This window comes from Dasypus novemcinctus, chromosome 18 (genome assembly GCF_030445035.2).
Source record: "Dasypus novemcinctus isolate mDasNov1 chromosome 18, mDasNov1.1.hap2, whole genome shotgun sequence".
Lineage (NCBI taxonomy): Eukaryota > Metazoa > Chordata > Mammalia > Cingulata > Dasypodidae > Dasypus > Dasypus novemcinctus.
The window spans coordinates 71,378,181-71,510,548 of record NC_080690.1 but is presented as its reverse complement, the minus strand read 5'-3'; the positions used below and the strand labels follow the sequence as shown (position 1 = coordinate 71,510,548).

The 132,368-nt window shown below is 57.5% G+C and overlaps 3 protein-coding genes, 1 long non-coding RNA gene and 1 pseudogene across 6 annotated transcripts; 3 read left to right on the top strand and 2 right to left on the bottom strand.

The window, feature by feature from the left end:
* The first annotated feature begins 11,857 nt into the window (after positions 1-11,857).
* On the top strand, positions 11,858-18,880 carry NAPSA (napsin A aspartic peptidase). 2 transcript variants are annotated; one of them, XM_004454922.5, is made up of 9 exons: positions 11,858-11,989; positions 14,037-14,178; positions 14,260-14,383; positions 14,510-14,628; positions 14,854-15,053; positions 16,110-16,232; positions 16,389-16,533; positions 18,289-18,387; positions 18,575-18,880. In XM_004454922.5, the coding sequence occupies exons 1-9, from the start codon at positions 11,901-11,903 to the stop codon at positions 18,800-18,802; spliced, it is 1,269 nt and encodes a 422-aa protein (XP_004454979.1). In that variant the 5' UTR covers positions 11,858-11,900; the 3' UTR covers positions 18,803-18,880. The 2 variants fall into 2 exon arrangements, with proteins under 2 accessions (XP_004454979.1, XP_058136663.1); XM_058280680.2 differs by lacking the exon at positions 11,858-11,989 and adding an exon at positions 13,222-13,294.
* Positions 13,296-21,564, bottom strand: LOC105745808 (uncharacterized). The gene is made up of 4 exons (XR_009181653.2): positions 21,462-21,564; positions 20,501-20,641; positions 18,886-19,112; positions 13,296-15,205 (listed from the first exon to the last, which is right to left on the bottom strand). It is a non-coding gene; the product is annotated as an uncharacterized lncRNA (long non-coding RNA).
* A 1,647-nt stretch (positions 21,565-23,211) lies between these two features.
* KCNC3 (potassium voltage-gated channel subfamily C member 3) lies at positions 23,212-37,462 on the top strand. Its single transcript, XM_058280679.1, is given in 6 exon segments — positions 23,212-24,075; positions 27,361-28,465; positions 30,614-30,805; positions 31,006-31,025; positions 31,027-31,132; positions 34,628-37,462. Coding segments are annotated over 6 exon segments (2,424 nt in total). The 3' UTR covers positions 34,765-37,462.
* Positions 37,463-38,390: 928 nt separating this feature from the next.
* Positions 38,391-130,852, bottom strand: MYH14 (myosin heavy chain 14). Of its 2 annotated transcripts, XM_058280676.2 has the most exons (42): positions 130,743-130,852; positions 127,627-128,031; positions 118,821-118,977; positions 116,752-116,779; positions 116,511-116,613; positions 115,981-116,004; positions 113,814-113,906; positions 113,475-113,538; positions 112,740-112,838; positions 111,731-111,871; positions 104,467-104,562; positions 100,875-100,993; positions 99,773-99,925; positions 99,116-99,289; positions 98,652-98,825; positions 97,233-97,347; positions 93,705-93,892; positions 82,802-82,923; positions 80,062-80,131; positions 79,734-79,894; positions 79,363-79,471; positions 77,837-77,968; positions 75,108-75,314; positions 72,129-72,266; positions 69,430-69,553; positions 68,881-69,052; positions 67,887-68,099; positions 67,279-67,423; positions 66,436-66,642; positions 62,375-62,479; positions 62,150-62,302; positions 61,394-61,642; positions 57,800-58,012; positions 55,902-56,114; positions 54,776-54,937; positions 53,298-53,426; positions 52,655-52,743; positions 52,452-52,575; positions 45,951-46,159; positions 41,860-41,968; positions 40,224-40,396; positions 38,391-39,290 (listed from the first exon to the last, which is right to left on the bottom strand). In XM_058280676.2, exons 2-42 carry the CDS (start codon positions 128,026-128,028, stop codon positions 39,137-39,139), a joined length of 6,012 nt encoding a protein of 2,003 aa, XP_058136659.1. In that variant the 5' UTR covers positions 128,029-128,031; positions 130,743-130,852; the 3' UTR covers positions 38,391-39,136. The 2 variants fall into 2 exon arrangements, with proteins under 2 accessions (XP_058136659.1, XP_058136660.1); XM_058280677.2 differs by lacking the exon at positions 115,981-116,004.
* LOC139436919 (zinc finger C2HC domain-containing protein 1A-like) lies at positions 119,299-124,554 on the top strand (annotated as a pseudogene).
* Positions 130,853-132,368: the final 1,516 nt, after the last annotated feature.

Sequence of the window (132,368 nt, the reverse complement as noted above, 5' to 3'; positions counted from 1 at the left end):
TTGGTGGGAAGGTAACGGAAAGGACTGGTCTATAAGATATAATTTGGGACTTTTCAGGAGGGGGAGGCAAGATGGCGGCTGAGTGAACTTCCCGGTTACTAGCTCCTGGGGGGAATCGGCTGGGAGGCGTCGGAGACTCTTTGGGACCGGCTGTTTCGGGATTTTTCCTGGTCCGGAGGTGTCTGGACATCGATTTGGAGGGAAGGTAACAGAGAGGATCCATCTGTGAAATATACACGGAGATCCCAGCTACGTGTGGAGGACTCCCTCCTTGGGTAGGCGGAGCCGAGGCAGCTAGCACCGCGGCGGGTGGCGGGCGGGAGAGCCGAGCCGCGCTGCGCCGCGGCGGCGGGCAGTGGGCGGGGAAGCCGAGTCCGGCCGAGCCCGGCTGAGCCGCAGCGGGCGGGGGGGGGCCGAGCCCAGCCGAGCCCAGCCGAGCCCAGCCGAGCCGCAGCGGGCAGTGGGCGGGGGACCGGAGCCCAGCTGAGCCCAGCCGAGCCTGGCGGCGGGGTTTCTGTTCTTTGTTGTTTTTTTTTTTTATTTATTTATTTTTTTTTTTTTAATTTTTATTTTTTGTTGTTGTTGTTCTTATTGTACTTTTTTTTTTTTCAATCCTCTCTTTCTTGTCCCCAATATTCTTCTTATACTATTTTACCTTAACAATACAATAGGCCCTACAGGAAATACCTCACATTTGCTGGGTTTCCTCACCCTCCACTGCCTCATTTCTCTGTGAATAGATTTAGCCTATCTACACTATCCCCTTTCCCCTACAACTTGATATCCTCCACCATCTGCTATCTCTCCTATATTCCATCTCCCTTTCTTTGATCCACAAAGTGTCTAACTCTTAATTTCTAATACCTTTGTTTAGTTTTCCATCTGGTATTCGTCCCTGAAACTATTACCTTTCTTTTCTCTTTCCCTCTCTCACGAAAACAATAGCCTCTTAGTACGTACCACATTCCTCCCCTATTCAGTCGTCTACCTCATTATAGGTACTTTCCTACTACTATAACTCTACACAATTTACATGATCTAACCTCCATCCTCCCAGAACTCATATTGTTGCTTTGTAAACATATATCACCAATACTACTTCACACTTTTTCCTTCTTTACACAATTGACTTTCCCCAGCACTAATACTTTCCTTTAAAGTGAGCTTAACTAGCAATAAGAAATTGGAATAAGAAGAACAAAGTGACAAAGAGAAGATATAACACTTACGCAAAAACAACAGCTAATTAATCTCCAAGACTAGACAAAGAAGCTAAGGAACTGATTAAACCCGTCAAGAAAAAATGTTGACAAGACAGCAACAAAAATCTACAAACCAAACCAGTAATCAGGAAAACATGGCTGAATCCAATCAACAAACTGAAAATCAGGAAGGGGGGCAGGACTTCGCACAAGCAATGAAAGATCTCAGAACATTTATCACCGACAAATTTGATGAAGTAATGAAAGAGGTTAACAGCGTGAAGACAACACTTGGAGGGGAAATTGCAGACATGCGCAAAAAAATAACAGATATGATGGAAATGAACACCACAATTCAAGAAATCAAAAATACACTTGCAGCAAATATCAGCAGACTAGAAGAGGCAGAGCAGAGAATTAGTGATGTGGAAGACAGTGCATTGGAAATCAAACAGATAGTAGAAGTGGTCAATAAAAAGGTAGAAAAAATCCAGATAGGACTTAGGGACCTGAATGATAATGCAAAACGCTCAAACATACGTATTATAGGCATTCCAGAAGGAGAAGAGAAGGGAAAGGGGTCAGAAGGAGTGTTGCAGGAAATAATGAATGAAAACTTCCCAAATCTACTGAAAGAGACAGATGTACATATCCAAGAAGCACAGCGCACTCCACTGGTCATAAACCCCAACAGGCCCACCCCAAGACATATACTTGTCAAATTATCCAATGCTCAAGACAAAGAAAAAAATTCTAAAAGCAGCAAGAGAAAAGAAAACCATCACATACAAGGGAAACTCCATAAGATTAAGTGCTGATTTCTCATCTGAAACGATGGAGGCAAGAAGGCAGTGGTATGATATAGTCAAGGTACTAAAGGAAAAAAATCTCCAACCAAGAATACTCTATCCAGCTAAACTAGCATTCAAAAATGATGGAGAGTTCAAAATATTCACAGATAAACAGAAACTGAAAGAGTATATCAACAAGAAACCTCCCCTTCAAGAAATTCTTAAGGGAATTCTGCAGGAAGAAAGGAAAAAACAGGACAGTCAGAGATGGAGGAGGGTGTAAAAGCAACAAGAAAGACAAAAATAAAAGGGGAAAATAAAATAATACAAACAAAATATAACAAACACAAATCCAACCAAAATATGGCTACCATAAATAACTCTCTAAACGTAATAACACTGAATGTCAACGGATTAAACTCACCTATCAAAAGATTCAGACTGGGACACTGGATAAGGAAATACGACCCATCTATATGCTGCCTACAAGAGACACATCTTAGACCCAGAGACTCATGGAGGTTGAAAGTGAATGGCTGGAAAACAATCATACAAGCAAACAACAACCAAAAAAGGGCAGGAGTAGCTATATTAATATCAGACAAAATAGACTTTAAATGTGAAACAATTGTGAGAGACAAAGAAGGATACTATATTTTAGTGAAAGGGACAATTTGTCAAGAAGATCGAACAATCATAAATATTTATGCTCCTAACAAGGGCGCCTCTAAATATGTGAGGCAAACGCTGGAAAAACTAAGTGAAAGAATAGATGCATCTACAATTATAGTGGGGGATTTTAATACACCACTATCAACTCTGGACAGAACATCTCAAAAGAGAATCACTAAAGAAACAAAACATTTGAACAGTATATTAGAAGAGCTGGATCTAATAGACATATATAGATCATTACACCCAAACACAGCAGGATATACATTTTTCTCAAGCGCACATGGAACATTCTCCAAGATTGACCATATGCTAGGCCACAAAGAAAGGCTTAATGAATTCAGAAAGATCGAAATCATACAAAACAATATCTCTGACCACAGTGGAGTCAAGCTGGAAATTTGCAAGGGACAGAGACCCAGACTTCACACGACAATTTGGAAATTAAACAGCATACTCTTAGAAAAACAGTGGGTCAAAGAGGAAATTTCAAAAGAAATCAATGACTACCTTGAAACAAATGATAATGATACACAACATACCAAAATTTATGGGATGCAGCAAAAGCGGTACTGAGAGGGAAATTTATAGCCATAAATTCATATATCAAAAAAGAAGAAAGAGCAGAAATTGAAGAATTAACTGCACTTTTGAAGGAATTAGAAAAACAACAACAAAGTAACCCAACAGGAAGAAGAAGGAAGGAAATAACAAAGATAAGAGCAGAACTAAATGAAATAGAAAATAAGAAAGCACTTGAAAAAATAAACAAGACCAAGAGCTGGTTTTTTGAGAAGATCAACAAAATTGACAAACCTTTAGCGAGACTAACAAAGAAAAAAAGAGAAAAGATGCAAATACACAAAATAAGAAATGAGAAAGGTGATATCACCACTGACCCCACAGAAATAAAGACTATCATAAGAGGATACTTTGAAAAACTATATTCCAACAAAAATGACAATCTAGAGGAAATGGACAAATTCCTAGAAATACATAAGCAGCCCATACTGACAAAAGAAGAAATTGATGATCTTAACAAACCAATCACAAGCAAAGAGATAGAATCAGTCATTAAAAATCTCCCAACTAAGAAGAGCCCAGGGCCAGACGGCTTCACAGGTGAATTCTACAAAACATTCCGGAAAGAACTAACACCAATCTTGCTAAAACTCTTCCAAATAATTGAAACAGAAGGAACATTGCCTAATTCCTTCTATGATGCCAACATTACCCTAGTACCAAAGCCAAACAAAGACACCACAAGAAAGGAAAATTACAGACCAATTTCTCTAATGAACCTAGACGCAAAAATACTTAACAAAATACTTGCTAATCGTATTCAACAACACATTAAATGAATTATACACCATGACCAAGTGGGATTTATCCCAGGTATGCAAGGATGGTTCAACATAAGAAAATCAATCAATGTAATACACCATATAAACAGATTGAGAGAAAAAAACCACATGATTATATCTATAGATGCAGAAAAGGCATTTGACAAAATACAGCACCCCTTCCTGATAAAAACACTCCAAAAGATCGGAATACAAGGAAACTTTTTGAACATGATAAAGAGTATATATGAAAAACCTAAAGCCAACATTGTTTACAATGGCGAAGTCCTGAAATCCTTCCCTCTAAAATCAGGAACAAGACAAGGATGCCCATTGTCTCCGCTCCTATTTAACATTGTCTTGGAAGTACTGGCTCGAGCACTGAGACAAGAACCAGATATAAAAGGCATTCAAATTGGAAGGGAAGAAGTCAAAATTTCATTATTTGCAGATGACATGATCCTATATATAGAAAACCCTGAGAGATCTACAACAAAGCTCCTAGAACTCATAAATGAGTTTTAGCAAAGTCGCAGGTTATAAGATCAATGCGCAAAAATCAGTAGCATTTCTATACACCAATAATGAGCAAGATCAGGAGGAAATCAAGAAACAAATACCATTCACAATAGTAAATAAAAAAATCAAATACTTAGGAATAAATTTAACTAAGGAGGTAAAAAACTTATACATCGAGAACTATACAAGATTGTTCAAGGAAATCAAAGAAGACCTAAATAAATGGAAGAATATTCCCTGTTCATGGATAGGAAGACTGAATATTATTAAGATGTCTATCCTACCAAAACTGATCTACACATTCAATGCAATCCCAATAAAAATCAACACAGCCTTCTTTAAGGAACTAGAAAAACTAACTATGAAATTTATTTGGAATAAAAAGAGGCCCCGAATAGCCAAAGACATATTGAAAAAGAAAAACGAAATAGGAGGAATCACACTTCCTGACTTCAAAACATACTACAAAGCTACAGTAGTGAAAACAGCATGGTACTGGCATAAGGAGAGACACACAGACCAATGGAATCGAATTGAAAGTTCAGATATAGAACCTCATGTATATAGCCATATAATATTTGATAAAGCCACCAAACCCTCTCAACTGGGAGAGAATGGCCTATTCAACAAATGGTGCCTGGAGAACTGGATAGCCATATGTAGAAGAATGAAAGAGGATTACCATCTCACACCTTATACAAAGATCAACTCTAGATGGATCAAAGACCTAAATATAAGAGCCAAGACCATAAAGACCTTAGAAAGCAGTGTAGGGAAACATCTACAGGACCTTGTAATAGGAAATGGCTTCATGAATATCACACCAAAAGCACGAGCAGCAAAAGAACAAATAGATAAATGGGACTACCTCAAAATTAAAGCCTTCTGCACCTCAAAGGAGTTTGTCAAGAAAGTAAAAAGGGAACCCACACAATGGGAGAAAATATTTGGCAACCATATATCTGATAAGAGACTTATAACTTGCATATATAAAGAACTCATATATCTCGAAAACAAAAAGATAAACAACCCATTTAAAAAATGGGAAAAAGATTTAAACAGACACTTCTCCAAAGAAGAAATACAAATGGCTAAAAAGCACATGAAAAAATGCTCCAAATCCCTAGCTATCAGGGAAATGCAAATCAAAACTACAATGAGATACCATCTTACTCCCATAAGATTGGCAGCCATGAAAAAAACAGTAGAATACAAATGCTGGAGAGGATGTGAAGAAAGGGGAACACTCATCCATTGCTGGTGGGAATGCAGAAGGATCCAACCATTCTGGAGGACAGTTTGGCAGTTTCTCAAAAAATTATCCATAGATTTGCCATATGACCCAGCAATACCACTGCTGGGTATATACCCATCAGATCTGAAAACAAGGACACAAACCGATATATGTACACCAATGTTCATAGCAGCATTGTTCACCATCGCCAAAAGTTGGAATCAATCCAAAAGTCCATCAACAGATGAGTGGATCAATAAAATGTGGTATATACACACAATGGAATACTACTCAGCTGTAAGAACCAATACACTACAATCGCACGTGATAACATGGATGAACCTTGAGAATCTTATGTTAAGTGAAGCAACCCAGGCATTGAAGGACAAATACTATATGACCTCAATGATATGAAATAAGTTAACTGCCTCAGAGAGCTAGAGTCTGGAAAAGTGGCTTACTGGAAATCGGGGGGTGGAGGAAGGATGTGAGTTAATGTCTGTAGGGGTGGAATCTGTGATGAGCTGGGGGTAAGTATGAGCACAGAGAAGGGACAAAATGGGGGCAAGGGGTTACCTTCGGGTGGGGTTTTCTGGGTTTGAGGGGGGCTGGGGATGGGAAGAGGGGTAATATGGTCCAAGAAATAGGTGGGAGGGAGGGGCAACATACAAACATGGGAGAGTGCCAGAAGTTCGCTGAGAACTAAATGTTGAGTAAAACGTATCAAAGTATAAATAGGAGGGTCACCTGGTTAGGACGCTCAGGAGGTATGGTCTGATGCGGGACGGACTCCGGAGGGAATGAGCTGAAGGCTCATTTTGCCAAGGTGGGTTCTACCATTGGGTGGGGTGGACCCATATCCTGGGGAAGACTAATGCCGTCGAATAGAGAGAACTGTATCTCTCGTGAGAAAGGACGGCTCCCAGGGCATTAGATTGGCAGGCGTTGTGGGCCCTAAGGGGAGGGGAAAATGGACGTGCAATGGATAGAACAAAGGTAAATAAGGGGGCAAAAGAGGAGTTATGTGAGAGTGCACGAGGATGAATATAAAACAGCTAATATTACACCAAAAACATATAGGGGACGACAGACTAATAATGAAAACCATAAGACAAAACATAGGATAACTAAAAAATTTAGAAAACTGTACAACCTAAAGTATGGACCACATAGTAAGCACAAATGTTACCTTGTTTGAAAACTATAGTTTCGGAATCTGTACATCAGTTTCAGGAAATATGATATGAATAAGTTAAAAGATTATTGCTGTGGAAGGGAAAAGGTTTTATGGTGGATCTGGGGAAATACTGTATATTGTATATATGAATTTTGGTGATCTAAGACTCTTCTGAAGCTGACATTATGTTGGGATTCACTTTACGGGAAGTTTTGGATCACAGAGTGGTTCAACAATGGCAGCGGAGGAATACTGATATGGGATGTTATTGACAGGATATATATGGTTGACAGGGAGTTATACAGGGCATATGCCCAGGGTATATGGTAATGTCTATATATACTCATAGTGGAAACAATTAAAAACAACAGCTGGGGGGGTACTGGGCTCCTGGCCGGGGGGTCACTGTTGTGGGCCCTGGGAGAGCAGCGGCAATCCTCCAGGTGCAACGGCAAGAACCAGGAAGGAAGGAGGGCCCAACAGTGGGCTCTTGATACTAATGGCTACACTTTTGAGCCTATGCACCTGCAATAAGAACAAGGCCTAGAGTAGCATTGTGCCTGGGGGTTTCCTCCTGACAGCCTTCATGTTACTCAAATGTGGCCACTCTCACAGCCAAACTCAGCGTGTAGATGTGATGCATTCCCCCCAGCGTGGGACACGACACCCGGGGATGAGCCTCCCTGGCACCGAGAGATCACTACCACATACCAGCTGAAGAAGCAACTAGAAAATGACCTTGAATTAAAGATTCAATGCGGAACAGCAGAATATACCTGTCTACATATAATAACATGACTTCGGGAAGCGGTTTGACCTAATGTAAGGGGGAAATGGAAAGGAGAAATGAGATTATAAGGCTGTGAGTCTCTAAAAAAGAGTCTGGAGGTTGTCAGAAGGAATACCCCTATGTACAACTGAACAGAGTCTAAGAGACAGATAAGGTAGATACAACCCCAGGTATTGGTTCTTTTGAGGGATAAAGAGACCCACGGGTTCTATGGTCATGGCAGAAGGGGTTCACTGCCATGACAGATGGCCCTTCTTTGGAGCTGGTGTTTCTGCGTGATGGAAATGGACTCAGAGGGGATCTCTTTTCACAAGACTTGCATGCTACTTTATTGGAATTGTAGTTGGTGCTGAGTTTAAGATATATGTAGGGGATTTGAATCTCTGGACTGATAATATGACACCCAGGCCCAGAGCCTCAACAGACTTCAGCTCCTACACTTTGACTTATTGGACTTACTCCACTCAGCTAACATGGAGTTGAAGAAGGTCAACCACCACAACATGGAGCCTAGAGTGTCTACAACTAGAAGCGGGAAGAGTGCATCCAGTACCCATGTGGAATCTAAGCCCTCACTTGACATAGGTGTGCAATGGACACAACCAATCCAATGTCCACAGAGGAAATGTGAAATGGGTGTGGGAACGGTAGCCATGGGGGCTGCTGGGTGTGGGGAACGGGAGGAAGAGATGAGATGTGGAGGCGTTTTCGGGACGTGGAGTTGTCCTGGATAGTGCTTCACGGACAATTACGGGACACTGTAGATCCCCCCAGGGCCCACTGGATGCAACGTGAGAGAGTCTGGGCTATGATGTGGACCATTGACTATGGGGTGCAGTGATGCTCAGAGATAAACTTACCAGGTGCAATGGATGTATCACGATGATGGGAGAGAGTGTTGCTGTGGGGGGAGTGGGGGGCGGGGGCGGTGGGGTTGAATGGGACCTCATATATATTTTTTTAATGTAATTAAAAAATAATAATAATAAATAAATATTAAAAAAAAAAAAGAAGTAACAATACTAACGCTTTACTTAGAGATGTGGAGATAAGTTTTGATATTATCAGCCCAGAGAAGTGAAAATTGTTGCCTCTTGGGATGGGAAAAAAGGGAGGACAAGTCATAGACCAGACCATTGCTTTTCATAATAAGATTTGGAGTCACTTGACCCATTGAACATTCTCAAAGAGTGTGTGTGTGTGTGTGTGTGTGTGTGTGTGTGTGTGCTGGCAAGAGATAAAAGTCGTTCCTGAAGGAAAATGTACAAATGGGAGAAAGGAAGGGAGGGAGGGAGGAAAATGCTCAAGTGCGTTGGTAACTGGGGCAGTGAACATTTGCAGCAGTGTGAAGTGTTTGTAGCCCTGAGAGAACCGGAGCTTTGATGAGGATGAGGGGACCGTGCTGTTACGCTCCCACTGCTGGAGGCAGTAGGCGGTGAGTCATCACGCCGTGCTACAAAACTCCAGCTCTAGGAAATGACACATAGGTATTATGGAAAAGGTGTGCAGAAAAATATTTACAGTCTGTTACTACAGCATGGATTGTAACACCGAAAGGGGGGAGCAACCCACGCGGGGAACGGGGGATATAAATAGTGTCCCGCTCGCGCTCTGGAATGCCGGCTGCTGTGTGGACGCGGGGTGCTGAAGGGCGCGGGGGGGGGGCTCCGGTGCGGGGCGTGGAGCGCGCCAGGTCGCAGGGTCTCTTTGGGCCGGATTAGTCTTTGTGCGTGTGTGTGGGGGGATCCTGGGCATCGTAGGATGTTGAGGAGCACCCCTGGCCTCAAGCCACCAAACGCCAGTGGCACCCCCTCCCCGAGATGTGACAACCAAAAGTGTCTCCAGCCACAAGTGCCTCCCGCCATTACCAAATGTACCCGGGGGGACAAAAACGCAGCCAGTCGAGAACCCCTGGAGTGGAGACGGCTGGAAGGATCGTGGCAGACAGCCCAGCCAGCAAGTGAGGCTCCGGGCGCTGGCCTCAGGGGGTCACGGCAACAACTCTTTCCACTTTTCTGTGTTTTTGAAATTTTTCATAACCACGGGTTTGGGAACCGAGAGAAGAGGTATGCGTCGGTGTTCTGCCTTTTAAAGACATGCGCTGAGTGACAGAAATCAGACACAAAAGGGGTCTCATTGTGGGGAGTGGGTGTGGCTCAGGGGTTGAGCACCTGCTTCCCATGTACAAGGTCCCAGGTTCAATTCCCGGTACCTCCTAAACAGAAACAAAGAGGGGGTGTCCCATGGTGTGACTCATTTTCTATGACATTCAAGAAGAGGCAAAACTAATTAGAGTCAGAGTTTGACCTGCCTTTGAGGAGGCACTGACGGGCAGGTGGCAAGACAGAACCTTCTGGGGGGGGTGCCAGTTACGTCCCAAATCTTGATGGGGTGCTGGGTGCAAGGGTGTGGTGGCCTAGAGCCCTGGAACCCAGGAATACATAATCTTAATCCATTCCTTTGAATGTGAGCCCATTTGTGCATAGAACCTTCAAAGATTTTATTAGTATAGGAGCCCAAGACTTACAAGGATGAGGCCTGAGCCAGGAGGGCCACAGTCCTGTCTAAAGAAAGGAAATTGGACACAGAAAAAGAAGCCACGGGGTGGAGGGCCAGCCAGCAGCTGGAGGTCAACGGGGCCCGGGAGAGAAGGGAGAGGCCGCCATATGCATTGCCACGGGATGGGAAAGCCAGGGGACCCCAAAGCCTGCTGGCAGGCCAGAAGATGCAGACCCGGACGGAAGCAAGCCTCTAGCCTCGGAAACCACGAGCCCGCACAGGCCTGTGGCTAAGCCAACCCATCGTGTGGTATTTGTTTTAGCAGCCGAGAAACTAAAACAATGGGCAGCATACACATCCGTGAAATGCCATCAGGCTGGTCATGTCAACGGTAAAGAATATGATGTCTAGAACTCATCTGATGTGTGTGTGTCCTAAAAAGATGAGTTGCTGGCTGGATAGAGAGATGGATAGCAGGATCGATGTGTAATGAGGAAAAGTCAGCAAAATATGTTCATCATAGAACCCAGGCGGTGGCTACATGTGGGCTCACTGTGATTCTCTCAACATTTCTATGTGCTTGCAAATATTCACAATACAGTGTTAGGAAAAATAAAGACACAGGGCTGCACACTGAAGACGTGTGCATTTTACTGCATGCAAGTTACATCTAAATTTTTTTAATGTTCATTGTATATGGTTAAGCAAAAAAGAAAAATAAAAAGCTGTACAGCATGGAGTGGGTGTAGCTTGGTGGTTGAGTGCCTGCCTCGCATGCACAGGGTCTCGGGTTCAATCCCAGGCTACCTCCCAAAAAAAAAAAAAAAAGGGAAAACAAAGCTGTATACCGTTAGGTAAAGCCTTCTTTTATTTACTTCTTTAAAAATGGGATTGCATGGTGATATAGATACATAAATCTAGGCTAGAAAACCAAAGCTGGAATGGAGTTTCTCAAAAATAGTGTTTGTAGGTTTGTTTCAAAATACAAATTCTTGGGCCCTATCCTCAGCCTTGGGAATCAGAATCTGAGAGTGGGGCCTCCAAAATTTGCATCTTGCCCTAGCTTTTCTGACACTCGCTAAAATTTGAGAGGCTTCCTCAGGGAAAAAGGGGAAAAGCTGGAGAGAAAAAGAATCTGTGACTTCTTTTCAGACTTTTTCGATCCTGGCCCACGGATTTTTTCCCCCCACTATTTTCCAGATAAAATCATGAGTCGGGGGTCCTGACATTCTGGTGGTGCCACTTCAGACTGGGAGGGGGTCTCGTGTGACCCTCTCAGGCTCTGGAGCCACCAAATGCACTTCTTCACAGACGTCCCTCCCGTCCCTCCCACGTGTCCAAAATACCGCTTGTGGTGAAGGAGTTTTCGAAAGGAGAAGTGAGAGGCCAAAGTAAAAGCGGTGGAGAATGAGGGCCGGGGCCGGGTCCCAGAGGCAGACCCCCACCTCCGCAGCTGGGGCTGAGCCGCGCCGGGACCCAGGGTGGCTCCTCTGGCGACCCCACACACATTCTCCGCCCTGCCCCCGCGTCCCGCTCTGAGAGGCCACAGGTCCTTGTCACCTCCGACGCCGGGGGTGGGGTGGGGGGTGGTGGCCCTGAACAGGGCGGAGTCTCTGGATGGGGGGAAGGAAGCGGGGCCGCAGGAGGCTGGTTTCACACTCGGGTTCCCAGAGATGTCGCCGCCACCTCTGCTGTCGCTGCTGCTGCTGCTGCTGCTGCCGCCGTTGCTGGATGGGGAGCCTGCGGGGCCCCCACTGATCCGGTACTGGGGACCCCCAGCCCCGCGACCCCACACCCGGGACTCTGCACCCCTCACCCTTCAAGCCTGAGGCTCCCAAGAGCCCGGGATCCATGACTGTTCGTTCTTGGGGTCCCAGATCCCCCCCAACCACCAGAGAGGTCCCCGCCCCTGATGGAGCTACCCCGACCTGCTCCTCAAACCGCCGCCCACTGAAGTCCATGATCTTCCAGCCCTGAGATCCCCCCCCGGACCCTTCCCCTCCTCTTTGGGCATGCGTCTCCAGGCGTGAGACCCCCCAGATCTGTGACAGGTAAAGAGGGACTCCCCCAGATTACACCCTCCAAACCGTTGAGGACTCAAGAAGTCCCGCTTTGGGGGGCCCCGGGGGTCTGCCCCTCTGGCACCACCCCCAACCTCTCCCTCCCTCTCCGCACCTCGTGGAGCTCTTGATGGGGGCGGGGGGACCCCACCAGAAGTGCTCGCCCCACTCTACATTCTTGTGGCTCTCGAGACGGAGTCGGGGGGGCGGAGGGGGTGCGAGGGGCGTGAGTGAGGGGGCAGGGCTCCCAGGAGAGACTCGAGGCCGGTACCGAGGTCTAACTGGGCCGGCTCTTTGTGGAACTGCTCCTGGAGCCTAATCGGGGGTGGACATTCCACACCTCGATGCAAGAGCAGGGATCTTCTCAGTGGAGTCCCAGGGCTTGCGAGAAACGCAAGGCAAAATCCCAGCGCCAGGCCCGGGTAGTCAGAAACTCGGACGCCTGAAGGTAAGGACCCCTCTAGGTCAAGGGTGGGCAGTTAGAGCAGCTCCAGAGCCACAACCTGCCGGCCCGGTTTTTGCAAATAAAATGGAAGGGAAGGCTCACTCGTGCACACGTCGCCTCCGGCTGCTCCTGCGCTGTGACGAGTGAGTTGCGGAGCTGCAAGAGATCTCCCGCGTGGACTACAGAGGCTCTCCAGAAAATGCTGCCTGACGCCCCGGCTGTGCCATGTGGTTCATTTCATGCGAAAACAGAGAACCACTGGCACAGAGGTTTACCTCATCCTTTTCAGCCCTAATAGTAGCCAGAGGTCAGCATTTGTGTCGTTTTTCCGAGCCCCAGTTGCCTGCACTTGCAGTGGGGTGCATTACGGGAGAGGAATCCTGAGCTCAGATAAGCCCAATTTTTTATACTGGGTGGTGAGCTTGCCTGCCCTTTGCTCCAGAGGGAGACATGGCTCTGTCTTCCCAGGCTGTTCATTAAACAAACATCCTTGAAGTGAGAGTCTGTTTGCAAGACATGTAGAAATGCAAGAGACCAATGGAGAAATGTCTCCCAACAGCAGGTTATCTTATTCTTATTTATTCATAGAAGCTCTTTGCATATGAGGGATACTAACTCTTTGGCATACAACTTGTAAGCATTTCCCCTAGATTTTTGACTTTTAACTATTTACAGCTTTGTGTGTGTGTGGGGGGGAGGGACTGTAGAGAGGTTTAAAATCTTTAAAAAAAAATTTTTTAAAGATACTTAGATTACATAAATGTTACATAAAAAATAGGTCTAAAATCTTAGCGTCACACTTTTTCCTCTGTGATTTCTGATCTTGGTATCGTGCTTAGAAAAACCTTCCTCTTCCTGGAATTATTTAAACACCTTACTAGCTTCTACTGCCCTTAGAATTTTATAGTTCATGTTAAGTCTTTGACAGACCTGAAATTTATTTTGGCGTGAAGAGTGAAATTGGGATTTGGTGCAACAGCATGGTAGAGTCTTGGGAGAAAGCGTGGCGCTAGACCCTCTAAAGACGGCTGATTTTTGGAGGTCCTGGGATTAAACCCGGGACCTCGTCCATGTGAAACAGGAGCTCAACCGCTGCGCCACACCTGCTCTCCTAGGAGGGCTGACTTTAAGGTCGTGGGGATGATCTGTTTGGGGTGCTGGTTCTGGAGTCTTTAGGGGATACCTGTCATCAGGGAATCTTCTGGAAGGTCTCCTGGAAGGTGATTGTGGGGTTTCTGGTAACGACTGGTTTTGCAGTCTTGGAGAAGCGGGCGGCCTCCTAACTGCAGCCCCTTTCTCCACAGGATCCCTCTTCGCCGCACCCAGCTGGGACCCAGGACCCTAAAGCCGCTGGGGAGAGGGGCGGGGCCGGCGGGGCTCCCCAGGTGGGGGGCCGCGGCCCCCGAGGGCAAGCCCGTCTTCGTGCCTCTCTCCAACTACCTGGACGTGAGTCCCCAGCGCCCGCCGCCCCCCGCCCCCCGCGCCCGCGCCAGGCTTTGCGCCCACTCTCTCGCCTGTCGTCACCAGGCCCAGTATTTTGGGGAGATTGGGCTGGGAACGCCGCCCCAAAACTTCTCCGTGGTCTTCGACACCGGCTCCTCCAACCTCTGGGTCCCGTCCGAGAGATGCCGCTTCTTCAGTGTGCCCTGCTGTGAGCGGGTGGGGGGGCCTGAGACAGGCGGGGGTCCTGCCTTCCCACGGGGGAGACGAGCGGAGGGGCCAGAGGCCTCGGGGGGCCCCGGGGCCCCCAGTGACACCCCCCTGCCACCCGGCCCAGGGTTTCACCGCCGCTTCGACCCCAGCGCCTCCGGCTCCTTCCGGCCCAACGGGACCGAGTTCGCCATCCAGTACGGGACGGGGCGCCTGGACGGCGTCCTGAGCGAGGACGAGCTGACCGTGCGCGACCCCCGAGCCGGGAAGGCTGCGGAGCGGGAGGGCCCCAGCGTCTGCGGCCGCTTGGCCTCGGGAGGGTTTGGGGGGCGGCAGGGGGGCTTCCGGGACAGCGGGGCTTTTTCCCAGACGCCTCCGGCTCGGGGCCGCCCGCCTTGGTCTGTGGGAGCTCAGGGACGTGGGGGTTGGGTCTCCCCGGAACTAACTGGCCCCGTCTGCACCCACCCCCAGATCGGGGGCCTCGCGGGCGCGCCCGTGGTTTTCGGGGAGGCGCTGTGGGAGCCCAGCCTGGTCTTCACCCTTGCCCGCTTCGACGGGGTTTTGGGCCTCGGGTTTCCCGCCCTGGCTGTGGGGGGAGCTCGGCCCCCCCTGGACGTGCTGGTGGACCGGGGGCTCCTGGACAGGCCCGTCTTCTCCTTCTACCTCAACAGGTATGGGGGGGTCCTACCTATCTATGGGTTTATCCCAAGACCCTCTGTCTCCTTCCGGAAGTGCCTCACCTGTTACAGGAAGTCCCACTCCAGCCGGGAAGTCACCTTCACAGCGGGGGACACCCCCGGGCCCCACCCAGGAGGCCCCTCCCCTGAAAGACAGTGAAGACAAACTCAGGAACCCGCGTCCCTTCAAAACACCGCACGTTTCAAACCCAGACCAGGAAATCGCAGCCCTCCTTGACCAAATCCTAAACTTAGAAATCCTCTCTTCACCTGCAAGGGCAGACTCCAGTGGGCACGCCCTGAAAATCGGGAACTGCCCATTTTAAGTCAGGAAGTCCCACCCGCCTCTTAGAAAGTGCAACCGTGTGCTCAGAAAGACCCTCCTGCCGCCCGGGCAGTGGCCACCTTGCCCCAAGGCCCCTCACCCCCGGCCAGAAAACCCTGTGTGCCCCCGGTCACCCCGACACCCAGCCCGCTCAGGAGGCCGCCCGCCCACCCCACCCAGCGCACTCAGGAGGCCGCCCGCCCACCCCACCCAGCGCACTCAGGAGGCCACCCTCCCGCCCCACCCAGCCCACTCAGGAGGCCACCCGCCCACCCCACCCAGCCCACTCAGGAGGCCACCCGCCCGCCGGCCCCGTGGTAAAGTCCAGCTGCGGCTGCCGGGAAGGCCCCGCCCTCTCCTCTTCCCAGCTAGGAAGCCTTACACCTCTCTAGATTGCAGTTCAGAAAGTCCTGCCGCCCCCCCGCCCCGAGCTGATGCAGAAACCCCATGCTTTGCTTCACTCCTGTGACATTTAGCTCAGGAAAATTCCCCCCAAAATTCTACCCCTCACAGCCACATCACGAAGTCCTGCGCTCACTTCAGCAAATCCCCAATGCCCTGAAGTCCCACCTTCCACCAAGAAAAGCCCCGTCTCCCTCCCCTCGTGGCTTTGCTGGCAGACCCTGGCCCTCAGGTCCCGGGAGCCACCGTCAGCAGGAAGGCCTGTCCCTCCCGGGCTGGCAGGGGGAACGTCCAGTGATGCCGAGGGCCATTTGCCTCTACAGGGACCCCGAAGAGGCGGACGGAGGAGAGCTGGTCCTGGGGGGCTCAGACCCCACACACTACATCCCACCTCTCACCTTTGTGCCAGTCACGGTCCCTGCCTACTGGCAGATCCGCATGGAGCGGTGAGGGGCCCTGGTCTGAGGGCCAGGGGGGCTGGGGACTGGCCTGCAGGGTCTGAGGGCAGAGGGGCTGGAGGTCGGGCCTCCTGGGTCTGAGGGAGGAGGCTGGAGCTCCGGACTCTTGGGACCCAGGCTCCAACGCCTGCCCCATCCCCTCAGCTTGCAGGTGGCCACAGGACTGACTCTCTGTGCCCGGGGTTGTGCTGCCATCCTGGACACGGGCACGTCCCTCATCACAGGCCCTAGGGAGGAGATCCGGGCTCTGCACGTAGCCATTGGAGGCCTCCCCTTGCTGGCCGGGGAGGTGAGGAGCTGCTCTCTTGGGGGGTATGGGCCAGGAGGGCGGGAATGATGGGAAGCAGGTGGCCAGCAGGGGTCCCCGGGCAGAAGGGACAGGCTGGAGAGTGGCAGCCTGGGTGGCAGTAGGAAGCAGGGACACCTCCCAAGTGTCTGCTGCCTGACCCAGGACTTGGAGGAACTAGAGGAGGGGCCGGTTTCGGTGGCTGGGGTGGGCGTGGGGTGTGGGAAGAAGGAGCTGATGCAGGTTGCTGCCGGACAAGAGGAGTGTGAGAGGCCTAGCAGGCTTCTGGGAGGAAGCGAGGAGGGCCATAGGCCCTTAGATAGGAGTGGGTGTCAGGGAGAGAGAGGAGGTCGCAGGGCAGGAGTGACCAGAGGTGCGGGAAGAATCTGGAGTGTGTACCTAACTTCTCAAAGGCTTGTGCAAAGAATGCTTCAAGAAGCACGGAAGTGGGGAGCGGATGTAGTGCAAGTGGTTGAGCACCTGCTTCCCACATACAAGGTCCCGGGTTCAATCCCTGGTACTTTCTAAAAGCAAAACAAACAAACAAAAAGGCCAGCTCTCATTGGGGAGCAAGTGTAGCTCAATGGTTGGGCGCCTGCTTCCTCGTGTATGAGGTTCTGGGTTCAGTCCCCAGTTCCTCCTAAAAAAACAACAATAAAATAAACCATGAAAGGGGGCCACAAGGCAGGAGAAGGAAGAGAAGGCTGAGAGCTGCCCACAGAGCTTCTATGTCCTGCTGTGCGGTGTCCCTGGGGGCCTCGGCAATTTCCAGGGAGGGGAGGGGCCCATCTGGGTCCAAATTTCCATGACTCCCACAGTGCTAGAGAACATGGCTCGAATGCCTCAGACCTAGCAGAGGTCGATCACGGTGGTTATGGGTGTGGGTTAGCTGTGTGGTCTTGGGCAAGTCACTAAACCTTTCTGTGCAATGCGTAGCTTGTGGTTACTATCCCTCCTTTCAGGAGAACTGTGCACTCTCTAATTCAACATAGTTTCCACCATTTCTTGCCTTTCTAACGAGGTGATTACAGTTGTTTGTAAGAAATCTCATCTTCTTAGCAATTATTAATCATTGCCTAATGTTTGTTAGGTACTTGGGCATGGCAGGGACAGCAGCAAACTGGGAGTACACGCCCCATCTATCTAAAGAGGACAGCTCGCAACTCCTCAACTCCAAATATTACTTGATGGAAAACTCTGGTTTGCTGCACAAATTTGAAAATGTTATTTGAAAGCACCTGACTTATCTATCACAGTAGTATTTATGATGTGTCAGGCATTCTTTCAAGCTAATTCATTTCTTTCTCATATGGCATCCCTAAGAGGTAAGGAGTAGCATCATCTGCACTTTAAGAGTAGGCAACTGAGGCCCAGGTAGGGTGTCATCTGAGGCTGCACAGCAGGTACGTGGGAAAACCAAAACTGGAACACTGGACAGATTCCACAGGACACATACGTGTGCCTTTCAGATGCTGTAAGACAAATGAACTACACTTGAGGACCCAAGGTTGGCCATCGCTCACCTGTGTTTGATCTACATTTAGATGAGGGAAAAGAGGGCTTGACTATATGGCAAGGGAAAGTGGCAAAAATTATCCAGGGGCCAGGGAGGAACCGGTCAGACTAGAGAGGGCAGGAGGGCCCGGCAGCGGCTGCCCACTAGGGAGGGTACCCTACAGCCCCGGGCGGGGGACGACACAGAAGGGATTTGAGCAAGGCAGGAATCCTTTATTTCCACTTGTTCCTCTTCTCCTCCAGTACCTCATCCGATGCTCGAAAATTCCAGAGCTCCCCACAATTTCCTTTCTCCTTGGGGGGGTCTGGTTCAACCTCACAGCCCAGGACTACGTCATCCAGGTAGGCGGACGTCACAATGACGTCAGAGTGGTGCAGTGGGACTGGGGCTCGCGAGGGTGGAGCTGGGAGTGGACCATCACAAGGACACTAGGACACTTTAGGGGCCGGGGACACCGACTGCTTGTCCCGGGGAAGCGGCGGGCCTGGTGGGCGAGACACCCAGGCGCCCCGCCTGGTCCCTCTGCAGATTGCTCGGGGAGGCTCCCGCCTCTGCCTGTCTGGCTTTAAGGCTCTGGACGTGCCGCCGCCCGCGGGGCCCCTCTGGATCCTCGGCGACGTCTTCCTGGGGGCCCACGTGGCCGTCTTCGACCGCGGGGACCAGAACACCGGGCCCCGCGTGGGGCTGGCGCGCGCGCGGCCTCGCGGGGCGGGGCGGCGAGGGGGCGGGCCCGCGCAGGCGCAGTTCTCCGGGTGACTTCCTGGCAGGCGCCTGCGTACTCGGGTGATAGCGGACGGCCCCGCTACCCAGTAAAATTCCACTATTTCCAAGGCACCTACCTGGGTCGCTTCTTTTTTTAAACGCGCGCTTTCTGGAGAGAAACATTAGGGTCCGGAACTCAGGAGTCGAAGAAAAGGAGGGTATCGCGCCTCTTCTCCAGGGTTCACAGCGGTGAGGGGGCTTTGTACTACCAATCCCATGAAGCCCCTGGCCTCAATTGCCTCTGGTCAAAGCGGCCGGCGCCGCGAAGCATCACGGGGGCTGTAGTCCACGCCGTCCCCACGCCCTGTCGGGGGCGGGCGCAGCCACAACATTAGTGGGAGGCGACAAGTCGCGACGGCAGCGACAGGTGGCATGGGGGGGGTGGCTGAAATCGGTGAAGGGTTTCCCAGCCCTCGGGCTAAGAGGAAGGGATACCGTTCCCGCGGACCTCAGCTCCTCGTTCCTCTTCTCTCCCCTTGGGACTCCGGGACCCCTGGGTCCGCCATCAAGGCGGGGCTTGGAGCCCCGGGGTTGGGGGTAGAGGGGCTGCCCCTCCTCCGGCGGTGATGTCACTGCCCCCTCCGCAGCTTCTGGCTGCCCAGAGCTGCCGGGGCTGGGTTACCCCTCCCCCCATCGTCAGCCCCGGATTCCCCCATCCCGCCCCGCCTCGACTTGGGGTGAGTATGGGGGAGGGGGTGAAGGCTCAGGGATGGGGTGGGGGCGGTGAGGCAGCCCAAATCCCATTTTTGGAGGCCGGTGTCTCGGGAGACGGGGACCTAAAGATTACTTCGGAGAGATTCCCCCAATTCAGAGGTTTGGGGGCCAAGGTACTTGGCGGGTCTCAGAGGGCCGAGGGCCGTAGGCAGGGAGTCCCCGTATTTTCAGCTTTAGTGCTCGGGAGACCCCCTTTCCTGGATTTGCAACCAATGGAAATGGGGGCAGACGACTAAAAAGGGGGTCTGAAAGTCAGGGAGCAGAATAAATCGCCCCAGTTCCAGGACAGAGCTGTGAGGGGCCGCCGAGGATTAGGGAGGTGGGAATTTGGAGCTTCCTGGGATTTTGTGCCATGTGGGGCTGGAAAAGGAGCTTGGGGAGGGGGCGGAGGAATGGTCCAAAGACCGGACAGACATCGGCCTCACCTCTCCTATTTTCCGCGGCTGAAAATCGAGTCCATTTTCCCGTGTCTGTGAGCAGGGCTGGGGGGCCCATAAACCGAGGCCCCGACAAGCCGCCAGCAGCCCCCACTCCTCTAAAGGATGGGTGGCGACCTCGGGCTCACGAGTCCCCACACTCCCGGGTGGAGTCTGGGGAGGGCCGTGAGGAGCCAACAGAATCCAAATTCCCGGGGCCCAGCGGGGTCTGGGCCATCCATCCTTCCTACCGCCCCAGGGTTCCTAATAAAGAGGCTCGTCCCCTGTTCTTCCCTTTTCCAGAACACTCCCCTGCCGCCCCCTCCCACACCTTCTGGCCTCCGTGAAAATGCTGATTTGGTAACTGGACCGCTTGCCAGGCTGCAGTCAAAAGCAGATGAGAAAAGTGGGGGGCCGAGGGGTGCAAGGAAGGATGGCAGACTTGGGTCCTTACCCTCGCCCACCACTCCCGGCCCCTCGGGCCTATCCAACCCCTGCTCCAGGCTCAGCCCCCACCCCGACTTCCCAGGAGCCTCACTCAACCCCAGCCCCAGCCCCTCACCTCGGACTCAGCTGCTCCTGCCTGGAGGTCCACCAGAATTCAGGGCAGACGGGAGGAAGTCCCGACGTTGTGGCTTTTTTTTTTTTCCCTTTCCTCCCCTTTCTGCTTGCCTTCCTGGGTTCCATCAGAGGTTTGAGGGTCCTGGATTCGGATCAGGGGGAAATGGGAGAGCCCAGGGTCAGGGGTGGGGGGCAAAATTACTTCCGTGGTCCGAGGCCAGGCCCCACTTCTGCAACTCCCTCTGCAGTGACGCAGCCTCGAGTCGTGGCCAGGATGGGGTTAGAGGGGTGATGGCGGGGGGAGGGGGGCAGGCTGAGATGTTTGAGCTGCAGCGACACAGAGACAGGGGGATGGAGCGTTGAGACTGATAGGGGCAGAGACCCAGAGAGAGGGGTACAGAGATCCAAAGGGGGGTGAAAGAGACATGGGGTAACAGACCGGGGAAGGGGGCAGAGATCCACAAAGAGAAAGGGCAGAGACCCAAAGAAAACGGGGGGGGGGGGCAGGCACAGCCGGGGGAAATGGAGAAATGCACGGGGGAGGGGGGAGGGGGAGGTCAGAGAACCAGAAAGAGGGGACAGAGACCCAGAGTGAGGGGTACAGAGACCCAGAAATAGAAAAGCTGAGGCTCGGAGTGGGGAAGATGGAGACGCAAAGGGTAAAGAGGCTTGGAGGGAATGGAGGGGGCAGAGACCTGGGGGAGACAGACTCAGGGGGACTGAGACATGGGGGAGGAGGGGAGACCGAGGGCCAGAGAGGAGAAGGGCAAAGGCTGAGGAGAGGAAGAGATTCAGAGAGCAAGGGGACAGAGACCCCGCGGAGGGCAGAGAGCTGGAAGAGAGGCGGGAGACCTAGAGAGGGCGGACCGAGGACAGGGAGACAAGTACTCAGCGAGGGGCGAGGACAGGAGACTCAGAGAGACACGCAGTCGGGGCGGGGGTGGGTAGGAGGCGCCACGAACCTGCCGCGGCACCTGCAGCGGGAGGCGGCGGCCCAGGCTCTCGGCAGCGCGAGGCCGCGCGCAGCCCCCTGACCCGCCCCTTCGTTCCCGCAGGCGCCGCCTCCTCCCGCAGCAGCCGGCGGCCCCGCCCCAGCCCCAGCCCCTGCGCCTGCGCCCTGACGCCCGGAGGCTCGGCCAGCCGAGGGGGCGGGGCCGGACCCTCTCCGGGGCGGCCCACCTGGTGTTGGCCCCGCCCCGTTGACCCCGCCCCCCGCCTCTTGGCCACCTATCCCCGCCCGGTTCCCCCAGCTCTTGGCCCGTGGATGGGCGGTGCACGGCGCTCTCCCCTCGGCTGAACGCCCCTCTGCGCCCCCTCCTCCCCAGCCCTTGGTCCGCCGTCCTCTAGGCCTCGTCCTCGATTCCCATCAGCTGCAAGTTCTCTCCCGGCCTTAGTCGGGGCCCTCGCCCCTCCGTCCAGCCCGGAGGCTGTGTGCTTCCTGCAGGTCGCGCTCTCCCTCTCCAGCTCCTGCCGGGACACTTACTCTAGACCTCATTCCCCACCCTCTCTTAGCCCCGCCCCGCCCTCCTCACCTGGGTGTTTTCAAGCCCCCGCAGAGCCCGGCTGAGCCCCGCTCCTCCCTTAAGTCGCGCCCACCCACAGCCCAGGCGGGAAGTTGTCTTCCATTTGTAGGCCCCACCCACCTGCCTCGTCCCGCCCCGCTCATCCTGCCGCTTTCTCCCGACACGGTCCCGTCTAACCGAACCGAACGCGCAGCTTCCTCCAAGCCCTCCTTGAACCCGCCCCTCCCTCAGTCCTTTCCGGACGCTCTCAGGACGCCAGGCCTCGCCCGACCCCCACTTCCGGCCAAGTCTCATTCCCCGTTGCCCGCGCGTGTCCCCTTGCTGTCCAGCCTGCTCCCCTTCCTCCCAGAAGCGCTCTCCAATCGCCCCTCCCATTCCCGCCGCTGCAGCCCCGCCCCTCAAGCCCAGTCCAATCAGAACGGCTTCCATCTTCTCGGGCCCCGCCTCTCCTCAAGCTCCGCCCCGCCTCGTCTAAGAAATGTTGGGCGCCCAACCGGGTGTTCTCCACATGCCCCTCCCCGCCCGGGTGCGCCTGCCAGCGCTGTAGGTCCCTGCTGGAGGCCGCCTTGTGCACCTCCCCTTCCCTCTCAGCCAATCAGAACGGCTTCTCCCATCGTGGCCCCGCCCCCTCCGCCCACCATTGCTCATCAGGCCCCTTTAGAGAGCTTGGACTCATCCTCTCCCTCTGCCCTGCCGGCTCTTTTTTTCAGCCCCATCAGTTCCCTTTCTCCGATCTAGCTCCGCCACCTCCGTTCTCCCGGTGCTGCCAAGCTGGGCCACGTGAGCCGCCCACCCCGCCCCGCTTTCACGCCCCGCCCCGCCCTTTCTCAGAAAGGCCCAATCGGCGCGCCTCGCTGCAGCTCCGCCCCGCCCAGTCCGTCAGCTTAAGGATTCGAGCCCCGCCCCTCCCGGACTCAGCTCCGCCCCCGCCGGGTCCAATCCCTTGGGTTCCTCTCCGCGGCCCGCCCCGCCCCTCCAGCACCTCCTCTCACCCAATCACAGCCGCCTCTTCCCCCCCGCGGCTCCGCCCCGCCCCTCCAGCGCCTCCTCCCACCCAATCACAGCCGCCTCTTCCCCCCCGCGGCTCCGCCCCGCCCCTCCAGCACCGCCTCCCACCCAATCACGGCCTCCTCTCCCCCCCGCGGCCCCGCCCCCGCGGCCCCGCCCCGCCCGCCCCGCCCCCCGGCCAATGCTGAGCTCAGTCTGCGTCTCGTCCTTCCGCGGGCGCCAGGGGGCCAGCAAGCAGCAGCCCGCGCCGCCGCCGCAGCCGCCCGAGTCCCCGCCGCCGCTGCCCCCGGCGCCGCCGCAGCCTGCGCAGCCCGGCCCGGCCGCGTCCCCGGCGGGCCCCCCGGCACCCCGCGGGCCCGGGGGCCGGCGCGCCGAGCCATGCCCCGGGCTGCCGGCGGCGGCCATGGGGCGGCACGGCGGCGGCGGTGGCGACAGCGGCAAGATCGTGATCAACGTGGGCGGCGTGCGCCATGAGACGTACCGCTCGACGCTGCGCACCCTGCCGGGGACGCGGCTGGCCGGCCTGACGGAGCCCGAGGCGGCGGCGCGCTTCGACTACGACCCGGGCGCCGACGAGTTCTTCTTCGACCGGCACCCGGGCGTCTTCGCCTACGTGCTCAACTACTACCGCACGGGCAAGCTGCACTGCCCCGCCGACGTGTGCGGGCCGCTCTTCGAGGAGGAGCTCGGCTTCTGGGGCATCGACGAGACCGACGTGGAGGCCTGCTGCTGGATGACCTACCGGCAGCACCGCGACGCCGAGGAGGCGCTCGACTCCTTCGAGGCGCCCGACCCCGCGGGCGCCGCCGCCGCCGCCGCCGCCGCGGGCGCCCACGACGCGGGCCTGGACGACGAGGCGGGCGCGGGCGGCGGCGGCCTGGACGGCGCGGGCGGCGAGCTCAAGCGCCTCTGCTTCCAGGACGCGGGCGGCGGCGCCGGAGGGCCGCCAGGGGGCGCGGGCGGCGCGGGCGGCTCGTGGTGGCGCCGCTGGCAGCCCCGCGTGTGGGCGCTCTTCGAGGACCCCTACTCGTCGCGGGCCGCCAGGGTGAGCGCGCTCTCGGGACCCCTTTCCCCCTGCCCCGCCGGGCGCCCTCCCCACCCTCGGAAGTCCCTGGGCGGGTCAGGACCCCTCCTCGCAGCCCTCGGGCCCCCCATTCTCCTAGAAGTCTCCCGGACTCCTCGGCACAACCCCCCCTCTCCCGGCCACCCTCCCCCAGGGCCTCAGAAAACCTCTCCCCAACCTTCACGACCTCCCGGACTCCCCCAAACCTAGCCCGCTTCCCTCAGCTTCGCTCAGCCACTCCAGACCCTTGGAAACTTCCTTCCCAACCCAGAATTCCCTGAGATCCTCCGAACGACCCCCCACTTCCCTTCCTCTCCCCGCCCCTCAGAGTATCTCGACCGTGCGACCCCCCTCCTACGCTTTCTCTACCCCCTCCAGTTCCCTTGTAGCAACCCCCCCCCCCAGCCCCTCAATCTCAGGCTCTCGGAATATCTTCCCCAGTCTCTTTTTCCCTTCACCACCCAAAAGACCCTCTTTCCAGGTTTGAGCCTGCTGGCTAGTGTGGACAGTCCTTCCCCGCTCTTACGCCCCCAGAATCTCAGATACGCCTCTGAACCCACAAACCACTTGCTCCAACCTGGACACTTCCCACTTCCCCTCCCTTCCCTGCAAAACTGAGTCCTGGGGTGTCTTCCTCTAGGGCCCCATGTTCACGTCTCTTCCTATATCCTCTACCCCAACTTTCCCTCCAAAGCTCCAGACTCCCCGTCCCCGTCCCACCCCCCCTGCCTGTCAGATTTCTCCCTGTCTCTGGAAGACCTTTTCGCTCTAGAAGTCCCCATAGCCTCGGTCTTGGGACCCGCAACCAAGTCATCAGCCCCAAAACTTCCTTCTCAACATTGCTCCCAGTTCTTTCTTGGGATCTTTCTATCCCCCCTCCCCCGCGTGTTACAGCGCAAAGCCCAGGACTGGGTCTCTTGGTCTTTTACCCCCCGCCCCCCCCCCCAAATATGAACCAAAGAGTCCCAACCCCAGCACCCTTTACCCATTCCTTCTTTCCCTCAACTGTTTATTCCCTCAGAATATCAGCTCTTCCCCAAAGCTCCCTCCATCTCCCCCAAAAAACTTTCCTCAAACACCTGCAACTTCCCAGGCTAAGTGGCCTCCGCCCCCCCCCCCCCAACCTCCTCCTTCCTCCTAACTTCCTCCCTGTCCCAGAGACCCCGGAATGAGATTGTGTTGGATGAGAGGGGGCGGTTCCCAATGGGGGGGATTGGAAAGAGGAGGAAAAGGGGCCGTCCCGGGCCTTCCTCCGCGCTTCCTAGGGACCCGAGCCCCGGGCCGGCCCCCTCCCCCCACCGTGCCGCGTCCCGGGCCGGGAAGGACGCGGAGCCGCAGTGCCGCATTCGCGCCGGGGGGAGGGAGCGAGGGGGTGGGGGCCCCGGAGGTGCCGCACAAAGTTTGGGCCCCGGGAAGCGCTGAGTTGGCAAGATTTGGTGGGGGGTGGGGGGGACGTGGGGTGAAGGAGGTGCGGAAGGGACTTGGCCCCAGATGCCTCCTCAGGCCTGGGGCGCCCTGCCCTCCTGTGACCCCACTGAAGAGTGCGGAGGTGAGGAGGAAGCCGAAGGCGGAGTCCTCGGATGCCCAGGCCAGGGCCCGGGACGGCTGCGGCGCACTCCTTGACCGCACAAACGCCTTTTGAGTGTTCCTGGCTTACCCAGCACTTTCTAGCCTCCAAGTGACAGGGCTCAAGGGAGTGGGGAGCTGAGCCCAGTGCACAGAGGAGGGTCCGGCCTTGCCTCCCCCTCGCTCCCTGCCCCATCACCTCTCCTCTCCTTCCTACAGGGACTCCGTGTCCTCTTCCCCCTTCTAGCTTTGAGCTATCTCGGGGGAAAGGGTTAAACCCTCCCGGCGCTAGCCAGCTTCTGCAGCTGCGCGCTGCTACGGGCGCCCACCTCCCTTCTGTGCCCCGGGAAGGAAGGAGTTAAGCAAGCTCCCGGCCTGCGGCCTCCCGCCCAGGAGCGGCGGCACTGCGGCTGCGCGCTGCCGGCAGGGCTCCGGCCCGGAAGGGGTTAAGGCTGCGTCCGGCCTCTGCGGCTGCGCACTGCGGCGGGGAGCTGGCCGCGGTGCTGGCCGCCGCGCGCCCCGCCCCCCGGCCCGGCCGGCCCGCCCCCACTGCGGTGCCGCAGCCTGCGCCGCGCGGGGCTCGGAGGGGGCGGGGAGGCGCGGAGCATGCGCTCCACGGCGGCTTCTGGCCTCAAACCACTGCGGAGAAACGGAGAAGGGGGGCTGGGAGGGCCGGCGCTGGCCCCCAGTCCACCCTAAGGTCCAGGGTCCTCCTTTGGCTGGACACTGGACACCCCCTCTGCTCTGCATCCCCGCTCCCCCCAGTTCTCTGCACCCCTGATTAAAACCCTCTCACCTCTCTTTGGCCCTGACTCTGTCCGTTCCTCTCCAGAATCTTAAGCCCTGGCCCCTTGCCCTCCTGCCCACCTTAGGGCCCGGCCGTCCCCTCTGTGCTCCAGCCCTGCCCTGGCCTCTCTGTGTGTGGCCCTCCCCCTTCTTCTCCTCTTCTGGCTCCCAGACCTCCCTCTCCTCTTGAGGCCCTTAAACCCTGGTCCCTCTCCAAGGCCTTGACCTTGCCCCCACAGGCAGATGCCCCATCCCCTAATAGCAGCGCAGACCCTCTCACTGTGTCCTAGACCCTGGGCCACGCACTGTGCTGGGAGCCGAGCCCTCTGTGCACGCATCTGATGGAATCCTCACCACTAACCCGTGAAAAGCTGGCGGTTCAGAAGGCTTGACCTCCTTGCCCGAGTTAGGCAAGGGAAAAGCTGGACCAGACCCGGGCTGTACGGCTCTTACCCACCTCCTGAGCCTGCCTCCCCTCCCCTCTTCTCCCCTTACCCTCCCCTCATCTCTAAGCTGAGCCCCCAAATCTCTGAGACACCAAGGATGTTCGATCTCAGTCCCTGCTCCCCCCCCCATCTCGTATCAGAACCCTCGCACTGTGCTTGGGAGCTGGGACCCAGGGAACAGGAGGGAGTGGGAAGGGGTCAGCAGACAGCAAGGGCCAGAAAGTGCTGTTTCCAGGGAGGAAGTCCCCAAGCAGCAGCAGCCCAAGAGATGCCACCATTCCTTTCCTTCCCTGCCCTTTGGCCAGCTCTGGAGGGGAGAGGAGGGTGCAGGCGAGGGCTCTCGGGACGCCCGGAGTCCCCCAGGGTTTGGGGCTGGGAGGCTGGGAAAAGGGGCCCTGGGAGGGTTTCCTCGAGATGCCGGTGGACCAGATGCCTGGGTCACCTCTCGCCCCTCTCTCCGGCCCCGCAGTATGTTGCCTTCGCCTCGCTCTTCTTCATCCTCATCTCCATCACCACCTTCTGCCTGGAGACGCATGAGGGCTTCATCCACATCAGCAACAAGACGGTGACGCAGGCCTCGCCGATCCCCGGGGCGCCGCCCGAGAACATCACCAACGTGGAGGTGGAGACGGAGCCGTTCCTGACCTACGTGGAGGGCGTGTGCGTGGTCTGGTTCACCTTCGAGTTCCTGATGCGCATCACCTTCTGCCCGGACAAGGTGGAGTTCCTCAAGAGCAGCCTGAACATCATCGACTGCGTGGCCATCCTGCCCTTCTACCTGGAGGTGGGCCTCTCGGGCCTCAGCTCCAAGGCGGCCAAGGACGTGCTGGGCTTCCTGCGCGTGGTGCGCTTCGTGCGCATCCTGCGCATCTTCAAGCTGACGCGCCACTTCGTGGGGCTGCGCGTGCTGGGCCACACGCTGCGGGCCAGCACCAACGAGTTCCTGCTGCTCATCATCTTCCTGGCGCTGGGCGTGCTCATCTTCGCCACCATGATCTACTACGCCGAGCGCATCGGCGCCGACCCCGACGACATCCTGGGCTCCAACCACACCTACTTCAAGAACATCCCCATCGGCTTCTGGTGGGCCGTGGTCACCATGACGACGCTGGGCTACGGCGACATGTACCCCAAGACGTGGTCGGGGATGCTGGTGGGCGCGCTGTGCGCCCTGGCGGGCGTGCTCACCATCGCCATGCCCGTGCCCGTCATCGTCAACAACTTCGGCATGTACTACTCGCTGGCCATGGCCAAGCAGAAGCTGCCCAAGAAGAAGAACAAGCACATCCCGCGGCCCCCGCAGCCCGGCTCCCCCAACTACTGCAAGCCGGACCCGCCGCCGCCGCCGCCGCCCCCGCCCCCCGGCAGCGGCGGCCTCAGCCCCCCGCCGCCCATCACGCCGCCCTCCGTGGGGGTGACTGTGACCGCCGCCCACCCGCCGGGGCCCCACGCGCACCCCGGGCTGCTCAGGGGGGGGGCGGGGGGGCTGGGGATCCTGGGGCTGCCTCCCCTGCCCGCCCCCGGGGAGCCGTGCCCGCTGGCTCAGGAGGAGGTGATTGAGATCACCCGGGCAGGTGAGGACGGGGCTGAGGCCCGGGGGCGCGGGGCGCGCAGACCTGCTGGCGGAGGGGTTTCGAGGGGGGTGGCGGCGAGAGAGAGGCGGTGGTCGGTCAGAGAGGGGCGGGGACTTCGTGGGCAGGGGACAGTTTTGGGGACAGACGGACCCACAGCCAAGGGACTGGAGAGGCAGGGAACGCCCGGACAGGAGGGAGACTCAGAAAGAGGGGGGCTATGCTCAGAGAGAGGGTCTCACACGTGGACAGTCCTACGGGAATTGGGCGGAGCAGGGACAGTGACCAAGGGACGGTCGCCGCGTCTGGGTCTCCCAGAGACAGTCCTGAGGCAAAAGTCGAAAGCGGCAGAGCCCGAGGCCGAGAGCCAGGGATGAAGAGGCCAGAGGAGACGCGGGGCTTCAGCGAGAGGGAGAGAGGACGGCGACGCGGGGCAAGGCGTTCGGGTTCTAGTAACAGCGGGACCCAAAGAGCGAGGTGCCTCCAAACCAGCCAGGGGGCATGGAGACCCCAGGGCAGGAGGGCTGGAAGGCGGCTGAGGGGTCCCGGAGAGGGCAGCCACGCTGCTGGGGGAAAGAGAGGGGGGCAACTGAGCTGGCAGGGGTGCACATGCGTGTCCCTCCTGGCGAGCCTCGGCCTCAGAGCGGCCGCTGGGTGTCCGGGAGGAGGCCGCGCCCGCTGGGCCCCCCCACCGGGCCGTAAGTAGGTCAAGGAAGGGAGCCGGGCTGCCCGGCCCCCGCCGCGCTCCCTCAGCCGCTGACCCAGTTTCACACCAATTAAAAATATCTCGAGTCAGAGCCTGGGGGACCCCCTGGCCCCCTCCCGCACCTGTCACCTTTCCAACCCTTCCTGTGTGTCCTCGCAGCCCTGAGCACCCCCACAGCTGTCCCGCCAAGCTCCCGGCCCCGGCCCTGCCCTCCCCAGGGCCTCATGCTCACCTCCAGGCATGCCCTGCTTGGGCCACTTGAGCCAACCCCTGCCACCCAGCCTCTGCCTCAGCCTCTGCCACCCGACTTGTTTCTCTCACCCACATCCTCCCCTGACCATCCTCTCCAGACACCCAGCACCCAACACCTTCCCCTCAACCCACCCCTGGCCATCGCCCTACCCTGACCACCCTTCCCTGCCCCAGCGGCCCTTTGCAACACACAACACCGTTGCCCAGTGGTCCCCTCCCAAGCCCCCAGCACGCCCTCCACCTTCCCCTCCCATCACTATGCCCCTCTCTAGTCTCTACCACCCCCTCTGGTCTCCACTGCCCTCATCTCCATCACCCCCTCCGGTCTCCACCACCCTCTCATCTCCATCTCCATCACCCCCTCTGGTCTCCACCACCCTCTCATCTCCAGCACCCTCTCCAGTCTCCACCACTCTCTCATCTCCATCAACCCCTCCAGTCTCTACCACCCTCTCATCTCCATCACCCCCTGCAGTCTCCACCATCCACCACTCTCCCTATCTCCATCTCCACCCCCCTCTGGTCTCCACCGCCCTCATCTCCATCACCCCCTCCGGTCTCCACCACCCTCTCATCTCCATCTCCATCACCCCCTCCGGTCTCCACCATCCTCTCCATCTCCATCTCCATCACCCCCTACGGTCTCCACCATCCTCTCCATCTCCATCTCCATCACCCCCTCCGGTCTCCACCACCCTTTCATCTCCATCTCCATCTCCATCACCCCCTCCGGTCTCCACCATCCTCTCCATCTCCATCTCCATCACCCCCTCCGGTCTCCACCATCCTCTCCATCTCCATCTCCATCACCCCCTCCGGTCTCCACCACCCTCTCATCTCCATCTCCATCTCCATCACCCCCTCCGGTCTCCACCATTCTCTCCATCTCCATCTCCATCACCCCCTCCGGTCTCCACCATCCTCTCCATCTCCATCACCCCCTCATCTCCACACCCTCTCCATCTCCATCTCCATCACCCCCTCCGGTCTCCACCACTCTCCCCATCACCATCACCCCCTCGTCTCCACACCCTCTCCAATACCACTTTCCACTCCCTTAAATCGCCTACAGCTTTCACCCAACCTTCCCTCCACGTCTTTTCCTTGTCCCTCTCAGAGCTGATTAATGCTCTCCACGAGCCCCCACACCTAACTCTCTCTTTGTGTCTCTGTCTGACCCCCTTGGGACGCAGATCCCCGCCCCAACGGGGACCCAGCGGCAGCCGCGCTCGCCCACGAGGACTGCCCAGCCATCGACCAGCCCGCCCTGTCCCCGGAGGACAAGAGCCCCATCACGCCTGGCAGCCGGGGCCGCTACAGCCGGGACCGAGCTTGCTTCCTCCTCACCGACTACGCCCCTTCCCCGGACGGCTCCATCCGGAAAGGTGAGGCGCCCTGCAGGCCCTGGGGACCCTCCCTCCCTGCCCCGCCCTGGCTGGGAGGAGGTGGGGCTTCCCTCGCCCCCTGGCCCCACACTGCCGCCCCCCAGACCCCCAGGCCCCCCCCCACTGACCCTGCACCTCTCTATTCCATCTCCATTTCCCCCTCCCCACCCCCGACCCTCTGGCCTCTTCCCCACCCCCAGCCACCAGTGCTCCCCCACTGCCCCCCCCAGACTGGCGTAAGCCAGGGCCCCCCAGCTTCTTGCCCGACCTCAACGCCAACGCCGCGGCCTGGATATCCCCCTAATGGACGAATCCCCTCCCCCCGGGGTAAGTAGCCCCCTGATCTCCCTCTGACTCCCCCCTCCCTCCTGACTAACCCCTCTGAGAACGCGCTGTACACCCCACTGACCGAGACCCCCCACCGTGAACATCCTCCTGACCCCCAACCCCTGACACGGGTGGCCCCGTGCCCCCCTCCCCAGGACGCCGCGCCCCCCACTAACCCCAGAACTAACCCCCCCCCCGCTGCCTGACCCCTCCCCTCACGACTGACCCCCATCCTCACCCCCTCCACAGCAATCCCGCCTCCCCCATGGGCATCTTTATTCAACCAGGAAAATGGGGTGCACCTCCGGCCACCCTTCGGGGCGCAGGATGGGGTGGGAACCACTCAGCCCTCCATCCAGTCATTGGCTCGTTCGGCCCCTCCATGCCAGGTGGGCTCCCAGGCCTGGGAACTCAACAGCGCCGCCCCCAGCAGCCCTCCCCAGGAGCCCTGCGTTTTGTGGGGGAGGAGGAGCCGCCCGGGCAGGCGTGGGCTCGGGAGCGGAGGAGTGTGGGGCGGAGGTGGCTGGCAGCCAGGTGGAGGAGCGCGAGGCTGCCGGCCGCGGCAGGTGCAGGGCCAGCACAGGGCCGGCAGTGTGGCAGAGAGGGAGGAAGCAATCCCGGGGAGCAGAAGCTGAGGGTGGGGGTCTGGGTGGCAGGGGGAGAGGGGCAGCAGGCAGGTGAGAGGCAGGGGCCAGGCTGAGGGCGGGCGGGGGGACTCCATCACGGAGCCTGGGGCCAGCGGGCCAGCTCCGCCTGCAGAGGCCCATCTGGGTTGGCGTGGGGGCTGGACTGGAGGCCAGGGGGAGGGTCCTGGTGGGAGGGACAAGGCAGAGAGAGCCAGGGGTCAGGAGGGGGCCAGCTGAGGGGCCCGGGGAGGAGTGAAGGGGGAGGGAGTAGTCCGCGGCTGGGCTGGGAACTGGCCGTGTTTCCTGTAATCCTCCCCACAGCACCCTAGCCAGACCCTCGCCCACTCGTTCGGTAACGCGCTGATGACTGGGGGTGGTTTTAGGTCCTGCAGGTTTGACAGTAAGCAAAGCGAACGTCCCTGCCCCTGCCGAGCTTCTCATCGGGAGCAGGGGTCAGGGATGCTGGCAGCAGGCCAAAGCTGGCAGCCAGCTGTTTGTGAGAAAAGCCTTCGTGGGGCACAGCTGCTGTCCAGCGACAGCGGCAGAGCTGAGTGGTTGGGACTGAGACAGCTGGCCTGCAAAGCCCAAAGTATTTAGTATCTGGCCCTTACAGAAAAGGTTTGCCAGCCCCTGATTGGAGGAGGCAGAACATAAGCAAATAAACCAAAACAAAGAAGGAAAAGAAGAAGGGAAGGAGGGAGAAAGGGAAGAAGGAAAGATAGAGAAAGAAAAGGGAACAAAATAATTACTCTGGCCACTTTAGATAAAGTGACATGAAACTGAAGAGTGAGAAGGGCCAGCCAGGCAGAAGCCACAGCCCGTGCAAAGGCCCTGGGGAAAACTTGGCTTGTTGGGGGAGCAGCCAGGGGAGTGTGGCTGGAGTGTATCTGATCCATCACGCAAGACGTTTGTGGTGTCTTCCTTAGAAAGGCAGAGAATCCCTGCTCACAGCCTCAGGAGCCACAGTGGCGGGACTTGGGGAGGCCCCAGGGACGGCCTCATCGAAAGTCCCGTGTTTTACAGAAGCTCAGGGAGGGCCCCAACCGACCCCAGGCTCCACAGAGGATGGGGGGCGAGACCCCGGGTGCCAGGGCTCCCTCGTCCTGCCCGGCGCCCCTCGCCCCAGCCCGTCATCATCCCCCATCTCCTCCATTTTCATCTCCATCGCCCCTCTCCCACCCCTGCCCCCTTCGCCCCCTTCTCCCTGCTTGAACCTAGTCCCCTATTCTCCCTAAACCCAGGTTGAAATGGGCCCCCATGGGCTTGGGGGGGTGGGGAGGAGATTGGGGACGGGGGAGAGGGAGGGTTTGGACAGGGTGGGGGGCTGGGAAGGCTCTGCTTCTCTTGCCTACAATGCCAGTATCCATTCATGGGACTCAAATGATGGCTGCAGCTGATGGGGCTGGCCGGCTCCTCCCAGACCCCTGGCTCCCCCCCCCCGCCCCCCCCAGCCTCCCTGCCCTTCCCCCACCCCCAAGGCTCCCACCCACCCTGAACCTCCCTCCCCTCTTACCACCCCTTTGGCCCATTACCCTTCCTCCCTTACGGCCTGATCCCCCCATGACCCTCCCTCTATCAGTCTCCCCCCACCTCCCTCCATCCCTGACTCCCCTCCTCCAGTTGCCCGAATCCCACTTTCTCCCCAGGCCTCTCCCTCCTCCTGCCCCCCACCCCACCCCCCAGCCACCCCGGAAGCTCCTTCCATATTTGATGTCTCTGGCCGCCCCCATTTCACTGCTCCCCTTCCCCGGAAAACACCAGAGCGAAGGAAGAGATCCCGGCGTTTCTCCGTCCCCCCAACAGTGAGGCTGTGTTGGGGGGTCCCCCTGATCCTCCTCCCCCCGCCGTGACTCTGTGTATTTCTGTCCCCAGCTCTTGTCACCGCCTGAGACCTCGCGAGACCCTCGGTCCCCCCCTGCCCCTTCCCCCCAGGTTAGCAATTGGGAATGGCTGGGAGGGGGTGTCCCCAACACACGGGCTTGGAAGCCCCCAGGCCCTCTTTCCTACCCTCGAGACACCTCGTCCACATAGACTCCTGAGCCCTGCCTAGAAAAGCCAGAGAACTGCCCCCAAATCTCCGTGTCCCCCACCCCGGGGCATCCCCAGGCCCCCCATTCCACGCACACTGCTCTCAGTGTGTCAGAGCCCCAAGACTTCTTGGGCTCTTCCAAGATACCCCCTAGAACCTTCCGAGCCTGCTCCCTCTCCCTGTCCATGCTCAGAACGACCCCCAAGGCATGGCCACCTCTGGCTCCCACTCAGACCCCCTGCTGACTCCCCCACTGTCCCTGCAGCCCGGTGGGCCCCGTGCCCACCCGGAGCACCCCCCAAGCGCTGCCCGCGGCTGCTCCCCCACATGCCTCCCCCCCAGCCCCCCAGCACCAGAGCTTCATGCCCTGCTGCCCATCATTCTGCCTTGCTGCCCCCCACCTTCCTGCCTCAGATGAGGGGGCCGGGGCTGCGGGGGGCGGGGCGGGCTGCGGGGGGCGGGGCGGGCGGGCCTGCGGGCGCGGCCTCCTAACCCGAGTCTCTCCCCCCTCCCCGTGTCTGAACCTTCTCGTCGATGCTGACTGACTCTGATTTGTCCACCTCTCTCTCCATCTCCTCGCTCCGCCTCTGCCCGTCTCTGTCGCGCCCTGTCTTTGTACGTGTGTCCTGCCTCCCCGTCGTCCTTTCTGTCACTGCTCCCCCCACGCCCCTGCCGACCGTCTTGCCGCCTCTTGTGTGTCTGTCCACCCCTCCATCTCTCTGTCTCTCCTGTGTATCTCTGGCCATATTTCTGTCTCTCTCTGTCCGGGGGTCTCTGTTTCTCGGACCCTGCCCCCCACTCCATGCTTCCTCCCTGTTTCTGCTCCCCCCTCCCCCCCAGGTTACGAGAAATCCCGCAGCCTGAGCAGCATCGCGGGCCTGAGCGGGGTGTCCCTGCGCCTCGCGCCCCTGGCCACGCCCCCCGGCTCTCCCCGGGCCGCCCGCCGCGCTCCCCCGACCCTGCCCTCCATCCTCTAGCGCTCCCCTCCCCCCTGTGGGGGGACTCGGGGGTGACAGGGAAGAAGGTCTAAGGCGCTGGGGGGGAGGGGGGAAAGGGTTTTTTTTTTTTTTAATCAAAAAGTCATTAATATGCAACCGAGACGATGACGCCAGCAGACACCCCCGGGCCCCTCACCTCCCACCCGGGCCCCTAGGATGGAGGGGGAGGGGCCAAAGCCCATCCCCCCCAACTCTCCCACCCCCCCAAATAAAGCCTTCTCAGGTCTCCATGAGCCATAGGACACTCCCTCCCATCAGCTCGTGTAAATAAGTCCAAATCCACGCCAGTTACCTTTGGGGCGCCCCCCTCCCCCGCATGCCTCCCGCAACCGGACCCCGCCTCCCCCCCTCACCACAGCAATAAGCCCCCAGGGACTGCATGCCCGGCCGCGGAGGGAAGGGGCTCGGGGCTGGCCTGTAAGCCGCCCCCTCCACCGCAGGGGGCAACCCCTCACGTGCGGATTAACCGCCGAGAGCCGAACAAAAGCCACGTGTGTGGGGGGAGTCGCCCAAGAGGCCCAGGGCAGGGGCCGTGCTCGGAGGGCGGCGGCGGGCGCTGGGTGGGCTGCCTGCCTCCGGGAGGCGCTCTGGCGGGCTTCGCCCCTCCCCCACCCCCACGCCCCCGGGTCTGCCTGCTCCTGACCTTGCTGCATGGACTCAAGCCTCCCATCCCAGAATTCCCGGGATGGTGGGGCCCAGGCCCACACGAGCCCCCAGGCTCCCAGGACCTGAGAGCTGCACCCGGAATTCTTGAGACTTGGCCCTGGCACTTGCCCCCCCTCCCCCCCTGCAGCCCCACAGATGCGCCCCGACCCCACCCAACGCCCTGGACTGCCCCCCGCCGCCTCTCAGACCACCGGGACCTGGCCCGGCTCTTTAGCTTGTTTCAGCCTTCGGGATGCCCCAAATCCTTCCCACAACTCGGACATTTCCTGGACACCCCCAAATCCTCAGGCCTGGCCCCCGCACGGACACCCCCCATCCCTAACATCAGACGCACCCAGCTCAGGTGCCCCGACGCTAGAATCGCCAGCACGGGCTGAGGCTGCGTGCGCTTCCAGGGAGGCCGCCCTCGCCCCCCGCGCGCAGCCCGGCCCCCAGGGCCCCTCCTGCGGGGGCCGGGAAGGCGCCCTCTGCGTGGGCACCAGTGCTGCCCAGAGGCTGGCAGGCGTCCCCACCCGGGGGGGAGCCGAGGCTGGAGGCAGGACAAGGGCAAGCACTCGGCCATCCTGTCCTGGTGTGCGTGTTTCGCACTCTATGTCAGCGCCCAGGCCGGGTGTCGCTGCTCGGGCGACGACAGCGTTTATTTCAGTTGAACGTGTTTCCATTGCAAGTAGCCCGCAAAGGGGCACAGCGCCGTGCCCCGAGGAGGGGCTCCCGAGTACCCAGGCTGGGGGAGCGGCGCCGCCCAGCCCGGTGGGGGCCCGCCCTTCCCGCAGGCACCCTGGCGCGGGGGCTGGGGGGGGGGGTGCGTTTCTCAGCTCCATCCTGGCTGCAGGATGCGCTACCTCCCCCCAGGCCACCCCGGTCCCAGAACCCTTAGAGGACCCCGTCTTCGGAGCTGGGGGACACGGAATTAGTGCCCTCCCCCTGTTCCCAGGGCCTCAGGAGTCCCCCGCCCCCAGGGTTGGGGGGACACTGAGCACGATTCTTGATGCAACGATTCCTATGCAAGGGGCATTTTGACCCCCCATCCCTCCCTCGGCCCCCAGCCCTGGTGAATCTGGGGTTCGGGGTGGGGCGGGTTCGGGTGGGGGCGGGGTAAAGGGCTAGGGGCACCAGTCACCAGGGTAGGGGGGTGGGGGACTGATTATATTGCCAAAGGGTTCGCCTTCAAAAGCCCCCAGGTTCCCTTGCCCCTCTGGAAGCCGAAGGGGGCGGGGAAAGGGGGTGAGGGTCTTTTTCAAAGGGTATTGACCTTTTCCCAATGTCTCCCCGCTACTCGCCCACTCCCCACACGGACCCAGCTTTTTAGTTACGCTTTGAAAAATAACCACGATCACTCTAAACCTCTCCAAACGGTGATTCTCGCTACCACCGCCCTCTTCATCCCCCAAGTCAACCGTGTGGGATTCGGGAAGGGAGGGAGAGAGCTGAAGGGACAACCTCCGAGTTCCGCTCCCCTTTTCCCCCCGGCCGCCAGGGTGCCTGCAACTACACGCATGCGCTGCATGACGCGCCCCCCCCCCACTCCACGCATGCCATGCCCCCTCCTGCGCTCCGGGAACGGACGGACGCGGGGCAGGGGCGGGCCGAGTGGGGAGGAATGGACGAGGGGGGGGTCTCCCCGAGCTCAGCGGCTCCCCCCTCCCAACCCACACACAGCAATAAGTTTCTCTCCCTCAAATGTGGGCGGGGCGGGCCTGTCGTCGTGGGGGGGTGGCAAGGGGGCGCTCTCAGGGATGGGAGTGGGGATCCGGAGTCAGCGTGGGGAGGGGAGGTCTGCAAATCGTCCAACTGGTGCTAATGGCGGGTCTTCTCAGCCCACCCCCGGGGCGGGGGAGAGGGGCCGGCGCGGCCCCGCCCCCAAGCCTCCCCCACGCCCACCCTGGGTGCATGAACCACCCCGTGCAGAAGCTGCCGCATGTCACGCCCTCCCCAAAGAAAAAGTGTCATGCCCCCTTCCCACCCACCCTCTCACTCCCCACCAACATTAAAGTTTCCTTTTCATTTAGAAGGTGTCGCTGTCTCTGCAAGTTTCCTGATGGGGTTGGAGATCCAGGGGTGGGCAGAGAGCGTGTGTGTGGTGTGTGTGTGTGTGTGTGGTGTGTGTGTGTGTGTGTGTCAGGGCTGTGGCCTTCACTGGGTCAGGCATCCCCTTGGGTGGGCAGAGAGCGTGTGTGTGTGTGTGTGTGTGTGTGTGTGTGTGTCAGGGCTGTGGCCTTCATTGGGTCAGGCATCCCCTTGATTACTGGGTCTGCCTTGTTATGTGGGTGCACAGGCGCCTGCCTCAGTTTCCCTGATAGTAAAAGAGTGATTCCATACCCCTAAATGTGGATCAAGACTGAGGGGGCCTGGGGTGTGTGAGTCCCCCGTGAGCCCGGAGGCAGAGGGCCCCCCACTCTGTATAGCCAACTCTGAAGCCAGACTGCATGGGTTTGAATTCTGACTCCGCGTCTTGGGCAGGTCACGCACCCTCTCCGGGCTTGCCCACCACTCGGGAAGAGTGACCTTGGGGAAGGAACGGGGTGAGCTTTTCTCGCGGTGCCGGGCGCTGTCCCGGGTGCTGGGAAGCCGCCAGTCCCGAGGCGGACCCGGCACTGCCCGGCTCGTGGTGCTGCAGACAGCGTGCTCGCCCCGTGCGCCCCGAGCTCCCCCCCCCCCCCGCCCCCCGCCCGCCCCAGCCATTATTTTGCAAACACGCGTCAGTCGGAGCGCAGCGCTGCCTCTGCTACTCATTGGCTGGGAGGCTCGAAGCAGGGCACATCGCCACACTGAGCCTCAGTTTCCTCATTCATAAAATGGACGATGTGAGGGTAACAAGCCTGGGACGCAGGAGCTCCTCCTGCGCAGCTCTGATTAGAGCCCGCAGCAGCAAGGCCCCGCCCGCCAACCACCCTCCCGCTAGACACTCCCCTGCAAGCATGAACGGCCCGACCACACAGTCCAGTTGGGGCCTGGAGTTTATTTCTGCCAGAGTCTGGGGTATGGGAGGGCAAGGAAGACGCCCCCCGCCCCCACCCCCACCCCACCCCCGCCCCAGTTCCCACAGGAGACTCCAAATCTTGAACACACAAGAGCAACCAGAACCAGGAGGGTAGGGAAGTGGGGGCAGGGTGTGGGGGTCCCCTGATCCCACATCTCTCTGCAGGGGTCAAAGGACAGTGGAGGCCCAGGACCCGGGCTGCTGACACCCAGGAGTTGAGGGACAGCAGCAGAAGTGGAGGAGGCAGAGAGACACGAGAGGCAGACAGGCAGACCCAGAAAGACCCGGAGACTGGGAGGCCCCGGAGAGGGGGGCGAGTGGGCCTTGAGAGGGCGGAGACCAAGAGAGAGGGGGCGGGGCCCACGGGGGGGGCGGAGGCGGGGGAAGTGGGGAGGGCCCCATGCCCCTTCCTGACAGAGCTGATCAACCACAAAGGTGGGCACCAGAGCTCGCCCACCACAGACCACACCCAAGTTCCGCAGAAGCGAGAGCCCCAGTTCTTGCCTCCCAGCCCTGCCCGCTACTCTGTTTGGGGGTGGGCTAGTGGGAGGTCTCAGGAGGCCCGGGGTGGGGGTGGTAAGTGCTGCAGTGCCAGGGAGGGACACCATTTCCAAAGTGCAAGAAGCTAGAAGGTGGGGTTCCTGGGACAGGCACCTGTGGGGGCCAAGGAGGGAGGGGTCCTGTCCTTGTTAGGTACTGCGGGGGTCACTGGGGCGGGGCCAGGGGCACCCCATCAGGCTCCTGGGGTGGCGGCCCAGACCCCGGCTCTGCCTCCTGGGCCTCCTCGTCTGAGACCACACCCTCCTCCAGCCGGAAGACCTGCCGCACCGTGCGGGTGGTGAACGTGAGGGGTGCGCGCCTGTGGGGGGGGGCCGGCAGAGGCGGAGCCAGGAGGCAGGGAGGAGGAGGAGGTGGGGGGAGGGGGAGAGACGGGCAGGAAAGGAGAGCGGAGGGAGGAGGAGACGAGAGACAGAAGAGGAGAGAGGGAGAGACGAGGAGATGGAAGGAGGGGGGACAGAGAGGAGGGACGGGGGGATGGAAGGACAGGGGACAGAGAGGAGGGACGGGGAGATGGAAGGACGGGGGACAGAGAGGAGGGATGGGGGAGATGAAAGGGCAAGGGGACAGAGAGGAGGGATGGGGAGATGGAAGGAGAGGGACAGAGAGGAGGGACGGGGGAGATGGAAGGACGGGGGGACAGAGAGGAGGGGCAGGGGAGATGGAAGGACGGGGGACAGAGAGGAGGGATGGGGGAGATGAAAGGGCAAGGGGACAGAGAGGAGGGATGGGGAGATGGAAGGAGAGGGACAGAGAGGAGGGACGGGGGAGATGGAAGGATGGGGGGACAGAGAGGAGGGGCAGGGGAGATGGAAGGACGGGGACAGAGAGAAGGGACAGGGAGATGGAAGGATGGGGACAGAGAGGAGGGATGGGGGAGATGGAAGGACGGGGGGACAGAGAGGAGGGACAGGGGAGATGAAAGGACAGGGAGACAGAGAGGAGGGACAGGGGGAGATGGAAGGATGGGGGACAGAAAAAAACAGGATATGTACAGAGATGGGGGCACAAAGAAGAAAAAAGTGGTGTAGAGAGAAGACAGAGAAAAATGGGGGTGGGAAGAAAGAGAAAAGTTACCTTGACTTGGGCTCCCCTGGACCCAGCACCACCCCCACTCCCCTCTGCACCCCATCTCCTCCCTTCTGCTGCCTTTAAAAGGCCTTGGCCTCTGGATCCCTGGGGTCTATGGAGTGAGGGTGCTGCCCGCCCGTGAGGGGTGCGTGGGTGGCCGTACCGGAGCCGGTTCCTCAGCGTGGTCACCTCACGGTTCATGGACTCGGCAGATTCGGTGACTTCCTCCAGCTCCCGCTGCAGCCTCCGGCGGCCTGCCTGAGCCCGGGAAGCTTCCTCCTCTGCCTCCTCCAGCTGCCGCTTCAGCTGCTTCACGCGAAGGTTCCCTTTCTCCAGCTCAGAGGGGGAGGAGGAAGGAACAGGGGGTCTGGGTCATGAACCCTGCCCTGAAACCCCTGCCTCCAGTCCAACCCCGACATGGCCTGAGGGGGTTTCTGCACCCAGCACTGACCCAGCCCCTTCCCAGGCCCTCAACCTGGCATTCCAGGTCCTGCAGTCTCACCTTGGGCCATTTCTCTTCTCATAAACCCACTGCCCTGACCAACGTCCCTGAGAGACCCCTCAGTCCTGTCCTCTCTCTCTGGGGAGGTAACACGCATGACCTGGCTCCCACCAGCCCTCTGACCTCAGTTCATAGAGGCACTCGACAGTCCCGCCCTGTTCTTCTCTCAGCCACACTGGTCTGCTTATTTGCACTAAACTCACAAGCTTATTTTCTGACTCCAGGACCTCTGCCCTTGCTGTTCCCTCTGTCTAGCTCTTTCTCACCCTTCATGTCTCAGCTTGAAAGCCTTCTCAGAAAGGTCTTCTTGGCCCCTCTTATCTAAAGAGGATTCCCCAATTCTCGACACCTTCCTTTCCCTTTCCTCACCTTGATTTTCTTCATAGCCCTTATCACAATCTCTAATTATAGATTTTTTTTTTTTTTTTTAGTGGAGGTTACAGGCTTGTTTATTTCCCTATGTTGTAAACTTGAGCTCCAAGTGGGTACCTCTTCCACTGTATTTACAGCTGCATCCCCACAGTCAGGCACGTAGTGGGTGTTAATCATTGTGGGATGAATAGCGAATATGTAACTATTCACACTAGGGTGAGCTTTTAAGGGCACGGGGTCTCTATCTGGAGTCTAGACTCAGTCCTGGGATCTGATCAAGACTATCACCTACCAACTGTGTGACTTTTGAGCAAATTACATCTCCTAGAGTTTCATTTTCTTCACCTGTGAAATGGGTTTGGTGAGAGAACTGACCCATGCAGTGCATGCATAATGCATATGTATTTTCATTTTTTAAGTAGTTAGCACAGTACTTGGGGCACAGTAATTGCTCAACAATTAAAAGAGCACAGACTCTTGATCTAGAGGGCTTGGGTTTGAATCCTGACTTCATCTCTTACTAGTTAGATAATTTTAAGCAAGTTACTTCAGCTCTCCATGCCTTGGGTTTCCTAACTAAATAAGAGGTAAAATAATATACCCCATAGGGTGGCAATAAGGAGTAAATGGCCTACATTCCTATAGCACAGCACACAGTAAGCATTTGGTAAACACCATCTGTTGCTACTTTAGCCCTGGTCTAGCCTCTGGGTGCGTCTAACCTCTTCACTCCCCTTGGCTGCCTCAGTTCCCTACCAGGACCGTCCCTAGATTCCAGAATTTCTACATTGAAAAGTCACTGACTCCAATCTGCTGCTGAGGCTCTGAGTTCCATGATGGCGACTGTGTTTGGTGCTAGTCCAGTACCCGCTTGCTGCCTCCAGAGGTAGTCTGCAGCCCATTCCCGCCGGTGTCAGATGTTTACCTGATCCCGGAGCTGGTCCGCCACTCTCCGCTCTTCCTCCACCTGGAGGACCACTTCCTTGAGCCGTTTCTCGGCTCTGCGTACCAGCTTGCCTGAGAGGATGCGCTCCCTGAAGAGAGGGGTGAGGGAAGGATCAGGAGAGGCACTCACTTGGCGTTCTGTCCAGTGGTCTTGTCCAGTGGCTGTCCTGCTCTTGGACTGGCCTCAGCCCTCTCTCACCCCAAGCGGCTCCCGCAGCCCACTCAGGCCAGACACACACCCAGACTCCTTGGCTTTTTGCCTGCTGTTTCCTAAAGTTCTTTCCTTAGGATCAGGTCCCAGTTTTTTTTGTTTTAAACATTTATTTATTTCCCCTTTTCCCCATTGTCTGCTCTCTCTGTCCATTTGCTGTGTATTCTTCCGCATCTGCTTGCATTGTCAGGTGGCACTGGGAAACTGCATCTCTTTTTTTTTTTTTTTTTTTAATTCATTTTTTTAAAATATTACATTCAAAAAATATGAGGTCCCATTCAACCCCACCGCCCCCACCCCACCACTCCCCCCACAGCAACTCTCTCTCCCATCATCATAACACATCCATTGCATTTGGTAAGTATATCTCTGGGAATCGCTACACCTCATTTGCATCTCTTTTTTCTTGTGTCATCTTGTTGTGTCAGCTCTCTGTATGTGTGGTGCCACTCCTGGGCGGGCTGCACTTTTTTCACACAGGGCAGCTCTCCTTGCAGGGTGCACTCCTTGAGCATGGGGCACCCCTACATGGGTGCGCCCCTGTGTGGCACGGCACTCCTTGCACATGGCAGCATTGCATGTGGGCCAGCTTTCCACATGGGTCAGGAGGCCCTGGGTATTAAATCCTGGACCCTCCATATGGTAGGTGGATGCTCTATCATTTGACCCATGTCTGCTTCCCAGATCCCAGTTTTTTTATGTCCCACCAGCTCCCTCATACTCCTTAGATTCCCAATGAACCCAGCATGTTTGCCCAGTCTATTTCTCCATGTTGGGGAACTACCTCACCATCTGCCCCATCATCAGGCCACACCACTGGATGCCATCCTTGCGCCCTCTCTTCCTCAACCCTGGCCTATCTGAACCCAAACCCTATCCCATCTGCCCCATGAACTCTACCCTGTCCCTTCCTCTCTGTTCCCACAGTCCCAGCCCCAGCTCAGGCCTCAAGCTCTCCAGCCTCTTCTATGGCCTCCCAGCTTCCAGTCTTTCCTCTCTAGTCCGTTTGCAACTTGGCCCCAGAGGGTCTTTCCACACCTAGAGCAGACCCTGCCCCTCCCCAGCCACAGCCCTCCTGTGGCTCCCAACACCCCCAAGACAGAGTTTCTCAGCCTGGCATTCAAAGTCCTGTGTGGTCTGAGCCTCACTCCCCTCTCCTGCCTCCCACCTCCTTTTCTGGGTCTCAGATCACAAATTGGTCACATTCCCCCAAATGCCCTGATGTCTCCCACGCCTGGCCCGGGCTGCTGCTGTGCCTGGAACTCCACATGCTGGTCACCTCCTCATTCTTGTCAGGCCCAGATCAAATACTTCCTACTTCAGGAAACCTTCCCCAACCACCCAACTCAGGCTGATTCAGCTTCTCCTTCACCCACGTTCCTACAGCCCTGCTAGGCCACAGGGCCTTCCCTTTGCTGCCAATTTCTGGGTCTGGAAAGAGGGATGTGCAGAGACCCAGTGACAAAGCTAATTCCAGAGTCTGGCTCGGATGGGGAATCCCACAGACCATGAGCTCCACGGGGCAGGGACCAGGTCTGAATTCTTCATCCTCCTGCTACCACCCAGCACGTGGCCAAGCAGGCAGTAGCCTTTCACTACATAGGTATGGAATGAAGAAATGCAAAAGGGAGCCTTATGTACCTTTTTAACCAAAACACTTCTGCCAGGTGATGCCACAAATCCTGAATTATGAGCCCGGCACCCCAGGCACTCAGACACTCATCTCTGCCAGTTTTCCTATAGAGATGATTGCTCCTCCCAAACAAGCTTATATGACATCAACTATGCATATGCATGTAGTCCAGCAGCTACACATGGGAATTGTCAATGAAGGGAACGGTTATTATTTCAATTATTCTTATTATTGGACAGTATTAAGCACAAGTAAAATCTATTGTATTGGAAGAGCAATGTGGCATTTTGGTATTTGCTCTCTCCCTTTTTTTGGCTTTCCTGTCCAGGGACTCCAATTATCCATGTGTCAGATCTTCTTTGCCTATCTTCGGTATTTGCTGTTTTCTTGTCAATTAGGTTTAGTAATAACGATTATGTTTTTTTAGCTTAGGGGTTCCCGACTGAAACTTCTGGAAGGGGGTGCTCCAACTAGAGATGGGGGTACTGCTGGTGTTTAGTGGGAAAGGAGCCAGGGAGGCAGAGTGTCCTGAAATGACTGGCCCCACTGGGGAAGAACTGCTCTACCCCAAATGGCAGTGTCTGCGAGCCAGTGTATTGGCAAAGACAGGACACGAGATGTCAGTAGATTCAGAAAGTCTTGTAGAAAAACAGACCAAATGGAGAGGAGAATGTAGAGGAGGCAGCATCTACATTAAATGAAGGGAACCAGGATCTTGACTGGATTCATCCCAGTAGAGCAGAGAAGTCAGTGCTGAACCAGAGGCAATGCTGCCAGGTGCCCTGGCTACAGGCCCCACCACAGGATAAAAGGCACATCCCCAGAGTCAACATGGGCAGAGCCACAGCATCCAGCTACCACTCAGAGCATTATTCACAGACCAGGAGCACTGGCTGGCATCACCTGGATGCTTGTAGAAATAGATTCCTGGGTCCTACTTCCAACCAACCGAATAGAATCTGCATTTTAACAGATCCCTGGGTGATTTCAATGCACTAGCTAATGCCACTTTTGGAGAAGGTCCAGGGAGGAGCTTAGGAGGGATCTGGGCCTGGGCAAAGGGTAGACTCATGTAAATAAAAATATATGTTCTGAGCCCTTGAACTAGAGAACTTCCTAGGGACTGCAGATCTACTCTACTCATTTTTTCCAGGTATTGGTGGTTATCTTTTGATTTCTGGATGGCAGGCCTGCTATAGCCCAACTCTGACCAATGAGTCATGAAAGGAAGAATAGCAGAGTAAAGCCTGCTAGGAAAAGCCCTTTCCTGATAGAAAGGGGAAGAAATTCTCTCAGCCCCGCACTGTTCCTGCTTCCTGGCTTTAAACAGGGAAATTTGTGGGTGTGGTACTTTGGAGCAGGTGCAGACACTTTGTGCCCATTAGGAAAAGACTGAAGAAACCTCACAGATGCTGACCCAGAATGCTGTCATGTTTCAGGGGCTCAGCTCTAGACTTTTCATCACATGAGAAAAAGAAATTCCTTTCATCGTAGACTGATGGCCAAAGTGGTTCCAATTCTCAGCACTTCCCAAAGTCATACCCTTTGGAAGGTGACACTGCAGCTGCTCCCATCCAGATGTGGAATATCTTTTTCTCTTCCCTTGAGCTTGGACTGGGCACATGACTTGCTTTGGTTAAGTGGACCAAACAGGCAGAAATAACATTGTGCCAGTTCTGAGTCTAGGCCTCAAAAAGCCTTTAGCACTTGCACTCCCTCTTGGAACCCTGACTCTGCCATGTGACCAATTCTGAGCCAGCCTGCTGGAGGGTGAGAGGCCACATGGAGCAGGGACAAGTGAGTTTAGTTGTTCCAGGAAAAGGCCTTAAACACGTGAAAGCCCAGCAAAGATCAGCAAAGCCAACTAGCTAACCCTCAGTCGATCAAAGACACATGAGTGAACCCCACCAAAGAGACCTGCAAAATCTATAAGCCAGTCCAAATGCGCAGAGCCAACAACAACAGAAAAATTGGTTGTTTTAAGCCACTGAGTTGAAGAGTGGTTTGTTACGTTTGCTACAGTTAACGAACACATTATTGTTGAACTCATACTCTTCGTTACTTGCAGCCCAAAGCATCCTAAATGATACAGGAGGCCAACACACATGAATATTATGATGCCTTTGGAATGTTTCTAATCCAGGTGTTTACAACACAGCTCCCCTTCCCCCTAATGGGCCAGAACGTGGGGGTCACCCCCTGCCCTCTGCCTTCCTCTCCCACTCACCTGCTCTCCTGCTCCAGCTGCTCCTCGGCCTGGGCCAGCTTTGACTCCAGGCCTGCGATAGTCATCTTCTGGCGGGCCCGGGCCCCCGCGTCCTCCTCGCCCAGGCGCCCCCGCAGCTCCTGGATTTGCCGCTCCAGTTGCTGCCGCCCACTCTCGGCCTTGGCTGAGAAACTGCGCTCGGCCGACAACTCGGTGGTCAGCGACTCCACCTGCAGCGAGAGGGAAGGGCAGGATGTCACGGCAGAGTCCAGGAGGCTGGAGGGCAGCCAGCCCAGTGCCTCCTCGGACTGGGTCCTGGCACGGAGCCAGATCTGTGCTCAAACCCAGCCTGGGGGGCTGCCGCCTCGGGGGCCAGCCGATCGGCCAGCCCCCGGTTTTCACCTTTCAGAGACGCTTTTGCTATTTCGGTGTACCCACAAGGCTCTCAGCAGCTTGTTTGACTGCTACAGATTCCACCTCTAACTGTGAACGAGGCTATTCCATGAGCGATCACACTTCTGCTTTCAACAGCATCACCTGGGGAGCTTGTGAGGGGACAAAATAGACTTCGGGGTCCTGCCCTCCCGAGACTCTGCATCAGCAGGTACGGGCTAGGGGCCACGGTGCCACGTTTTTAACAGGCGTCTCATGTGGTTTTGGGCTGAGGGGCGCGTGGATCGTTTTGAGAAGTGCTGGCTCAGTGAACAGGAGCTACTACACTGCGAAAGTGTGAACACACCCCCGGTCACGGTTCCTGTTTATTTCTTCGGCTCGTACCTGAGCGAGGTCCTGTGCTCGGGGTGTGGAAATGAGGCAGAGCCAGTCTGATTCATACTTTATTTCCTTCCATCCTCACAGGGTCACCTCAAAGTCATAATTAGCATTTCTTAAAAAAACCACAAAAAAACAAGCCACCAACTGTTTATTGTGAAATACATCATGATGCAGAAGTCAAACTAATCAAGTACACGGCCGAAGGGATTCATAAAGTTAAACACCCCATCACCTTCACCCAGGTCAAGAAAGAGAATTTGGCCGCCCCAGAAGCCCACTCCCTAGAACAACTTCCTCCTTCCTCCCCAAACAGCATGCTATCCTGACTTCCAGGGCCATTGCTTCCCTGCTTCTCTCTGGAATTGTGTCACTTCAAGATGAATCTCCAGAGATTTTAATTTAGTGCTTTTAAAAATTACGGCCTTTCTTTTAAGTCTCTTATTTTTTTAATTTAAAGATTAAAAAAAAAATTTCCCTCTCCTCCCCCAGTTGTTTGCTCTGTGTCCATTTGCTGTGTGTTCTTCTGTGTCCGTTTGGATTCTTGTCAGTGGCACTGGGAATCTGTGTCTCTCTGTGTTGTGTCATCTTGCTGCGTCAGCTCTCCGTGTGTGCCATGCCACTCCCAGGCAGGCTGCATTTTTTTTTTTGCAGGGGGTGGCTTTCCTTATGGGGTGCACTCCTTGCATGTGGGGCTCTCCTATGTGGGGGACACCCCTGCATGGCAGGGCACTCCTTGCACACATCAGCACTGAGCATGGGCCAGCTCACCACACGGGCCAGGAAGCCCTGGGTTTGAACCCTGGACCTCTCATGTGGTAGGTGGACGCTCTATTTGTTGAGCCAAATCCGCTTCCCTAAGTCTCTTTTAAGCTAGTTTTCCACACAATCCCATCTCTTTGATTTCCTTACAATCGCCCTGTTGAAGAACCTAGACAACTTGACCTGTGGAATTTCTCTCCACCTGAAGTTTGCTGATGACCCACTCATCGGGTAACTCAGCCTGTTTCCTGCCTTCTCTGTTTGCTGCAAACTGGCAGCTGGGTCAAGACTTAACTCTTTCCTTTGACTTACTAGCTTTTGAGGCCAGGAATTAGTTCCCCATCGCCCTCCGAAGGTGACTAATTTATTTTCGTTTTAAGATTTATTTTATTCTTTTATTTCTCCCCACTCCACCCTCTACCCCAGTCGTTTGTGCTTGCTGGGTGCTGTGCCTGCTTGTCTCCTTTTCAGGAGGCACAGGAAACTGAACCTGGGACCTCCCATGTGAGAGGGAGGTGACCAATCACTTGAGCCCCCTCCACTCCCTGCTCACTGGGTGAGGTCACGCAAATGTGGCCAAGTCAAATTCAAGACCACAGGTTTTTTTGTTTGGTTTTGTTTTTAAAGAATTCAAACCCTTCCCTATGTCATCTTTCTCTAGGGTCTTCCACACTGAAGAGTCCTGAGCCTCAAGGAGATGGTGGGTGACAGAATATCCATTTTTAGTCATTTTTTATTATTTTTTAGGAGGTCCTGGGGATTGAACCACATACGTGCAAAGCAGGTGCTCAACCACTGAGCTACACCTGCTCTGCACTCTCCCGGTCTTAAAACGTTTCACCCCTCTTGATACAGATGTGGAGTGGACACAACCATTCTAAGGTCCACAGGATGGAGGAATAGAGTATGGATTAGAGTGGACTTACTAATATTCTATTCATGAACTATTGTGATTAGTAATCGAAGAAATGTGGCATTGGTGTGGAGAAAGTGGCTATGGTGGCTGCTGGGGGTAGGGAATGGGAGGAAGAGATGAGATGTGGAGGTGTTTTCGGGACTTGGAGTTGTCCTGGGTGGTGCTGCAGGGACAATTTCTGGACATTGTATGTCCTCCCGTGGCCCACTGGGTGGACTGGGGGAGAGTGTGGGCTATGGTGTGGACCATTGACCATGAGGTGCAGCGGTGCCCAGAGATGTATTCACCAAGCGCAATGAATGTCTCATGGTGATGGAGGAGGTTGTTGTTATGGGGGGAGGAGTGGGGTAAGGGGGGTGGGGGTTATATGGGGACCTCGTATTTTTTGAATGTAACATTAAAAAAATAAAGACAAAAACCAAACAAAAACATTTCACTGCCCAAGTGCCTGCGCGTTCGGCCCTTGCACCCCTCACTCCCCGCTTCTGAGCCTCCCTTTGGTCTTAGGACTATGGGTCAAGGATGCTGGGGTCCCTCCTGACGCTGACCCTCGTGCTCCAGGGCCTCAAGCTGGTCCGCGGTGGACTCACCTGGAGGGTCCTCAGGAGCTGGGCCCGCGTGGCCTCAGGGCTTGGGTGGGGCACAAACTTGCATTTCCAACACGTCCCCCAGAGGTGCTGCCCGCCTGTGAGAACCCCTGGTCTAGGAGAATCTCCAGCAAGGGCCGTGGGACACGAGCCCCGGAGGTCATGCCTGTCAACAGCGTTCTGTGCCTTCTGCACCACAGTCTCACTGGATACAAAACCCCTGGCTCACATTTCCCTTCCAGTACCTTAAATATGTTCCTCCATCTTCAACCATAGCGTCCTGCTGACAAAAACTCTAATGAGAATCTGATTTTCTTGTCCTTATATATCACTTGCTCTTTTTTGCCTGGATGCCTGAAAGATTACTTTTTCCCCCTTTAAGGTCCTCTACTTTCTTAGAATTTATCTTGGTCTAAGTTGCTCCAGGCCAGTGTTCTCAGGTAAGCAGTGTGCTTTTCTAATGTGTAGCTTCATGGCACATTTTATTTCAGAAAAGTTTTCTTGTGTGATGATTCTTGCTACTGCTCTGTTCCCTTGCTTTGGTTTTCTTCTGCAGGGACTCCTATTATCTGCAGGTTGTCTCTTCTAACTTTTCTTCAATATTTGCTATTTTCTTGTGATTCCCTTTTCTATGCCTTTGTTTCATTTTGATTGAGATTTTTTACTTATTTCTCTCCCTTTACCCCCTCCCCCCCAGCTGTCTGCTCTCTGTGTCCATTCGCTGTGTGTTCCTTTGTGACCACTCCTATCCTTATGCGGGGGACACCCCTGAGTGGCACAGCACTCCTTGCACGCCCAGCTCCACATGGGTCAAGGAGTCCTGGGGTTTGAACTGTGGACCTCCCATGTGGTAGGCGGATGCTCTATCCATTGGCTGAAGTCCGCGTCCCTTCATTTTGATTTTTAAACATATCCTCTTTTCTAGCTTCCATTTCTCTTATGGCCTTATCTGATATGTTCACTGACTCCTTGAAGTTCACCTTTCCATTTCTGAAATGTTTTCTTCTATTTCAAATTCTTTGAGTTTTCACTTCATTTCTGAATTGTTCTTACTCTGATCATTGCTCTTCTATGACTTGTATCATTTCTTATTGTGTTTCATCTTATTTTCAAGGAGCACATTATAGTTGTTTTTTAAAGCAGATGCTGGGGATTGCACCTGGGACCTTGCACACAGGAAGCAGGTGCTCAAACCACCGAGCTGCATCGCTCCCCTGCACTGTAGTTCAGATGTGCCTGGAGCAGGAGTCATTCCGTGCGCTTCCACTGTCCACAAGGGTGTCATTTTGCATCTTCTTTTTTCCCTTATAACTTTGTATGGGATTTGACCTCAGTCCGTTTTTCTTGTCAATGCTGCTCATTTTTCCCCCTGAACTTTTAGAAGGAAGCGTACTTCCGGGTAGCTTCCATTCTGTTATTTTTGTATGCAGTGTTCAAAACATCGGGGCTTGCTTCTGGAGCTTTCCTGGCTCTCCCCTCCCACGCTCAGATTCCAATATTCCTTTCCCTTCTCACTCAGATCTCTGTTCTGCCCAACTTTCCCTCCTCACCCAGCACACTGTTCAGCGAGGGTTTTCCTGAGCGCTCCCAGGGCCAGCTGGCTGTGGTGGCGCCTCCCTTCCTGCCGCTCCCTGGGACCTCAGGGCGCGCACTCCCTGCCGCCCTCAAGGTGGCCGCTGCACTTCCGGTCACCCCCGCACTTCCGGCGACCCCCCCCACCCCCGCACACTTCCGGCGAGCCCCCTCGCCCACTCCCCCCAGCACCTCGTGGCCGCCTGACTCTGGAGCAATTTCTCTTGGGCCCCACAGCTGGGGAGGACCCGAGACGGGGCTTGAACGCAGGCCTGCCGCTCCGCTGGGTCCCGCTCTTCCCCAGTGCCCTGCAGGACACAGGCGGGGTGCCAGGCCACGTCCTCCGTTAGGGGCCTGGCGCACCCAGGGCGCTCCTCAGACGTGCAGCAGCTACTGCACACTTAGCACTGCGCAGACCCTGCCGAGGCAGCGCCGAAGCTAAGACAGCCGAAGCTAAGACAAAGCCCCGCCCTCCCAGCGCGTGCTGGCAGCCAGGGAGCAGGATGAGGGACAGACAAGCAAACCTGTGACAGAACACCAGGGAGTGGGAAGGGAGGGGAGAAAACTGAAGCAGAAGGGAGAAAGCCCAGGGCGGTGGCTGCTCTACACAGGGGGCCGGGGAACGCTGATCTGCGGGCAGGAGATGTGGGGTGGTCTGGGAGGAGCTCCAGGAGGGAAGAGCGGGTGCAGAGGCCCTGGGGTGGAAACACACTTGGCAGAGCCCAGGAGCGGTGAGGAGCCGGGTGCGAGGCGAGCCCGGAGAGCCAGCTGGAGCCCAGCTCAGGGGCCCTCGTGGGCTATTGGGGTTTTACTCCGAGTGAGGTGGGAACCACACTACCCCAGAGTAGGACTGTTTCCCCACTGGCCTGGGGGCTCCCCCAGGATCCCCAGAAGTTCTGGGATGTGGCCCACAGGAGGCCTTAGGGAGATGCAGCGTAACGAGGTAATGAAACGGTGTTCACGGAGGTCTCTCTCTGGGAACCACGTCCTTCTGTTTGGCCTGGCAAACTCCTACTCCTCCTGCAGGATCTCTTAGGGCATCACCTCCACCAGGAAGCTTTCCCTCACAGTCCCCGGCTTCCAGATTAGGTCCCCGCGAGGCTTCCCAGCGCCTAGTACCTCCTCCGTTGTCGCCGGTATCTTGTATTGGGATGGCCTGCCTCCCCCCATCAGACTAGGGGCCCTTGAGGGTGGAGAACTGGGATGGCCCACCTTCAGGTGCCCAGCATCACCCAGAAGGGCCCCCAGGCGTCTGGGAGCCTCTGAAAGTAAAATACAAAAAACCATGCTCCTTGGGGAGCAGATGTGCTCAAGCGGTTGAGCGCCTGCTTCCCTCACGGGAGGTCCCGGGTTCGGTCCCCAGTGCCTCCTAAAAAACCAAAAACAGACAACAAGCAGGCAAAGGAAAAAGACAACTCAGGGGAGCTGATGTGGTCAGTGGTTGCGCAATGGCTTCCCACACACGAGGTTCTGGGTTCAGTCCCTGGCCCCAGTACCTCGAAAACAAAAAATAAAAAACATGTTTTTCTCCCTCTGCTGAGCTCTCAGCTATACTTTAAAACCCCTGGGGCCAAATATCTCCTCTTCCAAATGCTTTGACTCCTCCAGAATGAGTTTTTCTCTCTATTAGGCCCAGCATACTTCTGCTCACACACTTACTCCTCCAGAATACGACACTATAGCCCCATGGATCCAGAGAACTTTGTAGGGCAGAGACCCCCATGTAATTCATCTCCAGACCAAGCCCTTGAATAATCTCAGAAACACAAATGAATGAAGGCATCATGCCGCTCCACTCCAAAAACTCCTATTCGACCTTCAAAACTCAATTCAAATATCCCCTTTTTCCAGTTCCTCCGCAGGGGAGTGGGGACCTTGGCTGGTGGGAGGGAGCGGGTGGCGGGCCACACTCACCTGCAACAGCAGCTTTCGGTAGCGGTCATTGAGCAGCTCTGCATTGCTCTGCTCCTCCTCCAGCTCCTCTTCCATCTGCCCCAACCGCCCCTCCAGCTGCCGCTTCTCCTCCAGGATGGCTGCCCTAGGGAGGGCGGGAAGGGGTGGGGTGAAAGGGCAGTATGGCCAGAGCGGGGTGCCCTGCCCACCCAGGGGACACTCACTTGCCAAGGCTGCCGCTGGCCACCTCATCCGCCATCTCGTCCCGCTCCTGCTGGGCCTGGCGCCGGGCGCGGTCCGCAGCCGCCAGCTCCTGTTGCGGTGGAGACAGATGGGGGGGAGGCAGGGGGTCAGCGGGACTGAGGGGGTGTGGGCCCCGGCCTCAGCCCCGGGGGCCTCACACCCCAAACCTCTCGGCTGTTTCTTCACTGCGCACACGCGTGCCGACCCCAGGCAACTGGATTGGATGCCCACTGTGGGCGGACGTCTTCTGCGCCTGGCCTTGGAGGCCTGGCTGCGCCCCCCCAGCCGCAGCCGCCACCCCCAGGCTCTGAGCGCCCCCCCCGGGCCCCCAGCCGCAGCCGCCACCCCCAGGCTCTGAGCGCCCCCCCCCCCCCCGGCCCCCAGCCGCAGCGGCCACCCCCAGGCTCTGAGCGCCCCCCCCCGGCCCCCAGCCGCAGCCGCCACCCCCAGGCTCTGAGCGCCGCCCCCCCCCCCCCCCGGCCCCCAGCCGCAGCCGCCACCCCCAGGCTCTGAGAGCCCACCCCGGCCCCCAGCCGCAGCCGCCACCCCCAGGCTCTGTGCCCTCCCGGCCCCCAGCCGCAGCCGCCACCCCCAGGCTCTGAGCCCCCCCGGCCCCCGCCTCACCTCCTGCAGCCGCAGAACCTCGGCCTCCAGCCCCTTGAGGCGCTTCTCGCTCTCCCGGTTCTGCACAAAGATCTCCTCGCGGGAGGTGCGCGACTCCTCCACCTCGCGCCACAGCTCCTTCACCTGGACCTGGGGCGAGGGGCGAGGGGGCAGCGGCTCAGCGTGGCCCGGCCTCCCAGGCACCCCCACCCCAGCCAGCCCGCGGCCCCTCGCCTGCTCCTGTCCTACTGGTCCCGCGGAGCCCAGGGTGCAGCAGGCGGCCTGAGGGCGCCCCACACCGCAGACCTGGGTTCCAGTCCTGATTGGCCACAGCCAGGCTGTGTGGCCCTGGGCCAGCTGCTGCCCCTCTCTGGGCCTCAGCTGCCTCCTCTTTAAAAATGCCTGGAATTTAAAGACAGCCTAACCCGTTGGGGCTCTGCAGTAAGGATGGGGACTCCCGGCAGGGGCCTCCGGTCAGGACGCACGCGGCCCCGCCGCTGGCCCCACCTCCGCGCGGAAACCTCCCTGGTCCCAGTGTGTGTGTGGGGCCAGACCCGGGCTTCTGGGACTGTGTGGCGATGCTGGAAATAAGGGCTGATTCCCCAACGGTGCTCAAAAGAAAGAACAACGAAGAGCGGCCGGTGGGCCCAGTGCCCGAGCCCCACCGTGGACCTGCACCGGCCGCTGCGGCTGCGGGTGGAGACGCGGGCGAGGCAGGACGCCATCCTCGCGGATTTGCCATTATTTGCTGGTGTCACTTGACAGAGGAGGGGTTTCCCTCTGATGGGACGACTGGCAAGTGCTATTTTCTATAGCAGCACCGCCCAAAGGCAATAAAATGCGAGCCGCCTACGTTATTTTACATTTCCTAGTAGCCACGTTATTTTAAAAAATAGAAACAGGTGAAATGAACTTGACGGCTATATTTTATGTGGCCAAAGAGAGTCCACGTGTTATTGTTCCAAGTTAGAATCGACTCAAATTAGCACCCCTATAAAAAAAGCGGAATGAGATGGTTTGTATCCACCTTCCCCTTTGGCTCTGAGATCCAGAGCGCGCCGCTCCGTCTCCACTCAAACGCGCCCCCTTTCGGAGGCTCCCGCGCCAGGCGGGGCTCGCGGCTGCACTACTGAACGCGGCCGTTCTGAGCTTTGTCTTTTCGTTAAACGACAACTGGGTATAACACTCATAATCAGAAAAAAACCCACAAAACAACTAAGGTGTTTCCAAAAAAAAATAGAGGAATTTGGACTTAAAAAAAAATTCAGAGAAGTAGTCGAACACCTGCTTCCCATGTACAAGGCCCCAGGTTCAAACCCTGGTAGCTCCTTAAAAAGTTTTTTTTTTAAGTAAAAACATTAAAGAACGAGCCAGGCACACGGGCGTGGCTGTCCACGAAGCTGCTGACTGACTTGGGGGCTGCTCACGGGGGAGGCCCGGCGGGACGGAGGGGGTCCTGCCATGCCTGGGCCCCCCGGCCGGCGCGAGCCCCGGCCCACCTGCATCTTGCGAAGCTGCTTCACCGCCTCCTCCTTGCCCTGCCCGGCGGCCGCCGTCTGCGTCTTCAGCTCCTCCAGCTCGGCCTCCAGCTTCTTGCGGGCAGCCAGGGCCAGCGCCCGCTGCTTCCGCTCCTCGTCCCGCTCCACCTCGGCGTCCCTCAGCTGCGGTGGGCAGGCGGGGCGCTGTCAGGACGGGGTGCCAGCCTCCCCCCGAGACGCCCGAGCCTCAAGGCCCATCTCCTCTGCCCGCTCCACTCCTCTCCATCCCCGCCGCCCTGACGTCCGCGTCTGCCCCGGGCTCACCCCTCTCGCCTGCCCCACCCGACTCCAGCGGGGCGTACCCTGCCCCTCCCCTACTCACAGCGCCCTAGAGGCCCCCCCCCACCCCCCCCCCCCCCACCCCCCGTCGAGGCCTCAGACGCTCAAGCGCAGCTGGGTCAATGGGGCGGGGGGAGACAGAAGCCACCCAGAGACCCCAGGACTTGGGTCGCCCCCTTCTTCCAGTTTCCAGTCTCACCCCTACCTGGCCCCAGAGGGGTCTTTACGACCCCCCAGGGCTGCCTGCCCCTTGCAAGCTCGGGACTCAGCACCTAGTAGCGGGCCTTGCTGGTGCAGCCCATAGAAAGCTCCTCGCTGAGCGAATGAAGAAAGAACAGGGTCCAGAGGGAGAGAGGAGGAGCAAGCGGGGGAGGGTGAGCGAGGGTGAAGGGAAGAGACGCAGGTGAAGGCACAGCAGGGGGCTGCTCAACGAGCGCGTGCGGCTGGGTTGGGGAGGCTGGGCTGAGGAGAGGAAGCTGGGTGGGGGTACCTGGGTGGAGGCAGGCCTGGGTACTGGTGGGGCGTAGTGGGTGGGGGGATGAGGCGGCTGGGAGATGGGGGAGGGACGCGGGCAGCTGGGTGACTGGGTACCCACGGGGACGCACACATGTCTCAGCGGTGGGCCCTGCTCCCGCTCTAGCCAGTGGCTGCAGGTGGGTGCTCGGGAGGGGAGCAGGCGGGTGGTGGCTGAAGGAGGGGCTCAGCGGGTGGGTCATAGTGGGTGGGGAGGACACTGGGGGGGAGGCCGGTGGGGGGCTCGGGGAGACACGTGAGCAGCAGGTGCGGGGGAGACCTGGGCCAGCCCTACCTGCTTGGCCAGCTGCCGCCGCCTCTCCTCGCCAGACTCCTCGCGGCCCTGCAGGTCCCGCTCATGCTGCGTCTTGAGAGCCTGCACGGTCACCTCCAGGCGCAGCTTGGCGTCCTCTGCGGCTGTCAGCTCGTCCTCCAGCTCTGTCACCTGCGCTCGCAGGTCGCTGGCCGCCTGCTCTGCCACCCGGTGGGCTCGTTCCAGCTCATGCACCTGGTGGGGGAGTGAAGGTGAGACTCACAGGTCACTGAGGGTGGGGGAAGCTTTGAAGGAGGGGCAAGGCAACGAGTGGATATGCCCACCCTGTCTGTTCATCTGTTAATTCACTCAATGAGCATCTACTTATCATGAGCATCTACTTATCATGTCTTGTTTTGGATCTCCCTAAATTGTATTTTATTAATACCCTACGTATAATTCTATTATCTGAAGCTCTTGAGGACCCAATTCAGGGGTCTGTTAAGCTGGCTGACTCTCACTCATGGTGGCTTACTTCCTTGTGAGGTTTGTAATTTTGGATTGTGAGCTTGCTTCCCTGGGGTTTCACCTTTGGGAATCCCATGCGAAGCGGACTGAAGATGTGCAGAGCTGATCTGTGGTAGTTTCTGCCCAGCTGCCCCCAGATACCACCAACCACTGTTTACTCCTTATTTTTTTCTTAGCATGGGGGCTCCTGGATCTTTTGGGGATGTGTGGCTTAAAACCCTAAACCCTCTGAGAGGGCGGCCTGGGTCTGAATTCTGAGAGCCCCAGCCAGGGTAACTTCCTCAGAGAAGCCCCCCTGGCCTGCCAGGGCCCCCAGCACCTAGGCCCTCTCCTACTTAGTGCAATTACAATGGTTCGCGTCATTTTGTGCAACACCCACCTCCCACCACTACCTAGGGGCTGTGTTAAGCGCTGGTCAAGGACAGTATCGACTCGCATTCCCTGAGAGGAGCCCCCCCCCGTCCCCCGTCTCCCCTTCTATTTGGCACTTGCCAATCTATTTGTTTTACTTTTTTTGTGGAGAACAGTGCTTAGAGCCCAAGACCTGGTGCTAGGTGCGCTCAGTGGGCTTGGGATGCCACTCCCAGGGACTCCCAGTGCACAGAGCTGTGGCTACACATGCAGATACGACGTGAGCAAATACATGTGCAGATGCATATGTACACCATTGACATCCTATTGCCCACAAAGGCCTTTGGAGTCCCTGCAAAAACTTCACAGTTCACCAAAGACCTGGCTGCAGCCTAAGCTGGTTTAGCTCCAGTTCCCCCGGGGCTACAGGTTGGGGGTGAAATGAGAATGGAAGTTTTCTCCACTGGTCCTCTTGGACCAATGCCATAGACTGTGGAGAAGCCGCCCTCATTGGTCACAGCCCTAGGAGCACATCACGGGAAATAAGGACGTTCGCCAGGAGTGGTCTGCCCAGGGACTGAGCAAACACAGAGTCTGTCAGCACCTCCCACTGTCAGCCCGGGTGGCCTGCACCCCTAAACAACTGGTGGGTGAAAGCAGGAAGGCTGGAGTGGAGCTGTGGTTGGTGGTCTCGACCCTTCAGATTGCTGGGGACAGGCTAGGGGAGGGCAGAGGCCCGCTGGAGGAGCCCGTGTGCCTCAGTGGGACTGGGAGGGGGCCAGGTAGGGTCTTCCCACGCGTGTGTGAGCGTGTGTGCACTTATGCTTAGGGAGTATGGTGGAAAGTCCTCTTCACGTTCTCTCTCTTCACATGTGTGGTGAGTCCTTCCTCCTTAAGTGCAAGTGTGAACACGCGTGTTTGGCGAGAAGCCCATGTGCTGTGTGAATGTGTTTGGCGAGCAGCTTTCACACTGTGTGTGTGCACACGGCTGTGATGGCTGGTCTGTACGCCGAGTGTGTGGCAGCCCATGCGTGTGCCTGGGGAGTGGGAGCCCCACTCACGCTCTTGCCAACGTCGTCCTTGCTGCTCAGCAGCGCCTCCAGCTCGGCCCGCAGTGCCCGGTTCTGCCGCTCCAGCTCCTCGCGCGCCTCCTGCTCCTCCTCCAGTGCCCGTGTCAGCGCCAGGGTCCGAGCCTCGCGCTCCCGGCCCTCGGCCTCGACCCGCTCGCGCTCCTCCACGGCTCGCAGCACAGCTGCCTTCTCATCTGCCAGGAGCTTTTGGGTGGCGGGAGACGAGGTGGGGGAAACAAATTAGCTGAAAGGAGTGCACGAGGGGTGGGAGAAGAGGGGGCAGCAGACAGACAAGGGGGAGGTGGCCCCAGCCCAAGCAAGTGCAGCTCCTGATGGGAGCTAACGCATCAGCTCCTCATGCGCCTCCTCCTCTTGGGGTGGTGGGTGGTAAAAATATATGTAGTTCTAAAGAAAGTACTTCAGCTTTTACTGTTTTTTTTTTTTTTTTAGACACAGTGATGGTCAAACAAAAATTACAAGACATGCAAAAAAAAAAAAAGCAAGAGAACAGAGCTCATAGTCAAGAGAAAAACCAGTCAAAAACTGCAGACCCACAGATGGCCTGTGTGTTGGAATTAACATGCAAGGACTTTAACTGTGTTAAATAAGTTTTAGGACAAGACAGATACAGTAGGTGAAGAGACAGATGTGAAAAACTAAAACAGAACCAAATAGAAATGCCAGAATAGAAACATACAATATCTGAAATAAAATTGGATGAAATTAAGAATGGTTTGGACACATCAGGGGAAGGAGCAGTGAGCCTGAAAACAGGTAAAAAGAAATCATGTAAACACAGCCAAAAAAGAAAAAAAGAAGGCAAAAATGAACAGAACGTCAATGACCTGTGAGACTGTATCAAGCAGCCAAACATACATGTATTTGGAGTCCCAGACTCCAAAGGTAAAGAAAGAAAAGAAGAAATAAAACTGTCCTTATTCACAGAAAACATGATCATCTACGTGGGAAGAAAATGGGAGCTATAAAAACACTACTAGAACTAATAAGTAAGTTTAGCAAGTTGCAGGATACAGCTCAATAGACAAAAATCAATTGTAGTATGTAAACAGAAATTTTAAAAACGCCATTTAGAAGAGCTTCAGAAACATGAAATACTTAGGGATAAATCTGAAGGTATATGTGAAAATGTACAGTGAAGCTACTAACATTCCTGAGAGAAATTAAAGATGATCTAAATAAATGGAAAGAAATATTATGTTTTTGGATCAGAAAACTAATTTAATATTATTAAGTTGTCAGTTATTCCTAAATTAATGTATAGATTCAACACAATGCCAATTGAAATCTCAGGAGGTTTTGTAGAAAATGATAAACTCATTCTGAAGTACATATGGAAATGCAATGGACCTACAAGAGCCACAATACTTTGAAAAAGAAGAAAAAATTGAAGGACCAATACTACCTGATTTTCAATCTAGGTACAGAAACAAGTCAGTGGAAAGAGCTTTTTTTTTTTTTAACAGCAGAACAATAGCATAGAAGACCAAATGAAAAATTAAGCTGAATATCCATGTGCAAAAAAATGAACCTGGATCCATACTAGTACTCTATACAAACATTAACTAAAACTGGATCATAGGCCTAAATGTAAATCCTAAAACTGGAAACTAGAAAAAGTGTAGGAGAAGATCACTGTGGCTTGGGTTAAAGCAAAGATTTCTTAGATACAACATCAAAAGCGTGATCTGTAAAAGAACAAACTGATAAGTTGCATTTTATAAAAATGTAAAACTTCTGCTCTTTGAAAGACTATTAAGAGAATGAAAAGATAAGCTCACAGAGGCTGGGTGAAAATAACTACAAAGCATATACCTGATAAAGAACATGTATTCACCAAATGCAATGAATGTGCCACACTGATGAAAGAGGTTGTTGATATGGGAGGAGTGGGGTGGGGTGTGGGGTATATGGGAACCTCTTTTATTTTTTAATGTTAACATTTTTTGTGACCTAAGTATCTTAAAAAAATACAATAAAAAAAACAACATGTATCCACAAGCCATTACACATTTGTCAAAACCTATAAAACTGTACAGTGCAGAGTGTAAACCGCAATATAAACTATAAACGTTGTTTAGTAGCAAAGCTTCAATATTGGTTCATCAAATGTAACAAATAGGGGATGCACAGGATGGGGTATATGGAAATCCCCTATACTTTCAATGTAACTTTTCTGTAATCTAAAACCTCTTTAAAAATAAAATTTACTACTAGAAAAAGAGAATGTGTATCCAGAAAATATAAAGAACTCTCAACGCTCAATAATAAGGAAACAAAGAACCCAATTTAAAAATGGCTCAAAGATTTGAATAGATACTCCACCAAAGAAGAAATATGGATGGCAAATAAACATAAAAAGATGCTCAACATAATTGGTTATTAGGGAACTCTAATATATACTACATATATATTAGAAAAACTAAAAAGCTACTGGAAACTACCAAATGTTCATGAACAGATCAATGGATATATAAAATGTGGTATATCTATTCAGGAACAATATTCAGCAGTAAAGAGGAATGAACTATTAATACAATAAAAAATGTGTGTGAATACTGAAATAGTCATTCTGAGTGAAAGAAGTCAATCCAAAATGAGATTTATATTTAAAAACTTTATATAAAGTCCTAGTAAAATGCAGAAAAATTAAGAGTCTTGATAACCTATGGTTCATTATTAAGCTACCAAATATAGATATATTTGGAGTCCAAGAAAAAGGGAGAAGAGAGAGAGTGGGACAGAAAAATATTTGAAGAAATAATGGCTGAAATTTTCCACAGTTGACCCAAAACATCAATTCATAGCAGCAGGAAGCTCAATGAACCTCAAGCAGGATAAATAATAATAAAAACACAGGTGGGCACAGTGTAGTCAAATTGTTAAAAACTCCAAACATAAAGAAAAATTTAAAATCAGCCAGGAAAACGACAACAACAAAACTGTCACACTATCTACAGAGAACAGTGGTTTGAAGGACGCTAACTTTATCTCCGGAACAATGGAAGCCAGAGAGGATGGAATGATATTTTCAAAGTGTTGAAAGAATAAGACCATTTGCCTAGAATTCTACATCTGGCAAAAAGATCTTTTCCAAAATGACCTCCAGTTTTCCAGGTGAGGACAATGAGGCGCAGGGAGTCTGAGCGGCAACCAGCCAGAGAGGGGCAGAGCTGGGGCCTGAGCCTCGGGATGCTCCATCCTAACCCTGCGGGGCTCTGGGATTTCTTTTTCTTCCCTCGACTGGGCTGGACTCAATCCCGTTTTCTCGATGGGCCACCGGCCTGAGACGGGAAACGTCCTTTCCTGAGGCACGCGAGTGAGCCGCCTGTTCCCCCTCTGGGTGCTCGCCGGGTGTTCCTACACCTTGCAGTCCAGCCTAGGGTGCCTCTGAGCAAACGGGGCGGCTAACACCTACGCTGGGTCAGGGTCCGAGCCAGGAAGGCAGGGGTGTCCTCCTCCTGCCCCGCTTTCAGAGGCTCGGAGCGGGAACGCCCCCTGCCCCGGGACCGCGGGACCCGCTACCGCCTGCCCTGAGGTGGGTGCCCCGACCTCGCTGGCGCCCACCTGGTCGAACTTGCGCTGCTTCTTCTCCAGCGTGCCCACGCGCTGCCGCTGCTGCTCCAGGTCCACGGTGGCGTCGTCCAGCTCCTGCTGCAGCCGGCGCCGGCCCCGCTCCAGGCGCTCCGCCGCCTCCGTCCTCTCCGCCAGGCGCTGGGCCAGGGCCTCGGCCTCGCGGGCTGCCCGGCGCCGGGCCTCCTCGCCCGCTTCCAGGGCCCCCGCCTCTTCCTCCTGGCGCCGCCGCCACTCTGAGAGCTGGGGGGGGCAGCGGGTGGACAAGGTGCGGGGGTGAGACAAGGGCGCCGAGCCTGACGAGGGGAAGGACCTGCTCCGCTGGGCCCTGCTGCCTGAGGGGGGGCCAGGATGGTGAGGCATGGTGCCTCTGGGGATTAGAACTCCTTCCGCTGGGCCTGGGGGTGAACCAGGCCCGGGGCTGCTGATGGGGGAGAAAGAGCGTCCCAGCCAGGGCGCCGGAGGCTAAGGTGGAGGAACCTCGGGGCCACGGGGTCGCTGGGAGGACGTAGGAGTCTGTTTAGAAGGTTCACGGGAGGCTTCCTAGAGGAGGGAACATTTAAGATGGGTCTTGCAGTATGGCTAGGAGCTTGCCAGTTGAAAAAGAGTATCTGCAAGTATCCAACAGCCATTTCCCAAGGTCCACCGTACAAGAGGGCCAGGGGCCGGGCGCCCCTGGGCAGGGGATGTCAGGAGGAAAGCGGGGCCGGATGCCCCTGGGCAGGGACGCGGGGAGGGCTGGGGGCCCACCTGGCCCTGGGCGGCCTGCAGTTCGCGGCCCGTGCGCTCCCTGGCCGCCGCCTCCTCCTCCAGCTGCTCCTGCAGTCCGGCCACCTCGGCTTCCAGGGCTCGCACCCGGGCCCCGAGCGCCAGCTTCGCCCTGGTCTCCTCCTGCAGCAGCTCCTGGGGGGAGAGCGGAGGTCAGCGGGGGCAGTGGTGGGCTGTGGGCGTGGCGCGGTGGCGGGCGCGGGTCACCTGGGCGTCGTGCAGCTGGGCCTCAGCGCTGCTCAGCTCCTTGCTCAGCCGGATGGCTCTGGACTCGGCCTCGCTCAGCGCCGCCGCCGCGCCCTCCAGCTCCACCTGCGGGCAGGGGCGCGGGTGAGGCGCGGGTGGGAGCAGCCTGGCGGCGCTGGGAGCCGCCCCGGTCGCTCGAGACCCCGCGCTGCATGCCACGTGTTGGCTCCGAGAGAAACGGGCCCAAGGCGCGGGTTCTGTGCCCAGGACAGCCCTAAGCGAAGGCCCCCAAATGCCCACCCGCTGGCGAGCGCACGGAGGGGGCCCGCCGCGCCCAGGGCGCCGCCCAGGTGTGGAGGGCAGCGGGGTCAGAACCCACAACGTGCTGGCGACGCCACACCGCGCTGGGGAGCAAGGACACAGGCACGTGAGGCCACCGAGCGAGGGCCCTGAAACATCCAGGAGAGCCCCGTGCGCAGGGATCGGGGCCGGGGACTGCCGGGCAGGGCGTGGGCTCTAACGGGAGTGGGCTTCTCTTGGGGTGATGAAATGTTCCAAGTTTTGGGAAGCAGACTTGGCCCAGTGGTTAGGGCGTCTGTCCACATGGGAGGTCCGCGGTTCAAACCCCAGGCCTCCTTGACCCGTGTGGAGTTGGCCCATGCACAGTGCTGATGCGCACAAGGAGTGCCGTGCCACGCAGGGGTGTCCCCCGCATAAGGGAGCCCCACGTGCAAGGAGTGCGCCCTGTAAGGAGAGCCGCCCAGCGCGAAAGAAAGTGCAGCCTGCCCAGGAGTGGCGCTGCACACACAGAGAGCTGACACAACATGATGATGCAACAAAAAGAAACACAGATTCCCGGTGCCGCTGATAAGGATGGAAGCGGACACAGAAGAGCACACAGCGAATGGACACAGAGAGCAGACAACTGGGGGGGGGGGGGTGTGAGAGAAGAGAAATAAAAAAAATAGTAATAATAAAATCTTTTAAAAAAACCAATGCTCCAAGTTTAGGCTGTGGTGATGGTGGCACACACGGGGACATATCAAAACAAACACCTAATTGTACACTTCAAATGGGTCAACCGCAGGGTAAGGAATTACACCTCAATAAAGCTGCTATCAAACTGAACCGCCACCCCCGGGCTCTGGGGGCTCCTGGCCCTGCTCCCCGGCCTCACGCTCTGCGGTGGTCGGGCCCTGGCAGCCGAGCACTCCCGCTTCCTTTCCCAGCCCATCACCTTGAAGTGGGTAGGGGTCCCCCTGAGCGGGTAGGGGTCTCCCCGGGTGTAGGGGTCTCCCCATGGGCAGGGGTCTCCCCAGGTGTAGGGGTCTCCCCGTGGGCAGAGGTCTCCCCGGGTGTAGGGGTCTCCCCGTGGACAGGGGTCTCCCCAGGTGTAGGGGTCTCCCCGTGGGCAGGGATCTCCCCGTGGACAGGGGTCTCCCCGGGTGTAGGGGTCTCCCCATGGGCAGGAGTCTCCCCATGGGCAGGGGTCTCCCCGGGTGTAGGGGTCTCCCCGGGTGTAGGGGTCTCCCCGTGGGCAGGGGTCTCCCCGGGTGTAGGGGTCTCCCCGTGGGCAGGGGTCTCCCCGGGTGTAGGGGTCTTCCCGTGGGCAGGGGTCTCCCTGGGTGTAGGGGTCTCCCCGTGGGCAGGGGTCTCCCCGTGGGCAGGGGTCTCCCTGGGTGTAGGAGTCTCCCTGTGGGCAGGGGTCTCCCCGTGGGCAGGGGTCTCCCCGGGTGTAGGGGTCTCCCCGTGGGCAGGGGTCTCCCCGGGTGTAGGGGTCTCCCTGGGTGTAGGGGTCTCCCCGTGGGCAGGGGTCTCCCTGGGTGTAGGGGTCTCCCTGGGTGTAGGGGTCTCCCTGTGGGCAGGGGTCTCCCCGTGGGCAGGGGTCTCCCCGGGTGTAGGGGTCTCCCCGTGGGCAGGGGTCTCCCCGGGTGTAGGGGTCTCCCCGAGCAGGCAGGGGCTCGTGGCTATGGCCCTGCGTGGCCTCGGCGCCTGCTGGATGCGAGGCTCCCGCGCCGTCCTGAGCCTGGCCCGTCCCTCCCTTTCCAAGGTTCCCTTTGAGGCTCACGCTGTGGCGGGAAGAAAGTTTATCTGAAAACCTGGGGCCGAGATGAGGACAGGGCGCCCGGACCAGAGCGCTGGCCGGCCGGGCCCGCCTGGTGCCGCGGCCTGAGGGGGAGGCGCGCGGGCAAGGACGGTGTCTGTCCACAGAGGACGCCGCGGCCCATGGCCTGTGGGACGGACTGCCTGGTCTCCACAGCCGCCCTCGGGCCTGCGCCGCTGGCTATGGAGACGTGCTTCTCGTGTCTTCCTCGAGCACCTCAGCCGCCCTGTGCACTGCTCCTGAAGCAGCCGGACACCGTTCCCCAAAATTCGTGTCCCCCAGAACCTCAGAACACGGTGTTACTTGCAAAGAGGGTCTCGGCAGTATAATTAGTTAAGCTGAGGTCACGGTGGATTAGCGTGGGCCCTGAGCCAACAGTGACGTCCTTGTAAGATGAGGAGGGGACACGACTGGGCACATGGGCCAGGGGACACGCGGACCAGGGGACACGACCAGGGGACACGTGGACCAAGGGACATGTGGATGAGGGGACACGACGAGGGGACACGTGGACCAAGGGACATGCGGACCAGGGGACACGTGGACCAAGGGACACGCGGACCAGGGGACATGACCAGGCGACATGTGGACCAGGGACACACGGAAAAGGGACACACGGATCGGGGGACACGTGGATTGGGGGACACACGGACCAGGGACACGACCAGGGAACACGGACCAGGGGACACAGACCAGGGACAGGTGGACCAGGGGACATGACCAGGGGACATGACCAGGGGACGGGCGGACCAGGGGACACGACCAGGGGACACACGGATCAAGGGACACGAGGACCGGGGGACACGGACCAGGGACACAGACCAGGGACAGGGGGACCAGGGCACGCAGCCCCAGCGCGGGGGCAGAGGCTGGCGCTCTGCCGCAGGGGAGGACCGCCTAGGCGGGGCCCTGCAGCCCAGGGCCCGGGAAGGAGCCCTGGGGCATCTGGAGCACGGCCAAGGCCGTGGACTTTGGTCTCACGGTGGAGTCCCGCTTGAAGCCACGCTTCGCAGGACCCGGGACGGCAGCCTTAGGACAGCTGTGCTGGCCGCGCCCTGAGGTCCCGACCTGGGCCTGCCGCGCATCTGAGCGCATCTGAGTCAGAGTCGTGCTTAGAACTGTTCTGAAAACTGTCCTAACCTGGCCCTGGCACCTCCCGGCCATGTGCCTGGGCCAGAGAGCGCCACCCCACGGCCCCAGTGGCCTCATCTGTACACGCGGGCGGCGGCAGGCCCCACCTCCCAGGGCTGTGCTGAAGGCTCAACGGAGTGACGGGCACGGCGTGGCCAGCTCCATGCCTGGCAGATAGGCAGTGCTCACACATAGGAACATCAGGCAATCTTTGAGCACTCACTGTATGCACAGGAGCTGGTCTAAGTGCTTTACAAGCATTATTCCCAGTTTCCATAAAGGGAAGCTGAGGCACAGAGAAGTTGGGCAATTTGTCCAGGGTCACACAGCTACAAGGAGAACAGAGGTCTGGGCCAAGCAGGATGGCTCTGGTGCAACACCTCAAGAAGAAATAAAACCAAAGTGAAGGCTCAGTTCCTCAGCCGGGCGCACCACACTGCAAGTGCCCAGCAGCCAGGAGCGGCTGGAGAAGGGCAGGCGAGGGACGCTCCAGCATCCGGCATCGCAGGAAGTTCACAGGACGGCGCCGCCCAGAACTCCACCCACCACCAAGCTCTGCTCTGCGGTCCCTCCTCAGAGAGAGCAAAGGCTCAGCACAGAGACCACTGGGGGAGCGACTGCGGAGGGGCAGACCCCCGCTGTCCCCAGGCCCCCTTCCCTGCTCCCGCTGCGCCAAGCTGCCGGCCGCGGGCAAGGCTGCGCGCGGGAACTGAGCTTCCAGCTTTCCCGTGGCTCGCTGGGGTCAGTGAAGCCAAGAGACGCAAGCAAGCCCCGGGCACTTCCTCTCGCTGCCCTCCCTGACCTGGGTGCCCCGAGGCCCGTGGGCCCGCCCGGCCGCCGCACTCACCTGCACTCGCTGCAGCCTCTCGGTGGCCTCGGCCCGCGCCCGCTCCCCGTCGCCTGCACGGCCCTGCGCCTCCTGCAGCTGCGCCTCCAGCCGGCGCCGCCGCTGCTCGCCCTCCTGGCGCACAGCCTGCAGGCCGCTCAGCTCTGCGCGCAGCTCGGCCACCTCGGCCTCCAGGCCCTGCCGCGCCTTCTCCCAGGCGCCTCTGCCCTGAGGGGGAGCAGGCGTGATCTGCGCGTCAGCCCCGGGACGCCCTGTCTCCCTCCACCAGGCCCGCAGCCCCAGAGGCTTCTGGTCCTGCCCCCTCCCCCCAGACCAAGGGCCCCTCGTCAGAGGGCCTGGGTCTGCGGCGAGGTGTCTAGGCTCCAGAAGAACGACACCGCGAACCAGCCCCCTGGCCTCGGCCCCTCGGCTCCCGCCACGGCAGCCTCCTGGCTGCTCCTGCCGCCCCAGGGCCTTGGCACGGGCTGCTGCCTCTGCCTGGAGCACCCCCCACGCCCGCAGCCTTCACCAGAGTGCGGGCCACTGACAGCCCCTCGGCTCACCAATCGCCCCCTCCCGGATCCTGAGTCCTCCCGCAGCACTCAGCCCCCCACAGGACGCACCCAGCTCAGGCCGCACGCCTCCACGAGGGCAGGGTGCATCCTGTTTTGCTCACAGCAGGGGCCCCAGCCCTGTGCCCAGAACACAGCGCACACGCAAGGGACGTTTGTCGAATGAAAGATGCAACGAGGGCACGAGGCACGAGGAGAGAACCCCGGAGAGCCGGGCTGGCCTGGGTCCACCAGGGGCACCTCCTGCAGCCCAGCGCCCCGGCCCCCCTCCCCGGGCGCCCGACCCACCCACCCTCCGGGCCTGCTCCAGCTGCTCCGCCAGCTCCCCCAGCGACTGGCCGTGCCGCTGCCTCAGTTCCTGCACCGCCGCCTCGTGAGCGCGCGTCTCCTCCTCCAGAGCCTTCTTCAGCTCTGTCACCTCCTGCTCCCTCTTGGACCTTTTATTCGGGGAAGGAAAGGGGAAAAGAATTTCAGAAGAGAGGGAAGGCAGGGACTTGGGGGGAGAGCCCCTAGCAGCCGGCTGTGTCTCCTTCTCATTTCCCTCCAGGGACAGGGAACTCACTTCACATTCCTCAGGGGACCTGGGCAGTAATACTACAGATCGAGTGTGTCTTTAAGGGTGAACTCCTATTCACCTTTCAAAACCCCATCCAAATGGCCCCTCCTCAGGGGAGTCTTCTGAGACCCTTTCTGGTGGCCTTGGTTTAGGGCCTTCTCTCGTCATGCCCCGTATACCGTGTGACTCCCCGAAAGCACCCTTTGCTCTGGGCCTGTCTTTGCCTGACTCTGCCAACCTGCTCCTGCCGGGAGCTCCCATGAGTGACGCCTGGACCTGACTCATTTGGTCCCCGGGCCCGGAGTGGGTCCTCACTAGTCACCCGCGGGACGGCCGCGCCTCACCGGAGCTCCTGCTGCGCGTTGGTTGAGTCCAGCGTGTCGTCCAGCTCGCCCCGCAGCGCCTCCAGCTCCTCGCCCAGGTCCCGCCGCTGCTTCTCGGCCTTGGCGCGGGCGGCGCGCTCCGCCTCCAGGTCCTCCTGGGCCTCCGCCAGCCCTGCCTGCGCCTCCCGCAGGGCCTTGAGCAGCTGGGCCCGCGCCCCGCCCTCGTCCTCCACCCTGGGGGCCGACAGGCTGGGGTGAGCCCGCGGGCGCCGGGGGCCGCCTGTGGGCCTCAGGGAGGCCCCCGAGCTCCTGCCGCACGCACCCTGGAGCCCTACGAGGAAACCGAGGCCCAGGGGGCGGACGCCCTTGCCCAGGCCCCAGGCCAGGGAGCAGCTGACCCCAGAGGCCGTCCTCGTACCCCAGGGACGCAGGGCCGGGCGAGGGGCAGCGCCACGGGGGGAACCGCCCAGCCGGGACCTGACACCTGGGACCCGCGGAGGAACGACAGACCCGCAAGCCGCCCGGGGCCGGCAGAAGGTGCCAGCCTGAGCCGGCGCGACATGTCGCGGCCAAACGCCTGGTGGCGCGGAGGGTCGGGCTGGGCCGCTGTGCGCACGTGCCTGCTCGCCCCCCGCGCGGGCCCTGGCAGTCACTTCTGGAGTCGGCCCCGCTCTACAGATGGGGAAACCGAGGCCAAAGGGATGATGTCTTTTGGGGGCGGTGGCACAGCCAGGAAGGGGATTTGAACCAGGAGTCGGACTCAAGGAGGCAGGTTCTTAACCAACACGCGGGCAGGGCGGCAGACAGACGTGCTGGAGACACACCGGCGCTTGCAGACCCGCGCGCTGTCGAGCCCGAAGGCTCTGGGATGGAGCCGCGCCGAGAACCGAGGGCGTCCTAGAGCCACCCGAGCCTAGGAGGCCTCTGCACGGCGAGCGCACGCCCCGCACACAGCAGGCGCTCAGCAGGTGGTCCTTGCGCTACCCGGGCGCTGCCCTGGGTGGGGGGCGCCCACCTGGCCAGGGCGGCCTGCAGCTCCTCCTCCTTGCGGCCCAGCTGGGCGCGCAGCTCCTCCGCCCGCTGCTGCTGCTCCGCCACCTGCTCCTGCAGCTCCGCGCTCTCCCCGTCCAGCCGCCGCTTCAGCTTCTCCAGCTCCTGGCGGCCCTTCTCCTCCTTGCGCAGGCGGTCTGCGGGCATGGGGGCGCGGGGGCGCGTGAGGGCCCCGGCCCCCAGACCCATCGCCGGCGGCCCTCAGGCGCCGTCCTCGCCTCAAGCCCCGTCCCCTCCTGCACCCCTTCCCTTCGGGTCTTCCCTTCCAAGTCACAGCAAGGGACAGGGAGAGAGAAGTATCTAAAATAGTCAGTGGGACAGAGGAGGGGGGCAGAAGGGGGAAGAGGGGGGAGGAGGGGGAGGAGGGGGAGGGGGCGGGCGAGCCACTGAGGAGCGAGAACAAGAACAGGAGCCAGGGCACAGGAGCCACGTCAGGGCCGGGAGGGCACCCCCCTCCGCCCGCCCACCCCGTTTCACGGCCACGACGGCGCCCCCGCGGCCCCCGCTGGCTCACCCTCCATGTCCGCGATGGTGGCCTCGTACTTGAGGCGCAGCTTGTGGAGGCTCTTCACCTTCTCCTCCTCCTCGGCCGCCTGGGAGTGGAACTCGGCCAGGCGCTCCTCCAGCAGCTTCCGCTCCTGCGAGTCGGGCGGTCAGCAGCCCCTTGGGGGCTTCCGCTTGCAACCCCCCCCGCCGGGGGTCTGCGACCACCCAGCAGCTCACGCCTGCTGATCGGCTGTGGAGCCCGGGAAGGACGCCACTGTCACGGCTTCAACAGGGCCCCCCCAAAAGACACGTGCAAGTCCTGATGCCCGTGCCCTGCCCTGTGGCCTTATTTGCAAATCAGGCCATTACAGGGGAACTTGGTCAAGCTAAAACCAGGCCAGCCCTGGGGAGGGGGCGTGGCTCAAGCAGTTGGGTGCCCGCCTCCCACATGGGAGATCCCAGGTTTGCTTCAGTGCCTCCGAAAGACAAAGGGAAGCGGTTGTGGCTCAGTGGATAGGGCTTCCGTCTACCACATGAGAGGTCCAGGGTTCAAACCCCGGGCCTCCTGACCCGTGTGCAGCTGGCCCACGCCCAGTGCTGATGCGCACAAGGAGTGCCGTGCCATACAGTAGTGTTCCCCGTGTAGGGGAGCCCCACACACAAGGAGTGTACCCCGTAAGGTGAGCTGCCCACCGTGCAAAAAGTTCAGCCCACCCAGGGGTGGCTCTGCACACATGGAGAGCTGACGCAGCAAGGCGACGCAATGAAAAGACACACAGATTCCCGGTGTCATGGAGAATGGATGGGGACACAGAAGAACACACAGTGAATAGACACAGAGAGCAGACAATGGTGGGAAAGGGGAGAGAAATAAAGAAAATAAATCTTAAAAAAAAAAAGACAAGAAGAAGCGAGCCGACGTGAAGGGCAGGCGCAGCAAGCCGAAGCAATGAGATGTCGCGATGAGAAGACACAGCGAGGAGACACAACGAGCAGGGAGCGGATGTGGCTAAAGCTACTGGGCACCTCCCTCCCACACAGGAGGTCCCGGGTTCAGTTTCCATTGCCTCATAAAAAAGAAGACGAGCAGACACAGGGAGCAGACAGCGTGCACCATCGAGGGGGTGGAGATGAAAAATAAATCTTAAAAACAAACAAACATCAGGCCGGCCTGGAGCAGCGCAGGCCTTGGATGCCAGGGCAGGAGCTCTGACAAGGAGAGGAAATCTGGACACAGAGACACAGGGAGGCCCCGCGGGCCGGCGAGCCGCCTCCAGAAGCTGCAGGGGGTGGCGGACGAGTCTCCCGCAGACCTCGGGGCGGGTGGAGGCGCCGCCCTGTGTCACGGGACTCCAGAGCCACGCGACTCACACACCTTTCTGAGCCACCCACTGGCAGCACTGGGGGCCGGAGGTAACCACTGCCCCATGAGCCACTCCCCCCCCACGGCCCGCGAGGGGGCTTCCCATTATCTGTTCTTATATAAAAACACAGCGATGGCCGTGCCCCCACGGCTGCGGCATCCATGGGTGACTCTCAGACCCTTGTCACTGCGCGAAGGCTGGCCCGTGGCCCCCCACCCGTGGCCCCCTGCCCATGGCCCTGCCGCCTCGGCATCACACTGGAGCCTGCTGGGAATGCAGCTTCCCGGGCTCTGCCCCAGACCTGCCCAATCAGAATCTATTTTTCCAGGCTCCCACGACAACTCCTGCTGGAGTTTGAGAAGCACCGGCGAGCGAGGCACTTTCCGAACCATAAGGGGTTTTGGGTATTGAATTAGTGGGTCGATGCTGCCCTTAAAGGAACGAAGCAGGACGGAGTGAAAGAGAAGGGCCGGCGGTGCGGCCCGGCACCTGCTTTGAGCTCTGCTCCTTCCCAGGAGCTCTCAGAGCCGCAAGCTGTTGGGTGCGGGGCCTCCTGGGCGGGGAATGTCCTTCCCGACGCCGTGGCGAGGCAGGGTCACGTGCGCTTTGGCCAGCGGAATGTGGACACTAGTGGGTGTGTGGCAGCAGGGGCTTGAGCGGCGCTGGCGCCTTCTGTCTGTGCCCGACACCACGAGGGCGGCCCCACTAGGCGCCGCAGCCTGCCGCCAAGCCCACGGTGCTGCTGATGTCAGCCGCTGAGATCTGGAGGCCGTTCGTTACGCAGCATTATCGCAGCAAAAACCTAACACAGTGAGAGTCCCACACAGTGAGGCCCATCCTGGGGGTGATCTAGAGGACTCAGCTTAAGCGGGCCTGCGTCAGTTCCAGGCAGGAGCCTTTAAGAGGCCTGGCGACTTCTGCTTCCCTGCGTGAAGCCCTGAGCCGCCAGGTAACTCCTCCAGGCTGCCGGGTGGGGTGGAGAGGCGGGTGGAGGAGCCCCGAGCTCGAGGGTCAGCCCTGCTGCCACCTGACCGCGACAGCCAGAGGGAGCGCCGAGGCGGCCAGAGGAGGCAGCGCCAGCGGCGCCCCAGCCGACCTGGAGAAGGACGGGCCTGGTGAAATGGCTGCTGTACCAGCCCGAGGTGGTTTGTGAGGCAGCAATAGACCACGGCACACAGTGGCTGCTCAACAAACACCTTCTGGGTGAAAGCGTGGCAAAGGGAGGCCGGGAGAGAGCAAGAGTTCAAAGGAGGCAGAGGTAAAGCCCGGAGCCCCTGGAGAGGGGGGCCGGAGGGGGGGAGACCTGGAGAGAGCCCCTGCACCCAGCGACGTGGCCCCCCATCGGCTGCCCGCAGGCCCCGACCTTGCTCAGCCTGGCGTTCTGGTCTTCCAAGAGCAGCAGATCCTCCTCAAACTTCTTCAGCTTTGCCTCCGTGGTCACCTTCTCCAGCTGCAGCTTCTGCCGCGCCCCCTCCTCGGCCTCGAGGTGGGTCTCCAGCTCCTGCAGCCGGGAGGAGAGGGGTGAGGAGCGCAGGAATGGGGTGTGATGGGAAGGAGGTGGGGAAGGGACGGTCCTGGGGGCTGGGGGAACCGGCCCTCGCGAACTCCTGCTTCCCGCGCTAGCCCCACAAGCCTGTGGTCACGCGCGGCACGATCCGGGCCCTGGGAGAGAGCAAACGTCTCTTTATGGAAGTGATATGCTCGTGAGCAGGTGTGTGCGTGCATGCGCATGCATGCATATTTGCGTGTGCGTGTGTTTGTGTAAGCGTGTGCGTGGGCCGACAGTGGACAAGAAACAAATCACGCGGCAGGTGCTGTTCACCCCACGAGGCCATCGAGCTCTTGAAACGTGGCTGGTGCGACTGAGGGCCCAGATTTTCAATTTCACCTAATTTCAGTTATTTAAAGTTAAGACCGGGTACTCAATCGTTGGCAAACTTTTAAGTGTGGGTGGACCAACGTGGGCATGTGCATCTACTTTTTCAACCACAGAAGTTACAAAACATAAATATTATCAAGCATTTCCAAAGAAGGGGCAGCGTCCACGTGAAGCTGCACTGTAGCCTGGCACCCGGTGATTTTCAAAGACTTGGTCAAAAAACATCACTAATACCAATAAAAGAGCTGATTAAAACAACAGAATAATGTAATTACAATTACATATTGTGTATATAATATTTGTCATTAGTGGTAGATAACACTATATAATATATAAATATCTGTTACCTTGATTATATACTTATGCCATTAGTTATATATGTAATTCAATATGATATACAATAAAATGACTCTAATTTATGACATTAAACAGTAGCATTGCATATATATCAAGATGAACATCACCGTTCCCTTCGAGCTTTTTGAACGTGGCTCCTAGGAAACAACTGCACACTGGGCAGCTCTGGCACAGAACGCTAGGAGGTGGCGCGGTACGGAAACAAGGAAGGGGAAGCGGGGGTGCTAGATATTTTTGCATATTTCTGCTGCAGGGGGGTCAGGAGAGGCCTCACTGAGAAGGTCCCCTTTGCAGCAACAGGTGAGGGCAGAGAAGGATGGAGCCATGTGGAGACAAGAAAGAGAGCGGCCAGTGCAAAGGCCCTGAGGCAGGGGGAGGCTGGCCGTGCAAGGAACAACCAGAGTGAGGAACAGCCTGAGCGAGGCACAGCCAGGGGGCTGCACGAGCTGCTCCCCCTCCCCACCTCTCTTTGTCCCCAGCCTCACCTCCCACTCGGCCTCCTCACTCTTCCTGGGACACGCCACGCCCCTTCCGGCCTCAGGGTCCCTCCATGGCTGTGCCCACCGTGTGGGGCCTGCCCTGAATCTGCTTTGGCTCTTTCTCTTTTCCTTCGGGCAGGAATGCGGAGGCTGCCTGCCCTGGAAGCGGCACCGCCCTGTCCCCCCTGCAGAGACCCCCCCAGCCCCTCAGTAGCCTCTTTCCAGCATTCTGCGCTCTCCGTGAGGCCGACACTGGTTTGCTGGTTCACCTGCAGCCCCTGCCGGAGCGGGGCCTTTGTGTGGTTCGCTGCTTTGTCCTCAGCACAGGGCAGGGCCCGAGAAATATTTGTTGAATAAATGAAGGAACGAGGGAACCTGGTGTGTCCCGGGCGCAGAGAGGGGACGTGACTTGACCATGACCACCTGCTTCAGGGGAGGGGCCGAGACTCCAACACAGGACTCAGGCTAATCCACACTGGCCAGGTTTGTGGGAGAAACAGGTTCTCAGTCAGGTCCAGGAGTAAGCTGGGGGAGAAGATCCTCATGGCCTTTGTACATACTGCCCCTTTTCCTTGAAATGCCCTTCCCCTTCCCTGGCTGTCTGGCGAACACCTATGCTTTCTACAATGCCCCAATGTCACCTCCTTCAGGAAGCCTGCCAGCGCCCTGAAGCAGAGCAAGCGCCGCCCACCTCTGGGATCCTGCACGTGTCTGGGCGGCCTCCACTAGGGCATATACCTCTGTGGACCCTGAACGCCTCTACCCCCCGACTGGGACCCTTGAGGGGCGGAACTCGCCCCAGCTGATCTCCACGTCCCTGGCTGCACCTGACACCCAGGCAAGGAGGGCACGAGAGGTATTTTTTCTTTTTGTCTGGGAGACTTTTGGTGATAGTGCCATGCTTTTCCTCTCGGTCACGCCCCCGCCCCAGGTGGCTTGTCCTGCCTCCTGCGTGTGTGTGGTGTGACTCTGTCGTGGCAACCGGAGCAGGGAAAGCCCTGCCTCGCCCTCTCCCCACCACACACAAGCGCCCAAGGGTGGGCGGGGCCTCCAGGAGGGTTTCTATGCTGCTGTGGCCCCTGGCAGGCGGTCCGTGGACATCTGAGATGCCGAGCACTGAACCTGCAACTGGGAGTGTTGGGTTCGAGTCCTGGCTCAGCCTCTTACCGGACGAGTGGCCATGGGCAAGTCACCTCACCTCTCTGTGCCTCAGTTTCCCCTTCTGGAAAACAGAGATGACTGTATCAGCTAGTCCACGTAGTTGTGGAAGGCTGACTGGCGCTTAGCAGGTGCCTGGCACACAGAGGATTCACATCAAAGTAACCTCTTACTATTACTGCTACGACGGTTGGGTTGGCTGAATAACCAATGGCTTTTTGGGAAGCTCCTGAAATGAAAGATAAAGTTGTTTGCAACTTTTATCTTCCCAGGCAGAGCACTGAGGACACAGCTCGAGTGCCTGGATCAAGCCAAGCCTGAAGCACACTCCGGACTCTCCCATGATCAGAGCCCAACATTCTTCTTTTCACTCCAGCCACTGTGAGCTGAGCTTTCTGCAAGTTCACGGCCAGGAGAGACCTGGTCTGCAGGGCCAGGGTGGACAGAGGGGTGGTCGAGGGGACCAGACCTGGATGTGCTGCTGCAGCCTCCTCTTCTCCGACTGCAGCTGGCGGCTGCACTCCTCCTCCTCGCCCACGCGGGCCTCCAGCTCCGACACCACCAGCTCCAGCTCCTGCTTGCGGGCCGCCAGCCGCCCCCGCGTCTCCTCCGCCTCGGCGCACAGCTCCGACTCTGCCCGCAGCTGCTCGGCCAGGCGGCTGCGCTCCTCCTCGAGCTGGGGACGGGGGTCAGGCTTAGCAGGCACAACGGCCCTCCCAGGAGCACCAGATCCTGCTGTCTGCCCCTCCCCTTGAGTCCCTGGGGACTGGCGGGCGGGAGGCACAGCCCCAACCTGCTTCTCCCTGGGCCCCCTGCTCAGGATGGCCCCATGTCCCCCAGTCACCGGGCCAGTCTCTGGGTGCCCCTGGGTCCCCAGCACCCTCTCTCCTGTCCTTGTCCAGGGCCCCGGCGCCATCCTTTCCCATCTGGACTGTCACTCAGGCCCCCTCTGCTCTTGCCCGCCCCTGTTCTGTCCCCATGTGGCCCCCAAGGGATCTTCTAGCCATCAGACGATTGGTTTAATCGAAGAAAATGCAGAAAAGCCTTCAGAAAAAGGCTCAAGAAGGAGTTTGTTTCAGCATTATTTTAAGACAGCAACAATCCTGGAAGAAGCCGAAAGGTAAAGTGAGGTGGGCATTAGCCTGTTCAAAGCAGCAGCTGCAAAGGAAGAAGGGGAGGGCAGCGGGCACGGAAGACGTCTCCAGGAGAAGGGACTAACCGGGAAGGGCCAGCCTCTCGCCACCAAGGCATGCTCTGCCGTGTTTACAGCAGCGAAAAGGCTAGAAGCCACTTAAAGACTGCAAGGCGCTGGCCAGCGTGCTGGCTGGTGCTCTTCAGTTAGAGGTTCATGAGGAAGCTGCCGCTTTGAAAAGTAAGATGCGTGAGGCATCTTCATTGATGCGAAGGATCTCCATGAGACGCTGCGGCAGGGGCTGCCGTCTACACCACCCCCCTGCCTTCCTTTATACTCAAACCCTGACTTGACTCAGTAACGACATGTCTAGTTAAAAACCAGCTCCCCCAGCTTCCCTTGCAACAGGGAGGCCAGTGAGATGCAAGCGGAAGCTGGTACGTGAAGTTCCCTGTGTGATGACTCTTTAAAGATGCCTCATTCGGCTGAGAGTCTACCATTTGGCTCTTTCCCAACATTTCCCTTCTCTCTTGCTGCCTGGAATCCAGACATGAAAACTAGATCTCCAGCTGCCGTACTGGACCATGAGGCAACCCTAGAGCAAATGGCCTGGGCTCTGGTTGCTGGAACCGAAGAGAAGCAGCCTGGTCCCTGATGTCCAAGAAGCCCCCATATTAGTCTTGGACTTATTTATATAGGAAACATCTTAAAACCCTAAGGGAAGCAGATCTGGCTCAACCGATAGAGCGTCTGACTACCATATGGGAAGTGCAGGGTTCAAACCCAGGGCCTTCTAACCTGTGTGGTGAGCTGGCCCACGTACAGTGCTGATGCACGCAAGGAGTGCCGTGCCATGTAGGGGTGTCCCCCGTGTAGGGAAGCCCCACGCACAAGGAGTGCGCCCCATAAGGAGAGCCGCCTAGTGCGGAAAAAAAAGCACAGCCTGCCCAGGAGTGGCACCGCACACATGGAGAGCTGATACAGCAAGATGATGCAACAAAAAGAAAAACAGATTCCTGGTGCCACTGATAAGAATAGGAGCGGACACAGAACACACAGCGAATGGACACAGAGAGCAGACAATGTGGGGGAGGGGGAAGAGGGAAGGGGAACAGGAGAGAAATAAACAAAATAAAATTTTAAAAAAATCGGTGTGTGGTGACTTGCTTTTTTCATGTCCTTTTTTTACTTTCCAGTTCATCTAAACTGCACATTTCTGTGTCTTATCTATTGCCTGCTACAAGTATACATTACTTGTGTAATAGAAACTGTAATCAAGGATACTTAAAGAAAGGCAGATTTCCTCACATACAATACAAATGTGGGAAAAAATTTCCTAAGAGAAAAAAAACTTAGGGGTTGTCCCACATCCTAAACTCCCCATGACAGATCACTTCTGTCACCAGGAGAGATTCAAGACAATAAAGGATAATTCTTAAAAGCGAATAAAATGAAACTTCTAGTCCAAGAAGAGATGGGACTAGGGGTAGGGTGGGGTGGTGCGGGCCAGGGCGCCCTGCCAGGCCCAGAGGCTGCCCCTGCCGGCCACAGCCCGGTCCCTGCCCCACCCCTTGCAGTCACGGGCCCCGCCCCTGCACACCACAGCCCCGCCCCACGGCCCCGCCCCTTAAAGCCATGGCCCCACCCCGTTTGCCCCAGCCCTTTGCGGCCACGGCCCCGCCCCTTGCGGTCATGGCCCCGCCCCACAGCCCCGTCCCCTGCCCGCGGCACACATTCTGCCCACCCAGCCTCTCTTTACCAAAGCTCTTCCCGGGTATCTCCTGGGGGCCCAGAGGCCCCTTCAACATCCTTCCCCGCACCCCCAACACACACCCCGGCTGCATCGCGGTCCTGCCCCCAGCCCTGCAACGCCGGCACCCCAACATCCCTCCAGGCTCTGCCTGTAGCCCCGGCTGTCCACCCTGGCCCCGCTTCTCTACCCCCAATCCCCGCAGGTCCCAGCACCTTGGCCCCGCCCCGCCCATCTCCCCACCTCCCGTGCCCCCCATAACCCCACCCCTCACACCCCGACTCCGCCCCCACCACACCCAGGCCACACCCCTCACCTGCGTCAAGCGGCCCCGGAGCTCGCCCACCTCGCGGGCGCTCTGCTGCTGCAGCTCCTGCACCTTCTGCAGCTCCTGGGCGCGCGCCTGCAGCACCTCGTCCTGCCGCGTCACCTGCAGCAGTGGCTTGACCTAGGGGGAGGCGGGGGGCCGTTGTGGATGGGGGGGCTTCCTCCTGCCAACCTCCACCTGCCAAGGGGGCAGGCACCGTGCCCAGGGCCGGGAGCTCGCGCTCTGGGGGGCCTGGGTGCATGGGTTCGAATCCCAGCTCCTCCAGGGCTAGTGTGTGCCCTCAGCAAGCCCACTGGTGGCCCCATCTGTACAGTGGGCTGTCAGCCCCTGTGCCACAGGGCTGCCAAGATGAAATGCATTTGTGCTCCTGAGGAGCCTAGATCAGCCCTAGGTACTGGCAACAGACCGGGGGAGAGACGCATTCGACAGGACGTGATTACAGCCTGAGCGGGAGGCACAGCCCGATTCACAAGGAAGCAGCCCTTCCCGTGGCTAAGGGGCTGTGCGCTGGTATTTTCTGTTCTGTCGTCTGTTACTCATTGGACCCAACTCTGCTGGAGTCTTTTCTAGGCATCTCATCAATTATCTTGTTTGTTTCTGTCCTAATCCCTGCATTTATCACAGCTGTAATTTTACATTTATTTGTGGGATTGACTAATTGATACCCGTCCCCCTCCCCCGCCTCCCACCAGGCTGAGGACAGACACATCTTCCTAAATGGTCTGTGGTAAGTATCCGCGGCTCTTAGCCGTGGGGCTCTGGCGACATGAAGCGGCTCCAGATGAGATACTAACGAGCAGGCATCTATAGAAAGAGGGCAGAGCCGTGTCTGCTTCCCTTTGCCATTTTATCCTGAGCCCCTAAAACAGTGCATGGCACATAATAAGTATTCAGTAAAACCAGACGAGGAAGGCGGGCCGACCTGTCCATTACCATATTCAGAATCACACCCAACAGCTGTGCGTTCGCCTCCAAATCTCTAACCCCTTTCTCCTAATTTCCTACGGGAGCCCCCGTCCCCTCAGTTTAGGATGGGGGGCGGGGGCTGAGACTCGACCTTTCCCCTCTGCTCGGCATGGGCACAGGACCCCAGCCTGGCTCGTGTGACTTCTGGAGTGGCCACAGAGGCCCAGCTGGGGCAAGAGTGGAACCCGGGCTCTGACCGTCCCCCTGCACTGTCCAAGCTGGGGTGGGGGTGGGGGGGGGCTGGGTGGGCGAGCTGGCTCTGCTGACAGCCCCACTTGGGAAAAGTCTGCCTGTGATCGCCAAGGAAGAAAGCCAAGCAGAAGGCGCAGGAAGTCAGATAACCGTCCCTGGGCCTGGATCCAGCTGGACCTGACGCTGCCCTCTACTTTTCACCCATCCTGCTTGACCCAGCTTTTCTGTCACTTGCTACCTAAGGAATCCTGGCAAACAAAGGATGAGCCGATGGGTCCCATTTAACTGACACAGAAAACCGAGACCCAAACAGGCCGGCCCCTCGCTGCTCAGGCCAGCTCCCCCGCCACCCTCACCTTGGTGAAGAGCCGCCACCACTGCCAGTGCCGCAGCTTCAGGTAGGCTGCGCAGTTCCGCTGCATCACCCGCAGGGCGCTCTGCTGCTGCTGCCGCTTCTGGAAGGCCCTGGGCGGGGAGACGGTGGGTCTCAGTGGCCCAGGGCCCCGTGCCCTTAGCAGAGGGCCCGCTCCCTTCACTCAGCCATGATTAGAGACCTGCTGTGTGCGGGCACTCTCCACTGCTCTCGGCCCGCTGGGCGCAGCCCGCCAGCCCCAGCCCCCCGACTCTCAGCGCGCTCTCTCCTGCTTGCACCGCAGCCTTCTGCCATCATGAGGCCCGGGCACCAGGGGCCGCCTGGTCAACCCCTCCTTCCCAGCGCGACCCCTACCTGCGGGCCAGGTAGCCCCGAGCGGCTGCCTGGAAGGACACGATGATGTCTGTGACCTTCAGGTCCCGCTCCTCCTCCAGCTGGGCCAGGACCCCCGCTCGGAAGAAGATCTTGCTCTGCCCCACCCGGTAGAGGTTGGGGTCCAGTTCCAGGGCCTGGATCTGTGCGGGAGGGGGAGGGGTGATGAAGGGAGGGGCGGGGGCAGGGTGATGGGGAGGGGTGGGAAGGGGGCCGGGTGATGGAGGGGACGGGGGCATGGTGATGGGGGGGGTGATGGCGGGCCCAGCCCCCCTCCAGCCCCCGCCCCTGGCCCCGTGCCCCTGCTCACCATCTTCTCGCAGGCCTGCTTCCCATCCATAAAGCCCTTGGGGATGGCGTTGGGAGTCAGGATTTCATACCTGGGGGAGGGGGTCAGAGCTACAGCAGATGGTCCCTGAGCTCCTGCTGCAGCTGGGCACTGGGCTCAGAGTGACAGTGAGCAGTGACCACCGTGACCCTGTGAGAAAACCCAGCCAAGCTTACAGGGAGGTGCAGAAAGAGCTGCGTCTCAGGAAGGGGACGCGCGAGCAACAGAGGACGGCTGCTCACGTTTTTGGACACTTACTGCGTGTCAGTCCCCGAGCTAAGTGCCGCACAGCAGTTTCTTTCAAAATTTTGAGTGTGGGAATAAAAAACGCACTTTAGAGTCGCATCTGCGTCATCCTCAGAGCCTTTGTCCCTGCCGCTCCCTCTCCCTGGAGCTCAACATTTCATATAAAACAATGCAGGCAAGCGGACTTGGCCCAGTGGTTAGGGTGTCCGTCTACCACATGGGAGGTCCGCAGTTCAAACCCCGGGCCTCCTTGACCCGTGTGGAGCTGGCCATGCGCAGTGCTGATGTGCGCAAGGAGCCACGCAGGGGTGTCCCCACGTAGGGGAGCCCCACGCGCAAGGAGTGTACCCTGTAAGGAGAGCCGCCCAGCGTGAAAGAAAGTGCAGCCAACCCAGGAGTGGCGCCGCACACACGGAGAGATGACACAGCAAGATGACGCAACAAAAAGAGACACAGATTCCAGGTGCCAATGATAAGAATGCAAGCGGACACAGAAGAACACACAGCGAATGGACACAGAGAGCAGACAATTGGGGGGGGGGAGGGGAGAGAAATAAATTTTTAAATCTTAAAAGAAAATAATGCATGTTATTTTATTATTATTCTAGTAATGGAAGAACTTGTGACAATGATATAAAGGCAGGGGTTATCAGAGGTTCTGAAGGGAGGGAGAGGGAAAATAGGTGGACCAGGGGGCATGTGGGACATTGGAATCGTTCTGCTGACGTTGCAATCATGAACACAGGCCAGCATACGTTTTGTCTAAACCTGTAAAACTGTGTTGGTGCAAAGTGTAAATGATAATATAAAGCACAGAGCACGGCTGGTAGTGCTTCACGATGTGTTCATCAGTGTAACAAACGTACACACTAATGAGGACGCTGCCAACAGGGGTGGGGGGGGCAGGGGGCATATGGGAATCCCCCTACATTTTCAATCTAAGTTTTGTGGAACCTAAAACTTCTTTAAAAATAAAGAAAAAATAATGTATATTACATATACTATACAAACACATCATATATAGAACACAGGTCACATACATGATACGGGTTATCTAATACCCTTGTGACCGGAAACGCTGGTGTGTGTGTGTCTGAGTTCCTCCACCACCCACGATCCTGCTGGAACGCAGAGTCTAGTCCAGCAGGTCTCAGGTGGGACCTGAGCACCCGCGTGTCCAGCAGGCTCCCGGCTGCCGCTGGTCCAGCGTCCGGCTCTGGGCTGCCACCACACACTGGGCCGCCAGGAGCAGCCACCAGCCACAGGGGCCACGAGCCCTTGAAACGTGGCCAAGCGCGACCGAGGAACTGGAGTTGTGATTTTATGACGTTTTAATTGAACTAAATCTAAATAAAAAAACCAGAAGCGGTGTGAATAGTTCCCTGATAAACCCAACCCTACTGTTGGGGCAAGACGAACTTCACTTTGACTAGTGGAAGCTTGGCGTCCAAACTGAGAGGTGCCACAAGTGTGAACCACACATCGGATTCTGCAGACTCGGTATGAAGAATGAACTCTCTTACCGATAATTTCCACATTGGTATATGTCTATCAAATATCTTAGATAGATTGGGTGAAACAAAATCTCTCGTGAAAATTCCTTTTGCCTGTTCCTTTTTACTTTTTAAAAGGGGACTACCAGAAAATGTTAAACTGCACACGTGGCTCACGTTGTACTTCTAAAGGGCGGTGCTGCTACCTGCTGCTTGTCTGAAACGTGACTTTGGTACAATACCTACCTACCCTAGTACTCGCCATACAGTTTGGAGCTTCCTGCTCTCCGCTATTCTACTCCATTCTTTACAGAGATGCAGGGAAAGGGGTGTGGCTCAGGCAGTTGGGCTTGTCCCGGGTTCGATGCCCAGGGCCTCCTGGTGAAGGCGGCGAGCTGGCCCACGCAGGAGTGTCGCCCTGCGCAGGAATGCCGGCCCACGCAGGGATGCCAGCCCATGTGGAAAGCTGGCGCAGCAAGATGATGCAACAAAGAGAGACACAGAGGAGAGACAATAAGAGACGCAGCAGACCAGGGAGCTGAGGTGGCACAAGAGATTGAGCACCTCTCTCCCACTCCAGAAGGTGCCAGGATCGGTTCCTGGAGCCGCCTAATGAGAAGACAAGCAGACACAGAAGACCACACAGCGAAGGGACACAGAGAGCAGATGGGGGTGGGCGGGGATAAATAAATCTTAAAAAAAAAAAAAGAAATGCAAGGTGCAGCACCCTGACGTGACATCACAGCCCAGACACGATGGCGGTCTGGAGACGAGCTCAGACGCCAAGGGCGCCGGCCGGGCGCGGCACTCTGCACCCCTTCTCCTGGGGCCCGCCGAGGGCCAGCACTCTCCCGCGTGACACCCGAGGATGCCGAGGCTCGGGGAGCGGGCCGGATCCCCGGTGTGGAGGCAGCGGGCGGGGACCTCGGCGGGGGTGGCGGCTCCTGCCCCTGCCCGCCCGCCCCGCGGGGCCGCACGCTCACCGCTGCCGGAACTCCTGGAAGTGGATGCGGTTGGGGAAGCCCTGGCGGCAGATGCGGATGCCCTCCAGGACGCCGTTGCAGCGCAGCTGGTCCAGCACCAGCCGGGGCTCCAGCTTCCCGGCCTGCGGAGAGTGGGGTGCGGTCAGCGGAAGCCGTGGGGGCCAGCGAGGTCGCTGGGGGTCAGCGAGACTGCTGGGGGCCAGCAAGGCTGCTGGGGGTCAGCAAGGCTGCTGGGGGTCAGCAAGGCCGCTTGGGGCCAGTGGAGGCCACTGGGGGCCCGCGACGGCCAGGCCCCCCAGGTCATGGGGTGAGGAGGGCAGTGGTGGTAGCAGGACGCTGCCCGTGCAGCGCGTGCCACTGGACTGTACAGTCACAAACGGCTAAAAGGCACGGTTCAGTCATATCCCTGTATATGTGACCACGAGAAGTATTTTTAAACAAGATGGTTGAGGGAGCGAATGTGGCTCGAGCAGCTGAGCGCCTGCTTCCCACACGGGAGGCTCTAGGTTGGGTTCCCGGTGCCTTCGAAACAAAAACAAAAGCAAGCAAGCAAAACAAACGAGGAAACTGGTTCAGGGGAGCAGGTGTGGCTCAGTGGTTGGCGCCAGCTTCCCACGTATGAGGTCCCAGGTCCAAGACCCGGCACCTCAAAAAAAAAAAAAAAGGTTGAATTTTGGCCATTTTGTATGGTTCGGCCTATTATTTTCTGAGAACCTACTATGTGTGGGGGATATTGGAGGTTCTGGGGAGACAACCATGATCAAGCCAGGAAGAGAAGCCTGCCCCGTGGGCGCCGAAGGTCCAGTGGGAGAAACTGACAAGAAACGAGGTAAAGAAGGTGCTTCTAAATGTCACCAGTAAACCAGAAACAGTAAGTGCTGGGAACAGAGCCGCAGGGAGGGGCTGGGCGGGCTGAGCAGGCACACGGACCGTCCAGTCAAGCGCTCCTGGGAAGGTAATGAGGGAATTCCCTAAACAGCTCTTCTGAGCGGCTGGCTTTCCTCACCTTTCCTTTTTCAAAAAAAGTGATATGCAAATGGCACAATTGTAAACAGGAGAGAGACCCAAACGCCACCCGGCAAATCAGGACCCCCTCCCCATATCCCCAGAGAAGTCAGTGCAGTGGCCAGTTCTTATGGAACCTTCTAGTCCAGCTGTTGTGGTTTTTTGCTTTGTTGTTTCTTTAAATTTTAAAGCAGTTTTACTGAGGTATATTCAACATACCATACAATCTATCTCAAGTGTACAATGAGTGGCTTTTTAAAAAATGGCTTTTAATATAATCACAGTGTTGTGCCTTCAGCACAAACATTTTTAGAACAATTTCATTTCTCCAAAAAGAAAATCTCCACACCCCTTAGCAGCTGCCTCTCGATCCCTCTCCTTCCCCAGCCCTACGTGACCACTAATCTAAATCCATCTTCATAAATTGATTTATATTTACATTTTGCATAAATGGAATCATGCGATATGCAGTACTTTGGTTTCTTGCATTTATCATAATGTTCCCCCCCTCAATAGTAACATCTTGTAATATTAACATATATACGTTCCCTTTCAAAGAAAAACGTTCCTACAGATGCAGCGGCACCCACGGTCACAGCTCGCACGCGTGTCACGATGCTCTGAGCCCGTGGCATTTGGCAGCTTCCCTTCTAGTAACACACAGGCCCTTAGCTTCCCCTTTCAGCCAGGCACACCACACGATAGCACTGCCAGTTCAAACTCCATGTCAGGATCTCACCTTTTCTATTCATTGCCAAAGACTCACAATCTTTGTACCAATTATGCGCAGGTTGACCCTCGGCTTTCCGTTCTCTGACTTCCGTCTATTTTCTGGCGACCCATATTCTACTTATTAACCCCACTAGTATATACATTATTTTTAGTTCATAGTAGCACAATCGAAAGGTACCGGTCCTTTTGTACCTGGCTTGCTGCACTCACATAACGTCCCCCAGGGGCATCCATGTTGTCACATGCTCTATGACTGCATTACTTCCCACAGCTGCATAAAATTGCATTGTGTGAGGACACCACAGTTTATCCATTTATTGGGTGATGGACACCCGGGTTGCTTCCGTCTTTTGGCAACCGTGAATAATGTCGCTATGAACATGGGTGTGCAGAGTCTGCTCGCGTCCCTGCTCTCAGCTCCTCTGGGTAGACACCCTGTAGTGGTATTGCAGGGTCACGTGGCAAGTCGATGTTCAACTTCAGTCCAGCGGCTGTGCAATTCTGCATTCCCTCGAAAGGGAACAAGTGTTCCCATCTCGCCACATCCTCACCAACACTTGTAGTTCTGTCTTTTTAACAGTGGCCATTCTGATAGGTGTGAACTGGTATCTCATGGTGGCTGTGATTTGCATTTCCCCAATCGTTAGCGATGTGGAACATTTTTTCATTTTTTACCATTTGTATTTCTTCTTTGGGCAAATATCTATTCAAGTCTTTTGCTCATTGTTTGTCTTTTTAGTGAATTGTAACATCTCTTTATATAGCCTAGATAGTAAACCCTTACTAATATGTGATTTCCAAAATTTTCTCCCATTGAATCAGCTGCCTTTTCACCCTTTTGACAAAGTCCATTGAGGGGCAAAACTATTTAATTTTGAGGAGGTCCCATTTATAGTTTGTTTTTTCTTTTGTTGCTTTGAGTATTGGATCCAAGAAACCACCATCTACCACAAGTTCTTAAAGAGGTTTCCCTACATTTTCTTTCTTTCCTTTTTTTTTTTTTTAAAGATTTTTATTTTATTTATTCTTCTCCCCTTCCCCCCTGTTGTCTGCTCTCTGTGTCCATTTGCTGTGTGTTCTTCTGTGATCGTTTCTATTCTTTTCAGCAGCACCGGGAATCTGTGTCTCTTTTTGTTGCATCATCTTGCTGCGTCAGCTCTCCATGTGTGTGGCGCCACTCCTGGTTAGGCTGTGCTTTTTTCGTGTGGGTTGGCTCTCCTTGTAGGGGTGCACTTCTTGCGCATGGGGCTCCCCTATGAGGGGGCACCCCTGCATGGCACAGTACTCCTGGTGCGCAGCAGCACTGTGCGTGGGCCAGCTCACAAGGGTCAGGAGGCCCTGGGGATCGAACCCTGGACCCTCCATATGGTAGTTGGATGCTCTATCAGTTGAGCCATGTCTGCTTCCCACTACATTTTCTTCTAGTAGTTTTAGGGTCCTGGCTTTTACATTTAGGCTTTCATCCATTTTGAGTTGTTTCTTGTACAGGGAGTGAGATAGCGGTCCTCTTTCACTCCTTTGGTTATGGATATACAGTAGTTCTCCCAGCACCACTTGTTGAAGAGAATGTTTTGTTCCAGTAATGTAGACTTGGTAGGTTTGTAAAAAACCAGTTGGCTGAAGAGGTGAGGGTTTATTTCTGGACTCTCAATACTATTCCACTGCTCAGTGTGTCTACTTTATGGCAATACCATGCTGTTTTGACCACTGTAGCTCTGTAGCATGCTTCAAGTTCAGGCAGTCCTCCCACATTGCTATCCTTTTTTAGAATGCTTTTGGCTATTTGGGTGCACTTTCCCTTCCAATTGAATTTGGTAATTGCCTTTCCTATTTCTGTAAAGTAGGCTTTTGGAATTTTGATTATTGCATTGAATCTATAAATTAATTTGAGTAGGACTGACATCTTCACAATATTTAGTCTTTGAATCCCTGAACATGGAATGTTTTTCCATTTGTGTAGGTCTTCACTGATTTCTTTTAGCATTATTTTGTAGTTTTCTGCATATAGGTCCTGTACTTTTTTGGTTAAATTAATTCCTAGGTAGTTGAGTCTTTTTGTTGTTACTGTAAGTGGAATTTTCCCGATTTCCTTCTTAGCCTGTTCAATACTAATGTACAGAAACATCATTGATTTTTGCATGTAGATCTTGTATCCTGCCACTTTGTTGAACTTGTTTTTTAGCTCAAGTAGCTTTGTCATAGACATTGCAGAATTTTCTAAATATAGGATGCCATCCACAAATAGTAAAACTTTTACTTCCTCTTTTCCTAATTGGATGCCTTTTTATTTCTTGTCTAATTGTCCTAGCTGGAACTTCTAGTACAACGTTGAACAATGGTGACAGTGGGCATCCTTGTCCTTTCCTCACTGAGCACAATGCCCTTCAGCATACTGAGGAATTTTCCTTTTATTCCTATCTTTCAAAGTGTTTTTTTAATCAAGAAAGCATGCTGGATTTTGTTGAACGCCTTTTCTGCATCAATCGAGATGATCATGTGTTTTTTTCCTTCAATTTGTTAATGTGGTATATTACATTGATTTTCTTATATTGAACCACCCTTGCATAACAGGAATAAATCCCACTTGGTCGTGATATATGTCTTTTGATAGACTGTAGAATTCTATTTGCAAGCATTTTGTTGACAATTTTTGCATCTATGTTCCCTAGAGAGATTGGTCTATAATTTTCTTTCCTTGTAGTATCTTCATCTGGCTTTTGGTATTAGGATGATGTAGGCTTCATAAAATGTGTTGGATAATTTTCCCTCCTTTTCAATTTTTTAGAATAGTTTAGACAGATTGGTGCTAATTCTCCTCTTTAATTTTTAAAAAAAGATTTATTTTTATTTCTCTCCCCTTCCCTGCCCCCCACCCCAGTTGTCTGTTCTCTGTGTCCATTCGCTGTGTATTCTTCTGTGTCTGCTTCTATTTTTGTCAGCGGTACCAGAAATCTGTCTCTTTTTGTTGCGTCTTCTTGCTGCATCAGCTCTCCGTGTGTGCGGTGCCACTCCTGGGCAGGCTGAACTTTCTTTCGCGCTGGGCGGCTCTCCTTACAGGGTGCTTAATTCTTCTTGAAATGCTTTGTATAAGTCATCTGTGAAGCCATCTGGCCTTGGACCTTTCTTTGTTGGGAGATATTTTTTTAAAAGATTTTATTTATTTTTATCTCCCTCCATCCTCCATCGTCTGCTCTCTGTGTCCATTTGCTGTGTGTTCTTCTGTGTCTGCTTGTCTTCTCATTAGGCGGTTCCAGTAACTGATCCTGGGACCTTCCGGAGTTGGAGAGAGGTGATTACTCTCCTGTGCCACCTCAGCTCCCCTGTTCTGCTAAGTCGTCTTTATTTTCTCTCTTCCGTATCTCTTCTTGCGTCATCTTGCTGCGCCAGCTCTCCATGTCAGCTGGCTCTCCTGCGCGGGCCTGCATTCCTGCATGGGCTGGCACTCCTTGTGGGCCAGCTCGCCCTCACCAGGGGGTCCTGGCATTGAATCCTGGACCTCCCATATGGCAGGTGGGAGCCCAACTAGTTTAGTCACATCCGTTTCCCTGTTGGGAGATTTTTGATGACGGATTCCATCTCTTAAGTGTGACTGGTCTGTTAAGTTCTTGTATTTCTTGTAGAGCAATGCAGGCTGTTCGTGCATTTCTAGGAATTTGTCCATTTATGACATTTATGACTTATTTCTTCCTGGTGAATTGCTTTTATTAATATATAATGGCTTTCTGCATCTCTTATAACTTTTTCTGCATTTAAAGTCTATTTTGTCTGATATTAGTATGGCTACTTCTGTTCTTTTTTGGTTACTGTTTTTGTGGAAACTCTTCTTCCAGCCTTTCACTTTCAGCCAGTTTGTGTCCCTGGGTCTAAGGTGAGTCCCCTGTAGGCAGCATATGGATGGCTCATGGTTGGTTTGTTTTTTCTAAAAGATGTATTTATTTATCCCTCCCCCTCCCCCCATCTGCTCTCTGTGTCCATTTGCTGTGTGTTCTTCTGTGTCTGCTTGTATTCTCATTAGGTGGCTCCGGGAACCAATCCTGGGACCTTCCAGAGTGGAAAAGAAGTGATTATTCTCTTGCACCACCTCATCTCCCTATTCTGCTGGATCTCTTATTCTCTCTCCCCTGTGTCTCTTTTTGTTGCATCAGCTTGCTGCATCAGCTCTCCGTGTGGGCCAGCACCCCAGCGTGGGGCAGTACTCTGCACAGACCAGCATTCTGCATGGGCCAGCGTGCCACACAGGCCAGCTTGCCCTCACCAGGAGGGGGTGGGCACTGAACCCTGGACCTCCTATATGGTAGACGGGAGCCTGGTTGGTTGCGCCACATCCGCTTCCATGGCTCATGTTTTTTATCCATTCCGTCAGCCTTTATCTTTTGATTGAGGACATTAATCCACTCACATTCAATGATATTACTGTAAATGCACTATTTACCTCCACCATTTTATTCCTTGGTTTTCACATCATATCATATTTTCATCCATTTACTCTTTTGGTTATCCTTCCTGCTATTCTTGCCTTCTACACTCTCCAAGCCTCTCTCTCCTGTCTTTTCCTTTCAGGTTCTAAGTTCCTTTTAATACTTCCTGCAAAGGCAGATTCTTTTTTCATGAACTCTCTTAGTTTCTGTTTGTGACTATTTTATATTCACTTTCATATTTGAAGGACCGTTTTGCTGGGTAAAGAATTCTCAGTTGGCAACCTCTCTTTCAGTGACCGAACTGTATGATACCTCTGTCTTCTCGCCTCCGTGGTTTCTGACGAGAAATCTGTGCTAAGTCTTACTGGGCGTCCCTTGCATGTGATGGTTTGATTCTCCCTTCCTGCTCTTGGAATTCTCTATCGTTGACATCTGACATTCAGAATAGTATGTCCTGGAGTAGGTCTATTCGCATTTACTCTGATTTATGCTGCACTTCTTGGACATGGACATTCATTTCTTTCAAGAGAGTTGAGAAACGTTCAGCCATTATTTCCTCAAGTTCTCTTTCTGCCTCCTTTCCCTCTCCCGTTCTTCCGGAGCAGCCATGACACGTACGTTGTTGTGCTTCATGTTATCGTTCAAATCCCTGAGCTCCTGTTCAATTTTCTTCATTCATTACTCTCTGTTCTTCTCTTCAATTTCAGCTGTTCTGTCTTCTATATATTCTATTTCCTATCTTTTGAGTCTGTTGTTGTACGCCTCTAATGTGCTTTTTTAGGAGGCATGTGCAAATCGAGCCCGGGACTTCGTATGTGGGAAGGGGGAGCTCACCACCGAGCTGCACGCACTCCCGCCTCTAAGGTGTTGGGTTTTTTCTTTAAAGATTTATTTTTCATTTATTTCTCTCCCCTTCCCTCCCCCCCAGTTGTCCGCTCTCTGTGTCCATTTGCTGTGTGTTCTTCTGTGACTGCTTCTATCCTTACAGTGGACCTGGAAATCTGTTTCTTTTTGCTGTGTCAGCTCTCTGTGTGTGCGGCACCACTCCTGGGCAGGCTGCACTTTTGCACTGGGCAGCTCTCCTTACGGGGCGTACTCCTTGCACGTGGGGCTCCCCTATGCAGACGACACCCCTGCATGGCACGACACTCCTTGCGTGCATCAGCACTGCGCATGGGCCAGCTCCATACAGGTTAAAGAGGCCCAGGGTTTGAGCTGTGGACCTCCCATGTGGTAGGCCCTATCCGTTGGGCTAAGTCCGCTTCCCTCTAATGTGTTTTTTATCTCACCTATCATGTCTTTCATTCCCACGAGCTCTGTTATTTTTCTATTCAGGCTTTCAAATTCTTTGTGCTCCCTCAAAATCTTCTTGATGTCTTTTATCTCTTTAGCCACGTTGTCTTTCAACTCATTAATCTGATTTTGGAAATGTGTATGGATCTTGTTGGTTATGTGCCTCAGATCCTGCCCCTCATTTGATATATTCCTCTGCTGGGGCCAGTTCTTCCATTTTCTTAGTATGGCTTGCAGTTTTTGGCTGATGTTTAGGTACCCAATTAGGTGGGTAGTTTACCCAGGTGCTCGATTTCTCTCTCCTCAGTAGGGACTCAGTGGCGGGAGGCTGTGTCACCGCTGTTCTCTGATTCTTGGTTCAGCCTGTTCTGCGTCTTTAGGGTTGTCCCTGTTAGTTGCTCAAATCTGGGCCCTGGACCAGGGTTGCAGACCCACTTCCACGGGCCTTGGGGATGAAGGCTGGGGAGGCTGGAAAAAGCCTCTCTTACTTACTTTTAATTTCCTCACATGCACTTCCTTGGTGCACCAGAAGGTGGCGCGCTTTCACGGGCCTTTCAATTCAAGGCCTGGCTGGAGTATGTTCACCGCAACATGGACCGGACCCGTGTGACCGGGGATCCTGCCTGGAGGCTAGGAGCCTCATACTTCAAACTTTCCCAAAGGTTCCCTCCAGCCTTCGCTGGCAGCCCCCTCCCTTTCTGCTGGTAGGAACTGAGGGCACCCCCTCTGCGTCCTCGGCAGCCAGTCCAGCCAGCGGGAGGGGACCTTTCCAGTCCAGGGCCAGCTCCCAGGCCCGTCGGCACGTGCCCCACCCGCCTGGACAGGCTCCTGGCACACAGCAGACGACAGCGGTGGGTCGAGAGCCGAGTCAGCCTCAGCTGCGTCCCTTTCACTCCCGTTTCCTGGGGAGGTGGAGCCCTGCAGGCCCCTCTGTGGCCACTGGCCCGAGGCCTGAGAATTCAAAATCGTCTGCTCGTAGGGTGAGGAAAGGGCGCTGGCGCCTGCAGTTGCAGCTTCTGCTCGCGGTTATTCTGTCGGGATCCTTCCTGGGCCCTCTCTCTGCTGGGTGGTGTCAGCCTTCCCCTGCTGTCCTGAGCCGTGGAACACTTTTCCAGGCCGTTTCGGCCTGTCTCCCAGCTGGTCTTGTGGGAGGGGAGAGAGCCCCATCCTGCTAATCCGCCATCTCCCCGCAAGTTGTTCCTGGCCCTGGCTGCCCACTGAAATTCCCTGGGAGGCTTTTTATTCTTAAACAAATGCCTGGGCCCCACCTCGAGGCAGAATCTGAAGCTCTGGAAACTGAGCATGGGTAACGGTATTTTTTTAAAGTGTGTTGGGAAATTAAAGCCTGGGGATCACCATTCTGGGCCTTTTTCAAGGACTCTGTATGAATATGTATCTTAGATTTATGCATCCAACCATCCAATATTTATTAAACAACTACCGCATGCCAGTCACTCTTCTAGGTGCTGGGACTCATCAGTGAATCAAAGAGATAAAAGGCCCTTCAGGTTGTCTGTGTTCTGGCAAAAGGGGGTTTCCGTTCGCCTGTGACGACCCACAGCCGTCCGTTCCTTGGTAATGACACCTGCCTCCAGGGGAGCCTCCCACCCCCTCTGCAATCAGCCCACGGATGGCAGCAGTGACCTCACCCCTGGCTCCAGGCCTGGTCCCGTGACCCAGGCTGGGCCAGTCACAGGGCCGGGCTCAGGGGCGGGCACGAAACCCACCCTGGGCAATGGGAGCCAGCCCTGGGACTTCCGCCAGAGCCGCGGGGCCAGAGGCTGGCTCTCGCCACTGGATGCGGACTGGCAGGATGAAGGCTCAAGCCGTTGGTGGCCGCAGTGCCACCAAAAAGAGTCTTCAACGCGCAGGCAAGAAGTCAAGCAGTGGAAAAACAGATCCCTGGGACCAACATGTGAGCATGACCCAACCATGGCCTTCTCAGTGAAGTAAGTCTACACATTCCTGCGTTTGCTTAAACCATTTTAGTTGAGTCTTTCACTTGGGATAAGAGGACCAAGGAAATGGTTGGAAATTAGAACGCATAGTATGGTCTCAAAATAGCCTATCTCCTTCCCTCCCTCCCTTCCCCCTACCCTTTGACAAAACATTGAGGAGGCTTGAGTGGGGGAAGTACTCAGTAAGGTCAGAAGATCGTTCACACACAAAAGGGGGCTAAGGAAACAAACGTGTAGTGGATAACAAGAACCAGGTTTCTCAAGATGGAAAAGAGAGTCACAAATATATAAAGAGGAAAAAGTTACAATGAACCCTTTGATATTGGAATGGAACTGAACGTATCAGCATGAACTCATGGTTTTCAGTATATAAAGGTAATAATAGAAATATGGGTGTGAATGTGTGTATACATATATGGCTACGTGTGTACAAACAGATCTGTATATATCTTTGCTGTATCACATCTGTCTGTGTGTCCCCCAGCTCTGCACTGGGAATTCCTGGGAGTGACATCCCAAGCCCACTGAGCGCACCTAGCACCAGGTCTTGGACTCTAAGCACCGTTCTCCACAAAAAAGAATCAAGGCTCCTTGGAGATATGGGTATCTATGTTCACCATATTTTATCAAATGTAAGCCACCATCAATCGTAAAACACACTGTTATTTTACATACTACTGAGAAAGAAAAAACTGTCTATTAAACTCTGACAGGCCACTAATGGTAAGTCACGTTCCACTTTGGAAATGCTGAAATGTATGGGGGGGGGCACCTGGTATCTTAGATTTGATAAAATATGATATTTCCAAACACCAGAAAGGAGACACTTAGACCCACCCAATAATCACAGCTCCTGCTTTCTGAGGGCATTCTAAGGAATTCTAAGCTCTAGGCTTAACCTAAGCTTGTGGTCTCATTTTCCACTCACGATGACCCTTTTTTGTACAGCCCGCTCTGGTCTCCCCAAGAAGAAAATCTTAACGGGAACTATGAGGCCAGGCACGGTCTCCCTCCACCTCCACAGGACTCCCAGTCCCAGGGCTCTGCTTTCCAGCCCTTGGACCTTCCACTCTGAAATACCACTGGGCCTTTACACGAGCTGTTCTCTGCTTGGAATACCTTTTACCCTTCATTGCTCAGTGGTCGCCTCCTCCAGGGAGTCTTCTCTGACTTCACTGACCAGATCAAACCCCATATAAGACTTACTACCACCCTTGCAAATTTAACTGGACTTTTACTTTGGGAGGTTATTTGAATGTCTGTCTTCCCAATTAGACTGTGAGCTCCTTGAGAAGAGCGGCTGGCTGTGCTTTCCTCCCTAATGTATCCTAGGACCGGACAGCCAGCAGATGCTCAATAAATGCACGTGGAATGAACGGGTGAATATTTCCACAGGGCCCTGAGCCTGGGGAGGTCTGGGGCTGGAAGCCGACACTCAGCGAGCCCAGGGGCTGGGCCCCTGCCCACTGCTCCCTGCCCGCACGCTGAATCACTCACCCTCTTCTCGTGGTTGGGGACGATGCAGCGGACGAAGCTGGGGTTGGTGTTGCTAAGCGTGGCCATGAGACGGCTCAGGGACTCCTTGTAGAGCTGCCCCACTGTGCGGAACATGCCCCGGCGGGGGCGGCCACCCGGCGGGCCGTCCCCAAGGCTGCTCACCTGCTCTAGCCCCACGATGCCCTCCACTGCGGGGGGAGGAAACAGACAGAGGGAAAGAGGAGTCAGGAGTCAGTCTCAGGGGGCTGGACTGGCCGAAGGTCAAGGGTCTTGTCATTCATAGGGTCATGCTCTTTACATATGAAACCCCTCACGCCTTCTGGAAAGGTCAGTTTTATCAGCCCCTTTGGACTGACAATCAAACTGAGGGTCCTGAAAGTGGAGGAACATGCCCAAGGTCACACAGATTAGAAACTGAAGATTCAGGATTTGAGCCCAGCCAGTGGAATCCGCCTCCCCAACTTTTCCTCAAGGATATAATTTCTGTTTTCCTACAAATAAATGATGAGGATGACAACAGCAGGTGCTGAACTAGCACTAATTCCATGCCAGGTACTTTACATCGATGGGCTCACTGGATGCCCTCTCTGACCCTGTGACTCATTCCCACTTTACAGGTGAGGAAACTGAGGCACAGAGAGGGGAAGCAGTGATGACCCCACAGCACAGCCGCATTTATGAAGCTGAAACAGTCCACATTTTAAAAATCATCATCTAGCCTTGCTTTCATGGGCGGTGTTTGAAATACGGCAGCCTGCCTCCACATTAACCAGGCTCTCCAGAACCGCTGGAATTCCTGGCCCCTGGTGTCACCTCTTTTCTCTCTCGCCCTTGGTGGCACCACTTCAGCCAGTGAAAACACCCACTCCTTCCTTCTGCCTCCATGTCAGATCCTCTCTGTTGGCCTTGCCAGGTTTCCCAGAGTCCCGTGGGTGGACAGTCTGCTGCCCTGCCACCCCCACTCCACCCGCGGGCGTGGGGTCAGTGAGGCGATCCGTGCTGCGGGCAGGGGCTCACTCAGGGGCGCTTCCTCCCCTGGTCAACCCTCCCTAGACCGCACAGCATGATACAGCACAGGGAAGAGCTGGGGCTCCGGGACCCAGCGTCCTGGGTTCAAATCCTGCCTCTGTGACCTCAGGCAAGTTACTCAACCTCTCTGGGCCTCAGTTTCCTCATTTGCATAAGAGGCATAATACGGCTAAGTCCTGCCTCGCTGGGTTGTTCTGAGAGTTCTGTGTGACAATAATCGTAAAAGAGCTTCACAGAGCACATGGCACATGGGAAATGCTCGAGAAACACCAGCGGAGACTAGTTGTTTGCACTTTACGTGAGGTTTACTGGGAAGGAAGGGCTCCGGGGCCACGAAGAGTCTGGAAGCTGCTGAGGGAGCCGACGAGGAGGGAGAGGAGAGGCGTGAGACCTCCGTATAGGGAGGAGAGGGGACAGACGTTCAAAACCAGGCCCCCCGTCCGGCGGGCCCCCCGTCCTGCTACCTCACCCATCGACGCACAGACACCCACCCCCGGCTGGAGCAAGGGCGGCGCCGCGCCTCTCCGCAGATCCCAAGGGCGACGGTGGGAAGCAGCCAAGGAAAGAGAACTGCTGGAAGCCCCCGTGTTCTGGGGGCCGAGGGCAGAGGGAGGCAGGTGGCAGAGAGGGAGGAGGGCAGGCGTGGAGGGGGCAGCAGGAGCAGGGAGGAGGGGGCGAGGGTGGCAGGAAGAAAGAAAGAGGAGAGGGTGGTTAGTCGACAGCACAGAGCAAAGCAAGAGGACCAACCTGACACTGGCCATGACCTTGAAAGCCAGGGCCATGACCTTGGTATCCACCCATTGTCTGACATCAAGGTCAGCTGAAAGGACAAATGTCCCCTGTGAGAATCTGATGCGGGGGGGCGGGGGGACTCTCTCTCCCCAGAGGCCGGGTCTACACCTGTTTTATTAAGTGTCCCTTTTTGTCCTGGCTACCAGGAAGCTCAAGGACTAATTCGATGCTCCCAGCCAGCTCACTGCTTTTGCCTCTCTGAGGGCAGTTTATCTCATTTGCCTCCTGCCCTGGGCTGGACCCTGAACTCCAGGCTTAGGGAAGCTGTGGCGAAGACTGATGGGCAAATGGCTGCAATTCCTCACCCCTCCCTGTTCTTACACCCTTTGCCTGTGGCCGCTGCTCCTTGAACGTGGACCAGCCTTGTGACTTGTGCTGCCTAAGAGAACTGTGGAGGGTGTAATCCTGCACCGGTTTGGGCTCACCAGGTCTGACAACCTCCACTTTCTTTCAGTGACATATGGGGCAGGACACTTGAGGAGCCGCTGGGCATGAGGAAGTCCACGGGTGGGGCACAGACTTTAAAGAGGAGGAGGTAGTTATGAGTCTGGAGAAGATGCTGCTCATAGAGGAATCTGGTTGTTCATGGACAGCAAACATTGCTTTTCAATCCCTCTCGTGTAAACCACCTGAGGCGTTAGAACCAGACTTCCTTTCTAAAGCAAACAAAATCAAGGTTCCCCCATTCTCCTTTGCTCTGTGAGCTCATTTTGGGAACCACTCATCTTGCTTATCTCACTCTCTTCTCTAACGATATCAGCTGATGCACCTACAACTTTGCTTCTTATTGAAATGAAAAATGAAACCAAACGACAAGTAAAATCTAGTTTTCTGGAACCAGAAAAAGTCAAGATGCTGGTATTTCTAACTTGATAAAACTACCTTTAGACCTCCTCCGAGGGTGGGAGCAGCAGACAGGGCTGGGAGGGGTCCAGGTCCTTCCGCGAAGGTGAGTGGCTGTTCTGCCCTTGTCTCCTAGGAGCGTCAGGCCAAGAGGACATGGCAAGACGGGCACGGGCCTTGTTGGAGCGGGACAGTCTCCAAATGCTCTCTCAGCCTGCTGTCCCTTTTCCCTTGGAGGGCACTTTTTGAGAGAGCAAAGCCTAAAAGTTTACTATTCTGTAAAACACCACCTTTCTGAATTCTCGTTATTGTTTTTCAGTTGAATCTCTTAATTTTGGGGAAAGGATGCATCTCTGACAGACCTGGTGCAGTTAATGTCTGTTGCTAAGGTTTCCACAACACATGCAGTAAAAAGAAGGTCCTTGCACTTTCTATCTGGTTGTGGCAGCCAGGACTGAATGGGGGAATACAGGGAAAGCAAATTTTGCAAGGGAAAGGGAACCATATGCCATCTACTGATAACAAGCTTACCCTTCTTTTATAGTATTCGTATGCTTATTTCTTTTTCCTGTCTAATTGCATAGGCTAGTATTGCTATAAAAGTATTGAGAGTGGACCTCCTTTTCCTGTTTCTGACTAAAGGGAGTGTTTTATTGTTGAGTGTCATGCTACCTTGAGATATATTTGCACGTAAAAACGAAGAACCCACTCATCTGAAACATTCCTCGTGAGCATGTCTGGCCTACCTGGGAGAGCCCTGGGTCTGAGCAGAGGGCTCAGGCTCAGGACTTGGCCGCTGAAGCCAAGATGCTCACAGTTCGGTTTGGGGGAAGGGACACGGAACCCCGGGACACTGGCCCTCACCATCTTTCCAGATCTCTGCGGTCAGCCGGTCTGTGCTCTGGTGAAGCAGGGCCGCGACGTTGTCATTCAGAGGGTCCATGTTCTTCATCAGCCACTCGTTGGCCTTGTAGTCCACCTGCATGCAGTGAGGAAGATGGAGCGTCCGGGCTCAGCAGGCGCCCGTGCCTGGAGGAGCCGCCCGGCTCTGGGGCTCACGGAGGATGGAGAGCGCTGGCGCCACCTTGTGCCCGTGCCCTGAACGGCACGTCCCACCAGCACGGCCCCTCTCCCTCTTCTTCCCATTGCGGACCCCGGCCCACCCCTGGACCTCAGCTGCCACCTCTTTCTGCCTCATTCGTTCTGCTGCAGGCACAATGGGCTCCTCGCTGTGCCTCAAGCTCTGACCCACAGCTCCTGCCGCCCGCGATTCCCTCCCAGCGGGTCTGCGCAGGCTGGCCCCTTCAGAGGGCGGAGGGCTCGCTCGGAGGCCCCACAGAGGCACAGCCCTGACCACGTACTGGCCTGCACGTGCTCCCCCCCAGCCAGGGCTCCCTGAGGGCAGGGCCCAGTGCCGCGCCACCTCCCACCGCAGAGCAGGGCGCGCCGGTCTTAGGAAGCGTTTGGGAAGGGACCTGAGTGCGAGGCATGGGCCGTACGGGCTCCCGCCTCCCACCTCTGGGCTGCTCCCCTGGCTCTTCCCGCCTCCCCGACCTTGCCCAGCCTCCCCTCACTCATCAGTCAGTCCAGGCGCTGGCAGGCAGTGGCCCACGGGCCAAGCCTCGCCGGCCGCCTCTTTTGGAAGCAGTGGGGCTAGAAAGCAGGCCGGCCCTCCCTGACGCCCTCGCTCCCGACCGCTCTGCAGGTGCTCTCGCACAATGGCAGGAAGGAGCATGGCAGAGACCGCCTGGCCCACAGCTGGAAATAATTACCGTGTCGTCTTCTACAGAAAAAGTTTGTCGACCCCCGATTTAGACTTCAGGTCCGGGAAAGTCTCCCTGGCAGCCCCCTGGGCTCTGGCACTGTCTTCAGCGGCCCCACTAGGGCGCCTATGAGCCGTATACCCTAATGATACGTATGTCCCCTCCCAGATGAGGAACTTCATGAGAGCAGAAACCATGTTTGACCTGCATCTTCCCCAGCACAGGGCTGGGCACACAAGAGGCCTTTTTTGCCCATTTGCTGAATGAGTAAATAAAATGTACCTATCTCCTCCTAATGAACTCCTACCCACCTGTCAAAACCCGTGGTCAATATCCCCTCCTTGAGGAAGCCCTTTCTGACTTTGTCAGATAGATTCCTTGCTCTTCTCGAGCTCTCTTGGCTCGGCCCTGTCCGTGTGTTTCCCAGGGGACACCAAGGGTCCCTGGTTTTCCTCTGCAGCCAAGCAGAGGCTCCGGGCCCCCACTCCGGCCCACACGCCCAGGCTGGCCCCGGCCCTACCTTGCCCGCATAGTGCAGGACGCTGAAGTCGGCCTGGTCCCGCAGGTGCCGTGGCCGCTGGAACTTGGGGTGGCCGCCCTGCTCCTGGGCCACCTTCTCCACGAAGGACTTGTCGGTGGCCTTGGGGAACCAGCACTCCTCGTCCAGCAGGGCCAGGAGGCCGGGGGGGTTGGCCTGAGCACCGACAGGAGGGAGGTAAGCCAGAGCCCAGTGCGGGGCGCCCAGGCGGCTGCGACGTTGTCAACACCAGGTGGAACACGAGGACGGCGCAGGAGCCGCAGCGAGGCCCCGGTGGACGCCCGGGCTCGACCCCGCCCGCGGCGGCCCTGCCCACGCCTGGCCGCCCACGACTGGGCGCTTCCGAGGCCAGCGCCCGGGCTCCCCGGTTACCTGCCGGTGAGAGCTGAGGCCCGGGGCTGCGGGGCGGGGAGCGCGTGGGAGCCGGGGTCCTGGGGGGGGCTCACCGGCCGCTCGATGAGGTCGATGCAAGGCTGCAGGTCGAGGCCGAAGTCCAGGAAGGTCCAGGGGATGCCCTCGCGCTGGTACTCCTCCTGCTCCAGCACGAACATGGTGTGGTTGAAGAGCTGCTGCAGCTTCTCGTTGGTGTAGTTGATGCAGAGCTGCTCGAAGGAGTTCAGCTGCGGGCGAAGGGCGTGTGAGGGGGACGGGGGCCCAGGGAGGGGACGGGGGGGACAGGGACCCAGGGAGGGGACAGGGACCCAGAGGGAGGGGGACGGGGGCCCAGAGAGGGGACGGGGGCCCAGGCAGGGGGACAGAGACCCAGAGGGAGGGGGACGGGGGCCCAGGGAGGGAACGGGGGGACAGGGACCCAGGGAGGGGACAGGGACCCAGGGAGGGGACAGGGACCCAGAGGGAGGGGGACGGGGGCCCAGGGAGGGGACGGGGGGACAGGGACCCAGGGAGGGGATAGGGACCCAGAGGGAGGGGGACGGGGGCCCAGGGAGGGGACGGGGGCCCAGGGAGGGGACAGGGACCCAGAGGGAGGGGGACAGAGACCCAGAGGGAGGGGGACGGAGACCCAGAAGGGGGTGGGAGACCAGGGCGCTGGGGTCCGGAAGCCCCAGAAGCAGGCGGGGCGCGGCCCTGACGCGGGCGCCGACCTGGAAGATCTCGAAGCCGGCGATGTCCAGGATGCCGAGGAAGGAGGCGCCCTGGCGGGGGCTGCGGTCCAGGGCGCGGTTGAGGCGCAGCACCAGCCAGCGGAAGAGGCGCTCGTAGGTGGCCTTGGCCAGGGCCTCCAGCGCGAAGTCCGCCTGCGGGCGGGCCACAGTGAGGCGGGGGCTCGCCCAGCCGCAGCCGGGAGCGGGGCCGGCCGCGGGCAGCAGGGATGGGCGGGGGCGGGCCAGCTTCCACCGCGCGGCTGAGAGCGGGGCCTCCGGAGTCTGGGCGCAGAGCCTGGCGCTGCCACTTTGAGGCTGTATGGCCTCAGCCATGGATGCAAACCTCTCTGTTTCTTTTTTCTTTTTTTCTTTTCTTGTCTTTTTTGTTCCTCGGTTTCTTCACCCCCAATCCTGGCCTTCATCTCCCCACTGAGTCTCACTGTCAGGGGCCAGGCCGAGGTCCCCACTCAAAGGCCAGATTCCGGAAACCTCCCTGGCATATGTCCACTTCTCTCCACTCCCTCTGCCCTGGTCTGAGCTGCCGCCACCGGCACACATCACCTTGCCTCTGCCCTTGCTCCCTGGCCTCATTCTCCACACAGCAGCTGATGCTTTTTTCAAAAAATAAAAAACAAATGGTATCAAGTCACTCCCTGACTTAAACCCTCACTGGTCTCCCACTGCACTGGGAATAAAAATCACCTCCTTTCCATGGCTGCTAAGACCTTGTGGGATGTGGCCCCTGCCAAGCTCTCTGCCTGCCTCCAGCCTTGCTGACTTGCTTAGCGTTTCCCGCTTGCCAGGCCTGCCCCAGCCCTGGGGCGTCGACGCTGCTGCTGCACCCTCTGCAGTCACCTCAACCTCACTGGCACCTTCTCAGCCTTTAGGTCTCAGTGCAAATGGCGCTTCCTCAGAGGTGACCCCCAGACCCTCCCTTGGGGAAGGCGCCGCTGCCTCTCCCTCTGGGCTCACCTGGGCAGGAGCCGTGGTCCGGCTCCAGCAGGGAGGACAGAGGCCGTGGCGGCACGAGCCCTCAGCCCCGTGGGTGCGTGCGAGGACAAGCGCGAAGCGGGTCTGGGGCTGCCGGCCCTCCCGGCCCTACCTGCTCCTTGGTCTGGGCCTTCTGCACGTAGTCTCGGCCGACCCTGATGCGGGGCGTGAGCAGCGCCCGGGAGAAGTCCGTCACGCCCAGGCCCAGGAGGCGGCAGAGCTTCTGCGCAGCTGCGGGCAGGAGGCACGGAGACCCCATCAGCAGGGGGAGGGCGCGGTGGAGCGGGGGGAAGGGGGCAGCCCTCCCAGGAGGATGACAGTTCCCGGGAGCGGCTGCCCCGGCCGCTCCTGCCTAGAAACCAGAGTCGGCAGAAGGAACCCGGGATGTGCTCAGGGGCCGCCCGTCGCGGTGTTGCTGACGATGGAGCAAGGCAGGGAATAACCTGAGTGCCCAGTAAATGGGGACCGTGAGCCAAAGTGGGCTCCATCCACTAGAAGAGGGGCGGCTCCGAGGGGCTCAGCGCACAGCAGGAGCTGAGGCACGTTTCCCCTCAGATCGAGGAGAGAGCCACACACACACACCGAAGGCCGGTTAGCGACACGCAGGCCAAGCCGTAGCAGTGTCTGCAACCTTGGAATGCAGCAGGAAAAAAAGATGCATGGACAGATGTGTGATGAAGCAACTGTAGTAAAAGGTGGGGAAACCTAGGGGGTGGGTCTCTGGGTATTTACTGTAAAAATCTTTCAACTATTCTGGAAGTCTGAAAACTTTATAATAAAGTGTTGGGAGTGGAGTTATTGCAAGAAGAGTTCCCTGAGATGACCAAACACACAAAAGGCAGTATTTTAAAAAGCCAATTGCCTTTTTGTATTGTAGAGAAGCAGAAACTGAAGAATAAAATAAAAATTTAAAAGACACCATTTACAATTACAACAAAAGTGAAAAGTCTAAGGGGGACCTAGGAGACTGGGGGAAAAAAACTTTGGTAAATATAAACAAAACAGAAGCAGATGTGGCTCCAGCAGTTGAGCTCCTGCCTACCATACGGGAGGTCCCGGGTTTGGTGCCTGGTACCTCCTACAGAAGCTGAGCAAGACAGTGAGCTGACACGACAGGCTAGCGTGGCAAGCTGACACGACAGGATGATGCAAAGAAGTGACACAAGAAGGAAAACATGAGAGGCATAACCAACAGGGAGTGGCGGTGGTTCAAGCAATTGGGCACCTCCCTTCCACATGGGAGGTCCCAGGCTTGGTTCCAGTGCCTCCAAAAAGAAGATGAGCACACAATGTACAGACACAGAGAACAGACAGTGAGGGTGGGGGAAAATAAATAAAATAAATCTTTAAAATATATATACAGCCAAAGACAATCATATATTTCCAAATAAACCCTTCCAATTTTTATGTTTGAAAAATTTTATAATAAAACATTGAGGAGCAATTGTGTTGGGAAATACTTAATTAAATGGAACAGAGTGTAATACACTAAAAGGAAAACACTCAGATTACAAAACATGATGCGATCAAAGTCCCATTTTTATAGAAAACAAATTTGCATAGAAAAATGCCAGGACACCAAAATGCTAAAATGCTAAAAGAGGTTTTGGCAGAAGATTGGGGGGGGAGGGGTAAACTGTACAAGTGTGTGGGTTTCTTTTTCCTACAATGGATTAAAACAATAATGATACGTTTCCCAGCATCTATTACCTCCATAATGGGAAAAGAGTTATTACAAACAGTCAGCTCCAGCAGAAAAGGAAAAAATCTGGAGGAAATAGACCAAAAGGTCAGGCGTGGTGATTTCTGGGTGGTGAGGACAGGAGGACTTCGATTTCTCCTTTCTGTAAAACTGCACGTTTCTGGGGAAGTACTTAAGAAGCAAAAGCCCGGCGCGCCCCGTGCAGGGGAGCAGAGCACGGCCACCACAGGGACGGCGCTTCTACGGCACTGAGCCTGCCGTGCCCGCCGGCATCTGGGAAGCCCCGGGCTGCAAACGCCACGTTAGCACACGCACGGGCGCTCGGGGCCTCTAAGAGGCCAAGCAGGCCGGCAGCGCCAGCCGCGGCACGGACACCGTGGAGCAGCGCTCGCTGAACAGGGAAGGCCCGTGCGGCCCCCACGTCCACTCCTAGGCAAACCCAGGAACAGGAAGCGCAGGCTCCAGCCCAGCGCCCAGTGCAGCTTTGGTCACAACAGCCGAAGGCAGAGGCCACCCGATGCCCAGGGACGGGTGGAAGCACAGACAGATGGCTCCTTCCGCCCGCGGACAGTTCTCAGGCCATAAGGTGGAACCAAGCGCTGACGTGCCTGCAACGTGGGAGAGGCTCGGAGCGCGCTGACCGAGAATCCAGACACGAGATACACGTGCGGGATCCACTGCGCGAGGTGGCCGGGGCAGGCAAACTCAAGAGACAGGAGCTCAGGGGCTCGGGGACAGGGGAGGCGGAACGGGGAGTTTTCTCTTAACGGGTGCAGAGCTTGTTTGGGGTGATGAGAAGTTCTGGCAACGGGCAGTGGAGATGGCAGCACGTTGCCGTGAGTGTAAAAAAACACCAACTGCCGAGGAGGGCCTTAAAAATGGTTAGAGGACACATTTTATATTATGGATATACCACGGTCCAACTTTAAAACTCAGAAACAGGGAAACGGACTTGGCCCAGTGGTTAGGGCATCTGTCTACCACATGGGAGGTCCGCGGTTCAAGCCCTGGGCCTCCTTGACCCGTGTGGAGCTGGCCATGCGCAGTGCTGATGCGCGCAAGGAGTGCCGTGCCACACAGGGGTGTCCCCCGCGTAGGGGAGCCCCACGCACAAGGAGTGCACCCATAAGGAGAGCCGCCCAGCGCGAAGGAGGGAGCAGCCTGCCAAGGGATGGCGCTGCCCACACTTCCCGTGCCGCTGACGACAACAGAAGCGGACAAAGAAACAAGACGCAGCAAAGAGACACAGAAAACAGACAACCGGGGAGGGGAATTGAATAAATAAAAATAAATCTTTAAAAAAACAAAAAAAAAACAACTAAGAAACGAAGCAACTCCGGCAGAGCTCTGGTTAGTTGGCTCCAGCGCTGTCAGGGCGGGCGGCAGGTTCCAAAGCCCTTTCTAAGTCCCAAGCCCAATTTTGCAAAATGAACGAATGAATGAACGGGCACGGCACACCTGACCCGCAGGCAGGCAGAGCCCCAAACGGGACGGGACGCCTCCAGAGACAGCCCTGGCTGCCGCCCGCGTGTGTCCCGGTCCACTTGTGGGAATGAGCCCGTGATCTATCACGAGGACGGGGGGCCTCTGCCGGCCCCGACGGGGCGCCGCCTGCTCCCCCTCCTGCGCTCTACGCAGATGCGGACCGCGGCCAGGCCAGGCGCCGCGGGGTGCCCCGTGACTGTCTCTGGAGAGCACGATTAGGGGCAATTTCCCCTCCTTTATACTTTACCGGCTTGTAAGATCTTTTCCCTGCATCCGGCCTGTGTTATTTTTATACTAAGGAAAAAGCATTGCAGCTCTTTCCATTTTGATGTTTTTTTAAAAAAGGAACACTGCCTGTATTTCTGTTTTTATAAAAAATCCTTTTTTTGGACAGGTAGAAATTATGCATCTGTGCAGCAAAGCTGGGGGAGACACGGCTCGTTCCTCAGTCCCCCCCGGGGCGCCAGCGGGAGGCGCCCGCGTGATAACCGCTCAGCAGAGGGGGCGCGGGGCGCACCTGTGTTGTCGGGCATGGTGGCCTGGTCCGTGTTCCGCTCCTTCCTCAGGGCGACGTTGCCGAACTGGAGGACGGCGGAGACGGTGCGCAGCATGGCTGGGGGCGGAGAGCCGGGTCAGCGGGGCGTCGCACTCGCGGCGGGGCGGGTCAGCCCCCGCACACGGGGCGCGCGCCCAGCCCCCCAGGACATGGCCCGGGCTCCTAACACCTGTCGCTGCCGGCTCCTACCCCCCCCCGACCGTGAGCCCCGCTGGCGCCAGACGCGGGGAGGTGGCAGCGTGTGGGGACAGGAGGAGGATGCGGGAACTCCACTTTCTACTCAGTTTTTCGGCAAACCCAAAATTGCTCTACAAAATAAAGTCTATTTTTTTTTTAATCGCCTAGTAGGGGACCCGAAGTAAAACCGTGGGCTGTGTAAATTATCATGCAATTACAGTGACTTCTCGTTGGTTGTGAGGAAGCACCACGCCCGGGCAAGGGGTTAGTAATGGGGCTTTAGGGAAATCTGTATTTTCTGCATGAATTTTCTGTAAACCTACAAATGCTTTTATCATTAAAAAAAAATTAGAATCCTGATTCATAACCTTAGCTAGCCCCTTAATCAAATGTCCTAAATCAGATGATACCAGCACCCCTCAGCTTAGAAATCCATCTGCAACGCCGGGCGGGCCTTAAGATAGCTCGGGTTTACCTAGTACCCGAGGCTTAGTTCCCTCGCCGCCCAGCGCCTGCGCGTCTCCTTTACGAGGCAGTGCGTGGGGGTCACACAGCACTGAGCAAAGGGACGAGCACGGCTGGAGCTGGCTGGGGAGGTTTCTAAGGTACTGGCTGGAAACCGCCAGGTGCCGACTGGTGTGTGCGGCTGCCCGGCGTAGTGCCGGGAGGAGGAAACGGAGAGCACCTGAGGTCTACACAGGGCCCGGAAGGCACGGGCAAGCAGGCGGTGCTGTCCCCGGGAGGGCAGTGAGGACCCGGCTAGGGCCAGGCGGTGCCCGAGAGGGGCCCCGAGGCAACGTGGGGTACGTTACCACGCAGGGCGGTGGGGGCCCGGGACGCAGGCACCTGCTGGGCCACAAGCCGCCCCCCGCGGGGCTCTCCAACGTCCACCTGACACCTGTGTCGGTGGGAAAGCTGGCCAGCGATGACCCGAGACGAGTCCTAGACCATCGCGACAAACGGACGGCGCGCGTTCTGTGCCTGGTCACATACAGGAAAGTGTCCGGAGAGCAGCGCTCGCAATCCGGGGACGCCTGTCCCAGGGCTGGTCAGCACGTGGGCGGGGCTGGGCACCATGTCAGAGCCACACCTGGCGCTGGAGCGGGTGACGCACCCATGCCAGCCTGCGCGTGAGCCTGTGGTCCTTGCGGCGATTCTACGCCTCAGCGTGAGCAGCTGGCAACCCCACTGCCTGCTCGTTCTAGAACAGCCTTCGCTGTGCGTGGACCGAGCTGTGTACTGGTTTATCTCCACTTCCTCTGGGCCAGAGCCTGTGCCAAACCCTCTACAAAAGTGAGTTCATTTATTGTTCCTGACGACTCAATCGGGCAGGTCCTCCCTTAACCCCCATTTTCCAGACGGGGAAACTGAGGCACATGTAGGTAAGCAACTTGCTAGTGAGCGGTAGTACCAGGATTCAACCTGGGGCCATCCGGCTGCAGAGTCAGGCCCTCTTAACGGTCGGGCTCTCCCGTCCCCGCGCTCTCTGCAGCGTGACTTTTAAATGTAAACGGGTACGTACAGCACGTGTATGCAGAGCGCACGGCCGGCGCGCTCAGCTCAGTGAAGTTCCACGAGGCCAACGCTTCTGCGGAGCCAGCCCTGCCAAAGCTCCCCCTGGCCACGCGAGAATTCCACGCACGCAAGGCTGAGCGGAGGAAGCCGGGCGCAGCAGTGCCCGTACCGCGAGTCCACTCGGGCAAAATCCAAGGACAGGCAAGGCCACGAAGCCAATTAAAGGCTACCTCCGGGGGCGGCGGGGCTGACGGGCAAGAGCGGGGCCCCAGCGCCAGCGGGAGGGGTGTGCATTGCGAAAGCTCCCCGAGTGGGGGTTAGGATCTGCGCACACGACTGGGCGCAGGCAGAGCTTCAGTCACTTTAAAAACAAAAGGGGGGGCGTGCGGGGTGCGGCCTCACTGAGATACGCTGCCAAAAGAGCGTAACCTGAATCTAATCACAGGAACACATAGCCACGGTGAGACCAAACAACAGCTCTGCAATCTTCAAGTGTCGAGGTCACAAGTGATTAAAAAAAAAGACCGAAGAGCCATTCCAGACCAAAGGAAACTAAACAGACCGGGTAACTAACGCGCGCTTCTGCACTGTGAAATGCACACACGTGGACAGTTAAATTGCATTTTTTCCTTATAAAGGACATTACTGGGACAACTGGCAGCGAGGCCTGTGGACTGGCCGCTAGCGCTGCACCAGGGTGACTTCCTGCGCTGCAGCTGTGCTGTGCCTGCGTGATGGGATGTTCTCGGGAAACGCACTGCTGGACTCAGGGCTGCGCCCAGCGGAGTAAAAGCCCCTAAGGTGTCCCGCCCTCATCCCGAGCCGGGAATGTCACTACGGTGGTGAAAGGGACTCTTCAGGTGGGGCTAAGGGCCTGGGAGATCCGGGGGCCCAGGGTGACCACAAGCGTCCTTGGAAGAGGCAGAGGGCAAGCAGGGCAGCGCGCCTGGGGGTGGAGGAGGGCTCCGAGCTCCCGGGGGCGGGCGGTGGGGGCTGCGACGGGCAGGGACCGGCTGCTCCTGGCACCCCGGCAGGAGCCAGCCCAGCGAGCCCGACCGTGGCCTCCGGACGTCCTGAGCTGGAGAGAACACTCGGTGCCGCTGTCACTGCCGAGCTCGCGGCCCCTGGGACGGAGGCTTCCAGAGGCACACGAGGGGCGAAGAGGCATCAGGTTTGCCCTTGGTCCCAAATGGTTCCCAACAATTAGACAGATGGACAGATTTAAGGCCAAAGCAAGCGGAGTGAGGGCGAGCACGGGAGACCTGGGAGAAACGCACTGAGCAAACTTTGGTACGTTTTTTGCAACTTTTCGGCAAATCTGAAATTACTCAAAGTAAAAAGGTAAAAACAAACAAAACAAACCAACCCTGAAAACAGGAAAGTGGGGGCACAGGGCCTGATGGTTCAAGGACACCTGCTCCAAGAGACACCGGAGAACCTGCCCGCCCGGGGCCGGACGCGTTAACTCAGACCCTTCCTTCTTGGTGAATTCCAAGCCCTTTGCAGTGCAGGGCTTAGTTTGAAAAATGGGCAGGCAGAGAGATGATAGAAAAGCGGCAAACGTTAAAACTGGCGGATGTGGGCATCTGGGAGGATAGGGCTATGCTGGAATTCTCTGCATGGCGTTTGCATTACTTTTGTAACTATCCTGCAAGTTTGAAAATAATTCCAAATAAAGTTAAAAAAACAAAACCAAACAGACCAAGGCCACTCAAAACCAGATTTACCGCGCCACAACCGACTCTACAGGCTGTGTGAGCGCACGTAAGGCTCAGCCGCTTCTCAGAACTTCCTAACCAAGAAGAGAGCCGCACAAACCCCCGCGGCTCCATCCCCAGCGTCAAAACCCATTGCTGGACTTGCTCTCCTTCCCCCTCTTTCTTAAGTTTTTGCCAGAACAATTTAAAGCAATTTCTGGGCAAGATGTTATTTTATCCCCAAAAGTCACAGAACACGCACCTCCGGAGAGAAATAAGGCAGCAGGGGTTCTAGACAAGCAGAATGCCACGTCACCCTAACGACAACCCCGGCGGCGACCCCTTAGCATCAACCGAGACCCCGGGCTGCGACCGGGTCGCCCGGGGGCCTCTAGGCGTCCTCTTACGGCTGGCGGCAGAGCCTGACGTCGCGGGGACTGGCAGCTGCCTCCCGCTGCTGACTTCAGACCAGCTGAGCGGGCCGCCCCGGCCTGCGGAGGCGCACACAGGCGCGCGGCTGGCGGCCAGCCTCACCGGGGACGCACCTGCCCGCTTCCCAGGCCGCCTGCTCCGTCTCCAGCGGCTGTGTGAGGTGACAGGGACCAGAGGCTCTGCCTGGTGGGCCCAGACGCACAGCACTGCCCGCGAGCGACAAGGGCACGTCCACCTGTCTCCCCAGGAACGGGGGGTGCGCTGGTTTGGTTCGAGCACTGCGTGGCCGCCTCCTCCCCAGTGGGCGGTGAGTCCTGGGCAGGACACCCCACCCCCGAGCCTCTGTCTGCTCTTTTATCGAAGGAGAGCCTGTGAAAAGGGTCGCACTACTGTTACGTGAAACCCAAATGAAAACTAAAACTCCATCCGCCGACCGCACCAGTAAAAGCAAAAAAGCCTAAATACACAGTGCTGGTGTGGCTGTGGGGAAGTGGGCACTCCGCACACAAGGTTAAACTAGAGTCACAGGAGTGGGGGGTAGAGGGGAAGCGCAAGAGGCCACAGGAGGATGAGCTCGTGACGGGGACCCAGGGGTTCACTGCACTCTACTCTCCATCTGCTTGCATGTTTGAAATTTTCTATCATAAAAAGCTGAAAATTGGGCAAAAAAAAAAAGGGAATGAGCACTGACACCTGCTGCAACGTGGACGAGCCTTGCAGACACGGCGCTGTGTGTGAGGAGCACGGGCTGAATGATCCATTTAGATGAACTGCCCGAAAAGGCAGGTCTCTAGGGACAGACGCGAGGCTGGTGGCTGCCAGGGCCCTGGGGAGGGCGGGGAGTCGCCCGAGGGGCCGGGGCTGCTTTGGGGGCTAAGAACGAGCTGAAAGGGGTGAGGGTGACGGGTGTGCAACTGCGGAATAGTGAAAGCCACTGAACGTGCCCTCGGGCTGGGGGAGGCGTATGGCACATGAATCAAATCTCAATGGAGCTGCTGAAACATTTTTTTTTAAAATAACTGTTTTATACCCCAAAATTGCACATGCCCACGGAAGAAAGTGCAGCCTGCCCAGGAATGGCGCGGCCCACACGGAGAGCTGATGCAGCAAGATGACACAACAAGAAGAAACAGAGATTCCCGTGCCACTGACAACAACAGAAGCGGACAAAGAAGGCGCAGCAAATAGACAAAGAGAACAGACAACAGGGGTGGGGAGGAAGGGGAGAGAAATAAATCTTTAAAAAAAAAAACAGAGCAGACACGACAGAAGGATCGCTCGCCAAGGGACAGGTGATGACAAGAGAGAGCGCCCAAACAGTGGAATGTCGGCCGCGGGAAGGCCAAGGCCCATCCCACAGGCTGGAGGTGGCTGAATTGCGCCCCCCACCAAAGCCGGGCTCAAGTCCCCCCTGGGCGCTTGCGGCGGGAGCCCGGCGGCAAGGAGGACCCATGCCAGGCGCTCAGCAGGTAAGGCACAGACTCGTGAGTGAGCGGCTCCTTGGAGGAGCCTCGCTCCAGGGGCCCCGTGAACAGCGGTGGCCTGCCACCCCCTGGTGGGAGTCCCCACGAGGACAGGAAACCCCGAGGTGGACGCTGAGCGGGAGAAGCTGGAGAGTGTGCACCACGGGACAGGTGAGTGCGGGATGCTGTCCCCAGAGTGCGACAGGCTTTGCAGAGAGCACCGCCCGGTCAACGCCCTGGGGCTCGGCCTCCAGCCTCCAAAATCGCAAGCCAAGGAACCTCCTGCCTGGGCCACCCAGCGCGGGCTACTCCTCACAGCAGCCCCGCAGACCAAGGCGCAGCCTGGACGGAGCCGTCGTCAGGGCAGACGGCAGGGTGGACGAGGCGAGGGGCGTGACCGAGACTTTCAGAGCCCTGTGCCCGCCCTGGCCCGTCAAGCCGCTGGGTCTGGTGGTCCAGGGCATGGCCAGGGCGCTGGGCATCCACCGGGCCAGGCCACTGCCCGGGCACCCCTGGACCTGCCTGGAACTCTCTGCACATCTTGCCCACGGGCATGGCCGAGCGCTGCCCTGGGGCAGAGAAAGCCCCTTCAGCAGCAGTAAGACCGAAGTGGACTGTCTTCCAGGCGCCCTGATATCTCTGGACGTTGACAGGGTACACTGAGCGGGAAACTGGGGGTCAGGGGCTGGCAGGGGGCTTGTTTTTTGCAGTGTGACCAGCGGCTACGTTTGGATTCAGTTAGTATGTGGTGATGATGTGTCACCGTTTACACTTCTTAAAGGTGAAAAACAGAGCGAACGTGCACGCCGCGGCCCTGCAGGGCGGCCCCCCGGGAGGGTCCCGGGGCTGGGGTGGGCCGGGGCCCAGGGCGGCTGCAGTGGGGACGGGAACGCGGGAGCGGCCGGGCTCCCTGCGCCGGGTGCCAGCGGGCGCCCGCTGGCCTGCCCCGCCCGGCTCACGCTGGAGCCCGGGGCACCTCCTGGGCCTCCTGTAGCGCCAGGGACGGGAGAGCCAGGCCCGCCGGGCCCACCCCCACCGGAAACACCCACAGGCCTCTAAGGATTGGGCAAAAGAACCCCCGCTGATCCAGAATGTCCATCTGGACTCGCTGAGGGGGGAGCTCTTGTCAAGGTGAACCACCGGGCAGAAAACGGGGGCAAAATGTGGTCGGCCCAAGCTGTGCGCAGCCCGCTGCCTGGACCCCCAGCCCCCAGCCCCTCTCCCTGCCTCCCTGCCCCAAGTCCCTTCCACTCCACTCTGCCCCCCAGGAGTCCTGCTCCTCCCAGAGCTGCCCCACACACACCCTGGCTCCCCAGTGCCGCCGGAGGCACGTCTCCCGTGCCACGAGACCAGGCCTTGCTCCAGAGCCCCGGCTGCGGGGCTCGAGCTGCCCCGGACCGGCTGCTCCTCCCCTCTGGGCCCCCGCCACGCCAGGCCCCCAGGCTCCACGCCATCTTCACCCAGCCCCAGAGCCGACCTGCCCGTGCCCTGGCCCAGGCCCTCGGGCTCCGAGCACCCCCGGGAGGACGCCGCGGCCCCTCAGGCCGGCTCGTGAGGCCCCACCACCGCTGCAGCACCCTCTCCCCACTCCCCTCCGCAGCCCACTGAACCCACCCAGGACGGTCGCCTCCCCTAACACACTGTGCCTTTCCTGCCCCTGGGCCGCTGCCCGGCACGCTCTTCCGCCCCACCCATTCCGTGCACCCCTCCTGACCACCCCAACTTAAAACTGTACCCTCGGGCACGTCACTCCAATTTAATGAGGAAACCAACGAGCCGTGCCCCCTGCCTCCCGTCCTGCCTTGTTTCTCCCCACGGCGCTCGCTGTCGGTGCCAGGCTCAAGGGGGCAGCCTCTGTCAGGACACGGCAGCCCTCAAACATGCTTGAGCAAACTGCCTAGGAAGGAAAGGCCACACCAGGCCCCAGCCCGGCTCACTCACAGGTGATCTCCTCGTGGGTGAATCCCAGCACCCGCAGGGACTCCAGCGTCTCCTGGAAGAGCTCCCGCTCCTGGCCGGGAGACGCCGCCGGCCCGTTGGTCAGGAAGCGGTACTGGGAGCAAGGCTCCAGGAGGAGGTCGGCTGCGGGGGGCAGAGGGCGGGCACAAAGTCAAGGTCAGTTTGTGGAGCGAGACGTGGGTCCTGGTGTTTCTGATAGAGACCTCAGCCCGGCCACTCGCCCACCGTGGGCCTCAGCCTCCTCTGCCGGGCGGCCAAGAGCCAGTGGGGCAGGTGGGCGCAACGTGGCTGCCCAGCGTCTGCCAGCCTTTCTCCCTCCTCGCCCGGTGCTCACATCGTGGAACTGCCCAGAGCAGGAGGAGCCCCAGCGGGCAGGAGCAGAGGGGCCGCGGGCCAATGGCCAGGGGTCTGAGGAGACACTGAGAGTGGGGCCTGAAGGAGGGGGCCACGGGGCATCAGGGGCACAGGCAGCACGAGGGCCAGGATGACAGGAGCCGAGTCGGGGGAGCGAGAGGGCTGCAGGGCCGTGACGGCCACTGACTGTGAGAGTCAGAGGGTGGAGGGCGTGCCGGTGGCAGAGACAGGAGCGGCCGGGCAGGGGCCGGAGGAGGGGCAGGCAGAGGACAGGGCAGAGAGGCAGCAGGAGCCGCGAGGCGACACGAACCCGGAGGCGGCTGGAGGGAGCAGAGGCGCCCTGGAGCTTCAGGAGTGAGCGAAAGCGGGCACCGCAGGGAAAGTGGCAGCCACGAGGCAGCGCGGCCAGCGGGAGCGAGACCGAGAGGCAGCTGGGCCGCAGGGCAGGAGGGTCTGCTGTGCAGCGGAGGCCGGGGGCGTGGGACTCTGTTTGGCAAAAACCATGAGATGGCAGAAGCCAGGGGGTGTGAGGAGCCGCGCGGCAGCGAGAGCGAGGCGGGCGTCACGGGGTGCGTGGCGGGCATTAGGCCGCGCTCGTCCTCCCCCGGGGGACCCCTGCGAGCGGGCGGCCACTGACCCTTGAGCTGCTCCCCGGCGCCCCCGAGCAGCTGGTAGAAGATGTGGAAGCTGCACTCGTCCGTGGCCTGCCGGATGGCCCGCGACTTCTCCAGCAGGTCTGGGCGGGCAGAGTCAAGGGGCCTGGCCAGGAGGGGCCCGCCCGGGCCCTGGACGGAGCCACTTGACTCACACGAGTCTGCAGAGTCCACCAGACCCCTCCAGTGTAGGGTCTAGGATGCGCTCCGTTGGACGGTGGAGGGAAACAGGCAGAGAGCAGCCGCACAGCCCCCAGGCAGCAGGGCTGGGGCGCCAGCCGGGGTTTCTTTAAGGTCCCCAGGTTTGTGCACTGCCTGGGGGAAAAGCCAGCTGGGGACCTGCAGGGCCTCAGAAGGGGCTTAGGGGGCCCCGGCGGCGTCGGGCACTCGGGCCTGGGCTCCCGCCTTTAGGAACCAGTAAGGGGCTCGCGGCCCCTCAGCTGCTCAACAACGGGCTCGTTCTGGGCCCTGCCCTCCCCGGGGTCAGGATCCAGAACATACCGGGCACGGTGAGCCCCCGGGGCAGCCCCCACCCAGCCTCTGCCTTTGGGAGGAGCGACCCCCCAGCTCAGGCTCCCACCCCCACCGCCCCAGGGGGACGGGGCCTACAGGGCCTCCTCAGGGCCCCGGACGCGCTGGGTGCAGCGTCAGCTTGGTGGGGACCCGTGTCCACAGGGCGGGGCTCCCGCGCCTGCCCCCGGCGCCCCCCAGGAGGATACAGGTCTCGATGTTGGCGCCCACGATGTACCCCGCCACGTCGAAGTTGATGCGGATGAACTTGCCCTGGGAGGGGGCGCAGGGGCTTGGGCCGAGGGTCCTCGTCCTTTCTCAGCTGAAGGAGCCCCCCCCAACCAGAGCCAGGGGCCTCTCGACTTTCCTCCCCCACCTGAAGCCCCCCAATCACGGCCCCCAGGAGGGGATCCCCGCGAATCCACGACCCGTCCCTCAACTTCCACCTTAGGTCCCCCCCCAGCCCTCCTCCCTCAGGCCCGGGGTCCAGCCCAGGCCCCCAGTGAACCCACACATCTCGCCCGCGGTCCCCCCCGTGCCCCACTCACGAAGCGCGAGGAGTTGTCGTTCTTCACCGTCTTGGCGTTCCCGAAGGCCTCCAGCACCGGGTTGGCTTGAAGCAGCTGCCGCTCCAGCTCACCCTGCGGGACGGGCCTCGGTGGGACCCTGGCGGGGGCAGCCGGGACAAGGCCGCGCCGCTTCCCCAGACCCCGCCAAGCCCCGCATCTGCTGTCGGGGCGCAGGGCGACGCCTCCACACAGCGCGGGGCGGAAACCAGACCAGACCGAGGGGCGGAGGGCTCAGGCCCCTGGGCGCCCCACGGCAGGTCCCGGGTTCGGTTCCCGGCGCCTCCTGAGACGAGGACGAGCAGACACGGCGCAGACGGGAGCGCAAGACAACGGGGAGAAGCAAACAAACACAGGAAATCCTAACCAAGGACAACAAAAGCCCCAGCGCACAGTGGACGGACCCACAGGAGAGCGAGGCTCCTGTTCCCCGCCCTCCCCCCGCCCCCCTCCCCGGCCGCCAAGCACAGTGCACGGCCCCTCCCCCAGTGGGGGCCTGCGAGGAGGTGCCAGCCTGCCCCAGGGTCCCCCCAGGAGGGCTGAGCAGGGGGCAGCGGTCACTCGACCTGATTCCCTGCTCCGGGGCAGGCGTCACCTCTTGACATCGGGGATTTGTGGCGAGGGGACGAAGTCACCCTCCACGCCCCGGCCTCCCGCCGTCTGCCCTGGGCAGGGTCCAGGCGCTGCGGTTCCCGCCCCGGCCACGCCCCTGCTTCCCGGGCCCCGGCATCAGCATTGCCTGCGTGGGTTCCCTCGGCCCATGTGGGGGGCCGGGTCGGGGTGCCCGTGGCCTGCCCAGCGGCTCTGCTGCATGAGCGCACAGACGGACGCCAAGTGGGAAATGGTGTCTTTCCCGGCCGCGCTGTCGGCCCCTCGGCTCAGTGACAGATATTAAGTGAGCTGCCGTGAGGTGCCGTGCCCCACGTGTGAGGCTTCAGAGGGCAGCAGATGAAGGGCGACTGGACCCCGCTTCGAGGGGCTTGTACTCTGGTAGGGGGTGCAGAGGGCCGGGTCCTGTCCTCCTGCATCTCAGCCGCTGCCAGCGCTGGGCAGCCAGAGGGCACCACGGGAGCCAGGGTCTGGGCCAGGACCCCCACCTGTCTGTCACGGGTGCTTCTGGCTTCGTGATAACGGAGCACTTGCTCCATGGGAACCCCACGCAGCGCCTGGGACGCAGGGCCCCATTCGTTTGCTCGCTCGCTCCAGCCCACGGGTCACTCGGCGCCAGACCCTGCCCCCGACTCTGGGCCCGGCAGTGGACAAGGCAGGTGATCACTGTCCTCGCGACGCAGAGCTCAAGGGGGCAGACGGACATGACAGGCCACGCCAGGACAGCGCGGTGCCAGGTGGGCGGGGGGAGAAGGCCAACGCGGGAGGTGGCGGCGGCCGGCTGGCGGGGGACCCGAGAGCGCGGTCCTGGGGGCCCCACTGGGGCGCTGAGCTGGGGCAGGAAGTGAAGGAGGCGAGAGGGACCGCTGGGGCCCGGGCAGAGGGGCGGCCGTGCAAAGGCCCTGAGGCAGGGGCCGGCTCGCGTGCTGCGGCAGCAAGAGGAGGCCTGCGGCTAAGCGAGGGGGGGTGGGCAGAGGCGGGTGGGGGGGACGGGCCGGGGGCCCCGGCGAGGACCCTGCTTTTCCTTGAAGGGAGACAGGAGTCACATGCGGGTTACAGGCAGAGGAGGGTGGGATCCAGCTGTCCTGTTAACGGGGGCACCCCTTCCCCACCATGCCAGGAGCCCCAGAAGTGTATGGCTCAGTTGCTCTCTCAGTGCCCAGCAAGGGGCCCCAACGCCCGCACACAGTAGGTCCTCAGTCAATAGCAATCCCTCCCCCTCCTTCCTGACCAGAATCTCAGTGCTGGCTGGCTGAGGGTAGCCCATGCTGTGGGCACACAGTAGGACCACCATAAATGGCAGCACGGGCCCAGGCTATATGCACCTAGTGGGGCCACTGTGTGTGTGCAGTAGGGCTGCTCTAAGTGGCAGTGGGCGCCCAGGTTGCTGTGTGCAGTGGGACCACCGTGAACAGCCGTGTGGGCCCCTGGCAGGTGCGGCGATGGGTGCCTTGGGCCCGTCTACCAGGGCGCCGGGGGCCGGGGGGCCGGGGGGCCGGGGCGGCCTTGGGGCAGACTCCAGGGCACCCCTGCTACTCACATAAGACAAGGTGCTGGTAGAGGCCTGAGGAAGCCACAGGACACAGGACACAGGACACGGACCAGGACACGGAGCAGCACAGCACATGGAACGTGGACAGACACCAGGTGACCCGGCGGTCTTGGCGGGGCCGGGGAGCCCGGGTGGGCGGGGCAGTGGACTGTGGGGGCCCCTGGCGCCCAGGCACGCCCCCCTCGCCCCCTCCTGAGGGGCGTGGCCTCCCGTAGCCGCCCCTCCCGCCTCGGTTTCCCCACCTTTAGCCCAGGGCCGCATGCCCGCCTGCCCCCTGCCCTACCGAGCGGTGGCATCTGCAGAGGGCCCAGCTCCGGGCGTGGAACCACGCGAATGGCCAGCCCGGCGGCCCGCCTCGGCGGAGCGCTGACACGGGCCCCTGCCCGCCCCGTCGTGAGCCGGCCCTCGGGCCTCTGCGCCCTCCAGCCTCCAGCCCAGCGCTACACCAGGTGCGCGGGAGGTGCTCCAGGACACTGGGGCCCTCCGCGATGAGGGGCGAGCGAGGCTGGGGCACTTACCGGGACTCCGGGATCCTTCCTGCCCTTCGGCGACGCGGCCACGTGCGCGAGGTACTGGATGACCTTCTTGGTGTTTTCCGTCTTCCCCGCGCCAGACTCCCCACTGCAGGGAGGGGCGGGGCAAAGGGAAGGAAAGGGGCCGGGCAGCCGGGTCAGGGGGCCCTCATCCCCGCCCGTACCCCGCAGGGCCGCGCCCAGCCAGGTCCCCTCCTCCTCCAGGAAGCCCTTCGGGATTACTCACGTGCACAGAATGGACTGATCCTCACGATCTGTGGAGGACGTAGGGGGCGTGTCACGGGGTCCCTCCAGAACCACCCCTTTTTCAAAGTCATTCCCGAGGGCTAAGGGAAAGCCTGGGCTTGGGGGCACAACGCTCCCAGATTTTAACATCCCACCCCGACCCGGCCCCTTGCCTGCTGTGTGACTCTGGAAAAGCAGCTGCCTCTCTGAGCCTCAGTGTCCTCACCTGTAAAGCGGTGCCAGGAGCCCAGTGAAGCCCTAACTGAACGGGGTAATTCATTCAACCAACGTCAGCGTGAGCGCCTTCGCCGGCCGCCCCGCGCTGGGGGGTGAGATTCAAGACCCCCGAGCGAGCTCTGGCAGGCTCAGACGATATGGAACAGGCCTGCGAAACGGCCGGGCGGTGGCGGGGGCCTGCTGGGGGTCGCCGGCCCAACTCGAGGGCAAGCGTGGGCTCGGCCCCGGGCACCTCCCGCAGGGCCCGGCCCTGGCCTGGCACGACTGGTCCCCCAGTGCCCGCGGACCCTGCTGAGCGCAGGCCCTTGGGCCTCCACGTGGGCAGGACACGAGAAACACGCCAAGTCAACCAAAGACAAGTTCTAGAAGCAACTGGAACTGGCAAGAAAACTCCGCAGGTGCTCGGAAAGGACGCCAGGCAAGGCCTGGAGACACCAGTGCCTGTCACAGCCGGGGGCTGCCGGCAGCTGGGGGGCTGGGGCCGGGGACCACGCAATGCCCACCCGCCCAGGACAGGCCGCTCAGGAGGGCCCCGCCCTGCTGGGCCTGGAGGCCGGGAAGGCGCGCTGCCGAGGCCCTGGGGACGCAGGACAGACAGGCGGCCAGGGACCTGGAGCGCGGGAGCGAGGAGGAGCGGGCGGGGACGGCCCTGGAGGCTGGAGCAGAGGTGTGGGGTCTGTGACTGGCCAGAAGCTTCTGGAGCATCTCAGCCAGGAAGAGCGCTGCCTCAGCAGGCCCTTGGGGAGAGGCCTTGCAGACGTGGGTTCGAGGCCTGGCCGCCTCTCTGCCTTGCCAAGAGGCCTCGGGACAGTCTCTGAGTTGCTGTACCTCAGTTTCCCCAGCTGAAATATAGGGCTCAAACCAGGCCCCTCTCCCAGGGCCATTGTAAGAACTCAGAAAGCTCTTAGTGCCCAGCACAGGACACCCCCAGGGAGGCGGCGGTGGGGACTCTGGGCTCAAATCCCACCTCCGCCATCCACCAACTGTGTGGCCGCCTCAGTTTCCCCATCAGGAAATCGGAGCTAATTGGAGAATATGTGAAAAGTGGCAGGCACGCAGTAGGCACTGACCCTTGCTTACAGCATCATTTATTCGTAATCTTACAACGGCTGACGGATCATATAACCAGATAAAGGAAGGGCCACCTATCGTGATACGTTACGCGTAAATCTCCACTGTCTGTACAAATACGTGACATAAACGCTCTGCTGGTTACACGGGCGTATTAGCTAGTGTGCATCACGCCAGGCTCTCACGTGAGCCTCAGCAGCACCGCCTGGGGGTGCCTGAGGACGGCTGGCCCAGGCCCCGCGGCGTCTCAGCAGGTCTGGGGTGGGGCCTGAGAATGCGTATTTCCAGCAAGTTCCCAGGGGAGGCTGGCGGTGCAGGGACCACATTGTGAGAAGCGCCGCACACACAACATGAATTTATCACAAGCCGCGGCGGAGACACGGCATGCCTCGAACACTATAAACGCACCCCGTGTGTCGTAAACGTGCTGCTGGCTAGGCTCACACGTCCCACGGCAGGAACAGGTGTACACTGTTCTGTGTTTAATACATGTGCTAACATGGCCTAGCCACTAAAGCAGGCGACCTACGACACCCACAACGAGCGCCCCACGTGGTCAGAGCTGCAGTTACGTCATCTTATAGGTCCCCAGTGCCGAGGGAAGGAAGGTTGCGAGCCTGGCTGGCCCCGCGCGACTCCCAGCGGTGCTCAATGAGTCGGGGGAGGACCTGCTGGGGCCCCGGAGCCGCCTCCTCCCTGGCCCCCCAGGAAATTCCACGGGCTCTGAGATCCCCTGAGCTGCAGCCCCAGCACCCCACTCACCCTGGAGCATGCTTCGGTAGGCCCCCTCCGTCACCGCGTACACGTGGGGTGGCACCTCGTGGCGCTTCTTGCCCCGGTACATCTCCACGATGGCCTCTGTGTAGATGGGCAGCTGCTTGTAAGGGTTGATGACCACACAGAAAAGGCCAGAGTATGTCTGTGGCGGGCGAGAGGGGAGAGGGCTTCAGCTGCTTGCCCGCTGCCCAGAAGGTGTACAGCTGTGCAGGTTGTGCACTGCACAAGGACAGTCATCTATGGGGCTGCCACTCTCACCCTGACCGTGTCGATTTGAATACTTGTTATGAATGTCTTCAGGCTGATGGTAAAAACGAAGCTTGTGGAAGGGGTGCCTTTTCCAAATTGCACAAAGGTGCTGGGATGGACGAGGATTCACCCTGAGAAAGAACGTGGCTCTGCGACCAGCCAGCCTGGGGTCAAAGCCTGTGGCTGCCCAGACTTACACGTGCCTGAAACGACCATGGCCAAGGGCGCCCAGAGCAGCCCCCTGCAACGGCAAAAGCCTGGAAGTGACCAAACGCCCGTCACCCGGGGACTGGCTAGAAGAATTACTGAATGTCCAGGTACTGGACTCGTGCGGAGGTCCCGGGGCACAGAGCAACGGGCCATCTCCTGAAGGCCGGCGAGCGGAAGGAAGCGCGGTTGGAGGCACGTGCCGGGACTGCCACGGGCATCGAAGGGGCTGGGGGGGTACGTATTTGCTTTAAGGCGCAGCAGCCATCTCTGGGAGGATGCCCTGGGCACCCACCACAACCGAGACAGCACGACATATCTGGGACTTCCACAGACGACAGCCGCACAGGGTGGTGGCAGGCTCTCACGGAGCGGCGTGAGATTCCAGGTAGGGCTCGCGAGAGTGACGACGTTCATTCCCGGATCTTTCACAGCCTCGCCACAGGCCCCGATTCCGCGCTCTGTGCCCCGTGGGCCCAGGTCAGGGTCTCTGCAGGGTTGGGGGTGCCGCAGAGCACAGCCTGGGGCCGGCCGGCCAGGGAGCGAGCTAGCTAAACCAGTCAGTCAGCCAGGTAACCACTCACCCAGTTAGTGGCACACCTAGTTAACCATTCACCTAGGTGGCAGCTTATTAGCCATTCAACTAGTTAGCCACTGAGCCAATCGTTTGACTTGGTTAGCCACTTGGCTAGTTAGCCCCCTAACTAGTTGGCAACTTAGCTAATTAACCATTTAGTTATCCCTTAGCTAGCCATTTAACCAGTCAGTGGGCAGTTAACTAGTTAGCAGCTTAGCCAGTTAGCCTTCCAGCTAGTTAGCAGCCTAGCTAGTTAACCCTTCGACCAGTTGGTCAGTTAGCCATTTAACTAGCGGGTCACTCAGCCCGTTGCTTTGCTGGTGAGCAGCTGGCTGCCTGTCTAGCCAGGGGTGGCCCTGCCGCCCTGCCGGCTCCCAGGAGCAGGCGGGTGGCCGGGCAGGAGCGGCACAACCGGTTTGCTGGGTGTCGCCCCCCCCTCCGCAGGGGTGCTCTCCGAGGGCGGGGCAGCCAGGCCACATTCCCCGGGAGGGTATCTCATGGCTGTTGGCGCCCTGGCCCCCTCCTGGTTGGCGGAGCACCCACTCCCCACGCCGCCCCCGCCAGCCCCCTCCTGCCAGCCACGCCTGGTTGCCAGGGCGACTCCCTGGGGACGGGAACCCGAGCTGGTCACCAAGCCCAGGGGGCAGAGGCTGGTGCACCCAGAGGGGACCGGGGACACCTGGGCCCAGACGGAAGGGTCTGCAGCGGCTGCTGGGCCCCGCCCTGCCTCGCTCAGCAGTGACTCTCGCCAGTGTCGGGTTCCTCCTTGGGAAAGGGGGGGCCAGCCGGCTCCTTACAGAGGCTGGGGGGCTGGGGAGGTAACGAGGCCAGGCAGGAAGGCACCCCCCACCTCGGAGGGAAGCGCTCCTCTCAAAACCACCTCACCCTGGATTGCAATCCCGATGAGGCATTCTCTAGCGGGCTGTGCCTCCATGCGAGGGACTTGCCCTCTACCAGCCTCAGTTTCCAACCCTGGAAAACGGGGCTTTGAACCCAGGCCACCTAGAAGGGTTTTTAACATTTTTATCAGGCTGCAATATTTTATGCGACATCAAATTTCCCACCTTAACAGCTTTCAAGCACACAATCCGGGTGCTAACTGAGTTCACACTGCTGTGCCAGCCTCACCGCCATCCACCACAGCACCCAACAGGAGCCCTGTGCTCCCTAATCCCCCAGCTCCTGGGACTCCGAAAACTACTTTCTGTCCCTACGGATGTGCATGTTCTAGGTATCTCATACCACTGAGATCGTAAGCTATTTGTCCTTTTCTGCCCGGCTTACTTCACTCAACAGGACGTCACGGTTCCCCCGTGCTGCAGCATGCATCAGAGTGAAATGCAACAACGCGGGAAGCAGACTCGGCCCAGTGGTTAGGGCATCCGTCTACCACATGGGAGGTCCGCGGTTCAAACCCCGGGCCTCCTTGACCCGTGTGCAGCTGGCCCATGCGCAGCGCTGATGCACGCAAGAAGTGCCCTGCCACACAGGGGTGTCCCCCGCATAGGGGAGCCCCACGTGCAAGGAGTGCGCCCCGTAAGGACAGCCGCCCAGCACGAAAGAAAGTGCAGCCTGCCCAGGAATGGCGCCGCCCACACTTCCCGTGCTGCTGACGACAACAGAAGCGGACAAAGAAATAAGACGCAGCAAATAGACACAGAGAACAGACCCCCGGGGCGGGGGTAATTAAATAAATAAATAAATCTTTTTAAAAATCTTTAAAAAAAACAAAACAAAGGGAAACACAGATTCTTGGTGCCGCTGATAAGGATAGAAGGGGTCACAGAAGAACACACAGTGAATGGACAGAGAGAGCAGACAGCTGGGGGGGGGAGGAGGTAAAGGGGAGAGAAATAAATAAAAAATAAATCTTAAAAAAAAAAAAAAAAGAAATGCAACAACGCATCTTCCGGAGACTCACAGAGCGGGGAGAGCATCGTGAGGGCTCAGTGAATGGGGTCCCTCCCTGCCCAAGACCCAGTGAAGGGATGGCGACCCCGGGTGACCCAGGCGAAGTAGTGGCCTCCTGGTGGCAGAAACTGGGTTTTCTTCACTTGGCCATCCCCACCAATGAATACTCATGAAGCATGGGCCCCAAGACAGCAGTGCAGGGCTTGAGTCACATGCACTTTCTAGCCGGGTGACTGCAGCAGGCACTGGCACCTCTGGGACTGCCTTGTCCCCGGCTGTCAAATGGGGATGGGAGCGGAGTTTCCCACACAGGTTGCCGGGAACAGTTGACAAGCTCATGGAGCACATACAGCTTAGCACAGACCCTGAAACACCACACTTGACCCGTCAGCCACTGGCAATGAGTGGAGGGCCAGGGCCTTGCCCTCTCCTAGCTGTGGGAAAAGGGGGGATCCCTACCTCACAGCCACATAGGGAAAGGGGGGATCCCTACCTCACAGCCATATGGGGAAAGGGGGAATCCCTACCTCACAGCCATATGGGGAAAGGAGGGATCCCTACCTCACAGCCATATGAGGGGGCTCATTGGAAACACGTTTTGAACAACGCCTGCCAGAGAGCAGCGGGCATTCTCTAAGTGCTAATGATCATGATTAAGACCACTTCTCCTCCCAGTTGGGCTTCTAGAATCTTCTATTTTGTTTCCATTTCTCATTTCCCAGTTCTCTGGCTCCCTGGCCAGAGCCTTAGCTCAGGCCTCACCATTTTTTTCCTGGACTTTCTCAATAATCTTCCTCATGCAGTGGACAGGAGGCAGGGTCTGGAGTCAGGCTGATCTGGGTTCAAATCCCGGTTTAGCTGGTTCTTAGCCATGGGGCTTTGCCCAAATCGTGTCCCCTAAGTCTCAGTTTTCCCACCTGCAGAAGGGGATGACTATAGATACCTGACAAGGGAGGTACAAGGGCCCATGGGCCCATGGTGAATATTTATTAACAAAGGGTGGCTCAGCACTTCTGGTGGTAACTCCAACCTCCTGGCTCTGGGGGAGAGACCTTGAGGGGGACCCGAGAGGGCAGCGCCTGCTTCCCCAGGCTAGTGAGGCAAAAGGCATGTGACGGGGTGGAAGGGGCCAGCGCCAACCCATCCAGGGGCAGATAGTGCTCGCTTCAAATCCCAGCTGCCAAGCACCACCCCACTCAGAACCTCAGTCTCCTCCTCTACCACATGGGGGTCAAACTTTATAAAATATTCTAAACCTGTGTTTTGTGACCCTCAACAGGGTGACAGTGGGACCAGTTTAAAGGGCCAAGGCTGTGAGGTCCCCAGGCTAAGGTCGTGCCAGCAGCCTGACTGTGGGGCATGAATCTTTCAGGGCTGCGCAGCCTGGCCCAAGTCACTTCACATTCCTGAGTGGTCAGTGTAACACTTTGAACGGTGCTTCGCACATCCTGAGTGCTCAATAAATATTTGCTAGCCACCCACTAGTAGTATTTTTCATTACCGTTGCCCACATTCTTAGTCAGTCTCTCGACTCCTGTTTGCTCTCAGGTTAAATGGACTTGATAACCCCTTGGCTGCCCATTAGAACCGCGCTGGAAGCTTTTGTGAAATTCCAAGGTCCGTGTCACCCCCCTCCCCCGGGGGCCCTGATTTGAATGGTCTGGGGGGAGGTGCTGCCAGGTTGCTAAGGCCGAAGCTGGGCGGTGGGCACTGCCTCAGGATCCACCCAGCACAACGGAGGGGCTGTGTAGGATGGAAGCGCCGGCCAAGTGGGAGGGCGGCTGCCTCGCACGGTCTGTGAAGAGCAAGCCTTCCAGCAGCCTAAAAAACATGTACCTCTCTGCCCCAAGCGGCCACTACAAAACAGAAGACTTCCGAGCCAAGCAGGGGGGTGAAGGACCCAAATTCCAACGGGAAAGCCTCTTAAGCTAGGCCAGGACCAGCAAAGAAACGGCTGCTTGGGGAAGAAAGCATGAAGAATTCAGTGTCGCTGTTAGAGCAGCGAAAGGCCTTGACCCGGCACTTGGAGCAGGAGGCAGCCCTCCCACCTGCCCTCCTCCCTCCCCCATCCTCGTCCTCGTCCTCCCCCTCCCCCTCCCCCGTCCTCCTTCTCCCCCTTCCCCGTCCTCCTCCTCTCCTCTCCCTCCCGCCCTCGGCTCCAGATGATATTTAGAGTCTGGGATGCCAGAGGAGAGTCAATGAAAACGCAGCCAATAAACAGAAATTTCGGTAAGGAACTGGCAGCAAGTGTTAGTAATAAAGGCAAATTTTCTACGGAAACCGAAGGAAAACCGTCTTCCCTGGCACAGTGCAAGCCTCCCACCCATAAAGTCAAATTCTCCTGGCGCTCCGTCACCAGGCCCTTCACAGCCAGTGGTGGCACGTGGCAGGGTGCCTCCAGGTGGAGCGGCTCCGGTTAGCAGAGCTCTGGGAAACAGATGGGACCCTGTCTCTCTCCCACGAAGGAAGAGCAGCCCCTCATGCAGGAGCGAGTGTCCAATCTCGAAATTCCACGCCACCTAGTTTGGCACAAAATCATGCCTCGAGTGCACTTACAAGCAAAAGAAAACCATCTACTGAGAGCTGCACGGTGCAGGCAGGTGCAGACATCCCACTTAATGGTGGAAACATGGATGTTATCCAAGGAAATCCATCTGGATCTTTACCCAGATCTGCCACGAGTGTGGAACCAAACACCCTGTAGAGTGGGCACAGTTTTGCTGTGAGCGGGGCGTTTGAAGAATGGTTCTCTGCACAAAACCCAAAAGGAAATGAGCTAAGTCCAGAGACCTGTGGCTGTCACTGCCTGGATGGCTGGAGCACTTCCTCTAGTTACTTACTGCTAAAAATGTTCAAAACACCTTTTCCAGGAATGTAAAGTGTGTGTACATACACTGTATATAGTAAATACCTGTCACCCCCAACTGTGGCGTTCCAGGAAATATTCACTTACCTGTCAGAAAATAATTTCACATGGAATCATTAATTTAGCTATTAATTTCCATTGTTGTGAAAGTGCATTAGGTGTACCTCCACAAACTCCGAAGTTCCAGTCCTTAACCAAGCTTTAGGACGACTGTTACTTTGAGCAAAAACACAGAATAACCGTTTTTATTATTGGTGCCTGTCTTTGATTAGTAACATAGGACAGGATACTTGGAATTTTACAATTAAAGATAATATTTTTACTTACAATTAGTTATGTGAGGTGATTTTCCTATAGTGCTCTTAAACACCTAATTTTATAATTCTAAAAGATGACACAAAAAACCCTAAGGACAAATTTATTTTATCCTATTAATAACTGACTGATCTTTTAACTGTGTGCATGAGCTGAACATATTCATTCTTCCAATTTGGTCTCTCAAATTTCACTTTTTTTTTCTACGAGTAATTTTAATTTACTACATTTTTTTGCAAAATTTGGAAATACAATTTACTGTACAATGCATAAAATTCCTTGCAAGTCTTATAAGTTGAAAAGTACTTTCTACATATCTGAATTTAGAAGAAATTATTTTAGCAGATTTTATTTTTTTATTTTATTTTATTTTTTTAAAGATTCATTTATTTATTTAATTTCCCCCCCTCCCCTGGTTGTCTGTTCTTGGTGTCTATTTGCTGCGTCTTGTTTCTTTGTCCGCTTCTGTTGTCGTCAGCGGCACGGGAAGTGTGGGCGGCGCCATTCCTCGGCAGGCTGCTCTTTCATTTCACGCTGGGCGGCTTTTCCTCACGGGCGCACTCCTTGCGCGTGGGGCTCCCCCACGCGGGGGACACCCTTGCGTGGCACGGCACTCTTTGCGTGCATCAGCACTGCACATGGCCAGTTCCACACGGGTCAAGGAGGCCCGGGGTTTGAACCGCGGACCTCCCATATGGTAGACGGACGCCCTAACCACTGGGCCAAAGTCCGTTTCCCTATTTTAGCAGATTTTAAAGCAAACTACCTCACCTAATAAATAAAAATTGTGGTAATTAAACTACAGTTTGACGTAGTTATGAGTAGATTAAGAGAATATCTAGTTTTTTCCTACTCATTTTCTCTCTGTATTAAATGTTTTTTGTTTTTATATTTTTCTGTATTAAATGTTGAAACACCATTCAAATCACAATTAAAAGCCACTGAAAATATACGGTTTTAATGCACAGCTTATTATGTAATTGAACATATGCAAAAAATTAATTATACAATTATGGTTTCTCCAAAACCTTGACTAAAAGACAACTTTCAATCACTGTCATTTTCAGTGTCACAGAGTATTTAGTAATAGACCTCTTTGATTGCCTTGCAGCCATACTCAGTACTTCTACTGAATATCTAATTTCTGTTCAATTAAACCTAAGAAAACTTGGATGTTATTTTAAATGTACAAGCAGATACTTTATATTTTAGGTAATTTCTAGCTTCTTGATTTTGACAGTGATCAACTTAGAAAATTGTGGCTCAGAATTTTCTAACTCTGAAAGTTATTTATGCTTATACTTTATAATTTTTTTTCACTAGTATCTTTTTTTAAAACTTTTGATGGGTATAAATTCAATGTAAGTAAATTTTGCTTACTGTATAATTTCTTTCCTTATTTTTATTATTTTCTTCTGATTATTTTTTCAATCGTATTGGTTAAAAATAAAATGATATTGGCCGAAACTAGAATATAAACCATAACTTTAGAAGACTAATGCAAATATTAAAATTCCAGCTCAGTAATTTGTTCTGTCCTATTTGTTAGACTTTCACTCTTGTTATCTAATACTAAATATACTTTCAAGTTATATATTTTAGGTGCACATAATTTCTTGTCTGCCAAAGAAGATCATTTTAAATTAAACAAACTGGCTCATGATAATTTTTCACCAAATTTTACAGCAGCAAATGTTTAAATATATTATCCAGAAAATAAATTGGTATGAAGTCAGCTAATTCCAGAGTCCTGAGATTTTTAAAAAGTGAAAAGGTGGAATATATATGCATTATGTAACATGGTGTGACAATGTATTTAAATGCATTTTTATATTACTTGCATGTATTATTCTCAGTTTATTGTGCAATGGTTCAAGTTTTTAAGAAATTTTCCTAGATCTATGCATCATTCATTTTCTTTATAAATTCAGTGTTGTATATTTATTGCCAGTGTTACAGAATAAAAAATGACTTAAAGCTTAAGTTAGGTGTAAAAATTGCAAATACATTTTTCTGAAAATAGCTTGAAAATAAGGTAACTGTGGCTATTACTGTCTCTTTTCCACTATATATATTTTTATGACCAATGTCTTAATTTTGTAACCTATTCAGTAAAGACATAAAACATAAAAATGCTAAAAATAAAATATAAAGGGCTGGACCCGGACTCCCACGCACCACCTCGGTCCCGCCTCAAGGCCGCGCCGCAAAGGGCAGAGCGGGAGCCGCCCCGCAAATGCGCGCGCAGCGCAGGGGCGAGGCCGGAGGCTGCGACCCCCGAGCTTCCAAGTCCCCTTATTTGTGAGGAGAAGACACCGGGCTACACGACCGCGAAAACGCGTGCAGGGCGGGGACACCAACAGACCTAGCTGGGGGCCCGCGCGCTGCCGCCTGCTCTCCTCCCCAACCCGGAACGAGCGCACGGGCTGAGGCAGGCCCGGCCCTCCAGCCCACCCCGCAGGGGCGTCGCCCCGTTCTCAGAGCCCTGGGGATGATGACCCTGGAGAATGAGGGCCCTTTCCTACTTGAGGCAAATACTCCGGTGCCGTGCCCGGGCCGGGCCCCCCACGCGGCGTGCCCAGCGCCTCACCCCCAGGGGCGCGCCCGTTGCCCGGCAGCTGGCGCAGCGGGCCCGGGGGTGCGCGCCCAGGCCGCCCCGCACTCACGTAGATGAGGCCCGAGTAGTAGCGCTCGCGCAGGTTGTGCAGCACCGAGGCCTCGTTGAGGCACGTCAGCTCCGCCATGTCCTCGGCCTTGCTGAACTTGGGCGGGTTCATGCGCTGCACCTGGTCCCGCGGCAGCCGCAGCCGCCGCCCGCTCTCCGCCAGCTCCACCTCGGCCTCCTCCTCGCCCTCGTCGCGCAGCGCCGCCGCCTCGAACCCGTGCAGCTCCGACGGCACCCACACCAGGCGCCGGGCCGTCCACTCCACCGGCGGGGAGGCGCCCAGGGCCCCGGGGCCCCCTGCCGGGCCGCGGGGCGCAAACAGGAACGGCTGCGCCGCCTCGGGCACGGGGCCCGGCCTGGGGGGCGCCTTGCGCCCGGGCACCGACAGGGTCATTGCTGCCATGGCCTGCGGGGGACAGGGGAAGGGGGCAGGTCAGGTCAGGTCACGTCCCGCTTCTGCAGGATGGGTCAGCAGCCCGCGTTCGCGCCTTCCCGGCGCCCAATGATAAGCACCGCACGGGCCAGGCGCCCTCCTGGACATGGGTGGTTCAGGACGCAGCCAGGAAAAGACCGCGCCTTCCAGAGGCTTCCCTCCCAGCCCTGTGCACCCCCACCGAGCGCCTCACCGCGTGGCTGCCGAGCTTGAAAGGAGACCAGTGCAGCGAGGACATGAATTTTTAATTTGAATCAACTAAATTTAAACATACATTGCCACGTGTGGTTGGCGTGCACTTGAGAGGTGGTGAGTCCCAGCAGCCTTGGCCCCGGGGTGTGAGCAACACGGGGATTTCAAAGGCTGCGTGCGTAAGAGCCCACCTTCCCAGGTCTATGAGGATTCCATGTTGAAATGATTTATTGGATGTACTGGGTGAAATAAATTAACATTAATTTCACTTGTTCCTTTTTGTTTTTTTAATGTGGCTACAAGAAAACTGTAAATTACACCTGCAAACTGTAAATTACACCTTTGGGTGCATTCTATTTCTATTGGACAGTGCTGCTCTAATCCCAGGAGACACATAAAAAGATAAATAAGTAAATTACATCGTGTGGTAAGCGGTGATAATAATCAGGCGAAGAGGAGGGGTTAGGGTTGAGGGCTGCTGAGATTTTAATGAGCGTGGCCATTTGAATGAAGAGCTGAGAAAGAGGAAGAGAGCGAGCCACGGGGAAGGTGACGGTAAAGCCTTGCAGGCCGAGGGCCTGCCGTGCAAAGGGCCTGAGGCTGCACTGGGCCTGTCTGTCTGGGGTCTGGTGAGGAAGCAGGTGTGGCTGGACCCAAGAAACAAGGGGGAGAGGGCGGGAGGTGAGGGTGGGCAAAGGGGCAGAGCCTACCCGGCCTGGGGCCATGGGGAGGACGTGGCTTTGACACCGAGATGACACTCAGGGTCCCTGACTGCCTGCGGACTGCCTGCGCCAGCAGAACAGGCCTGTCGCACTGCCCCTGGCCCCCAGCTTCCTCTCTGTGAAATAGGTAGAAGGGCTGCACTCATTCACGCCTGCCTGGCTCAGGCTGTGCCTGCGCTGCTGAGGAGCGTCCGGGGACCCCACCTGCAGGAGCTCCCGGTCTGGGGGAGACCCAGCACCACCAGTGCCCTGCAAGCTATAGGAGGCAGCCCAGCGCACTGGGTGAGCCAGAATGTTCTGGACCCCCCTCTAGCCTCGAGGAAGCTAGACCACACCACCCCCAGGGGAACCCAAGCACTGGCCAGGAAAACATGCCCCCGAATCTCCCTGCTCCTGCAGAAGGTGGCCCTGCCCCAACTCGTCGCCTCAAATGCCCCCGGCACTGGCCTCCGAGTGTCAAAAACACCCCAGCATTTCTGTCCTCCTCCCGCCTTAGTGCCATACCTCTGCCCACCAGCCTAGAGCATCCGGCCACTCCCCACCCACACCCCCTCTCCCCTGGAGACACCCAGACCTGGCTCGGGGGCCCTGTCTTTCCTGGGGAGACTCCCCACCGAGACACCCAGTCCTGGTTCCCAGGACTCTTGTTGCCGAGCACTCAGAAGCTTTGACCCTGTGTCCTGCTCTCACAGCCCAGAAGGTTCCAACGTCCACCTCTTGGGCCCCAAACTCCCAAGGCTGGCCCCAGGCCTCCAGTGTGCACCTTTATCCACGCAGAGCCACCCTCCATCCCGGGACTTTACCCCCCACCCCACCCTCTTCCTCTCTAACCCAGTGGCCTTTGACCAGGAAGAGTTTGGAAGTTTTTGCAATCACCCAGCCCGGTGCCTCCCCGCCTCCCCTGCTGGAGTCGGGAGCAGGGGCCCCAGGCCCCTCCCCCTCTGGGCCCAGGGGTCAGCCCCACCCAGCCCGAATCCTTTGGGAGCCAGGCATCTGAACCCCCGGCTCCCTCCCCGCTTGGGCCCAGGAGCCCGGGCCCCCTCCCCTCACCACGCGGGGCCTAGAGGTGAAGATGCCCGGCTGGAGGAAGGCCGCAGTGGACGAGCCCCTCTGCTGCCCCGCCCTCCCTCACCGGCAGGAACGCCTCTGCCAGAGTGCATTACTGTCACCTGGGCAGGTGAAAGCACCTGCCCTGGGAGGGGCTGGATTGCTGGGCTCGGAAGGGAAAAGGAGCCAGGGATCCACCCCTGGGGCAGGGGTTGGGGCCCTCAGTTTCCAGCCCTCTGACCTCAGCTTGGAGCTGGAGTTCAGGGATCCAGGCCCCAGCCCCCTCCTCCCTCAGACCAGGGGTCCAGGCCCAGCCCCTCCTCCCTCAGACCAGGGGTCCAGGCCCAGCCCCTCCTCCCTCAGACCAGGGGTCCAGGCCCAGCCCCTCCTCCCTCAGACCAGCATTCCAAGCCCCCAGCCCTCCTCCCTCAAACCCAGAGGTCCAGGCCCAGGCCCTCCTCCCTCGGACCAGGGGTCCAGGCCCAGCCCCTCCTCCCTCAGACCCAGGGATCCCAATCCCCTCCTCTCTCGGACTCAGGGGTCGGGTCCCCAGTTCCTCCTCCCTCGGACTAAGGATCCCGGCTCCCAGGCCCCTCCTTATGAGACCCGGGATTCCCCAGTCCCAACCCCCACACCCCCTTCCCCGGATCCCGCAGTCCGAGCACTCAATCCCCATCCCCCTGGGACCCACCGCCCTTCCAACCCGCAGATCCTCGGGGATACCTGGAGGGCGGCCGCTTGTCCTGAAAGCGGGAGATGGGGAGGGGCGCCGGAATCCCGCGTCCGCTTCCAAGCGCTCAGGTGCAACTACCTCGGCAGCCTGGGCGGGGCGGGGCCACGCCGCGTCACGGGGCGGGACCCCGGCTCTGACGTCACCCAGCACCTGCCCGACTCGGGCAGCGGGTGGGTGGGAGCTGCCGGGCCCGAGGCTGGGTGGCCAGGGGGGTGCGGGCTGGGAGAGGCGAGAGCGAGCCTGCTGCCAGGTAGGCGGCGGCGGCGGCGCCAGGGTCCCTCCTCCCCGGGGCGGGCAAAGGCCAACGAGGCGCGGCGGGATGGCTGAGAATTCCCGGGTTCGAATACCGCTCCAGCCTGGCGGGCCTCGGCTGTCCTCTGCGGAGGCTGGGGCCCAGGAAATAAATCAAGATGATGTGGGAGAAAGTGGCCGGCCCCGTGCCTCAGAAAGCACCGCCTCACGACCTCATGCAATCTCTCCGAGCCTCAGTTTCCCCAACCCTGGAAATGGGACAAGGTCCACGGAGAGTACAGCGAGTGCCAAGGAAGGCGACAAAATGTTAAGCTTTAACTCGCTGAAGGACATCAACATCCTGTGCATTCAGGACGATCAGCGCCTCCGGTTCTTAGTGGGGAAACTGAGGCACGGAGAGGCAAAGTAACGCCTTCAGGGCCACAGAGTGAGACCGAGAGGGAAGACTCAAGGCCAGGCGGTTGTCTGCCACTCTAAAGGGGAAGGGGGCTTTGGGGAGAACGTGCAGTAGGTTCTCAAAGCCCCCTTGAATTAGGGGTACAATTAATTAATCAATAATTAATTGGTTAATATAACCACTAAAGGAGACTGACCAGGGCTGCAACAAAGGCGCCCGGCGCGTGGCAGCGGCTCCCACACGCCCTCCGCGCCCCTCTGCCTCTGCCGGGCAAGACCCCCGTCTCCGGGCCACAATTTCCATCCGTGAGGACGGGGACCCCACCCTCCCGGGAGCGGGGCATCGAGCGCGATGACTCAGGTGTTCAAAGCGCCCAAGGTCCCAAAACGAGCCTCAGTTTCCCCATCTCCGGAACGGGCCCGGGGCCGCCAGCCAGGACCCCGGCCCGGCCGCGCAAGCGTAGAAAGCCGAGCTGGGGACGCGGGGACGCGCGGCCGCCCCCCAGCCCCACCCCCACCCCACCCCCCGCCGCAGTCCCGCCGGGTCCCGCCCAAGGTGAGTGTCGGCGTCCCCGCCGCTCCCCCGGCTGCCCGGCGCCGCTCGCCGGCCCCGGGCTCCGGGCGCCCCGCGCTCAGTCCCGCTCCGCCGCCCCCGGGGCGGGCGGTGCGTCCCGCACACTCACCGGCTTCCAGCGCCTTCGCGACGCCCCGGCCTGAGGAGAACGAGGGGCGGGCCCGCCAGGACAGCCCCGCCCCCACGAGCCCCGCAGCGGCCAATTGGCGCCCGCTGCGGCAAGAGGCCGCCCCGCCCAGGGGGGGACGTTCCCGCCAATCAAGAAGAGCGGTCGGCGGGTGGGGCCAATCAGAAGTTGCCGAAGGGTGCCAGCCGTGGGAAAAGAACGGCGCGCGACGGGAGCTCGGCGGGGCGGGCGTGGGCGGAACCCCAGGCCTGACGGGCAGGGGGCGCG

What these genes read in the sequence shown, in the direction of transcription:
- NAPSA (XM_004454922.5), top strand. Translation starts at nt 11,901, where the DNA reads ATGTCGCCGCCACCTCTGCTGTCGCTGCTGCTGCTGCTGCTGCTGCCG. An exon ending in CTCTCTCCAACTACCTGGAC is followed by an intron (nt 14,179 to 14,259) that starts GTGAGTCCCCAG and finishes TGTCGTCACCAG; the next exon opens with GCCCAGTATTTTGGGGAGAT. An exon ending in CTTCTTCAGTGTGCCCTGCT is followed by an intron (nt 14,384 to 14,509) that starts GTGAGCGGGTGG and finishes CACCCGGCCCAG; the next exon opens with GGTTTCACCGCCGCTTCGAC.
- MYH14 (XM_058280676.2), bottom strand. Translation starts at nt 128,028, where the DNA reads ATGGCAGCAATGACCCTGTCGGTGCCCGGGCGCAAGGCGCCCCCCAGG. An exon ending in CACCATGCCCGACAACACAG is followed by an intron (nt 100,994 to 104,466) that starts GTGCGCCCCGCG and finishes TCCTGCCCGCAG; the next exon opens with CTGCGCAGAAGCTCTGCCGC. An exon ending in AACGCGCAGCAGGAGCTCCG is followed by an intron (nt 67,424 to 67,886) that starts GTGAGGCGCGGC and finishes CCCGAATAAAAG; the next exon opens with GTCCAAGAGGGAGCAGGAGG.